Below are 142989 nucleotides of genomic sequence, written 5' to 3' on the forward strand. Positions count from 1 at the left end.
ATGTGTGATCACTATAAAATTCTCATAACATATGGTGTGTAGTTGCAGTGGACTTATGGTTCATCTGTTTGTTAAAATTCAATATCTATCCTCAAAGAGTTGCCCCAGCTGGTTAGCTTCATGCTATCACCACAAAATGTGGTGCCCATTACAAGTCGTCATAATGTTTGGAGACGAGTCCTTGTTCTGCAGCTTCCTGGGACTTCAGATGTTATTATTATCATTCTTATTATTTATTACAGGAAAATTGTTGCTGACCCCTCACACCCAGGACAGCACCTGTTTAACATTCCCTCTGGTAGGAGGTCCAGGTGCATAAAAAGCAAGACAAACAGACTAAAAAATAACTAATTGTGTTGTCTACTTTTATATATTTCTTTTTAAATAATCCCTTTATCCCTATTTATTCTTATTTGATTGTATTTATTCTTACTATTCTTACTTTAACACAGCAATTTCAATGTGTATACCTGATATGCAATGACAGTAAAGTGTTCTATACTATTCTATTTTTATTCTATTCTGTTCTATTATTATTATTATTAGTAGTAGTAGTAATAACATGTTTATGATCACAAAGTAATGATAGTGTAATGAATGATGACACAAGCAGCTTTGACAGCAGGATCATTTGTGATAATAAACACGTTATTACTACTATTTACTACTACTAATAATAGAATAGAATAGAAAAGAAAACCTTCATTGTCATTGTCAAATAGAAATGATAGTGCTGTTGAAATGCATCTGATCTTGGTCTCTCTCTTGTATCACCACCTCTTTTTCCCTCTCCTCCTCTCCTTTTCTCTCTCTTCTTTTACTTTTCCTCTCTCCCCCATTTTCATGTTTTTTACTTGTTCATTGTGTGGATGTTTTTCTTTTACTCTGTAAAATGTTAATGTCTTGGCTTTATTATGTAAAGTGTCTTGAGATAATGAATGCTGTGAATTGATTTGACTTGAAAATAGTGGGCAAAGGTGACAGATGTGTCAGATATGTGTTTTGATTTTAACTCCCTAGTTTGCATCAGGTTAAAAAAAATAAAATAAAAATACTGCATCCTGTAATCCTTTAAAAGCATAATTCCTTAGGCTGTAATTGTTGGGTTAAAATCCATGTCCTTTATTTGCCATGTAGTCACCATGTTAGCAGCTGTTTCACAGGCTGAGTAATACCTTCACACCATGGCAAAAGATGGATTTCCCCTTTAAGTAAAAGTGCAATACCACTCTTTAAAAACAAATGATCTAGAGTACTGTAAATTCCCATGCCCAGAGGTGTGTACACATCATACTAATTAGTAATACCCAGCTGTTTAGTTACTGACTTCACCCTTTTGTATTTTCTGAGCCAATTTAGTAACCAAAGCTCTTATACTCTGCTACTGTACTGAAAACGTTTGGCTTTGTGTTCACGCAGGGACAGATATACAGAATTCCCCTCACTCTTTTTACATACTCATTGTCTCTTTACTCTGGTCTTCCCTTACAGACAAATGAAGTGACCGACAGGAGACAATGTCATCCTTCCAGGTGGTGGACTCGTCGCCAGGCAGCAGCGTCAGCGTCATGGAAACGTCCAACTTTGCCCACGTCATCTTCCAGAATGTGGGGAAAAGTTTCCTGCCGCAGGCGCCCCTGGAGTGTCGCTACACCCTGACCCCGTACATCACACCCCACCCCAAAGACTGGGTGGGCATCTTCAAGGTACATCACGCACATGCAAACAAACACACACACACAGCTGCTGTTGCTCAGACCATCCTTCAAAGACAACTCCAAGTGTAATCACTTAAGTACAAGGTTGCTATTAATCTGAAGTCACTTATGTTACAAAGAGGTACTTAGAGATTGGAGCTTTTCTCAGGCCATTACATTGTGTTTGTGTCATAGATTGTGTGTTATGGTTTAATTAATTGGCCATAGGTTTGAACTTGGCTCGTTAACACGTACATCCGCCTCGACTCTAATGGCTTAGCTCTTCACTGCATGCCTTAAACCTCACTTCAAGCTTTGGTGTAGTTGCTCTGGAAGAAGAGGAAGAGTGAAACACGGTGGGCTGGTTACAGAAGCTCTCGCTGGGGGGCAAACATTTGGTGCTCTTTATGAACCACTCTGATTCTTATTAGGACCTCTTTCCACTCCACTTCACTTGTTCGTTCCCCTCTGTCTTTCCATCAGTCTCTTCCCTGCTTCCTGCTAACCAACCTCCCGCTCTGCTCCGCTCTTTTATCAAGGCCATCAAATCTCACACGTAATTAACAGGAAATGTGAAGTAGGAAGCCTAATGTCTCGTAAAGTCAAAAGACAAACATTTTATTGTTGACTTCAAATCCACCAGCTCAATTAAAAAAGAATAAAGATGCTGGGTTTATTTGGAAAAAGTCAATTGGAAAATTTAATTGTTGTAATCCACGCTAATGAAGCCTGTTTCATGGTTAGTACTTCATGTTGGGCAACAAGCAGACTACAAGTCATTTAATCCGTTTTGATTCACGTCTGTCTTTTTGTGTGCTCATTAAATTTGAATCTAATGCTGTCAAAATATTGGCACTGTGAATGTGTATATGATTAGGATTCAATTCATTTTGCTGTGATCATGACTTTTATGAGTGGAACATGTGTAAACAGGTCAGTATTTATGTGTGCATTTAGTAATAATAACTCATCCGAAGAGGAAGTGAGCTGACATCGCTATGCAAATGCGTTAATCAGTGTTATGCTTCGCCTTCGGTGTTTGGAAGCGAAAAATTGGAAAAAAATCAACAGGTTGCTGTGTTGTTATGAATGATTTATCTGATTCAACTTTCCCACAGAGCACAAATGATCTGAACTAATAAAAGAAAATAAATGGTCGTCTGTGATGTGAGTCTTTTTGCTTCCCAGAGGCAAAACCTTTGTGCTGAGATGAGTCAGGGAGAGAACATTTTTCCCATTTGCTCTCACATCTATAGGCGTTACCAGTTTCAGAGAGGGAGACAGAGACAATATAGCTGACTGCCTGTGAGGATGACTCAGACAGCTCAGGCAGACACTCATCATTTGAGTTGTACACAGACACCACCTAGTGGCTGGTAATGTTTACACAACAATATGTGGTAGATTCCCATTGTGTAACATCAGTGTACAACATTCTGATCAAGCATGTCATGTTTTCTATTGTCTTTCAGAATTGTGATAGTTTTTTTTTTTATACATCACTCAAATGTATTTTTATTTTTTGAGTTACAATTAAGTAGAGTTACACACACACACACACACACACACACAGGTATACGCATACACAACTGCTGAACAGCCCTGTGGAGGTCGTCTCAGTTGTGGCATGTTTGTTGGGTCGACAGGGAGAAACCCGTTGTGTGAGTGTATAATTAACATGTCATCAGGCCGTTCCCTCGCACCTTGGATGAATGATTGATAGCTGCTTTGCCTATGATTATTGTATAATATCACTCCTGCGTTGGAATGCCTCACCATACCAAACTGTACGTCAATCAACTTCACTCTACAATTAGCAAAATTATTTATGTCCTTTTTTTTTTTCTTCTCTAAAGCAAATACACGTGAGCAGGCAGCACACAAGCAAACTTGGTGGGAGTCTGCGGCCAAGCCTCTCACTGAGACTCCGGTGGAGGTGGAAAGAATGTTCTTGGCCCTGGTTGCCATGCTGGCTTCAAACATTTGTTTGAATAGCATTATTTTGAGTATAACTGGTCGATAAGGAGAACAGTGTAATTAAATTGTGCAACAGAATTTTCAAACCTTTGATTTTGATAAAGTTGTTGCCAACAAAGCTTTCTATATACTTTGTCGCAGCTTGGCATGTTCCTTTGTTTTTCCCTGGTATTTCTTTATTCGTCCAGTTAAATCGTTTGTGAATTAAGTCGTGTTAATGTACCTGTGTTTAACTGTAGCAATTGTTTATAGGAACCAGTTAACATTTATAGGTACTTTACTAGTCGATGTTTCAATGTCACAGTTAATTTAAAGAAGCAAATGACCCCTCCTAGTGCTTTGTACATCCTATAATTACTTGCATCAGTTACAGTGGTTAGACAACTGCCTGGACTGTATATTATATGATAACAATGTGGCAGCAAAATTGTTTGGACAACAACAAGGTGCAGTTCTGTAATGTTGCAAACATGTATCGCACATGTGAGCTGAAATGAGGTGTCCGTGTGTGTGTGTGTGTGTGTGTGTGTGTGTGTGTGTGAGAGAGCAGCCCAGACAGGGAGAGTGTGTGACAGATTTATGACACAGGACATGAGTTATGATGTTCACAACTCCCTGTCATCATCTGTCACCTACCAACACACACAAAACTTCATAGAATCACATTTCTATAAATTTGTCTTTCCCTGTTCTTATCCACCCCAAACTCCTTTCCTCATTTCCACATGGGACATTCTCCGACAACTCGGGGGTCTGCGCATGTGTGCACTCGCACACAAGGCTTTGTACATTTTGTACACCCCTGCCTTCCCACCCCATTCTCACACCTTCGCCGCAGCCTCTTTTTTGTGAGCCCAGAAGGGTAAGGAAGTGAGGGGCGGAGTAGGTGTGTGGAAGAATGAGGGCGCATGGTTTTAAATGTTTCCATTCTTGCCTTGAAGACCGAATGTAATCCTGCACATTCCTTTATCGCGTGTGGCGTTGGACAAAGTTAGACAAAGATTTGTGTATCATATGTGTTACCGCAAATATCATTTACCATGTATATTCCAAACTATTTAATGATGCGTAACCCTGTCAATCATGTTTGGTTTACATTTCCTCCGTAGGTGGGTTGGAGCACAGCCAGGGATTACTACACCTTCCTTTGGTCTCCTATGCCTGAAAACTACGAACCAGGAAGTACTGTTCACAGGACTGTGGTGTTTCAAGGTACACACACACACACACACAGGTTCGTGTAGCTATCCTTTTATGGATACTGCATTGAGTTCCATTCATTTGGACACCCTAAACAAAGAGTTACCACCAAACCCGAACCATAACCTGCTAATACCTAACTGGTATTAACTGGAAAGCGCCCCAAAATAGACATGGGTCATTAAAAGTGCTTGAATGTTGTGCAAGAAAGAAGTTAAGTTAATGTGTCCTGCATTGCTTGTTGTACGTAGACTAGGCCTAACATCAAGTCGTAATTACTAGTGGTGTTGTGGACACTGTCCACTGTGTCTCTCTCTCTCGCTCTCTCTCTCTCTCTGCCGTTGATGTGAGATTCCATGTAGAACAATAAACGAGTAACACTAAGCAAGGGAGAGAGCAAATGACGTGATGCCTGGGAAATGCAAATTCCAAGATCTTTGGCTCACCAAAGACAATTACAAAGACTGGCTTGCCCAAGATCCCAAGGACAATCACTTGGCCAGATGCAGAGCGTGCAGCAAATCAACAAAAGTGGACGTCGTGGGCGAAGTTGCCCTCCCGCCTTAAGCTGTGTCAGCACATTCTGTCCTTGAATGTGAAGGAATTGGTCCTGGAAAGTCCTTCAAAAGTCCACCAAGGTGTGGGAACCCTTTTAACCAATTCCCCAGGACCAGGTCTTGGTCTTCATGAAAACTACTGGTTCTAAATTGTCACTGATTATGCCGGAAAATTTCCTAAAGAGGACACACAGGCGTGGGCACACACACACACACACATACACACACATACACACACTATGTAAACCGCTATACGGACTCTGGGTTTTTCCAAAGTAACTCCTCCATTTTATGGCACATATAAAAACCAGCACTTTTATTTAATAAGGGAACACAGCCGCAAACGACGGCCTGAGACCCGAGCACCTCTCAACTCACACACACGTACACACACACGCGCGCACTCATTGAGAGCCTGCAAACTGGTTTTACTGGGCCTGGAACGGTCCGACGTTACACTTTGCAAATATGAGAGCGTGCTGCGGTGTGTCAGTAGTCAGTAAAACCCGTCGGAGGTTCAGCGATCCAGCACTCCAGGAACCGGTGAGAACTGGAACACCACTGAGTGTGTATAAATGATGTGTGTTTCCTACCTCAGTCACTCTCTCCTGATAAATGAACTTGCCACTGTGTTTGCGTTAAAAGGATGCATGTTCTCACTGCTCTTCATGGAGAAGAAACATTTTGATGTCTCCTTTGGCAGAAATGCAATGTAATTATCATAATTATGCTTTAATACATGTATCAACAGAAACAATGAGCGGCTGTGTTTTCATATCTACATAGAGAGAAAGTTCTCTTGGAAGGAGTCCACCGTGTCTTTGTAATAACATGACTCACACATGCGTGACTCACATCAGGCACCAACCCATATTCGGAGTTTCACTTCAGCAGCCTCCTCTCGTTAGATGCCATCAAATTAAATACACTTTTTAAATTAAATGTTTAAATGTACTTTTGTAAGTCGCTTTGGATAAAAGCGTCTGCTAAATGACATGTAATGTATTGTAATCAAATCCTTAAAATACTTCCCAATTCACTAAATTCCCGCTAAGAAGTAAATATGAAATAAATTGGAGAAAGGAAAAAAAAAAAAAACATAAAGTGAATTTAACATGCCCACTCTTATCTCGTCACTCTCTAGGTTATTATGTACCTAAATCTGATGGAGAGTTCTACCAGTTCTGTTATGTTACACATGCTGGTGACATCAGAGGAGCCAGTACACCCTTCCAGTTCAGGTCAGCCACACCCACCGAGGAGTTGTTGACTGTTACCGAGGACGACAGCAACTCTGACATACTGGTCGTCACCACAAAGACTGGCCTGATGGAGGTAGGACATGCAAGATGAACACGTTTCCTTTTGAGGTTTCCGTTCTTTCTTTAGTGCCTTGAACCCCAATGAAGGATCTCTTCCCGACCTCCCATGACCTCAAATGTCACAGATGTCGGCTGAAGTGAAAAGCACAAATTCCCTTACAACACAGCCTCAGTTCCCTACGCAGCGCCGATAGAGACGGCTCAGAAATCACAGAGTTACTCGACTGCCAAAATCTTTGAGAATGAGGGATTCTCACCCTCTCTGTCTGATCTGTTTCCTGCCTTGTAGCGAGTAGAGGAGGCGCAGCATGAGCGCAGGGAGCTGCTGAAGGCCATGCGGGTCCTACAGGAGGAGAAACAACAGCTGCAGGAGGAGCAGAAACGACTGGCCAGGGAGCGGGAGCAGGAGAGGGAGACATGCAGCCTACTGCGAACTCACAACCAGGTTAGATAGAGGGGCTGAGGGTGACACACATAGAGACAGACTTTATATTTCTTCTGTGCACGCAGCTTCAATAATGACTTTGTACATGCTGATTTACAAAAAATAAAACACTGCGTTTGAAATATTATATTAAGAACTGAAGGTGAGGAAGTTTTAAAGCAAAGTGTGTGGGACTGTGTACATGTGCAGAGGTGAGTGTATACATAGACATTTAGCCTCTGTTTGTACATGTGTGTGTGTGGAGCCGGTTCCTCATCAGTGATCACAGGTCTGAAAACTTCAAAAGGCTGAATCTATGAATAATCTGTGTCCCTGTTTTAGAGACACACAAAGTGCGTGTGTGTGTGTGTGTGTGCGCGCGCATGCACGTGTGTGTCTTTAACGACCCAACTCAGTGGGCCAGAACGGAATTGGGACGCCGTTTTCTTGGGCATCTGGCGTCAGGGAAGGTGCCATCTCAGCCACAGAGTGAACAAACATGACGTCAAACATACAAACACACACACACACACACACACATTACAAACTACCCCCCTTTCACACTCACACTCACATTTGGGTTCCACACCACAAGGCCTTTCTAATGTGCATTCACAAATGCACAGGCGAGCACACACACACACACAAACACACTCATTATGCCACCCGCTTGCAAACCCTTTTAGTCTGTGTGTGGAATGAGGAGGGTAGTCCGCAAAACCGCCTGCCTGAAAAAAGAGCCCTGCCCGGCCTCAGGGACAAACACCACTCAGTCACGCGATGTCAGTGGCCACTGCTTCCTCACTGTCTATTTTCTCCCCCGTCTGTCTCTTTGTCCCTCGTCGTTTTTTGTTTTTTTTCAGTGATTTCGCGACATTGTTAGCTCATTGGCGTAGCAAGATAATAAAACGAACAGAGGATAAGAATACATTTAGAAAAGCTTAATCAAAACTAAGTTAGACAAAAAAAAAACTGACTAAACGTGGACTCCATTTACTTTTACTGTCATACTTTCTCCATTCACTCATTCACCAGGATGAGTCATGGTTCACATTTTAGTATCTTATGAGTTGCTGACTTGATAAGAAGTAGTTTGGCGCACACACACACACACACCTTAAACCAGTCAACTCAAGAAAACACAGTCAAAGCAGAGAGGCCATTTGACAGAGGGAGTGAGACGTGAGGCAGTGAAACTTAGTTTGGGTTGAATCTAGTCTCATATCGCCCCCTGGTGCTGCTGTCAGGTCCAGACTGTAAAAGCAGGCTGCTTTGAGTTAGGCCGCAGCTCTTTTTTACAAAGGACAAAATCGCCATAAATTACATGGTAATACAGACGCACACTGTTATTACCGTTCTGCTTTTCACTCAACAGGCACGTCCATCTGCAGATATACGACCTGTGTGAGTAGGTGTGCGCGCGCGCGCCTTTTTTGTCGGGCTTTTACAGTAGGTGCGTAAGCCCACGCTCTTGCTTATGAACATATCCTTTTTGGCGTGTAGCATGAAAACATAAGTACATATTTTGTGGCTGCTAATTTTACGACTGCACTTTTTATAAGGTCTTTACACACTGCTAAAGTGCTTCCCAAATGCCAGCCGTAAAAATCATACAGTAATGTACGCAGAGCCAAGCCCAGAGGGAGACGGGCCTGAGTATGTGTTTGTATGAGCATGTGCAATCTATCTGCTCCGGACGGATAGCTGCTCGCTGTTCTATCTGCCTCGTCTCCATATGTCCTTGAGTGTGTAGCTGTGTTTGTCGTCCTGTGTGTGTGGGTGTGTGTGTGTGTGTGGGGGGCATGTTACAAATAGAGAGAAGCGTGCGTGCAGAGGTATGTGAGCCGCCCGATGAGTGATTTAATGTTCTTTGCTGCTGATAAGCACCACGTTCAAACAAAGCATTTCCTTAAGAGGCACAGATAACTTGGTCTGTGCGCTGATCTTACAGCAGTTATGGTTTCAGGATTTCACCGATGTTTGGCAGCTTCCTCCTTCTTCCTGCATTCACGCCGCTCTGCTTCCTCATGTTTGATTAAGTCTTTCCTCAACATTTTAGGAACTTCAAATACTTAAGCGTGCGCTTTTGCATTCATCAAAAACCATTGTCAACCAGAGCTATAATCTATTGTAATCTATTTATACAGTACACTGTGTATATGAATTTAATAAAATGTACACACACAGTTTCAACTAAAACTAAAACATTGCAACATTCAAGAAGGTATTTTTCCATATGAGTGGCAACTGAATGAAGGTATTAACATAAAATCTGTGACACATCGCTTACAGTAGTACACTGTGTGTGTAACATGACCATCTGTCATTAACCATGAGCACTTTTTTTTTTCCCCTCCTCTGCCAAGATCAGGCTGCCATGATTGGCTGCAGCACCTGTCGTCATGATGCACATCTGCCTCTTTGTCCTGTAGGAGCTGCTGCGCTCGTCGCAGGGCCTATCAGAGGAGAGGGAAGAGGTGAGGAGGAGGCTGACGGAGGCCACAGACCGGGTCCGCCAGCTGGAGGAGGACCTGTTGGGAGTCACACAGAGAGGCCTGCAAAAGGAGACGGAGCTGGATTGGTGAGTGGAGAATGCCGCCGACACGTGACCGCCAATCATCAAAGACGCCTATTTCTGGTGAAATAACCGCGTTTGACGAAGGTTTCTCGCCACCTGTCCTGTGCTTCCTCAACATTTTCACCATTCCACGCTTCTACACGCAGCAGACTAAGACCAAGGGCCTCAAACATAGCAGCTGTTGGGATCACTTAAACAGTAGTCTCAGCAGTAGTTGCATATCTTTCAACTCATAAACACATAATGTAATAGAAATTGAAACAAAGACTATTTCTCTTTACCTTCCTGTTATTGTGTTCATGCAGTTATATGCTCACACATCAAGTGTTTCAAAGAGACATGGGATCTCAACCTTTTTGCCAGATTTTACTGTCATCTGGTGGTCATTCAGTGCTATTTCCACTGTTGCTGTTTCCAATTGAGTCAGTGACCACTGAGTGTACGATCCCTCTCTTATAAGCCTTGTTATTTATTTTCATCATTTTTTTGGGTCCAGTCTGCGTGATCGTCTGAAGAAGCTGACAGCAGAGAGGGACAGTCTTGAGAGCCAGCTGAAGAATGAGAAGGATGAAAGGGACCTCTACAAGGTGGCTGAACACGTTCTTTATAGCTAAAAATGAAAGCTTCTTATGGATGAACAAAGCCTTTGTGGTTAATCGTGTCTTACCGGAATATATCTCTGTTTTCTGTGTGCTGCTGCTTGTTCAGAATCACCTGCGCAGCACCGAGCTGGAGAACACTAAGCTGAGTGCAGAGCTCCAGATGTTGAAAGCAGTGGAGCTGAACCGGGAGGTGACCATTGCCCAGTTCCAGGAGGAGCTGGAGAGGCTCAGAGCCTGTGTTGCTCAGCGGGACAGCTTAGAAAAAGAGCTGCTGGCGCATAAGACCGACAAGGTAGTCGCACTTGCTTTGATATTACTGCTATAAACTATAAATCCAAGTTATCTGGTAATTATCCTGTGCATCCACATTGATTAAAAAAAAATCTGCTACACATGAGTTTGTCTATGTTTCAATTCCTTTCACGTGTCTTCAGGCAGAGTTGGCTCGTGTACGCGAACAGCTCCGTCAGGCCGAGGAGCAGCTGCAGGCATCGCGGCAGCAGGCTTCCCTGCTGGCCTCAGAGCTCCGAGACTCCGCCAGTGCTCGCGACCACACCATGACTGAGCTGTACCGCGCCCGCTTGGAGGCCGACAAGCTCCGCGCCAGCCTGGTCGATGCACAGGCCGAGTGCCAGCGCATGGAGAGCCAGTTAGATCGCATGAGGAGCACCGCACAGAAAGAAGTGGTCAGCGTTCGGAAGCCTTCGTTTGCATAGCACACACCTGTGAATTTGAGCTATTTTTAGCCTTTAAAATGAATTCATTGTTACATGTTCTTACAAACACAGATGTTAGGGATGAGTCGACAAGATACACATTGGTATCAGTCTGATTCTGGATAAAATTGGATTGGAAATGGGAAAAAAGTCAAAAGTTTAATCCGATATGATTTGTAAATTCCCAAAAATGGCAAAAATGCTTCACTCGCTTTAAACAGCGATATCTGCCACAGCCATTGTTTGATAAGGATGTGAGTGAGGGCTGTTCAATAAGTGTCTTATTAACAGCTAAAATTGTTTAAATAAGGTCGACTTTATAATGGAATTGGTAGAAATTCAAGGTTGCGATGGTGGTAAAAAATCCTCAATTTCTCCTCTTTATTCTGTCTTAGGGTGTTGGCACCAACGGGGAGGTGACAGCCAGTATTATGGTGGTGTCAGAGGCAGAGGCCGAGCTGCAGAGGGAGGTGGAGGAGCTGAAGCTGCGTCTTCACATGGCCGCGGAACACTACAAAGAGAAATACCGGGAGTGTCAGCGCCTCCGCAGGCAGGTCGCGAAGCTGAACACAACCGAGGCACAGGGGGTGAGTAACTAAATATTACTCACACGTGGACTTACCTCTTAAACGACTAGGTGCAATTAGAACATGTCCATTTACTGTATGTGTATGGGTGTGTGTGTTTTTGCAGGAGCCAAAAAGAAATGCATCAACTGAGACGACGCAGGAGCCACTCACTCCGAGTCCAGAATCACCCACAGCAGGTAAACATGCATAACAGCAGCAGCACAACTCACCGTGACATGACTAAACAACACCCTCTCTTTCTTTCTCTTACTATACTATTACTCTTTTCTTTTTTTTTAGCTACACAGCAAGTTGAGGCAGATTCAGTGATTTTCAAAAATGATTCTTTGAAGAAGTAGGAATTAGATAAAAGCAGAGTTCATTACAAAGCTATGATACATTTAACTGTCACTTTGTTCTTATCAGTGTTTGAAGTGAATATCAAGAATTTGCCCTTAATAGTAAGTTGATATGATTATCGTTGAGTTTCCTTTTACTCTGGGGGAACATTACCTCGGGTTTGACCACAGTCCAGTTGAGAAGTCGCAGAAAAACATGGACACAGCAATACCAGCTGATAAATACACAGTATTTTTGCACAAACAAACAGTGCAGCCACATGTGCTTGCATAAAATTGTAAGATTATCTGTGTATTGTGCATTTTGTTGGCTGCATTTACTTGACGATGCTTTCCAGTTCAAACGCCCGACGAGGAACGCAGAAATTCCAACTTCCATCTCCAAATAAAACACTCTTCGTGTACGTCTTGTGTTTTCACAGGGAACATAGCTACGGCGGTTCTACAAGAAGCAGCTGAGATAACAATCACCTCCGAACTCTGCATCCGGGAATCTGCGTGCACTGACACACATACCTGCACAGCAACAGACGACAAGCAGATTGGGGGTCTGCAGAAGGAGAGGGCAGAGGCAGAGGTTGTGGCAGAAGGGAACCAGAATGAGGACAATGACAAAGAGAAGAAAGAGAAAGAGGAAAAGAAGGAGAGCCTGCCAGAGGAGAGCCTGAGGATGACGAGCTGGGTGGAGGTGGAGAACGAGAGGCTGAGCGCTGAGGTGGAAAGTGCAGTCAGGGTAGAGGAGGAGGAGGAGGAGGAGGGAGGAGGAGGAGGAGGCGGAGGAGGAGAGGGAGGTTATGAAGGAGCCGATCCTGCTGGAGGTGGAGGGCAGGAGTAAGGCGGAGGCAGAGAAGGAACAGACTCGCTCCGTGGAGGAAGAGCTGGCGCTGATGGAGGAGAAGTGGAGGGAGCAGTGTGCGATCAACGAGACGCTCAAACAGCGGCTGGCCAATGAGGAGGAGCGATTCAGAGTAAGAAGCACAAACAAACAAACAAACAAACAAACAAACACGTCCACCATGTACCTCAACGCTCCGAGATATGTGACTCTGATGATGGTGTTGACTGGCAAAGGTTACACAGTCGCAGAGATTATTCAGTATTATTATTTTCATTATTATATATTATTTAGATAATTCAAAAAGAGTTGAATAAATAATTTCCAGTCAAACGACATGGTATTATTGGTAAAAGGGAGCATCTTAAAGGGGAATTCTGGGATTCTTCAACCTGGACTGCATGTTTATAAATACATACATACGTACATAACCCTTAATATTTTTGTCCAGTAGTTTGTTTTTGGCCAGTAGCCGTGACATGTAAATTTATTTACTTAACTTCAAAAATAATTTATGGTCTGTCTCTCCAATATGGCATTTGTGTCTGCGCTGCATTCATCAAGTTTCAGAGAACAAAACATTTGCAAAATGACATAAGTGATGAACATCCTATTATTATTTTCACCAATAAATGACTCAAAATGTACTTACAACATTTTAATACCCTTAAAGCATCCTCTGCTCCTCTAAACTTTGCCATATGTATCTTTTGTGATATGCACATAATATATTGCACATGTCGATACAGGCATACATTTTCTTTTTCCTCTTTAGAAATTGCAACAATCACACTTGAGGTCACATAGTCTAAATCATTCCTAACGGTTTGTTTGAGCACGTGTTGCATGAACACGGAGCAGCTGCGTCCATTCCGTGCATGCGCTGGTGTGTGACATGTGTTAAAGTCAAGTATCGAGCTCTTTGCGTCGACGTGGGCCTGCTGCATTGTGCGTGTGAATGTCTGCCAGAATACCTACTGGCATTTAATCTCCATGAGTGAGTGTGTTTATTGGCGCTGTAAATAAGACTCCCCCCCTGTCTTCGATAGAGTCTCCTGTCTGAGGTGAGTGCCCCGGGCTCGCAGCCACTCTTAATGGCTCCAAAGACTGACAAGAGAGGCAGCCACAGAACGCCATGCTTTACGGCTGTTTACATCAGCCACCCAGAGAATAGAGCGAGGGGAAAGGAATAGACTGGGAGAGACAGGGAGAGAGGGAGGGAGACGCGCAGAAATTCACTGATGCTGACTCCCTTCACCTGAACTTAACCCTCTAATGCAGTGCTGTAAATTTATGAAAGACTGCGAGAGTGAGAGAGGACAAAAGGAGATGAAAGAGAATGGTGGGGGCGAAAAAGCGAACTGAATTTAAGAGTGAAAAAAGTCGAACAGACAGACGGACATGAAGCAGAAAGAGAAACAGCAGGAGTGGAGAGAGAGCGAACCTTTGTCATGGGATGAAATAAGAGAAGAGCAGGCAACGAGTCATATAAACTATCCCACGGGGTCATTCCTGTTAGAAAGTAAGATATTTACTACAACGCCCAGTCTAGTCTGCACGCAGACACGCCACGTTTCTGTGCGCGATCAGTCGGAGCTCCAAGTCAAATGCACGTGCGTGTGTGTGTTTAGTTCACACAAATGAAAAGGATGATAAGGTTTTAGTCATGAAAGAAATGCTGCATCCTTTCCGTGAACCTTGATGTGTTGTTCACTCAAAGTCTTGTGACTTTTCAATCATTTTCGCCTCGTTTAGCTGTTCAACTGTGAGGATTTGGTGGAAACAGGTGTTAGTTGTGACTCTAGTTATTTTATTATTCAACCTCAACCTCCCTCTTAACAATGGGGAACTGTTTTTTTACCTTAATGTGTGTGGCTCTCTGCAGCGAGCCAGACAACCTCTCCCATCACAGTGCTCTCTCAAGATCTTTCATCACTCTAACTACTGTTAATTTAACTTGATTGAATGCTTTATTTATTTATTCATTCATTCATTCATTCATTCATTCATTTATTTATTTATTTTGTGTGTAGGTGCAGATGGCCGAGCGAGCCAATGAGGTGACAGAGCTGAAACGCAACCTCGCCCGGGCCCTCAGAGATAAGGAGCATCTACAGGAGGTAAAGCATGACACACGGTGCGAGCACAACATTGTGACTTCTCGGCAGGTAATTACAGCGTATAAATAAGCCTTTACTGGATCAGTTTTTCATAGTTCAAAGCACTTTTTTTTCTTTTTTTTTTTGGTCCGGATAATAAATCTGAGTTAAGGTCAGTTGAAGTTTTAAGAAGCCATAAACTATCCGAATTCCCATCTGGACACGAGACGGCTGACTGTAGAAATCACATCGTTTTCTGTTTCGATGATGTAGTCTTTCAATTGAATCCCCGCAGAAAGATCACCACATTTAAGTGCTGTGTCTGAGCTCTCCTCTGTAGATTCTCCCTTCCCCTCACATTCTCCAACCACCCACTAATTAAAACATCTATACTTGCTTCCTTCGCCTTTGGTACAGTGCCATTAGACAGTGCAAATGCCACGCGACGTGTCTGTTTCACCTCCCCAACCCTGGTTTAAATGTTAAACCTGATAGCAGCGCGCTAATGAAGTCATCAAAAAAGGAGGTCAGGTGGAAAAGGGAAAGAAAGGGGGGGAGGGGGGGGAGTGGCTTTATCAGCAAAGGCAGAGCAGAGGGAGCCAGACTCTGACACCCATTACAGTAATGAGTAGGGTACTAATGCTCTTGCTTCTGATATAATTACAAAGGGCAGAAACGGTGTCGAGGTAAACTTAACTCTTTGGCTGTTTGTGGTCCTGACTGTGAAGACGTGCACTTATTTAAAATGCAAAGATAGAATATATATATATGTATATATATACACTAACCCGCCACTTTATTACTACACCCTTTTAACTGCTTGATATGTAATCAGTGAATCATTGTAGAGAAGATGACGTGGTGAAGTTCATCCAAGCATCAAGAGGGAGAAGAAAGGTTATCGGGACTTTGAATGGAGTAGTATGGGTATTTTAATGCTGATTTTTAGAAATCAGGGCAGCCACTGGCTTATTTTCCTCTTAAGTTTGGCCTATTTTCCTTTTTTTTTGATCAGATGTCACAGTTAAATCATAACAAAGGCTTTGCAAATGTACTTAACTTCACAAATAATTTATGGTCAGTCTCTCCCATATGGCATTTGTGTCTGTGCTGCATTCATCAAGTTTCAGAGAACATTTGCAAAAATTACATAAGTCATGAACAGCCTATTCATTAAATGATGATCAGTTAATTCTGATATAATATATAATATTAAAAAAAAAGGTCAAAAATCACCCTGGTCTGCCTCTATTCGAGATGGTTGAGAGACAACAGTAACTCAAAAAACCCACTCATTACAATCAAGGTATTTAGGATCAGATTTTCTAAACACACAACATGTCAAACCTTGAAGCAGATGGGCTGCAGTAGGTGCCCTGTGTACCTAATAAAGTGGTCACACAGTGCCATTTATCCGGCATTTACGATGTGATATACAGTATCTTGTGATTTTCTCTCCACTCCAGGAGCTGCAGCGGTTCAGACAAAGGGAGCAGGAGGCGGGCGTTCAGGGTGCTGAGGTCAGGCAGCCAATGGTGCTGCACTACCCTCTCCCCTACCCCCAGGACCCCTCCCCTCCACCACTGGTGCCCCAGCGGCCTGCTGAGCTGCAGTTCGGCAATCCCTACTCCACTGACAACTCAAACGGTGGGAGACACTCAAACTGTGTCTGTGTTTCTTTCGTTGCCTTCCCTCGTTGCCTTCCCTCCTTGGAAGTTGTATCATACAGGAATCGGTATCAAAGTTTAGATATTGTTACTGTACGGAAAGTTTGTGACTACTATCCTTTTGTCACTGCTCTTTTTTTCTTCTATAGACCATTCGGATGTTGGTCAGTCTCCTGAGGACAACTCCCGTCCACCGCCCGAAGCTCCGCCCTGCGCGGCGCCATGCGCGCCCCCAGTCACACTTCGAAATCCTGACCCCGCTGCACCGGGCTGGGAACGCGAGGTGGTCTGCATCCAGCCGTCTCGCAACACCAGCCCCCCCGAGAAGCTGGAGCATCCACCAGAGGAGCCAAGAAATGTAATCACACCTGAACACACGTTGACAGGTTGTGTGTTTGTGTCGTGTAGAAAACGAGCAGTTTCGTTTCTGGGCTGTGACAACCCCGCCCATTTTGAGGAGGTCCAGTACAATAGCGATGGAAAACAAGCGGGGCTGAGCCGAGCCGAGTCGTGTTCGGCTCACTATAGTGGAAAAGCTCCATTAATCACTATTGTGTGAACTCATTTGACCATGGGTTGAATGTAACTGACACGCGTTTATATTTAAAAGCCACACACTACAGCTTTAACTGGGAACATATGAACCAAATAACAATGCATACATGCATTCAGTCTCTGAGAGGCTCCTCCTCCTCCTCCTCACTGAGAGGAGGGGAATGTAGATTGCCCTTAAAAGATGAAGCTGTGAACTAATTTGCATAACGATCTAATTAAAGTCACTCCTTCAGAACTCAAGTGAGATTGAGATTAAAGTTCATTAGAGTTCATTAGAAAGGACGTTTTATCACAGGGACAGCAGCCGTGTCTGTTGGATTATATTTGGATTATGTGTGGGAGCAAACTAAAGGAAGGTTTGTGTGACTCAGCTTCGTACGTCTTTACTTGGTCAGATAATATTCTCCACACATCTCATATCTGGCTCTTGATGTGAAGACGTGAAATGACTCTCCGTCACATGCCCGTGCTTTGTTTTGCAGGGGGCAGATGGAGCTCAGCCGTCCTGTGATCATCAGTCCGAAAGACGCACTGAAGCCAGACGCAGCTTCTGCTTTGACTCCAGGTAGCTCATCTGTTTTCCCCCCAAATGGGGAGATTGTTTACAAAGTTGGCATCATGTTCTGTTCTATTGAAGAAGACCTGAAACTAGTGACTGAGGCCATTAACTCCTCAGGAAAAAAACACTTACTGATGTTGTAAATCAAGTGAGAAGACACTTAATGGACTACGTCCGTGTTTATACACAGTGTATGGTCGAAGTATCGCCTCACCCTTTTTGTCTCCCCGCAGTAACGACGTACACAAGCGCTGCCCTCTATGCGAGGTGATCTTCCCTCCCCACTTTGAACAGCGCAGCTTCGAGCAGCACGTCGAGAGCCACTGGAAGATCTGCCCCGTCTGCTCCGAGCAGTTCCCCCTCAACTGTCAGCAGCAGCTCTTCGAGCGGCACGTCCTCACGCACTTCGACGGCCACGTGCTCAACTTTTAGCAGATCGAGTGAGGAGGGGAGGGCGGGGACAGTGTGGGTATAAATGTGTCCGCTCATACGTAGTTTTAAATGAGGTTTGGTTCAGTTCTCTTGTTGATATACAATCATTTGCACTTTTTTGGTTGAAAAGAATGTAGTTCACTTTTTGAAAGGGAGGACGGCGACTGCACCAGTGGGGTTTTGTTTAGTAGCACAGTGGGTGAAGGGATCATTAGGAGCAGCAGTGCCACGGCCCCTTTTACTTTTGTATAATTTCATGCTCATTTCGACTAAAGCGCCACAGGATGTGCATGCGTTTATTCTGTGTGTGCGTGTGTGTAACAAATCAACACGACAAAACTGCAGACGTTCGAGCCATGAGAGTGAATTGTCGCAGGAGCTTTGAACCATGGATTTAAAAACCTCTTATGACCATCATGATATTCAGGCCGTCTGCATTTATTTGGGATTTCGTGGCTGTAGATAACTTCAACTTTCAGTATCTGGCAGTTATTCAACCGTTTAGGAATTACGGTACTGAGAGGCGGAAGTCCTGAGGGCTACCGTAATGACAGGTATATGGGTGCAAATGTCTCTATTTCTCTGCTTTCCGGTAGTTTTCGAATTTTCTAGATATCGCAAATGGTCTATGAGTTACGGTAATGACAAAAACACATGCCATGGTAACAGAGGGGTTAAAAGAAAGATGTGTTCTTGTCGTTATCGTACCCTCACTACCCGGGATATTTCTTTACAATAAGTAGGATTCTCTTGTATATAAAAAAAAAAGTGCTTCATCATTTCTTTCTTTCCTGAAAAGAGGCAAGAAATTTTTTGTAGTGTAAATGCAGACAGAGATATGAATATGTAATGTCCTAAAGAGTCACCAGAGTGAGTATATTTATCTGATGAAGAGCGTTTCTACTTGGGAAGTGATCTCCGAGTCCTCCCCGAGCTCCTGAACGAACGTATGATCGCGTCAAAGACATCGACAAAACAACAACAAACAACAAAAAAACAAAAACAGCACTATGTTTCCATGTATCTGCACTAAATAAGGCTTTATTCTGAATGTACTGTACATATATATGAAAGCAAGTGTGCAGCGACTCTCTCGCGAGTGCATCGCTGTCGTGACGACCCAGCCTCCCCTCACTGTTACCGCCCCCCTCATGCTTAAGTGATGAAACAGTGAATGACCAATGATGTTTAACTTCCTGGTGTGCACTTTCCAGTCTTTGGTCTGTCCCTATAAAGGTGGGCATATTGAGGGGATATTATTGTAGACTGCAGGACACTTGAGTTACACTTTTTTTTTTCCTGTTATGTACTTCCACTACCCCCCACCCCCCCAAGTTGCAACTGTGAAAAGTCATCTGTGTGCAGCGCCTCTGTGTCGGCCCTCATGAGTGAATGTCATTTGTGTGTGTGTGTGTGCGTGCGCGTCTCTCACGGAGCCTCATCATCTTCAGTGCTTGTCTATTTTTCTGTCATTACAAAGGAAAACTGTCACAGTGTTTGAATCAGGCTTTAAAAATTGCACATGCCCAGTAATCACAAGGCAAAAGAGTGTGTCTGCGTCTGTGTGTGCGTGTGTGTGTGTGACGTGTCCGCTGCAGCCCTTTCACGTAAGAATGTCCAGATGGTTTTGAGTGTGTACTTCAGAGATCTTTATCAATAAAGTAAGCTTGTCTAAATGCATTTCACTCCCTCGTGCTTCGTCTGGATTTCAAAAATGAAGACAGGAACTCCACCTTTTTTTTGAGTTTGAGCCGTGTAGCTTTTGACTTTATTTTTGCACTTTTTTTAATTGTTTTTTTTTTTTTCAATTTCAGTCGTTTCCTGTTTACATAAAAGCAGCTTCTCTTTTTTTTTGTAATATATATAGAAAGTACAGTTTGACATCATTTACAAGTCACTCTGCTCACAACCTCTTGTCCCCCCCGATACAAAAAAGGACACGTTGGTCTCCACATTACATACGAAAATATAATTTAAAAGCACTTGACAAAAGACGCACATTACAATACATTCAATGTACACAATATACTGAAAGCCCTCCCTCAGCCCCTCCTCCTGCACACAGCCTCCACTCCTCCAGTCCCATATGTGTAATACTGCTAATGGCCCTCCTGTTGAGATCAAACTATTGCCATGGCGACAGCCGTGTCCATGAAGCAGGGGGGGTTGGTTTAACAAGTGTTTGACAGAGCTTAAATGTGGAGACTCTCAGTCACCCTCCAGCTTGGCTGCATCTCCCCCCTTACGATGACTGCCAGGAATGAGGCTATCTCCTGGGTTTAGTGTGGATCTGGTCCAACTTGTTGACTCTTTTGTGCTTGTTTGTTAAAGCTGTCGTGCAAACCCTTAAAATATACACACACAAACACTCCCCCCCCGTCAGGTCTGATAGTATTGCTCGACGGAGCCAAAGGGACTTGGCGTACGAACAAATGTCACATCATTTCTGTTCACGAACACCAAACCAAAGGCAATAACATCAAGAAATGTTACCACACTGTCAGAAAATTACATTAAACATAAAATACGGGGGTAAAATGATCCATCAAATGTTTCTTAAAATGTCACATTCTCAGTGAAATTGCTTGGTCAAAAAGTTACCGAACCAAATGAAGTATTTTCCATGGTCATAGCTGCTCGGAGGGCAGGAGGGTGTGTGCACATCAGAGGTCACTGTACCTTTTGAAAATGAAAAACAAAGGCTCAAAAAACGTTGAGCCTTCGACCTTAAACGTCTTGTGGCGTGATGGAAGGGAAATCATGTCACGAATGAAGGTGTCTTGGCACGGCGGTGTAGGTGCAGCACCGCTCTTGGTTTTCTAGAGGCAATAAACGAAAAAAAAAGGATCCCGGTTCAGGACGATAAACACTACATGACACGACAGCGCCGGCCGGCCAACCCGGCCATCTACTCGACCGCCCTGCTCTACAGGAGTCGAACCAAGCCGGGCCTGGCGCTGAGAACACACACACACACACTGACAACAGTTAACACTTAAGAGGCTGATGATTCATCTGGAAAACAAGACACACAGATGCAGCACTCACTCATTCACTTCACATCGCGTTCGTACATACAGTGAACTGGAATGCCATTGATTACAACACACACAAAATGACAGGTTGCAGGTGGTAAGAACACACCAATCCACCCTCTCCTTTCATACAGTTTCTCACAGTACGACACAGAAAGCATGCATGTCGACATTCTGTCAAAAGTACATCCGTCCATCGGCACGTTGTGGAGGCGTGTGACGGACAAGGAAAAACCACTGCCACGCGCTTTAGCGACCTACGGCTCCAAACTACTCGAACCCACGCCCCGTCCCCCCGCCCCGCCCCAACCCCCCCACCCCCTCTTCAGGCACATGGTATGATCAATGTTTGGCAGTGAAGAGCTGTTGGCAATGATCATGGGAAATGAAAACGACAACAAAGATCTTGGCAAGTGGGAAGTTTTAGTTCGATGCTTAACCTGCTCTTTCACAGCTCTGGCACTCTGCGTGAATGAGGACACACCGGAGATGCGCGTGTAATACAGACGACGAGGCTTTTTCTGTGTGGATGAAATGGGATCTGTTGGCCCGGTCCTTGTTCAAATACGTCTCTCTTCCTGGTCAACAGCGAGTTTGGCGAGAGAGAGAAAGAGAGAGGGAGAGAACTGGTCCTCTGAAGTGACAAATCTCAGCAAATTCATCAAGTAATGCATGAAAGGAACGCTTTTTTTTTTTTTTACTCGCTCATAGGAAAAGAACACTATCTAAAACACTGACGTAAATATATATAAAATAAAGCTTGAAAATAAAGTGTAACTATGTATACGCTCATGAATACCTTTTATATATTTTATGTACACGTACATATCTGTCTATTGTTTTTTTTAATATATCAATATATCTGTTTTGTTTAAGTATAACTGCACTCTCGTACTCAAACCCCGCCCCCGAGAAGTTCCTGTGAAAGCTCCGATCTGAGCTCAGCGAAGTCGTTGACACTCCCCGAGACGGGCGTGTGAAAAAAGGCATGAGCTCAAATTGGCGCCAAAAAACAACTTCATCCCCACGCAAAGACGTGCAAGAGAAAAAAGGGGCCGGGCTTAGTTGCACTTCCTGTTTCTCTTTCCCTCTCTCTTCTTCCATTTGTTTTTTGTCTTTTCTCTCTGTTTTTTTTTTTTTTTTTACAGTTAGCACCTTATATGAGTCAAATAATAAGAACAACGAAAAGAATAATAATATTGTGATAGCATATACGAATGTGCAAATGTACAACAATAAAAATACTACAAAGATACTTTTTCTTTCAAAAAATACAAGTGATATAACATGGATAGAAAAAAAAACAACGTAACACAACAAATAAAAATATTAAGAACTTAAAGCATGCACTTGATCCTTTAGTGTGTGGAATGGGAATTTAAAAAAAGAAAAGAAAAGGAAAGTCAGGATTGAATAGGGCTATGTTTGGGGCAGATGTCTGGCACTACCGCACGCTCTAGCCTTGAATCTTGCGCAGGATTTCGGTGGAGACAGGCGGGTGGAAGTTGATGGTGTGGTGTCTCAGGCCCTGTGACGTCTTGTAGCTCTTGCCACAGCGACACTTGAAGGGCTTCCTCACGCGGATCTGCGTGCGGTGGCCGTTCTTGGCATGGTACTTGATGCCGTTCACATTCTGCAGTGACAGGAGCAAAGAGAAGACAGGGACAGAGAGTGAGGCCATGGATGCCAGCGCGTGGTTATTGTATCATTGCACAAACATGCGCTGCGAAGAAATGTCTTTTGATACGACTCCAGGACTTCATCGACTCCAGGGTGAAAGCACGTAAACCTGTTGTATTACACACAAAGATCAAACAACACTTGAAACATCTCTTTGACTGATCATCAGCCCAAACCTCTCATGCCATGTATCATTAACGTCGATGTAAACTCAAAGGTGCTCCAAGAAAGTGTTCTGCAACTGTTCCAAAAGGGAACATCTCGTATCGTAACATCTGTCGTGTTAAAAACCTGTGTCACTGTCAGAAAAGTCAGTTTTATGACAGGCACTTAACAAACGTCAGGTCGCAACCAACTCCTGTCCTGCTTTCACTGAGGACACACACACACACAAATAAATCAATGCTGTGATTTACTTGTCAACAAACAAAGAAATGGCAGATACATTATTGTGCGAGTCACACTTTTGCTCTTGTTGATTTATAATCAAAAAGTGGGTCCTCAAATAAAACAGTCTAGGAAACAGAATATAATCCTATAATCCTAAATATGATAGTTTGCTATTGTCATGACCAGTGAGCAATATTGTGTACATATGTATACATATATATATATATATATATATATATATATATACATACAATATTTTTTCAGGCATGTAACACATTATGTGAAATATCATCATGGATATCATTATTGTGTTGTCGTCATGTGATTTGAAGCCAATTTCCCAGAGAGTTTAGCCTTTTTCTTTTTTATCTCACATGACTGAGATAAAAAGAGACGGGGCAATGTCCCAAGATTTGGGTCTGGACATTCTCTGTAGTTTACCGCTCACATGTGACAAATGCACCGGGGACACTGACTGACTCGGACTCATTCATAACCGAAGGAGAATCTCCAGAGGATGTGGCGGAGGTTGTGGCGCCTGGCTTGATCCTGCAGGAAGCAGGACGCTCATTCACTCGCTTGCGGATCCTCCAGAGTTTCTCCTGCCCCGTTCTCACATTAACCCGCTCGGACATTAACTGGAGATTACAGTGAGAGGCTGGCAGAAGGGTCTCTGGAGAATCTCCAGAGCGATTTCTGTGGACATTAGCATTCAGAGAATCTCTGGAGCTTAACTGTAAACAATGTCGGAGCTTTGTGAAAACCCTGGTGGGAAAGCCCGGGAAGAAGAAAACATATGCGGACAGATTCAGAGTGAAAGCGAATGTGGCTTTCTCCCACGTCACCGTATTTGGTTTAAAAATAGCATGAAATGAGTTATTCCCACACTGTCAATTAGCTAAAGAGCGGGAGGAACAAGCTGAAAGAGGTTTATTGTGACCAGTCAGAATCTAATTCAACCGAAGCAAATGCCATGATGCACTTTCTTATTTATCAAAGCTTCCGATCACGACATTCGGGATTTGTAAAGTCCAGACATGTGACACTCAGACAGAAGGCCTAGTGTGTCCTGTGGCTGCTCGGCAGCGTCCCACGTCCCACTCCTCTTACCTTGTATCTCTTCTTGCAGCCAGGGACAGGGCAGGCAAACGGCTTCTCCTCTCCCCCGTTCATGCACATGGAGCTGAGGATGGACTCGGAGCTGATGGCACTTTCTGTGGTCCACGACTCATCGCTGTCTGACTCCTCGTAGTCTACCTCCTCCTCGTCATACTCGCTGCCTGGAGGCACAGCGGAGACATGCACCACGCAACAACAAAAAAAAAGACTCATTACACATGAAATATGGAGGGGTTTTACCCCGAAAGGAATGTACCAAAACAGACTTATTTTTCTAATTAATACTTTTCTCTGTATTCTTCAGTGATGCATCATTAGTAGCCACTGTGAGTGTGGGGCGTGGACAAAAAAACAGCTTCATATGTGTGTGTGTCTGCTTCTGTGTGTGAGTCAAAACACAAGGATTGGCACCAAGAAAGAGATCATTAAGTGGGAGTGATCCCTGGAAAAAGTGCTTTGCTAAGTGCCGAACATTTTCCACTCTTGCACACACGCACACACACACACACACACACAGGTTCCCATTGACTTCCATTCATTCAACTTAACCAGCTCCTCAGAAATAAGGTTCAGCCTCATTAGGACCAGGTTTTGGTCTCCATGGGGACTACTGGTCCAGTGTTTGAGTTGGAAAGGGTCATAAAGAGGCAACAAAATACAACAAGCGTCCACATGACAGCGTCCACATTACTGAAAGGTACACACACACACACATGTACACATAAAGTCCCAGTGACCCCCCACCATCTCACAGGAAATGCTGCACCTCAGCATGAGGAAATGGATGGCACCCTGGCACATGTTGAAAGACTCGGTGTGTGTGTGTGTGTGTGTGTGTGTCTCTGTGTGTGTGTAGCCGTGCTGCTGTATCAGCCCAGACCTAAGGCTGCGTTTGGAACCATTTGGGCTAGAATTGGACATCTGCTTCTGGGCTGCACAACACACGGCCCCCATGCAAACACACAGCAGGACAGCTGCTATGTAATTAGCAGAGTGTTGACTGGTCTGCTCACTGCAGGAGCCACCGAGCCTAGCACACAAACAACACACACACACACACACACACACACTTACAGACAGTTATTGGCGGTTTTGCCTCTTCCACTTTTTGTCTGATGAAAGACTGGGAAGCTGGTTTTAATTTTTTTTTTTTTCAAGAAAAGACTGGCTTTAAAGGTCCAAAACATTAACAACGTATCCCAAAAATAGCTTTTTATGGTTAAAAGTGAATCATTTGTGGTTGGTGTTTTACAGGTTGCATTATTATTTAATACGAGGTGAGCTTGGCAGATAGGGTGCAGTTATGTTTTTAATTTTCGTGATGAAATGAGCTTTGTTCCATTCAGGTTAAACAAACCTTTGTTTGCTCCATTTTTTTTAAAAACACATTTATTCACCGCGCACACACACGCAATCTATCTGTCTTCCTCTCACACACACACGCACATGTGGTCATACCTGTAGGTGTGCTGCTGCGGAAGGAGGAGGACGGGGTAATGGGGGGCGTGACCGGAGGTGTCAAGTTACCACTTGTGTGGCGGGGAGGCGTGGCCGTGCTGTTTCTGGACACGCCGCCCGTGATGGACAGGGACAGTTTGGGCGTGGCTTTCTTTTTCATGGTCTCCTGTTCCCGGCGCGCCGCGTCTGTCATGAACCTGAGGACAAGAATATGTTGCGACACGTTAAAGAGGTTAAAAAATGTGTAGTTTTATGTTAGCTTATTTATTTGTAATGAACTTTATCATGTAATCATGCTCAAAAGTCCTGTTGGTTTTACCATAAATGAATTATCACACCTTATATCTCCTTAAAAACACATTTGACATGTCAACCTTTGCTTTTATTATAATTTATAACTTGGCTACATTCATTATTTGGGCTTTTGTCTGCCCTCTCTATCAGTTATTGTTGATCAAATTATCAAAAGCAATTTATTTAAAAAGGTAACACGGTGATCCGACAAGACACGTTTTCAGTGATACTGTTTACGCTACCTGTGACTTTCTATTGTGCTGTAATGAAAGGTTTGATATCATCTAATTATGGCTGTTCTACTGTTTTCAGTCGGAAGTCTGATCTTTAACAAGACACGACTGAGCCGCTGAATGAGCTGCCCTTTTAAGTGTACAGTCGTCACAACACTGTACAGTGAAGAGTTGACATTTACAACCTCGCCACTTGAACAATTACCACAAAAAACAAACCTCTCGCTCTCCTCTTCGACGTTATCGTGTGATTTAATGGGACATTAGTGCGACGTGACACGTTGGTTCACCACAACAAAACAGACGCACTCATCACACACACACACATAAATATCATAATCCTGAAACGCCACATTTGGGCTGCGCCGGTCGTAGGTCAGGGAGTCAGGAGTGATTGTCTTGTGTGGTTTCCTGTGCTGGTGTGGGGGTGAGTCACTGCTGTGTCTATGGGAAGACATCGGGCTGTGGAACCACTTCCCACAAGCCACATGAACGAACACACACGTTCAACCGCACACACACGCACGGTCTTTCAGTGGTGGAGCAATGCTGCCCTCTATAGATGGAACGCCTTTGGAAAAAGCATGTGTGTGTGAGTGTACCTGTTTATGTAGCTTAGGGCCAGATAAGTGGGCTGCTGTTGCTCCTGCTTCTCCAGAACCCGCGGGTCTGTGTCTGAAAGAGAGAGAAAGAGAGAGAGAGAGAGAGAGAGAGAGAGAGAGAGATTAATCATGACTCTGTGGAGGGAAAATGTCGAGTGAATACTCTTAGTATGTCACTGACTCATGCTTCCATTCTTCCTGCCAGACTAGCTGATATATAAGTGTGTACTTCTCACACTGCATTCTCTGTGTTTGCTCATAATATATAGCAGGGCTGCAGATTCATTTCAAATGCTCTCATAAGCGCTGGATTATTACGCCAGCTCCAAAACCTCTTTAATTTAGTGCCGACGTCTTTCCCTAAGTGACCCAAGGCGGCTTAATCATCGCCAGAGTCTGGATGTTGCAAAGAGGAAGTTTGTTGTCGAGTGAAGCGGCGTCGAGGAGCCTGTGATGAATGTACGCAGTGTGTTGCTCAAAACACACACACGCGCTTTTTTCCAGTTGCCCTGCTAAGTCAGTAACACTACAGTAGGCAACTTCCACCGCCTGAGGGAAACAGTGTTAAATTTAAAGCGCCCCACCATCCCAGTGCCTGGAAAACAGCACCGACACAAGTGTGCATGAAAACATCTGTGAGAAACCAGTGCCACCAAGTGTTCAACGGGTGAACATTCGGAGGGATACAACCTCAAAAAAAAAAAAAAGAAGAAGAAGAAGCCTATAGTTAGGTTTATGTGCATGTAATATATCATAATTATCACCATGTATGTAATGACTAGTAGATGTATTAAATTTCAGAATTTAATCATATTTGCACTCCTGGACGCTCCTTCCAGCTAGTAAGTGTGTGTGTGCGTGCATGTGTGTGTGAGTTGGCCCTCTTAGCCCTTTGGTTTCCAGGCTTTCACACCTCATAATTAAAAAAGAATGCAGACTTCCCACTGTGCAGAAGAACACCAGGGAGACCAGCCAACACGAAAACACGCAGGAAGAGAAATGCACAACACTACTGTGAATGCTGCTGCTGCTGCTGCTGCTTCCTATACATCTATATACACATAGCACTGGAATGGCAAGGAAAAGAAATAAAGATGCAGCGGCATGGAACCATGATCTCTCACACACACAAACACACACACTACCACTCATCTGAGGTGGTCCACTGAGGTGGTCTTTGACCGTCTTTTATAGCGGAGCCTTAATAATCCTACCTGCTGCTCAGATGTAGAGACCAGAGCTCTCTGCATGCCGCATTAACACACATGCACGCACGCACACACGCACACACACACACACACACACACACAGACACACACACTTAGACCTACAGCACTGACAAAAGCTGTCTGACAAACACTTTTTACGGCAGTGCTGTTTGAGACATAATCTGACTATAAATGACTTAGCCCTGATATTGATGTCATGACGTTGTTTTTGTTAGCATGCATCAACTGGCAGATGTCAGAATATTTACAAACCAGAATTGTGGAAAGTGTGCGTAGCAGAGCTGAAACAATGCGTAAATACTAATACTAATCAACAAAACAGTCATTTTAGTTGCGACACAATCAAAATATTCAGCTTCCCCTCATTTGACAATAGTAAAAATGAATTATTGTTTAGTTTTGTTCTGACAAAGCGACAAATCAATCGAGTACAAACAAATAAAATAATCTAAATGGCAATGCAGAGGTAAAACCAATGACTTCCAGATTTTCAATTGACTCTTAAAAGCATACTAATCCAATCTGATCTGTCATTATAGCTGCACATATACAGCTAAACTGGAACGGCCCCAGTGAAGTGCTCTTAGATAATATAATATAATGTCTGTTGGCACAAAATGCAGCTTTCACAAGACAACATCCTGACAGATTCATCACCATTGAACCATCACAGAAGAATAATATGGCACATTGACAAAAAAATCATCAGCGCCACAAGACTTTTTTTTTCTCCCAGGCCCATGATGTCAAAAAAAACATATTTCAAATACCAGTAAAGTTGTGCATGGGATCTTGTCAGTGTCTGATATAGGAGTCACCACCTTTGTACAACACGCATGCCGTGGCAAGTGCAAATGTGTTTTTTTTACAATTCAAACGAGAACAGAAGTCAATGTGCCTGAGAGCATTTTCAAACTAAATAATCGAACTGCAAAGAAACAAAGCTGCGACACTGAACTCTGTCAGGTTTACATCTGTGACCTGGGAAACCCCACAGCTTTGAACGTGGCTTTCCAAAACTGACCGACTGCATGGCGCCTCATCGACACGACACTACTCAACAAAGACAAGCAGTCCCAGCCACCACATTAGCGAGGTCAGTGGAATAAATATCCCCTGATTGAATAAAGTCAGCAAAGTGTGAAATAAAAAGTGAATAGTGCTGACGGGGGAAAAATGTTCTGCAGATTTCATATGTGGTTAGGTTGAGGTTAGGGTTAGGCCATGACTAGGTATGGTTAAGGTAAAGCTTTATTTAGGGTGTCCAAGTAAATAGAAGTCAGTGTGACTTTAAATGAGTAGCTACACAAATCTGTGTGTGTGTGTGTGTGTGTGTGTGTGTGTGTGTGTGTGTGTGTGCTCAGAGACAGACAGAGAGAGAGAGAAGAAGTTGGGAGGCAGGGTGTTATAGTGAGCCAGGTGCACGTAAATGTTCACCGCTTTTATGACTTCCACTCACCTAGCAGGACAGGAAGCTACAACCTACAGGCACACACACACACACACACTTACAGACACCAACTCTGACATAACCACAACTCGTCTAACTCTTACCACTGACCAGAAAAATTTACTCTTTCCCCCCCAAGTTGGACAAACACTTGCCGATTATGTGACATTAAATGCAAATGTTGCCCCCCAAAAGTAGCCTATAACAGACACACGTGGAGGAAAAAAAAGCGAAATAATGTCTTTCACTGGTTAAATTCCAGTGTGTGTGCCTGCGTGTGTACATTTAGTACATGTGCGCTGCATGCCTGAGACGCTGCAGACTCACCAGGGTCCATAAATATCTCACTAATTAGCATTCCTGCCATTAAAGGCAGCGCCCAATCAACAGCCACTCCACACATTTCAACACAGGCATCCATCTACTCCCAGCAGCGCACTGCTGCCCCCTGCTGAAGACATGGAGATTGCATGTGTGCTGTATGTGAACATGTGTATGGATGTGTGTGTGTGTGTGTTCAAACCAGGCCAAGAATGCGAGGTTTGTTCTGCAGTCTGCTAATTAAGCCACAGACAGCATTTTACCATGTTTCTGAAGCAGCAGGCAACCGGATGGATGGAGGGAGAGGAGGAGGATAGGGCGGGGAGGGGCTCTGTAATTACACTTCCCAGGGCTTGGTCGAGCGCTCAGGCTCTGCAAATTCCAAAAGGTGATCTTTGTGACTCACTGTGTGTGTGTGTGTGTGTGTGTGTGTACAGATGTATGTGTTGCGTGAAAAGACAGGGCCTGCAGTTTCCAGTTTGGGATGCCAGCCCACTAATTGCTGCACTACACCCTGACAGGTCGTTTAGGAAGTACGCCGAACACATTCCCTCACATGCACAAACACACACTCCTGTTACACCTCTGAAAGAAGGATGCGAAACCAGCTGGCACCTCAGGCCGGAATCTAAACTTTAAATCTTCTTATCATAACCGTGTACATGGGTTTTGAATGATCTTGTGTTTTCTTTGCCAGACGAAAAGAGACATTACTGTTTTGTATATTTTCTGGTATTTTATAGGCCACAGACTAAATACATTAATCAAAAAATAAATAAACAAATAACTTGCCAAATACCGAGCCAAAGCCATAAAACGAAAAATGGTGGAACTTAAAAACAAAACAATGGATTATTACTCATGAAATCTAAATGATCTAATGAATGACAAGAAATAATTATTGAATTTAAAAAAAAAGAAAAGAAGAAGTTAAAACTGCCTTTAAAAAACACATGTATCTACAAACCCACATGTATTTAATGCATAATGTATCAATTATCCAACAAAATGGCCACTTATTTAAAAAAACAATCAATTATATCATGCTCTTCTTGCATACTACAAGAAACAAATGCTGTACAAAAACAAATTCTGATCATTCACTTACTCTGTACACAGGCGTGTACATCACGTATTAACTCCAAAAACAAACTGTCAGCTGCAGGTCACAAGTTTGAATATCAGTTGGAATCTTAACGGCTTCTTCAACATGATGTGTTTGTATCAGTATTTTTCTTTCAGGCAGTGAGAAACAGGGCCTCATGTCCGCCGGGCTGACGGATTACGTCTTTAAAAATGATGTTATCAGCATTTTTTCGGTAGCGCTTACATTATCATACGATATTACAACATCATGTTGGCCAGGCTCCGAGTCACAGCTTGTCCCTTTGTTTCCAGCTGTAAGATTGACTCAAAAAAGTTGTGATGTTTGGGATTTCCCTGTTCTCAAACCCATATTTTTCCTTTCTTAATCTTCACTTTGAACTTTCTTAACCACTGCAAACCTCTATCTGCCTCCTCCCTCTCCCCCTCTCCCCCTCCCTCTCCCCCCTGCACAGCTTTGTTGATGTAAGAGGCAGGTATGTGCTTGTGCAGGTGAGAACACAACAAAGTGCGGCCGTGCGCACACGCAGGCAAACCTGACATCATTACATTCCTCAGACCTTACCGAGTCACCGCATAATGCCTCAACAACAGCACTGTGAACACACACAGATCACCGAACACATTTCCTCCTGTATTCAGATGTGATCTAAACAGTGCGGGCATCTTTGGACGCCTGCTCTGTCCTTTCTTGTGCGATGAGGTCAGCTCTCAGGAGCCACACATCGTCCTAGTTTTCTCACGGGAAGAATCACGATGGGATTTTCTGTCGTGTGCCGTATCAGAGAAAAGCGGGAGTCCGAAATAAGTCACAAAAAGGTGAGAAAACTGAGATCCCACAGGAGGGACCAAAAAAATCTGCCTTTTTAGGATGAGTGACACATAGGATGTCCTACCACAAGAGGGCAGCACAATCTATGGTAATGACCAAGTGTTTCGGGGCCCTCAGACATACTGCCTCACTTCTTTCTAACCACTATTTATGTCCGCTATCAGTGCCTGTTATCGCCCCCCAGATTATCTGATTTATGGATAGTGCCATCCTTTTTTTCATAACCAGTTTGCACAATGCAGGACAGACCACAAATCAAAGCAACCTGTTATCTACAAATCCTCAAGCAGCTTATCCGGCATCTCATGTTGAGGAGCTAAGGGGATCAAATTACCTTGACTTTTGACTGGTTATCGATTACACACCTTTGCACCACATCAAAAGCAAAGAAGAGACTGAGCTTAATGCCTCCACCATCCCCCTCCATCCATCCCTCCACCTCACTCCAATCCCCTCCATCTGTCACACTCATCCCTGTTGAAACTGATCCACGTGTAGTATTGATCAGATTAGTAGTGTATGTATAAGTGTGTGTTTGTGTAATTGTATTGGTTAGCGCTTTCTGACCTTTCTGGAAGTGACCAGTAGTCCTCTTGGAGACCAAAACCTGGTCATTATGAGGCAGCACCTGATTTCTACGTTTAGGGCTGAGAAATGAATTGTGGTTAGGTTAAGGTTAGGTATTAACTGGTATTGGTTGAGGGTTTGGAATAACTTTTGGTTGGGCTGCCTAAAAGAATGGAAGTCAATATTGTATCCTCAGAAGAATAGCTGCTTAAACCTGTGTGTGTGTGTGAGATCCTGACACAGCTGGTGACCTGCCACAGTATGAAGCGAGCACAGGGGATCGTCATTAAGTCAAGTAATTTAACTGGTGAACTGCTCTGTGCAAATGAAGGTTGTGGTCAAAGGTCATACCAAGAGCCAGATGGGGCAGATATCTGTTAGTGATTTTGTTCTTGAGACAGAGGAAACCTTGAAAATGAGTCGACTGATTCATGGGAAACATTGCGGTCCACAGCCACAGGTGATCTCCGGGTAAAACATATGAATGGACCCACAGACTCAACTCCACTTTCCCCCCCACGTACACAATTACACAAAACCCAAAAACAAACACATCAGTCCTGTCTCACATGTGACGTGACACCGCTCGATGTCCTCGTCATCACAGCTGGCTGCTCTGGAGCTCTCTTTGTTGGCGAGACAGCAGGTGTGCAATAACTCAGCCAATATACTGCCCCCTACCCCTTTAGAGACTGCCAGTTGCCATGGAAACAGGCTCAATGAAGCATCACCCCACAGCTTCATCTCCCTTTAAACTGACTACTCAGGATGGATACACGCCACAAATGACGATTAGTCCTGACTCTGTAAATATGATCTATAACAATAATAACATAATATATAATCTGATTTCAGCACAGGATAGATTTTGGTTTGTGACATAACATTTGGGAAAAGCTTCAGCTCAGTAGTCAAAATTGTACAGATTTACCATATGAGATACCATCAAAAATATGAACAACTCTATATTCTCATCCAAGAATGAGAACTTAAAAATATAGGAATTGCCTCCAACAAAGTTTTCGACCTTTTACTCACAATAACCTTGAAACCCTGGGTCAGATGTGTTTCTCTGCCATATCATTACTTAATTTAGATGTACACACTATTTTCATCTATTTTAATGGCTGTTAAAACTGTTGCCTGCAGTTCTTAACACAGTGGAATTAATCTCAATTGGTTGATAACAAATGTGAGTCATGCAAAAATGTATTTAATGCACAAACTTAATCAAACACTGCATAGTTCTATTTGCAGTAAGTTGTACTGATTTTTTTCAGCCTGTAACTGTATTTGACTACAATTAAATGACAGGTAACTGGGGTTTTACTGTCTGACGGAAAACTAATCAACAGCATCACGCTGGTGTAATTAAATTTTATTAAGTCCCTACATGTCTGCCACAATTTGGTTTAAATTAACACAGTGTCAGACGATGAATGCAGTAACACCAGGTTTAAATGGACAGCAAAAAAAGGTGACGACTTAAACTAAAAGGTGTTAAAAGCCACAGACTGAATACACACACGGAGACAGGCAGCCGCAGCAGCAGTGTGAAAGGAGCGGGAGCTGCGCTGCATCAGGTCTGGGAACGTAAACACACTCTCCCGCAGTGTTAGCTGAGAAACCGCTGCCTGCTCCAAATGCTAGTTACACCTATGAGACCTACGCGGCCCTCGTAGTCGAGTTACCGCTGCAAAAGGTAACAATAACAGTTACGGCACAACAGAAGCAAAAGGTTGACACTTGTTTTATATATAATTAGTGTTTGTCACGATAACTTAAGCCCCATAACGAGGAATAACTCCGGCGCCGATGAGCCTCGACAGGCAGCGGGCAGCAGGAATAGCGGAACGCCGAGCCGAGCCTATCTGCGTTTAGCTAACTAGCTTGCTAACCCCAGCTAGCCTCCTAGCTCCGTCCTCCCGTGTGGGCCGACTCACCGATGTGATTGTCCTCGATGTGGACGATGAGCTCGGCGAGAGTCTCGAACTGGAGACCGCAGCCGCCGAACCTGCAGGAATTGGAGAAAAACGAAGCGGCGGCGATGCCCGTCATGATTTCGGCGCTGGTGCATGCACTGGGTGGAGGGAAGGGAGGGTTCGAGGAGCCGGGGTGGTGAACGCGGAGGCAGAGGCTTTGGGTCCGGGGTGGGAGAGGGGCAGAGCAGCGCCGAGCAGCGGGGCAGATACCGGGCAGACAGACGGGACAGCGGCGGACGCAGCTGGGAGGAGGCGGGACGGTGGGGGTGGGGATGGATGGATGGATGGAGGGAGGAAGGAGGAAGGAGGAGGATGAGGAGGGCTGGTTGGTGGCACATACGTCATGACCTGTCTACCTGTAGGGATCGTTGATATACAGTTTACATTGTGCTTACTCCTGTTGTTATTTACCCAATTATTTTTCATAACGATCTATTGTAGTTATATATTTAACTATTTATTTATCTTTATATTAATTTCTTAAATAGATGTGGTCAATTATGCTATGTATATGTGTGTATACATACATACATTTGTACATTCATATGTTCATTAACCTGTTCATAGGTGCTGCAATTTAGTTATTGTGTTATCTGGTGAACACATCTTTTGTTAAATGAAATGAAATGTAAAGGTACAGTGCGTTACATTTAGGATGGTTTATTGGCATAAGTGTATTCTGCTTTGAAATGGTTTGCTTTTCATAGCCTAAAAACAGTGGTTCTCAAACTGTGGTATGTGTACCACCAGTGGTACCCAAGCTTTCTCTAGTGGTACTTGGAGGAAAATCAGAAATACTGTTCTACTGAATATACCATCACACAGGAATTTTGACTGGAGTGCGTGGAAAATGGATCAAAAAACAACATCATGTATCATTATTATTAAAGTTACCATATCTGGTACATTCGCTATATCAGTGTCTGACGTATGTGAGGAAGAGGATGACGATGAGGGAGCAAATTAACATCCGTAGCTGACTTTGTTTGTCCTATTTACACCACTGTATTTTAACATTGGCAATAGTGATATTACTTTTTCTCAGGTGGTACGAAAATTTGAGAACCACTGCTGAATATAATTAACCTTTTATATATACTTTAGACAAGGGCCTTGCTCACAGAGATGTGTCATCTTGCACCGACATGTTTCTACAGCAGCCCAAACAGATAAAATAAAGATTTTGAAGTGGAAGCTTACAACACAAACAGTAAAGAATTGGCAGAGAGAGTGGGAGAGTGTTGCGAAAGACTGCTTACATCCTATCTGGTATGAGAAAGCCACAGTAGTTCATTTACAAACTTAGTAGAGAGAGGGGTGAGAGGAGGTGACCTCCATTTGTTGCAATCACCATTAGATGTCACTACACACTTACAGACTGGGCCTTAAAATAAAATAATTGTATTTGATATATTTTGAGTTTAATAAGTTAAGTACATTAGATAACTAGGACATTTTCTTTAGCATCACATTTCCCTTAGATAAACATCAAAGAAAGCACAACATTGTCAACCCATGTCGCGCACCTACTTCCACAAAGGGCCTATATTTTTGTGGGTAATACTGGGTAATTTAATGTTTGTGTCATGATAAATAATTATCTGCCATCATTCAGAGTCATAGCCCAAAGGAGGAGTTTGTCATAGTTTAACTGTACATGTATTTATAAGCACAAACTCATTTTGAAAATGGCATAACGAATTGACAGCACAATATATTACATCCATAAGGTTTACTGATTACCCTATTATGGCTGAGTAGTGAGGAGGGAACTTTGTGGTGTGTGTGTGTGTGTATCCCAGAGAGAGGAGAATGTCCTTAAATCACTGGGGTTGGCTGACCAGGGACGGCTGGCCTGTGTTGGACCTGTTAATCAAGCGTAAAAATGGCTCCGTCATAAACCAGTGGACACAGACTTCAGCAAACAACCTTAAGTCCTGGGAACACGGTCACTCTTCTTCTGACTGCCGCCTATCACACTACAGCACACACAGGCAACATTAAACACACACACATTCACTCAGACAAACAACATGTCGTCACCAGCATCGGCAGTCTCTCACACATGTAGGCTACAGTAAAGACATTTAGTGACTTCACTGACCTAGCACAGATGTTCTCTCTTACACACACACAGAAACACACTCATTACACGCACACACACACACACGTGCAGTGTATCAGACCGGTGAGAGTGACGCAGTTCCAACACTGTTGCGTAAATGAGAAGTGCTTGCATGTGTTGTGAAATACAAGAGAGAAAGGGATGGATACAGAGAGAGTTTATGGTGCATGACATCATCTGATCTGAGGTCTGTGGGTGGCGCACAATGTTGCAGTTTGGGGTAGGTTTCAAACTAGCATGGGTCTCCTGAATATGAGCCTCTATTTTTCTAAAAAACAAACTGCCCAGTCAGTGATGACCAGCACATAAACTCCAGTTTACACATGTCGAAACGGTGCGGACCAAACAAAGTCATAACAAACATGTGAACACGGCACTGGAGGTCTGCTCCAGAGTGGATGTGTATGTGAAAGCAGAGTTGGATGTAAATTTAACTCCAAGTGTTACGTAAGAGTATGACTCTAACTTGTATACTTGGATGCCGTTTGAAGTATCTGTTTCCATTTACTTTAGTCCGACATTAGTCCCACATTACTATGCAATTCACGGATAGAAATAGTCAGAAACCACAATGTGTGCAGCTGAGCCAGAGAAGTGACGTAGGTGCAGTGAGCGTAATCCTACATGAGCTTTGAGGTCAGTCAGTTTGTTTGACCTTTAGCCTGAAACACCATATTTTTTTTTTACAAACAAGGTGACATCAAGCTCTGTAAAAGCTCCCACTCTGGCTGTTAAGATGCCAGATGGTAATGGCTGGTATTGCCACTGAGTTATAGTGGTAGTTGTAATCTCAGTGGCATTGTCTGCTTCAGGGCACCAGCCAGAGACTTCCTGGCTGCCGTCATACACTTTTTAGTGTGAGTGCACTCTTTGCAGACACACACACACATACTGTAAAACCTCCCATATCCTCACTGAAAACAAAACTCAGTGATTCACAACCATGCAGGGGGAGAGCTCAAAACACAGAGTGACATCATCACAACTTCCTGTTTCTCCTTGTTGCCACGGCGACCAGGATTTGCATGCCTCAGGCGATTGGTGGATGATGAGTCAGTTTGGTTCAGTCCCATGTTGTAGCTTAGCCTACCTCGAAGCAGCACAACAAAACCATATCCCCTCTGTTTCGGCTCCAGCCTCGGCCGGAGCACCGGAAAGCCTGACCAAACATGGCAGAGATACAGTATTAGCTCAGTGGAGATGTGAATGACCAGAGACCCTCCTGGTGTTTTGCCTGACCAATGGGGCTTCATGGCATAACATGACCAAACTCCTCACAGTGGGCATGTATTTGTTTTGGGGAACAGTAAAACTTTAATAAAACTTAGATAGATAAATAGATAGATAGATAGATAGATAGATAGATAGATAGATAGATAGATAGATAGATAGAACGGACAGATGGATGGATATATGTATAAATGGATGGAAGATAGACATATGTATAGATGGAAGGACTGACGGACGGACAGACAGACAAACAAACAGATAGGTAGATAGATAGATAGATAGATAGATAGATAGATAGATAGATAGATAGATAGATAGATAGATAGATAGATAGATATGATGGTTGTTCAGAGAGCAAAAATGAGTGGAAAGGCAGTACAGTGCATTATTTATGAAAATATATGTTACACTTTAATATTTTAAGTGGTTTATGAGTGTTCTATATATGATTGCCCCTGGGTACAAATAACGTTTCTTTTTAATTGAACTGGATTACATATGTCCTTTTGTCGTCAGCAAAAGTCTTGCATTTTATAACAAGAATGTATATTTTGATCAAATACAGTAGATATAATGACATCATAACCACCAGGAAAGTTGTGAGGAAAAAAAAACCTGGCAGCTGTTGATCATTTTGACGCATAAACTCGATACAGACGCCGGGACGTCCCGTTCGGTCGGGGAGGGGGGGGACTCATCCGCCCACCCGGTCTGACTGCCCCGTGTCCCGTCACGTTGCCGCTGCATGGTGCGTGTGTGAGGGAGTGTGTGAGAGAGAGAGTTGGCTTCACTTGTCGGTTCGTGTCTGCCGTCCAGTCCCGTCCCCCTACCGGCCGGTGTCCTAACCCCGCCCCCCTCAATCCCTCTCTCCGTACGGGACCGCAATGATTTAGAAGTTCAGGAATCCCACGTGACGTCACCGGGAGGATGATGTAATGCTTCTGTAAATAGAACGTATTGTAATCTCGCTCCAGTCCAACGTGGTTCCTCTGTGGAGCGCCGCTTGTCCCGCTCTGCTGGTAGGTAAACCTTTAAAAAATCTTCTACACTTCATTCACAAAACTTTACACTCAAGCAACAGACACCAAACCACATTTCACACCTAATATCTCATTTTTATTTTTCTAACGGAAGTTAACGGGACAAGTTGTGTGTTTGTTTGTTTTTGTCCGGTATATTTTTGGTTGTCTCGCTGTCCCGGTGAAGTGTCCTCCTCAGGCGGACGTCGTGTTGTGTGTTTGGGGGGTGTGACAGCAGCGAGTCCGCTCACAGCTGTGGCTTCCGCGGCTCGTTTGTCAGCGGGACACCGGCTCGTGTTGTGGAGGGTAATGTGGAGAATAATGTGAGCCGAACCAACTTGTTGACCCGAGGACTTTTTGACACATAGTAAGTGACGTTGTCTGATTTATTTATTTACAATTTAAATTAAATGCTTTTGATATTAAACGTGATTCACAGGAAGATTTTAAGTGTGTGTCATTCTTTAGGTCGTTGCTGTGGTGGTTATATGAGTTTATATAGGGAGAAAGAGGCGGGAAACACACAGAGAAAAGTTTTCATTGTGAGTTAATCCGTCTTAATTTGGCATATTGTCCGGTCTGATGTTGGATTTATGCATTGTAGATGACGTCATTGTGCTTTGAGGTGACAGGAGGGTTTTGCTGGAAATGTGCTGAGTCTGCTCTTCTTCTTCAAAAGCTGCCAAAATGACAACTTACTATGAGGATACTGTCAACTTCCTCCAACTGTCTTTGTTTATTTGTGAAATATTGGTATTGTTGCATATTAACAAGTACTTAATTTGTTAATTACTTGTTTTTTACATAGTGTTTTGTTCTTTCTTTGCTGTTTTCTTAGCTGCTGAGCCATTGAATTTCCCCCAATTGGCAAATGAAGTTTTTCAATTCAATTGTATTATTGCAGGAAACTATACACACTCTGTATTGTAGTTTTATTTAAAAGAAAAACATACGCAAAAGCATTTAAATGTATTTTTACTTGTTTGTTTGTGTGTTTGTTGAACTGATATTGTGACTTACCTAAACAACCACTTTTATCTATAAATGTGGTATGAACACATTCTGCTGTGTAACACACACACACACACAATCATGATCACACACACGCACACACATACTCACGCACTTATGAAGTCACCTTGCCTGGGGTTGGAAAATGGGGGCTGAGGCAGGTTCAAACCTGTCAGGAGTAGGCCTTGAGTGCTGCCCTCCCTCTGACACCTCCCACCCTCATTCCTTCTCTCTCTCCCATTCATTGTGTCATCCTCCCTTCTTTCTCCTTCCCTGTCTCCCTCCATCTCCTCCCTCTCTCCCTCTCCCTCTCTCTCTCTCTCTGTTACTCTCTCTTCTCTCTTACACACACACACACAGGTTTGTGCAGCTATTCTTCCATTGATTTGGACAGCCAGAGCAAAACCTTATCCTTAACTTTAACTGTAACCACTTAATTCATATCCCTAACCTTAAGCCAATCTTAGCTTTAAAACAGTTTCTCAGAAATTTGGTTCTGCCACATTAGGGACCATGGTTTGATCTCGATGACAAGGTCAGTGTTTATGCCAGAGAAGGTCCTAAGTAGGTTACAAATACACACAAACATACACTTTCCATTTCTTATGGAAACATGTGATTTTGGCCTGTCTTTCCACACTTTTTTCTTTAGCTCTCACTCTTTCCCATAACATCAGGACCCACTCTCCACTCACCCAAACCAAAAAGTTTCAAAGCATGCGTTTTGTACCTGTCACTATGTCTCCAGCACATATCTCAAAACCATCATCTTCAACCAAAAAGACAAAAACACACTTCCTCCTCCTCCTCCTTGTCCTCCTTGCTGGAGCAGAGAGGATGAAAAGTTGCAGAGTGTTAACCCAATGACCTCGGGAGTCATTTCTACAAGAGTGTGGATTTTGTCTCCAGGTTAGAGTAATGCCTGAGGTCCTTTACTTTCCGTGGAAAATAAAGGGTCAGCAGCAAAAACAAATCAGTCATAATTACCCCCATCGCTGATTTACTGCCTATGCTGAGGCGCTGTTTGGGTCAAACCTGAGTTAGTGAGCTTGTATCTTTTTCTACCTTTTTGTGTTGATATGTTTATCCTGTTGTGACTGGATTTTTATGTTATGCGTGACAAATATTAACTCATTATATGGTCATGATGGAAGCCTAATGGTCGACTTAAACAATTTTATACACTTTGCCAGGTAACGTGCATATATGTCTGCACACAGGAAGTGATTTGTTTTATGTCAAGACAGAAGAAGCCAACAGCAACATTGTGCTAGTAAAGTGAGACAGTTTGGCCATGGAAAGTTAAGGTTAATGCTGTACCTTGATGCTCTGTGTTGCTCACATGTTGAATAATTAAGAGATAAAGAAAGCAAGCACATGGACTTAGTGTATACTATTGTATTTGTCGTAATAAAAGTGAGTTTACTGCTACTGTTACACTCCCACTACTCCCAAAGGATGAAACATTCATCATCTGTAACATCCTTTAGTGAATCCACTACAGGATGCAATAATAGGAGGATAAATAATAAACTAGAGTTGAGAACTACAGGCCTACACTCACCACCATCTGAGACAGTGTGACACTCTTGCTGCTGCTGCTGCTGCACTTTAACTGGTTATTGGTCTTTTGTTTTGTAGGTTTGTGGATGACATGAATGACAAACAGGACAGGCCTTATGTGTGCAGCGCTCCGGGCTGCTCTCAGGTAAGTTCTATTCAATATAAGTTAGATGTGTACCATAAGTGTGTGTAAGTGTGTTACTGTAAAGGCCCCAAAATCTTCTCTCTCTCTCTCTCTCTGAGCCTTACCCAAATTTCTGATACTACTAGAACCATATATGACATAATGATAAGAGCAAAAGACAAAGATCTCTATACTGTACGTGCATAGTTACATTTAGGAACTGGAGACGTGCAGATTCTCATAAATGAAGAATGGGGTTCATTTTGTGTTGTATTTGATTATTTATGAGGACATAAGGAATGTGCTTTGCAGTAAAAAAGAAAAAAAGCTCTTCATTTTTGCAGATTTCCTTTGGGTGGATGAAATTTTTATTGCCTGGCATGGAAAATAAGTCAGATATTTTTACCAACCAAACTAAAATCACCAACCCGTTCAAAATCACACGATTTTCTTTGAGTGGTGCATGTTGTTAAAACCTCAGCTGCAAATTCAATTTTTGCAAACCCAATGCTTGATTATTGTCAACAATAATGAAAACATGCATTTCAATGTTGTGAAGATTATTTGAAATGCTTATTTTCAGATGTTTCTATTTGTCTATAAAAACAAAAGGGAACAAATGCCTTTCCAGTCTCATAGTAATGCACATTTTTATTAATGTATACATTTTGTACAACCTTTACCTTTTGTCAAATACATTTTCGAATATGTGCATAAATTGCGTATATACATATGTGTAGAGTAGAAATAAAAACAAGATGGATTAATACAATGGATTAAAAAAAAAAAGATGAGTCAGCAAAGAGCTGATTTAACTGATCATCCACTCCCATGTGTCATGTTGTACAGCTGCACGCATCTCTTCATGTCCTTCTCTCTCTGTCGGTGTGCTGCAGCGCTTCCAGTTAGAGGAGCATCTGCTCATCCACAGACACAAGCATGAGATGACACTCAAGTTCTCCTCCATCAAAGCAGACACGGCTTTTACAGGTGAGACAAACATGCAACGTCAAACTTTTGTTTGTGCCCGGGTCCCCAACCCACTGGGGACAATGTGGCTCTTAATTAGCAGCTTGTCCCCATAACCACAAATAATCCTCGTCTTTTGTTTTCCCTCTGCTCGGACGTGCAATGTGTCACTCATTTGGGCTGTTGTCTGGATGTGTGTGTGAGTGTGGTGACCTATTTTCAGGATCAGTGCCTGCTGGGAAAAATTATGGGGTTATATTGTACAGTATGAAATCAGATAAACTCAATTCAAGCTTCCTTCCCTCAGAGAGTCTGTGCTGTGAAACAGAGCCGCCCATGTTGCAACATGTACAGTACTCAGTCAGATTAGACCATACGTTATGATAGCGGCATCAGTGGAGACCCACTTTGATTCTAAAAAAAGGGGGGGGGCACACTCAAGAACTAACCAATTTAAATAAATCATTATTGACATCACGCAGGAGAAAATCTTTTTTGTGTCATGATTATAATAACATTTGACTAATTACTGTCAGATTCATCCATTTTAGATGGACAATCAGTGCCCCAGTACTGATTGTATAAAGTATGCTAAAAGTCTACAGCTGAATGTATTATTTTTATACTAAATTATTATCAACATTACTGATCAGTACTGCCCTGGTATTTCACATCTATTAACCAAAAGTCAAAGTAGTCTGAAATCAATGTATTTTACATTTTACTGTCATTAATAAAAACATGTTTGACATGCTTGCTCAAAAAATTACTGAAACAATTTTTGATGATTAATAAACTCACGTTTTTCTTTCTTTACTGTACATTTAAATACTGTAGATTGCTCACCTTTCTTGCTTGATTTGTCAAGTAAATAAAATCCTTTTTTGAAAAACAAAAGGAAAAAGGAGAGTAGTTCAATATAAATTGTCCCATTATCATCTAAAAGCAATTGGTGTATTTTCTGATGGAGACACATAAAGTAAGGATTTGTTGTGATTCAAATCATGAAGAATAAGTCACTTGAGAGATTTTAAGATTCAATGTATGTCAGTTTTAAGGTTGTAAAGGCATCTACAATAATAATAAATGATGCACGGTAAGTGGTTGATATGTATCTTTACTACTTTTCTATTTGTCCTGCGCTTCTGCACCACTATGATGCATTTTCTAACAGAACACTGTCCGTAACCATAGAAACAGCTGTCTGTCTGTCTGTCTGGACATAAACATTAGCATGACATCTAACCCTTGCAGACTCGTCCTCTGCGTCTTCCTCTGCTGGTCCTGCAGCCGGTCACACCTCCTGCAGGAAATTTCATGTCAAAACAAAGAGCCCAACTGATCTTTGACCCCCTGCATGTTGAGACTGCTCACAGAAACAGACTGATGTTATCACAGGCAGGGAGACAGAGAGGAGACTTGTTTTTTCTGTTTCAAAATGCAACCCGAGTGACAGTTTAGGAAGCAAATGAAACTAAAAGGAGAAAATTACAGCAGTGACATGTGCATGTCTTCTGACTGTTACTTAAACCCCATCTATCCTTTCTGTCTGTGTGTGTGTTTGTTTCCAGACCAGACGCCGACACCGACGCGATTTCTGCAGAACTGTGAAGAGGTCGGTCTGTTCAAGGAGATAGAGGAGGAGTTTCTACAAGCCCAAGAAGAGGAGAAGAGCAAACAGGTAAATATTTTGTCAGTCTTGAACTGTGTTTTATATTAAACGGACTGAAAAGTAAGAATCAAGATGGACATCTCCCTCACCACCGCTAGGTGTTTGCTTCTGAGATACCAATAAAGTTTGAGCTCCCATTTTAAAGCTTCAAGATTTGGTTTGGTTTGAAACCACAAATATATTGGACTATACCAGCTGTCAGTCCCACTGGTGTCAACACCTATGTGCAATGCTTTAGTCTGTTTTCACTTGTCAGGCTTCTATCAAGCTTGGGAGCAGGTTTGGTCCCAAATGCAGTAGATTTTGTAGATTTATTAAACGAAAATTAGAGAGAGAGAACAGGTAGGGCAATAGAAGTCAAAAACTGAACACAGAACAAACTGAAGACTGAACTTAAATACAAGCAAAGAGACTAACAAGGGATAAGGCACAGGTGGAGAACAAGAGGTTTTACACCATGTGAGGAGAATGAGTAATTAAAAAGAGGGGAAACAACAGGAAGCTGATTGGCTGAGGAGAGGACATAGGAGCAGGGAGGAGACTAATGTGGGTCAGATGAGCAGGAAGAAGAGCGTGAAGAGACTGAGGCAGACCTCACACACAGACAGGACATCAGGATACGATAAAAATGAAAGGGAAAAAAACTACCCTAAAACAACATATTCTTACTTTCTGGTTGGCCTCATCCAGCAAATCAGAGGATCACCTTTTATATGAGGTCTATGGTTTAACCAAGTGTTTCTCAATCCTCAATGCCCTGCATGTTTTAGATATTTCTCTGCTCCAACACACCTGATTGAAATGGTCAACTCATCAACAAGCTCTGCAAAAGTCTGTCAACGACCCATTCATTTGAATCAGGTGTGTTGGAGAAGGGAAACGTCTAAAACATACAGGGCACTTGGTCCCCAGGACCAGGACTGAGAAATACTGCTTTAACCTAAATGGACTGGAGAGCTAAAATCAAGGTGGACCTGTCCACTACAACTCGTTTGCTTCTGAGGCCTGTCAAGTTTAAACGCTTGAATGTGAGGGACCCCCTGCAAAGAAATTCATGCCAAGCCATCACGTTCGGCTCTGTAAATGCAACACACACACCTAAGAAATTGTAAGCTTGCATGTGTGTGTGCTCAAAAATAAGCAAAACACACACGCACACACACACACAGGCTGAATGTAGACATTACCCTCTGAGTTCCAAAATGGTTCCAGCTGTGTGTCGCTCCGGCTTCTCCCCACAGACGCTTACCCATAATGGGCCGTCCTGTATGAACCAGCACCAGCTCAAACCCCAGCTTCACCTCCAGCACCCACATCCCCAGCCACCGCTGCACCATCCCCAAACCCATGTCCTGCAGCGCCCCCAGTGTCACGGCCCCACGCTGGGCCCCAGCTGCAGTCTGGCTGGCCAGCAAACGCTGCCCTGCTCCTCCCAGTCTGGATCAGTCATCACCCAGGCTCCTTCCACGCTCACACACTCAGGGTGAGTAACAAACATGGGTGTTTGCATGCATACCTTTGCAGACATCCAGACACACAAATCTCTGATCGTCTTCTCATTCATACATCACATATTTTCTTTAAATGTTTCCTTCTCTCGCTCCTGTCGTCCTCTCCTTCACCCCGTCTGGCCCATCCCGGTGTCGACGTATTATAACTCATTCTGTCTGGCACAGACTGGCATTTATCCCCCATAATTTATCACTGCCCTAATGAACTGAGGGAAAGAGCAGGACCAAAAAAAAACAAAACAAGAAGCATCACTTTATTGAGAGAACAAAGTAATAGCACAAGAGATGGTGGACTGCTGATGGTGAAACACCTACTTAAATGATACCAGCTACTACGACACCAAACAACCACCACTATTATGTATATTTGAGACTCCGAGTCTCTGAGTGTCTGGCCAGTTTCCATGGCTCCCTGGTTATCACCTAGTTCAAGAGACAGATTAGAGGAGTTCCTGTCTTTCATCTGACGAGCTCCCAGCAGCTGCTTCCACTCTCCCTGACAGTTAAGGTTTGTTAGAGGGAGTAGACACTCAGCCATTTTGATACAGGATTATAAACACTGTGGGTTTAGTGTTAATGGTCAAACCAGCACTTTTTATCAACAGTTAACTTAATGCAGGCATAAATGATTGCAATACCATTTGTATACAATTTAATGTCTTAAATTTAAAGCAATAACTTTAATAACTACTATAAGGACATAGTTATAGGAAAATAGGAATGTTGTTTTTTTAACCACAGACTCATATCATATAGACTAAATTTGCAATTATTTATTATAGATTCTTTTTTATAGATTTGTGATCATTTGCAGAAAGACTGTCAATTTCTGTGACAGGATTTGACATTATTTTATATTATGTTTCCTCAAAGCCCAAGACTTCAATTATTAATTGTTTTAATATGAAATATCAGTGTGTCTGTTCTCACTGCCATTTTAAGTTCAACTTATTTCAGCAATTAAACTTTAAATTTGAATTGTCACATTTAAATGCCTCAGTGTGCATTTTGTAGTATTTGTGTTGGTGCGTTGGGTGAACAAGTGAATAAATGCAATTCTGTCAGGAAAAGGAGGGAACTACATGTATCAAAGGTCTGCAGGCAGATGATTCCATTGTCAGAAATTTAAATAACACCAGAAAGCCTCACATTTAAATGATTATTCCTGTTATTTGTTGATAAAGAAGGAATTTTGAACTATTCTTCTCAAACACCAATACTGCATAAAACACAAGCCTCTGTCACACCTCTGCTGTTGATTAAATGAGTCAAGTTACCGGAAGTAAGTTAGTGACATAATAAGGTCTAAACATCTGTCCAGGAACAGCTATAAAAGAGAGGGCTTCACTAAATCAGTACCATCTGAATCCAGACAGAATGTCAATCAGTGAAACCAGCAAAATCTTGACTAAGTGAACTATGACTCGAGTGTCTGACAGTTTCCCCCCTCGTGTTTATCGGCGGTTGCCATGGCAAATTACTCTCTGAGAATCTGGCTGTTGTCCCGGTAGAGCTGTTGTGGTTACATTAGGAAATGTTGTTTTGGTTTGTCTGTATTTTGTTGTACGTTAAAACGGGCCGCATACCCCAGATTCGGTGATGACATCAGTGCCGATGACCTCAGCGTGGCCACGGAGGCCCACGCTGTCTCACTGGCTGAGAGCCAGAGCAGTTAGATCAGCACATGGCACCCCGGGTCTCAACATTCCCGGTTGTGATCCTTTAGATTCTTTCCTCCCTCTCAAGCTGCCACTTCTTTTTTTCCTTTTTTTTTCAATCTTTTCATCTTGTCATATTTTCCATTGTCACAGTTTCACCTCAGACCTCGGTTTTATGCCTTTTTGTACTCGCGCTCAAGAGTTTCCTCTCTATTTTTAGCCCGATTGACCAGATGTGGGTCATCCAGATTATTGCACTTTTTTCTTTGTAGTTTCCGCTTTAATTATGTTCACATTTTTGAATATTTGCCTGTGATAATGTACCAAAAAGTTTCAAATTTACCTGGGTATGATTATGTTTTTACAATAAAACACAACATGAAAACCAATAGCTTGCTAATTCACCAAATTTTGTTGTTAAAACGAAATGTGAAGCACCATAATCAAAATGACTAAGTGTAAATCAGCCTATATGGAAGTTAATGCTGTATTTGCAGTGATGATTCAATATCCATAGAGCATCACCCTTTTGACTGCCTCCGATTTATTTTCAACATGTCTGTTAAATATAATATCTCTACAGTTTTTTAGAAGAGGTTTGACTCACTGAACCCGTAAAATAAGAGATTGGCTCTAGTAGATATTGGAACCTAATCCCTAAGCCTAATTCACTGTCTCTCATCCATTCCTCATTACTATATTACATATTAGTCTATCTCATTCTCATCTGCTGTCAAGATCTGTCTGTAAATGTTTTAATTTGCATCTGTTTCTAAACCTGTGAAACGTCTGGTCCCTCTGTCTGTCCGTGTGTGTGTCTGACCACAGTCCAGTTCCTGGGCCTCTGTCCTCCCTCCTCCACATGCGGAACAGACACAGACAGCCGCTGCCAGCCTCCTTACCCGGCACCCTGCCAGATCCCGCCATGCAAGGAGCATCTGCTCAGCACATGACTGTAAGTACTAAGAGGACAACTACAGGTCCCTCACACAAACACATGCAGTCACACGGAGTCTCACGCATGCATGATGATTTATAGATGCAGGTTTAGCAGCCAAAGTGAAGAAAAGAAAAATTCATGGCTGACAGAAAAAGTCACTTTGCTCTTGAGGATGAATTAATCAAAGGTGTCAGAGGATGTGGCCTTGAGAAGGAACTGTATCCTTGTGGTTCTGTTGGTACTGATTCTCTTTCTTGTCACGGTTGAAAGGTTATTTTTGTCCTAATATCCTTCTTCTTTTTTTTATTCAGATAGAGAAGCAGATGTCTTGTCTAATGGGTTTACCAGGTCCTGGACACAACCCCTCCTGTTCCTCACCTCAGGTAACTGACCGCCACTGATATTTTCTCCCTCTTTCATTCCCCCTGGTTAGTTTATTACAGTGGTTCTCAAACGTTTATACCAAGTACCATCTGAGAAAATATTGAGCTCTCAAAGTAACTCCATTACCACCAATGTTAAAATGCAGTGGTGTCAATAGGTCGAGCAAAAGCGATAAGCTACGGACTTTTCAAAGGAGGCAGATTTATTCCTAATAAGATCATTTGCTCCCTCATCATCCTCCCATAGTGAAATTAGATTAAGATGGAGCAAGAGATGAGGTGACTCTAATTATTATTATTTATTCTATTATATTTTTTTGTTATTTGTGTATTTTCTCCAGTCAACATTCCTCAGAATTGGTGTTACACGTAGCACTGTTTGAGAACCATGGGTAGTTGATGAGCTTTGATAGTAGCTGGTTGAGGCACTATTAAAGGAACGTTATTTTTTATGTGGCACAACATATGTGGCCGTCATAGATGGATAAGTATGTAAACAGGAAACAATGTAGCTCTGTCACTCACAACAAAACATACATACATGCACTTCTAAATGTCACTGTTTTTATTAATTACCCAGGCCAGGCAAAGGCTGGTACATAAGCCTTCTTAAAATAGCTAGTTATTGTTATTAGCAGTTTGGTTTTTGTACAGATAAACACAGATTCCAGTCAAACACAACCGGTGAACAGATCCATACTAGCTGGAGCTACTCGGCTTGCAAACCATTCCATGAAATATAGATTTGTTCCATATTTGAAAGATAAAAGATGTGTTCCGTATTGAGAAACACAGCACACTTTTTTTCCTTTATTTGCAAAACCATCACAGAAACATTTCAGATTAGTCAGCTAATGAAGATCGCGTGATCTGTCTGTCATCTTTCATTACTGTCCCACAGAAAATGGTAAAATGGCGAAAAAAAATATAATTCTATGACTCTATCGATCTTAAACTCATATGTGATTGATAGAAAGTTACATCCATAGAAATACTATTGTAAGACAGTTAAACTGCATCTTTTACTCAACTGTGAAAGTGAAAATGTGTAGTTTGTGGGTTGTAGCCTATGTAAAGGGCAGTATATCCGGTATATGGTTTCAGTTTTCAGTATGAAAAAAAAACTGTTTTTACAATATGAAAACAGTATAAGGAACCCCTCCTGTTCCTTATTTTCGCTTCAGGAAGTTGGCAACTGTATTTTCATCGATCTCTCTGCCTGAAAGCAAATGAACATATTCTCTCAAATGTACAAACATTATGAAGAAAACAAACACACAGAGAAATAGCTGCTGAATTGTAGCTCTAGATGTAAGCGTTTCTACATTATGTGGATACACTGGAATATATTTGTAGGACAGATGAACGTTTTAGAGAGAAGTGGATTAGATAAGATCGGCGTCAGAATGAATCGTGTGGAACAGTAAGCCCTTTAGTTTAGGTGCAGATATGTGGTGTTGTGCTAATTTAACTTAGTACACAGTCCACCTTGTTCTTAACTGCCTCTTCCTTTTTATATGAAATCCTTTGGGAAATGACTGCACAGTGGGGAAAAAAAAAAACCTGTCACTCGCACAAAAAGCAGCGTACAACCCGAGAGAGAAAAAAAATAGTGCGCAGCTTTTACAAGATCTTCTGAAACTTGTGTTGAGAAACTGTAGTTGGGAAGTAGAAGTAGAAGTTAAGAAAATCAGTGGTTGCTATAGAACTTATGAACTGCTGGAACAAAATCTGAATGATATATGACATGTTACTATATAAAAGTACTGTATAATACTGACAGACTTGGTCTAGTTCTTGTATAACATTAAACACGCTCACATTGTGCCTTCAACTTGGTCCTTTCTTATCAGGAAAGACAGAAAGCATAGTTCTATACTTTAACACAAACACATACACACAAAACAGTAAGTCACAATGTCAAATCTTTAGCTTTCTGTGTTTTTATTTTCCTATGTCAACATGCTCCAAATGTCTTACATTTCCTCTTTCTAGGTGCAGGTAGTATGGCTTGTTTAATATAAATGATGTGAGAACATTGTGAAATTGTCCTGCATCCATACACCCACTCTTATGTCCCTCATTCCACACACACACTCACACAGAATTGTCTCCTGGACATCAGAGGACATTATGGTGACTAACATTCCTTGTCTATAAAAAAATATTCCATCCATTCCCTATGTCTCCACCTTAGAGTGTAATGATTTACATGATGTGCACTATAGCTTTTTTGTCTCCATAGTGTGATTGTGTAAACAGATTAGGTCCTCACAAAATAAGTAACACCTTTGTGCACACATAGGTTATGACTTCATGTGCAGGGCTTGTGTATATAGAGTGGTAAATGAAAATTGGTTTCGGGTTTCACAGCCTCTCAGGTTGCAGGTTCAAATCTTAACCTCTCTTCATCTCACACCCACACACACATACTCTCACACACACATTTTTGTCCTGTTAAAGAAAAAGAAAAATACAGTAACGACAGTAACCGCGAACACACGCTGCCTGCCACAAAGTCACAAAGTAAACACTTTACAAGTGGATGAGCGCATCACGTACACTTTCATGTCTTCATTCACTCGTCCCTCCAGACAGAAATATCAGCGTGATGTGTCATCCAGGCCAAGGCGATCCATGATGTAATCACAACCACAGTGTTAGGGTGTTTCTATGTAGTAAACAGAGAAGAAATACTTGTGCCCCGTCCTGTTCAGCATGTGTGTGTGTGAGGCTGGCTGGCTGCTGGTAAAGCTGGCACAGACAGCTCAATGACCTCATCCTTGGCAGTCGCTAAATGTGCCCTTTTTTTCTTTTTTCTTTTTTTCTTTTTTAAATCACTGAATGGTTTAATCACTGAATGGCTGTGGGAGAGAGAGAAAGTCAGCTCCTTCTCTTAAAGAAATATTGCGTAACAGGGGGCAGATAGCAGTTTTGCCGGAGAAGGACGGGCGGACGGGGGGGGGGTGATGTCATGCTCCAAACATGACCTCTCCCTCTCCTCTGCTGAGCGTAGGAGAAAGGTGAGATGAGGTTTAATTTAGATCTTACAGTCTGTTTAGTCAGATGATACGAGGGAATGATAAAGTGTGAAGGTATCAGGCTGCAGATGACTGCATTTATTGGAACTTACGCTTGTCCTCCGCAGACTGCGTCGTAGATAAGAGGACGATGATGATGATGATGATGATGGAAAAGATGTCAGCTGATATTAAAGTTATTCAGTGAGGATCTACACTTGAGGATCGTGTTTTGAAGTGTGTAGATTGGGATCTTTTAATCTGCTGCTGCTAATTTGGCTGGTTTCAGGTGTCAAACACAGCCCACTCCACACCAGAGAAAGGGAAAGTGTTTCTGTGGAATCACAAGCTATTCATATATCATGCTTAGTTTACAGCGTTTCTCAGATGTAATGATGTTTTTTAATGGAATGTACAATTTATTTGGCAAATAACCAACTGAATTCACCCTTTTTGTACCATATTTGAACCAGAAGTCAGAAATGAATCAAACATTCGACCACTAAAACTATGTTTTCTGTTCAGGAATGCAAGTAAATAACTGTAATTTGACATTTTAATCAAGAAATAATAATATGCCTTTCTGGGTTTTTTTTGTAAAAGATAATCCATGGATAACAATAATAATCATATTTTAAGAGCTTCTAAATCCTGGTGAACCATTACAGAAACACAAAAACATTCTTTTAATATAATTACCATTAATTTAGCGCAGCTGTGGCTTTGGGTGGTGGTCTTATAAATGTGTGAAGCACTGTACATACAGTGACAGAAACAGTCAGTATTAACATTGCATATTTAATGATGAGTGAGTTATTTGATTATGTATTGATTGATTAAGATTATCTAATGTTTTTAAAATATTCTGTGGCAATCAACAAATCTTCTTAAAACCATTTTCTTATGTGACAAATATTATTTGATGTTATATATTTAATAAGCCCCAAATGATTTGCCTCTCCTCTCAATCAGCAAGAAAACAAATGCTCATCCACACCTAAACTATATCACCTTCCCCAAATAAGAACATATCCTCCCTCCAAGCTGTGGGGGATTTCAGAATCAGAATAAAAATATTAGGTAACTACAGTGGAAGCAGTGTGTGTGTGTGGGACATTTCCTATTAAGTGGAAATCATTTAATTTTAGCATTCCAGGAGGCCACAGTAACTTCAAAAGAGTTTGTGAGTAAAATGAAAATGTGAGTCATGAAAATGTCGGTCAGTAGTTTCATTATGAACAACTCTCTGTCTCGTATGACCTAAATAAAAGGATAGTGGTTTATCCTGGTGGCTGCAGGTGTTCAGTGTATGCATTCTGTATAAACGTAGAAGTAAACATATAATCTCCCCTCAGAGATCCAAACAGACGCTGGGCCATCATTTCCCACAGCACCACCCCGGAATGGTTGCCGGCAACAACCCTGGTACATCCATGGGTCACATGATGGACATGATGTCACAGTGCCACCAGGCGCCTCCACTACAACACCATCATCATCATCCTCATCATCCACAGCTTCCAGCGCCGCCCCTTCCCTACCAACAGCGATGCCACGCGCCGCCTCCTCCTCCTCCTCCTCCTCCTCAGCACCTGGGAAGCTCGCACAGCCACCAGCTTCACCAGTCAGGGAATGTACCGCACGCTCAGGCTCACCAATCACCGCCTTCACACATGCACCAGGCATCACCTCCTGCACGCCCACTTTCTGTTCCAGCACAGGTATAGTGCTTTACATTTTGTCATACACTCACTGGCCACTGCTTTAGGACGAAAAGGATCTTTATTGTCATTCAATTGCACAATGAAATCACGAGGTCAGATGGAGGGTTGATCAGAACCACTGTGACTGAGCATCCCGCCAACAATGGAACAACTTGACTGAATGTGTCTAACATACATGTTTTGATAGTGGGAGGAAAACCATGCAGACACAGGGACAACATGCACACTCCACCACAGAAAGATCGCAGAGCAGAGACTGTGTAACGTGTGTTGTTGTAACCTCTGTTTGGTCTTTGTGACTAGAACAGATGGGACGTTATTTGTATGGTGTCTCGTTCATCTGGAAATTAGCTGTCGAACAATACTATTTAGACCTGACTGTGGGAGGGTTTTCTGCATGTACAGCGGCTTAACGTCCGGGTTTTTTGTGGACATCTTTGTGTTTGCAACCATCTTGTTTCACTAAAATATGGAGTTTGCATGTTCTCCCCATGTTTGTGTGGGTTTTCTTCGTGTTCTCGAGTTTCCTCCCACAGTCCAAAAACATGCAGATTTGGTATTATGCAAATTTGAGTGTGAGAGTGCATGATTGTTTGTCTCCATGTAGCCCTGTGATGGACTGGCGACTTGTCCAGGGTGTGCTCCGCCTTAGAACCTATGTCAGCTGGGGTTGTCCTGCGACCCTCATGTGGAGGATGAAGTGGTAGAAGATGGATGGAATATTACTGTTGCCACTGTCTGTCTTGCATCACTTTGTGTGTGCAGCACTGGAATGTCGCCAGGTTGTGTGAACTAATTTGACAATGGTTTTAATGTAGCAGACATTTGTTTGTATTAAAACGTGAACTACTACAGTTAAATAATCACCTTTTCTCACCCATTCTGAGTCTTAGTTTGAACTTCAGCAGGTCATCTTGACCATGTATCTATGCTTAAATGAACTCCAATGCTTCCATGTGATGGGCTGATTACATATTTACATAAATGTTTAGTGAAACAAGTGTAGCTAAAGATATGACGTTGAACGTAGCACCTGACCCCATATTTCTGCATTCAAGCACAATGAGAGTTAAAATGTTTTCGTTTTGTTTGTCTACAGTTATCACCAGTCGCACAGCAGATGCAGCCCTCACAGCCTTCCCATTCCCAGCATGCAATGCAAGGTGGTAGCTGCAGTGGTGGTGGGCCACGGGAAGGAGGATGCAGCGGCCGTCGCAGGAGGACAGCAGAGCAGGACCCCGACGAGCGCAGGCAGAAGTTTTTGGAGCGCAATCGGGCCGCGGCCACTCGCTGTCGACAGAAGAGAAAACTGTGGGTGTCGTCGCTGGAGAAGAAAGCCGAGGAGCTGACCCACACAAACTTGCAGCTACAGGTGGGACATGCTCCGTGCACAGACCAGTGTACACACGCAAACACACTTGAATGTTGCTTAATAGTACTCTGTGTTCCCAGAATGAGGTGACGTCACTGAGGTCGGAGGTGGGTCAGCTGAAGCAGATTCTGCTCACCCACAAGGACTGTCCCGTCACCGCCCGCCAGAGAGAGGCACAGGGGTACCCCAGTGAGTAAAACTCCACACCCTGTCGCCCCTCGCTAGAAATATCACCTGACGTCTGAAACCAATCATCTCCATGCAAACCTGATGGTATAATTCACATACAATATACCGTATTTGTGCACAAAAGGAAATCCCCCCATGGTTACTTGTGGCCTTGATATAACAAACAAACCAACTTTCTACAAACAGAGACACAGACAACAGATACCAAACAGCACTTAAGAGCCAAAACTCAGCTTTTGTCACCATCAGTGCATTAATCCATGCCCTTTAATTCCTGCTGAGAACTAGGAGAACCAGGAAGGAGCCATGCACTAACTCTAAACCATTGTTCAAATGCACTCACCTTTCAGTCTCATGCTGATTTAGAGTCATTACATTACATGTCATTTAGCAGACGTTTTTATCCAAAGCGACTTACAAGAGAATTGAGTACAACCTGCCAGGATAGTGTTTGAAAAACTCTGTTCTTGCACTGGCAGCTTCACCAGTCAGTATGGAAAATGCAGACAGGGCCCATCTTGCACTCCAGTCAGGTAGAGACGATGCTCAACGTTAACTGAGCCTGCGACTGACGTAAAAAAAGAATATATTTTGAAAAGAAATTTGCACTTTGTAGCTTAAGCGGAAAGCAGCCTTAAATTCGAGCTCTGACGAACAAAGATTATTGCAATATTGGCATGTGTTATATTCATATATTTTTATTTTTGTCTTTTTTTATGTGAATGTTCAGTATTCCCTTGTAAAATAAAAGAGATATTTTCCTTAAATTGCAACTGTTTTCATTCATTTGTTGCTCACGCGAAAAAGCAAATACAAACTCAGAGCGCACAGAGCGGACAGTCCACACAGGATCAGTGACTTTGATTTGACAGCTGTCTCTGTGTCCAGCTGCAGGAGGAAGTCCCACTCCTGTCGGCCCCGGCTCTCATCTGCAGGCCATCCAACACAACAGCATCTCCACCTCCTCGACAGCCACAGGTGACACAAGCCATGACCCCCAGCCCGCTGGACATTAGCCCTCATCATATAGAGGGCGGGGTGGGATTGGCCGGCTGAATCCAACCAGACTGAAATAATCTCACCGAAACACCGAACCACGCCTCTTTACATTTTACATCGAACTGGATGAGGTGAATTTATGAATCCACGTGAACACTGAGGTATTATTCTTGTCTTTTTTTTTTCTGGTTGGAGAAGATACCAGAGCCACACATGGGAGGTACTCCCACTTTCATTTCCGTAACTGGTACAAAAATGTGCTTTGACTTAAAGCTTTGTGAAAAACTGTGATGGTTCATGGCGGTTGCGTCCTGTGTCTTTTCAGAAAATGTTGTTTTCAGCAATCTCACCTTAGCCTGCCACCCACTGACTATGCACACTATCAAACTAAGCAGTGTTTCAGTTTTCTTTTTCTTTTACTATGTTGTCTTGCACTAATTAAAAAAAAGCCTATATATTAAGTAATATGAATTATCTATATGAATTAATATCTTTCAATGAGCAGCTCAAAAGCGCACATCTTATGCCTTCTCTCTAAACCCAGAGTCAGTTTGTCTAAACTGTATTTTTCTACATGTGACTAACACACAAAGACAATGGAGATTTAAAATAACACCTTTGTTTTCTTGGGAAGCCTTTTTTTTTTTTTTTAATTTAACAACATGCCCTTAAAATGCAAAATAACTCCAAGCTGCACTTGTCATGTCTCAAGCCCTGACCGTTTAATTTAATTTACACTTATTTCAGACTTTTTGTATGTTAAAGATGTCGACAATCGCTGTAAATGTACTGCTAAAATAAAAAAAGCACTTATTCTGGTATTTTCTTGTGAATCTTTTGTTGCGTAATATGAAATCCAGCAGAAACTGATGCTTTGTCTGCGTGAAATAATCAGTGTAATTCTATTGTGGTCTACTCTGCCATCTAGTGACTGGTTTTATGAGCTGGTGGGTGACCAGGATAACTGTAGTGGCCAACAAAGTAGATCCTTTCCTGACTGGCGTTTGGCCTATATTATTATGCGTCAGCCTTTAACACACGTAGAAGCATCTGAAAGTGGATATTTTGCCATTTATATATGGATCACGAGTAAATGAAAGTGTCTCAAAACTGTATTTTTTGTGTACAAGTCATAAATAAGCGAGGATATTATGAGACGTTTGGCTTCAACCCGCCCCTGATTATGTGAACATTCTCTGTGTGCACACGTTTGTATAAGCATGCATGTGTGATTGTGTGTAGTGTGATTTGAGAGTGGGAGGCACTCCACCCTGTCTTTCTCAAACAAAAGGGACTGCATAATTATTGCCAGATCTCATCTTGACACGTATACAAAAGCAGGGATGCACACACACACACACACACACACTGACTAACATGCTACAGCTATTATTTATATCCCTCACACATGTTTTTAGGTTTTCTCCCCCAAGCTATTTGATACCATATGCAGGATTTCTCATAAAATATTCCATCTTTTTAAATAAAAGACAGGAAGAATGGTTCACCAGCCTGGCTGAACTGCAAATGAACAACAACTATGAAGAAAGGATCACTTGAAAGCCACAGTAACTCATCCACAAACACTCAAATGACAGATCCATCACATTGTTGGGGATTTTACTTCTTCATGTAATGCAAAAATAATACAAAGTTCCATATAATAGTATAAAACACGATAGATGGGACACACAAAAAAAGGTGATTTTTTTCCCCCTGCCAACCAGCAGCCATCATTACATACTGTACAATTTCAAGACAATATAATGTCTGTTAACTCAGTATTAGCACCATAGTTGAAATCAGTGGTCCATGACTCATGCACACACACTTGCGCTCAAAACCAATCACACGTACAGAGACGCTCACAGGTGCAAGGAAATGAAAGAAGCAAAAGCAGGAAGAGGAAGTAAGAGGGATTGGACTTCCTCTGATGTCTGAAGAGGCCCTGATGACCTGAGCTGCTCTGTGGTCACCATGGACAAGTTATGGTTCGCATAAAAAAACAACCACAAGTGCCAAGGTAAGATTGTTGAATTGGTTTGTTCAAATCCACAGAGTATGTAGCGTAAGCACAGAGCAGGTCACTGTTTAGTTTTACACTTTTTCAGTTTTTAGTCAGCGAATCTTTGCATGTCACTGTCTCTGCGAGCAGTGCTGTTGTCCAGAAAGCGGTCACAGGGGAACTCGATGAGATCCCCCTCCTCCAGTGGTGCGAGTCGTGCTGGGCGACTGCTCTGGTAGCTGGTGAAGTCAGTGGACACGGACGCAGTGGCCATGGTGGGCCGGAATGGCCGCCTGGTGGAGTACATGTGGCGCACATGCACGGCCGACTTCCTCCTCTGCAGCTTCTTCTTCACGAGCCGCGCCAGCCAGACTCCGCCGATGACGAGCAGCAGCACGGCGTTCCCGGCCAGTGTTGCTACTGTGACGAGCTGGAGGTCAGAGGTCAGTGTGCCTCCGCGAGTGACTGCCTCGGGCAGAGTGACCAGTCCTGCACAGTGGTCACGCGGGGCCACTTGGCAGACGGACCCCGCGACGACTCCTTCCACGCAGACGATGTAGGTCAAACCTGAGCTGAGTTCTCGGAGGATCACAGAGCGAGCCGCGCCGTGAGCATAAACGTAACGGGGGAAACGATCCGGAGCACCAAACCGGTCAAAGAGAATCCGATAGTGGACTTCAACCAGACCCAGGCCAGGTCCTGATGTGTAGGGGTGATGATCCCTTGTGGTCCAGTAGACGGTGACAGTACTGGACGTCACGAGATCCACTGAGACGTTAGTGATAAAATGGCGGTTAAACACACACGGGTCCGTGATTAGAGGCAGAGTCTCCTTCTGGTCTGACCTGAGAAGATCAAACTTCTCTCCTGACTCCTGAGAAGTTGTGGTGACCACTGTGCTTTCATCTGTGGTGTTTCTGTCACCTGGTGTGGAAATGGCTGGTGCGTCCGTTCTGGAAATGACGTTTGACCTCCGTCTCCCTTTGCCACGCTTCCCAGCAGCCTCTGCAGCAGGTCGTGTCCTTGGACTGAGTGACTCCTTTGCTTTCTTTCTTTCCAGTGAGGAAGATGGTTCTGTCACCTCTGGACCCCCCTGATCTCCCTGGATTCCCACATCTTCCTGTCCCTCTCTTTTCCACGTCTCTGCCTCTTTCTTCACCATCACCCCATCCTTGTTTTCCTCTCTTAAACCAACACCTTTTTCCTCTTCTACCTGGCCCTCTCCACCTCTTTCCTCCTGCTCTGCTGCGTCTGTCATTCCCTGCACCTTTTCCAGGACATCCCCTCCACGACTCTCCTCAGGCCCGGTTTGGCTCCTGCACAAGTGGGTCCAGTTTCCGAGCGGCTGCAGCTGGGAGCTGTTCACATAGTCCAGATACTTCCCTCTGAGAGTAGCAGGGTGATGACATTGCACAAAAACAGTCAACAATTTGCCTTGAGAATGTGCTGCAGTCATCCATCTCTTCAGCTCCTCCAGGCGACAGTCGCATGTCCAGTTGTTGCCATGGAGATCCAGGTCATAAAGCATGTTATTGAGGGCAAAAATGTCACCAGACAGACTGGTGAGGAAGTTATTCTTAAGCTTCAACACTCTGAGACATTTGAGTCGTGAAAAGGCCATCGAGTCCAGAGTGGAAATCTGGTTGCGGCTGAAGTCAAGCTCCTCGATGCTCTCCAGAGGGTCAAGAAGACCGGCGGGGATTTCCTGCAGCGTGTTGCCATCAATCAGAAGCTCTTTTAGACTCGACAGCCCCTTCAGAGCGCCGCTGTCCAGACGAGAGATCCTGTTGTTGCTCAGCGACAGTTTGGACAGCTTCTTCAGGTTCTGGAAGACGTGGTTTCCAATGTATTGAATTTCATTTTCAGACAGAAGTAATGTTGTCAGAGCTTTGAGTTGGGAAAAAGTGAGGACACTGCGTATGGCTGACTGCTTGTTGTGGGCCAGGTTGAGAAAACGCAGGTTGGAGAGTTTGGAGAAAGCATTTCTGTGAATATGATGGAGTTGGTTGGATTCCAGATGGAGATAATGCAGACTGGTCAAACTTGTAAAAACCGAGTCCTGCAAAACTTCTATTGAGTTGCCATCAAGGCGCAATTTAACAAGATTTTCCAAGTTGACGAAAAGCTCTGGAGTGATTTTCCTAATGTCATTATTATTTCCATAGAGGATAGTCAACTTCTTCAGTGGCTGTAGAGTCCCTTCGGGGACACTTGATAAAAGATTGTGTCCCAAATACAACTCCTCTAGTTTGGAGAGTTTCTCAAAAACCTTGGGGTGAACAGTTTGTATTTGATTGTACTGTAAATTTAACCTCACGAGGTCACTGTACCGTGTGAAGTCGAGGGCGGTGAGGTTGGTGATGAAGTTCCCCGCGAGGCTGAAGATCAGCACCTCCTCGGGCGCTCGCGCGGCGGGTTTGGGCACCGCGCGCAGCCCGCGGTTGGCGCACATGAGGTGCTGCGGCTGCTGACAGTCGCATGGGTCCGGACAAACGCTCGCCGGCGCGGGGGAACAGAGGAATCCATCGAGCGAGAGCAGGAGAAAGCAAACGCCTGCCAGTGAAGTATCCATCCCCACAGCGCGGCTGTGTTCCAAAGTGTTGCCGCTCTGGGTTGTTCAGGTGCAGTCGCCCCTGTCCTCTCTCACGCTCCTGCAGACCATAATCCACTTGTTGGTCTGAAGAGTGAAGAGAGAAGTGGTGATTAGGTCAGGGCTCCATCACTGGACAGCACGATGAAGGCAAATTAAAGTCGCGGTGCTCTGGTGCTGCGTCAGGAGGGAGGCTCACCTCCCAGAGTCCCCAGGAAAGAGTACATCCCCCCAAAGTGGTCATCTGCTGCGAATTACAGCTCCGCAGAAAAGAGTTCAGGCGCAGAGCATGCTCTCTCTCCCTCTCTCCCTCGCTCCCTCTCCCTCTCTCTCTCTCTCTCTCCCAAAGAGAGAGCAGATGTGCCCAAGTCTTGACGCACAAGATTTTGCAGTTTTACACGAGCGCGCAGGCAATCAAATCACACACTTGGGTTTACATTGGCTTCCATTCAGTTGTTCAGCCCAAACAGAGCCCTTTCCCAACATTAACCATCGCCAGTTAATGTCTAAATCCCAACCTTTAATCTAACCACATCTAATTCTTAATCTTAACTCAAACCTTAACCGGTTCCTTTAGAAAAATGAGTCTGGTCCTCATTAAGACCAGGCTTTTGTTTCCCATGAAGAGTACTGGTCCTGACAAGGTCAGTAGAAAAAAAGAGATAACAAAAACAAGCAATCACACTCGTCTGCAGTGAGAGAGGGAGGAAGAGAGAGATTTAGAAACCCTTTGACCGAGTTTTCTGCGCGCCCCCGCAGCCACCAGGGTCTGAGATCTGGATCAGATCCCTGGTATGGACAAAGCAGACAGGAAGATTGCCTTCCCACGGAATCCCAAGAGAACCCCAGTGTGTTGGTTTCCCTCACAGGAGGGTGCGCACATGAGCCAACCAGTCACTTGTAAAAACAAGCTTTCACAAGCACTTAAATTCATATTGACACTGGTTTTGTTTTGATTTGATATTCCATGAAAAATGAGTGAATCTAAAATGAATGCACACATCAATATCCCAGCATGCACTGTGCAGTGGGGATGCCATCATTATGCAGCTTAACTGTAATTACCCATTCTTTCATTACTGTAACCCGCCCTGTGTTGCATGGAGCCATAAGGAGCACAGATGGTTCACAATAGCAAATGAGGAATTCATCATGTGTGTTGAGACTGGGGAGGAGAGAGAGAGGTGCCACATTTGAGAGAAAGATGCCTAACATGAACGTAAATGAAATAGTGAGGGTGAAGCATGTATGGAAATGTGTATGTCAGTGCTCCTGTTGTCACTTTAATTCTAACTTTTAAATCTTCATACTGTGACAGCAGTGATTAGCAGTCTTGTATAAAGTACCTCAAAGGAATATTTAAGGAGTAAAAGTGCAAGTATCTTACCAGAAAATGACTTTGGTAGAAGTTGAAGTCACTTTTTTTTATAATATTACTTAAGTCTTAAAGTATATAACATTTACTGTACATAAGTATCAAAAGTCATTTTCTGGTATAAAATGTACTTAAGTTTTAGAAGTAAAAGTGAGGAGAGGATTGAGCCATGGTAGCTCAGTAGGGCAAGTTGTCTTTCAACTGCTAGGCTTTGGGTTCAATTCCTGGCTCTGCTAGTCTATATGTGTCCTTGAGCAAAACACTTAACCCCAGGTTGAAATGTGTCATTGACAAAACTATAGTGTAACGCAGCTCAAGGCTAGAAAAGCTCTATATAAATACAGACCATTACCAACTCTTCTTCTTAGAGGAAATGTAGAGCAGTAAAAATAAAAGTTGCTAAAAAATATAGATAACAAAGTAAAATACAGATATGTGAATTTTGCATTTAAGTAAAGTATTTGTACTTTGTTGCATTACGACACTGAGAATTAGTGGCATCTAATGTGAGACTGCAGATTGCAACAAACTGAGGACGACTCCACTCATCCCACCCTTTTTGCAAGCAGCATGTCAGGGAACTGCTGCCAGGATGTTGTTCTTCTCCGTTTGTGTCATAAACTGCTTCAGAAGTGAAGCTCTAGCTCTGGCTGGTTTGTCCATGCGGGCTCCTGTAGAAACATGGCAGCTATAAATAAAGGTGATATATTTCATTTCTGCCAATACACACTCCCAAGTGTTGATTGTGACACACTCAATATTCAACATGTGATGTCAGTGCTCATTGTTACAATGTGCCACACACACACACACTTGATCTGATGATTACCAGATCTGTGCTAGTGCATGACTGCTGAAGCTCAGACCAAAAACGCTCCATGATTTGGTCTCATTCCCATGCATATCTGCTGCTCGGCCTCATTGTCAGGCATTATAGCTGTGTGTGTGTGTGAGTGAGTGTCTGCATATGAGAAAAAGTAAAGTCAAAGGGAAATGCAATCCTTGGGGAAGCCCCCTCTCTCTGGGAGGTCATTTCCCGTCTGGCCATGTTTCTATAGCGTTTCTGAAACTCTGTAACCCCCACTTCCCAACACCACTATCCTCTTCCACCCAGTGTTGTACTGTAAAGTAACAAAGTACAAATAGTTTGTACTATAGTGCACTTAAGTACAAAATGCACATATCTGTAGTTTACTTTGTGTTATTTCAATTTCTAGCAACTTTTACTTTAACACCACTACATTTCCTCTAACTGTCTTTGTTACAAATCAGAAGAAGAAGAGTTGGTAATGATGAGCTGCTTTACACGATAGTTTTGCAATTCTGCCACGCTCAAGGACACAAATGGATTAGCAAATCCAGGAATTGAACCCACAGCCTTCCAGTTGAAAGACAACTCGCCCTCAACTCCTCACTTTTTTAATATTTTTACTTTTAAAACTTAAGTACATTGTATATCAGTATATCATGATACTTAAGTACAGTAAATGTCATATACATTAAGACCTTTACTTAAGTGATATATAAAAAGGTGACTTCAACTTCTACTAAAGTCATTTTCTTGGTAAGATACTTGTACTTTTACTCAGATATCCCTTTAAGGTAGTTTATACAAGACTGTTTCCACCCCACTCTCTCTGGTCGCTACTTGCCTCTCCCCGAGGAACAAACACAGTGACAGTTTGGCCTCAGACATCCAGTTAATTTAATGACACTCGCCTGGTTTGTATAAGAGCTGAAAGGATGACACAGAACATTTCATCAGACTTGTTTTCAAAGAACTAAGAGGTTAGAGGTAAATGTAGTAACTTTCTGGAGCACGATGAGGCCGAAGGAGTCGTTCCCAAAGTCCAGTGATCGGATGAAACATGGAGTCAGACCAGAGGAGCCAGGTGCAGGTTTACACTGACGCAGAAGGAGACTCTTGTGAAAGGAAACGGTGATTTGACCCAGAGTTAAACAAAGCTGCTGACACAATGGCAGCACAGAGGACCCTGCAAAGAGCTGCCTGCCACTGTGCCCACACACAAAGAGAGCTGTAGACAGGTTTCACCGCTCCATCTTTTCACAATTGCTCTGTGCTCTCACTGGGCCTCTCACTGTCTAATCAACTGGCCATATGACATTTCAGTCTCTCAGCAGAGAGCGAGGGTGTGTGGGAAACCTGATGCCATCAGTGGAGAGAGAGAGAGAAGAGGGCTTGTATATCTGCTTGCACCCAAGTGTGTCTGTTTCTGGAGATTGACATTTGCGTGTGTGTGTGTGTGTGTGTGTGTGTGTGTGTGTGTGTGTGTATCCAGATCAGTACAGCTGAGTTTGAGTGTGTGTGAGACGATGCAACATTTATAGGTCGTCTTGGTGTGTTATTTCTTTTCTTTTCTTTGTTTCCTACATAGTACATCCAATAATAACTAATACATATACATTCTCAATATAGTCAAATGGGAAATAAATAGATTTTTACACTTGAGTTTATCACAGAAGAGATTTTCACATGTATACGATGTGGTACATTTTTAGCGCATTATAGTCAGTGTTGAAATGTAACAGAGTACGAATACTTTGTTACTGTACTATGCACTTGGTCCGAAGCTTGAAACTGCAACTCTATATCCACTCGTAGGGGGGCGGGACCTCTTTCCCAGAATGTAAACAGTGTCCACCATCTTTGCTAACAGTTATGCTAACCAAGTGGGAGATATTTCCCAACTAATAAAACAAAACTAAATGCAAATCGGTGAAGTATTCCTTTAAGTAGAGTAAATGTCATATACTTTAAGATTTTTACTTAAGTAATATTATAAAAAAGTGACTTCAACTTCTACCAAAGTAATTTTCTGGTACTTTTACTCACGTATCTCTTTTAAGTACTTTATACAAGACTGATTATAGTAGATGCATTCACACAGAAAGAAATTGGATGCTGTTGGGAGACGTTTGCCTTTGGGGCTTTCTGCTCGAAGGCCTAACAGCTTTAAAGGCTCTCTGACTTCGGGGTTTTGTTACAACTAAGCAACAAAAGGAAAATATTGTGGATCAAGATCATCAAAACAGATCCTTTCAAAAACAAAACTAAGTGTTTTTACAGGCAAAACCCCATTAAAGCACATTTTCCATGTGCATTTCAGACAAATAAAAACATAATGTGATATGACATTTTAATGTGTGACCTTTAAAGATACACATGAACTGTGCAGCCTTTTTCTTGCAGGATTTAAAGTAGGATAAGCTGACTGATTACTCATGCTTGCAGCACGAGAATGATAATAATCTAAACTGCTTAAAGTGAATTTCACAAAAAATGACTCATGTCAGTACATTTCCACAGCTGCTCTTACAGTAAATACTGTATAAAATTTGTTTTTTAAGTGTACGACAAGGGTAAAATGCTGCGACTTATCATGCATTGACAGATAAAGCGCACGCACTAGCGCACAATCACACGTAGGACCACAAAAACTCATGATGAAACTCTTCAAGTGATCATGAATCATGTACAGCACACAGCTACAAACACAACAGGCTTGATGCTATACGGATTAATGACACTCACACAAAGTCACAAAACCAGCAGGACGTTGTGCATGTGGAAACATGTGCATGCCATTGAACCACAGAACGCAGGGGGAATCTCTGCAGATCACAATTCCCTGCAGGCCCCGCACAGACAAGCCGTATGGTGACACATCCTGGTAATGTTACACCACATGAAACTGGCGTGAATCTGGGGCTTATCATCGGTGCAAAGGATGGGCTCTAATGAATGGAGATTAACCACAGATTTGTTCGGATAATGCTCTTATCAACAGTGTATGGTTCCAACACAGAGCAGGGTTAAAAATGATGTCCATTTGAAGAGAAAAAGATTTGACCGGTCAGTCGTTTTGTCTGTTTTCCATGTGTGCAAGTACAATAAGAACTAGTGATGTGATTCTGCTGGTATTCATTAGGTCCTTTATGTCTTTGAACGAATCAGTATGTATCGGGGATAAAGGCAGGAGGGCAAAGCAAAAGGGAATGAGGAAGTGGGATTGTGTGAGTATGGGTGTGTGTGGGGGGGGGGTTACATGAACAACAGCTGCTGGGATCATTAAGTGCTTTAGCTGGAGCTGAGAGTCATCCATCTAGTCCACGCTCAAAGACTACAGCCGTGTGTGCATGTCTGTGTGTTTGCGAGTGGATGACTGACTGTGTTTATACACTCAGCAGGAGACGCTGAAAGAGCCTCTGTGCCCTCTGTGCAACACGTGTGTGTGTGAGCAGAGGCTGATGACGACGCCCACTGTTGCACTAAAGATGCAGCCGCATATACAGTTAGGTGTAAACCATGAAAAAGACAATAGCGAGTAGCAGAGAACACCTGGGCCCCCGTGCCTGCAACAGTCCACGTTCCAGTTGCTCCCCTGCTTCACTCATCCAGCTGGTTCCCATCTAAGGCAGAGGGAAAGCAGGGCAAGATGGAGGGGAAAGAGAGGAGAGTCCAGTTGCAGTAACTGCAAAGCTGTTCTCTTGACTCTTCTCAGTAGTAAGAATTACATCAAAATCCAAGATGAACAGCCCACTGAAAGCACACCGTGGATCAAATGGCTGATTAGAACAACACAAGTCCATCATGCAATGTGGAAAATGCATTTGCAAAACATTCCATTCTGCTATGGGAATGCTGCAGTTCCCCCTCTTGCCTGACCTCTGAGGGGTCACGCTTGGTCTCTGAGACCAATATGTTGAACAAGTCGATGGGGGGAGGACAAATTGGAGGAGAAGAGAGAGCGAGAGAGCGGGTAAAGAAGAAAGAAAGGAGAGGGGGGTAGGGGAACATTTAGGGTTTCACTCGACCCTGTTAGAGTAAAGAATGGAGGGAACAGAGCAAGGAGAGGAGGAAAGGAAGGGAGGTACTTGACATCTGGAAAAAATCAGAGTGCTATTGCCCTGTTGAAAGGGTGGAGAGACTGAAGGGGGAGATAGAGGAATAAGGACAGTAATGTAAAAGCTTGTGTGTATGTGTGTGTGTATACTGAGAGGGCAACTCTTTGATCCATGCACTCTGATATTAACTGTCTGCATGCACATAATCAGCCCCAATCACATAATGACACATAGGGAATGTGACGTCTTTAGATCTCGAGGTCACTGGGTTGAACAGAAGATAGCACTTTAGACTGCAGGAACAGAAACACCCTGAAATCTGCGCTCGGCCGCGCAGGGCTACGTGAGCTCACTCACAAACACGATGCACATGTGCACATGATCTGTGGCTGAGCATCGTCCATTCAGTCTAACACCAACAAGGCTGAAAAAATGTGGGCTTTATGAGTCATTAGAACAAAGTCGTCAGTCAGTAAAAGTGGAGAGCGGAGACATCTGATCTGCAGCTGTCAACTGCAGTCCCTGCCCAGTTTTGCCTCTGTGCAATGTCGCCCTCTGCAGACAAGGACAGTTACAGGAGTGTGGTGATGTTGGAATTGAGTGCTTGGGCCTTGCAAGCTTAATTGTTTGGTTGCTTACATCTTCACAGTTGGTCTAAACAACGTCCTGACCCACAGGAACAGTGTAGCAGATAGTTTGTGGTAATTTAATCTATGTCAATGGCTCCATGTACGTGAGTGTTAGAGTGGATGGTTGTTTGTGTCTTTATATGTGGCAAACTATCCAGGGTTTACCCCGCCTATCGCCCTATGTCAGCTGAGATTGGCACAGCACCCACCTCAACCCTCATGAGGAGGTTAAAGCGAGAAGATTAAATACCTGAAAAACTATTGCCAATAATGTCAACACTTTTGTTTAGTTACTATGTTTACAAACATCATACAGTCCTCTGATGGCAGTATAGCTATAATGTATGTGAAATGATACAGAATAAATGATTTATGAGACTTAAAGAAACATCTTGGAAACCAAAATAACGGATTAACTGATTACTGAGTCCTACTGATTTCACTACATGGTGTTCAAAAGATGATTTTTTTGTTCTGGCCAACTCTATACTGTATATTCGTACTTGAATAATCCCACTTTAAAGTCTCATAGGTGGAGTAAATTACTGCCTTTGATTTGAACAAAAACTCGTCATTGTGCAGTAACAATATCTAACCTGTAGATGACACTGTCATATCCTGTTGTGTATTCTCTTCTGTGAGTTGAGTGCAGATTCTTACAGTGTGTACTGTATGTATCGTCTTTTATTGCATTGTCTTTTTCACGACACATTGTTTCCATTATTCCTTTTATAAAAGAAGACTTAAATGGTGCTATTAATAGAAAATACTTGTGGTACGGTATCATCAGCTGGTTCATTTATCAGTATAACCACCTCATTGAAAATGTGTGTGAGAAGACTGGGGTAGACAGGCGTGTTTCAGAGTGTTCATGTTGTCAGGTATGCAAGGGTGTGTTCCCTCAGAAACAATGATGCACATGCATGCGTAGGTAACAAGTCATTTGAAAGGATATCTGCCTGAGTATGACAAGAAAAGATCTATGACACAAATGCCGATAACAATCTACACTTCCTGTCTGCTCTGCTACCAAAATAAAAACACAACATGTCAACAATGAACATTTAGTTTCTCTAAGTCATGCATTCCTTCAAAGTCCAAACGCTGTCATTAGTTTTGTTGGGTCTAGGCTTCTGGACACACCCGGCTCTAACTCTCCCTTTTCACTGACATTCTTTTCTCCCCTCTCTCTCTCTTTTTATGTTTTCTTGTCCCTCTGTTGCCATAGAAATAAGCCCAGGCAGGAAGTGACAGCCTCATGCCCATGCAAAGGAGGAAATTTGTTTTGTTGGGTAAACAAATCCGAAGGTGGTTGGGAACGCTACAAGGACAATAGAGGAGGAAAGACTGAATACAGCTCTCTCCTAGGAATGCACGAGGTGCATAACTTCATCATAGAGGACAGAGAGACAGATATTATGTACAAACACATGCTCGTTCAGTCTGCACACACACACGCACACACACACACACTTACTCACCATGTCACAAAGAAACTTCAGCACTTGTGGGAAAAACTGTCTTTTGCAACCAGGAATTCTGAGAAGCACCAAACAACCTGTCATCACACTGTGCGTGAAGCAACAAGATGGGACAGATTATTAGCACATACTGTATTTCCACACTACTGATTTATTAATATTGTACTTTTTTACAAAACAACACTATATTTATTGGTTATTTATATGTATTTATTGACAGCAGCCAATTTGGGGCTTAAACATAAAGTGCTATACTTAAGTTGGCTGCTCTCCTTATAATAATCACTTTTTGGCCCTTTTTTGCATTATTTTACAATAAATGGATAAAATAAGTGGCAGATATACATGGAATATGGAATAAAGCAAATGAATGAATCAATCATGTTCATAAAAAATAGCCAAATTAGAAAAAGGGTGGTCGTGTGGCCGTAATTCCATCATATAAACCTAGTAGCCTAATGATAACACCACCTTGTCTTCTGTCCTCTTTGATATTTTTGTTTATGTCATTTTATGGTCTGTTTAAAAAGGGGGTCAGCCATAAAGTACCGCCTTACCTGCTATCCCCGCCTAACTTTGCTATGTCCACGATTGTGATGATTGGCTGCAGGGAGCACTCGTCACTCCTGCCCACTGAGCAGGCCACGCCCCCCGAAACACACACTCGCTCATTGAAGCGAGGAGCGGAAAAATATCCAGGAACTGTACGTCTCTACTGTCATGACAGGACGCCGCAGCTCTATCCACGGAACCGTAAGCATTAATTTTCACGAACTCGTGTGTCTCCTGTGACTCTGTGTCTGTGTGCTGTCGCTGTGACCGCCTCGCTTCCGTTTGAATTCAGCGGCAGAGTTGACGGTGCCCCCGCCGTGGTGTCTCGCGCCGACCGTTGCCACGCTGAAAGTGGCCTTCGATAGAATTATTCATTGGCTTCTCTCCTGCCTGGCATGTACTGTGTAGTTCTGCTCATGTGTGTGTGGGTATCCGTGGACAGGGTCACGGTGGTGCGTGGGCTCATGTCGCGGCTGTGTGAGCAGAGTTTATCAGACCACACGGTTTTTAAATGGACATATGTCTGCGCTGCTGATACGTAGAAACAGGAACTGAGCGAGGCTGTTACCTGTGCTACGTGGACTGGGGAGTTAGCCCAGCTTAGTGAATGTTTAATGAAGTTTGTAATACTTTTTATTTATTTATTTATTTACTATGTCTCTTATATGTAATTGTTTACATGCCGATATCCGATATGATGATAAATCGGCAGTGCTTGGGCAGATAACAATTTAACCTGCGCCTGACTGTGGAGGACATTGTTCACAGTCTTTTCTGTGTTGAAATTCACCTAATATTTTGCCTGCTCATGTCGCAACAAATGCAGATATACATTTACTTAATTGAGCAAAATATATAAACAAGTTATAAATAATACGTTTGTTTGCCGATATCACATTTTAAAGCCAATATCTGCCGATACCATGCAGATAATATCGTTTTTTCCTATTTTATCCATCCATTCATCCTTTTTCTGCCATTTTATCCCCCACACACGGATCACAGGGTAAACTAGAGCCAGTATTTTGAGTTTTAATGTTATTTTTGAACTTATATGTTATATATTTACTTGCAATTATTGTGATTATTGCGAGTTCCAATTGCATACCAAGATCATATAAAGGTGTGATGTAATCTTGTTTTTCCTGTTTGATCTGACGTCTTTCTCTTTCACTTTAATGGCGTTAGCACCTTTTTAGACCGCACAGGATCGGTTTATGCTGGAGTGGTGATGGAAACCCTGTCACCGTGCCACGCACAGCCGCATGACACTCTCATCTCAAACCAGGCCAGTGTAAATGAAACTGGAAGCTAGTTTATAAAGTTGTAATGAAGGTCAATGAAGTGTTTAGTTTTTTAGTAGTGGTATGATTGGAGTATGTAAGACATTTAAATTATTCTACAAAACACGTTTTGTATAATCTTACGATGGTGTCATAATTAGTGCAGAGACAGGACAGGAGATTGATCTGCAACTGTTCTTATATGCAAATTAATAACTTGTTTAAGAACAATTGTTTGATTGTTTTGTTTGTTGTTGATCGTTGCTTCTCCAGTGTATTTCTCCTCTGATATTATATCTGCTATATATATTTTAAAATTAGTAACTTTGGGTTACTGGTGACTGTTATTTGGACAAAATAGGACTTATTTATGATCTTACCCTAGACTCTACAGTTCTAGCACCTTCTGACACTTTTTGACTTCCCGTTATTTAAACTAGTATGCTGTATATTCTTCTGGATGTGGTTTTCATATGAGTTTCTAGGTTTAATTGTAGAAGTAGGTAAAGCACTACTAATAACAGACTACCCAACAGCCCGTACTGAGTTCAAACCTGTGTTCTTGCATTAATCTGCCTTGTCATAATAACAACAAGATATCAAACAAACTCTTATTACTTATATCTTTAAGCAAAACATTGAGATCCGGTTAATATATCTAGGGGGATTTGTTCAAAATCTGCCCCCTGTGCACCATCGTGAGCCAAATCTTAGGAGGATTTGGCCTCAAGCATCAGTTCAAATCCCTCATCCACCAGCTGACCGCTGTCCAGCCACAATGTTTATTCCTGCTGCAGCATTTCTGAGCATAAACATCCTGCGTAGCTAGCGTGAGTCACTAAGTTATCTTTAAGTCACTCTCTTCTTTACGCAGCAACACCCACTTAAAAGCCGGTAAATACAGAGCACTCCTGCCTCAACTAATATTTCAAGTGGCCACGCTGAGTACAGCATGTCTGTGATCTCTCTGATGGTTTCATAAGGTTATAGGATGCCCTACTTCCAGTCAAGCTGGCTGGTCGTCACTGAGACTCGAGTGAAATCACATTTCTGCTGGTAACAGTAGCACCTCTATAAATAGCCCCATTTTTTTAGCCACAGTTTTTTCAAAAAAGAAAATAAACTGTATGTATTCTTGCCTTTGTTTTTTTTGTATCCATAGCGACTCGTGATTGAGCCGTAGCATAAAGTGCCCCTTGTATCAGCAGGGAAGAGACAGAAATACATCTTTGATGAAGATTTTTGAGAAACAAAATGCGAAGACACACTGAGGCAGATTTTTTATCTCTTTGTTCACTTGCTGATACCCACATTTGATTTTCTCTGCCCGCATGCAGCAAATACAGGCAAGGTGAAAGAAAAAAATGTTGTTATTAATATCTTCAAACAAGCCAGCAGCACTATCAGCCAGTACACTCAGTCAGATATGGGGTCAGATGTCAGATAAGCTAAGTGCTACCGCCACCAACCAATCTAAAAACATAAGTGCTACTACAACACAGGCATTATGCTTTTTTGTTGCAAATTTTAAATTATTTGCATTTTGATATATGAAGTGGCTTGATAATTCTGCCAAATGCGTGATTCATTTCAGTCAGATAATCAGTGGATCATGCCCAGCTTTAACTCCATAAATCTGTGAAGAAGCTTTTCCGGTAGTCTGTCGCTTCACTGAAGGTAGAGTCACAGATGGGGGCAGATTTGTGAAGACCCTTTTTGCAGTCACAGTCTGGCAGTACTGAGGAGGATATATAACTATGTGGACTGTCACTTTGATGGCACTCCTGCTGTTGAGAGTGTGTATCAGGCTGAAAGCAGATGGACTGGCTGCTAAGTCCACACTTGTGGTTTTGTCATGCCAGGACTGGAAACTCCAGCCTAATAATTCCTCAGGCTCCAGTCTTGTTGCCCTGAGAGTTTGTCATGGAAACTGCTGAACAACAAGCTTTGCTTTTATGAACAGCACATGACTTTGTGTAAATATGAACAAAGCGTGTTGCCTGTAGTCATGCGGAATTCCGTATGATAATAATATGGTGACTAAGCATTGTTCAAGTTTTAATTAAGTGTTGCCTTTTGAAGTAGCCCTCCTCTGCACTTCAGTTTGTCTATACGCAAAGTGTTGGGCTGGGCGATATGACAAAGAAAGTGATCACAATAAGAATTTTTATGAATGTATAAGTATGTAATATATCTATTACTTTTATGAGCAAAATGTTGAGGAAGCCAATTAACTGTGGTTTAAAAAAAAAAGGACAGAAAACACTTTTTTGGACCAAAATATTGTATTCTTGAAAACAATCAACAGAGTAATCAATAACTGATTTGAGTGTGTTTTTTTCAAATTCTCAGATTATTCAGCTTCTTAAATATGCATATTTTCTTGTTTCTTTGCTCCATATGAAAAAGAATTATTGAAACTGAATCATGTTGGTTTGTGGACAAAACAAGACATTTTAGAATCATAATTTACATGTATGGTAAACACAGATCAACATTTTTCAACGTTTTCTAATATTATACAGACCAAACAAGTACTTTATTAATTGATTATGAAAAGAGTAATTAGTTGCAGCCTTATATGTTTATGCTTCGTGCAAACACAACGGTATAGACATTTACCTTATGTAGCCTTCATTTAGCATCAGAATTCAAATTATGTTTAGTTTGTCCATTCTAGGCTATTATAAAAAACATGGTGGTTCAAAATGGTGGCCAGAACTTATTGTGATGAAAATGTTACGCAGCCCTAACAAGGATATTTTTGCCACAAAGCTTTAAGTGTAGTGGGCTTTTCCATGAGGTGTGGCACTCTGGTGGTTGCTATGAGTGGAACGAGTCGGAGAAAAAAAAGGCCCTCTCTTCATCTCTTTGGTGCAGTGAGAGAGAAAACATGCTGGCCTGGTGCTGTACTATTAATGATTGACTCCCATTACGTAACACTGAAGGTGAAACCCCAGCACTTCTAGTCTTACAGTTCCAGGAGTCTCAGAACTGGTGAACAATACTACAGTGATCACTCAGTCGAGGTAAGTGGGGCACTCCGTGGGACATTTTGAGACTCCCATGTCCCAGCTTTATCTACAGAAGTTACAGTACAGGAAAGTGTTGTCAATAAATGCGTATGAATCTATGCTCACGAGCTATGAGGAAGTGTCATGAGGCACTGATGCTTCAGACAAGAATGTATGCATCAATACTCAGATCATTTTTTGAGGCTGTGCTGTAAGGAAGTGTGTGGTGTTGCAAACCTAACTAAATGTATAAAGCTATTGTATGCTGCTGCCCTCATTCAGTGTTTTTTCAAAGACAGAGCTGGACATTTTCCCATGGAGGCCCTGGATGGCCTGCTTTTTTTTTTTGGAAGTCTACACACGGATGTATTCACACAGATGGAACTCTCTTGGAGTTATGTGCAATAAATTCCTTATTACGTTTATATCCATGAAGCTTCAGATAAAGACATGTCAGAGCAAGAAACACAGCCGCACCATGAACTAGTTCCAGCTCCTGTTTTGAAAGCTGTTTCAAAACCCTGTCTGTTCGTCCAGTCTGTGCTTCAGAGCTGTGGAGTAAGTGAGCCACCCATGTTTTACCCATGTGTCTGCTTCGAGCAGAGTGTTGGCTGTAGCTAGCTGTGTGTTATGGCGTGTCGGGGTATCAAAGCATGGAGCACATTCTTTCCTGTTGATGACTCATGCCCTGGGTTTGGTTGTGATTGTAAGCAGGGCCTCAGGGAAATGAAGAACACACAGACACGCACTCAAACTAGCCAAAGTCTAAACTGCTGGCACCAGATTTTACCGATCACCAACATGTTTAAAAATTTTGTAATGTGAGCACATTAGGACCAGGGGCAATCCACTCATTGTGTTACTGCACCTGACCGGGATGTGCTCTGCTCAAATGACTATGCAGCCACATGTTTTTACTCTTTAACATGATCAGCATTTACAGTGTATGGCCATAAATTGCACGTAGAGGTATGAAATAGTGTATGCACATGCATACAAATAAGTAGGGCAGGTCTTTGGTGTAGCATTACACTGAGGATGTGGTTTTCCCTGCACAACTCATATAACAGTACAATATCTCTGCAAACATAAGACAAAGCTCCAACACCCACTTACCTGAATTATTGAAAGGCTTCATTCATCACCTAACGTTATAATTATGCACTCCTGTTTTATCTTATTTTTTCATATAAAGTGCTGTTTTAAATAATTTTTAAATAATCATTTTGCATTAATGTTGTGGCATCTGGCATTTGCAAATGGAAGCCACCAATAGAGTCTTAACTTTTTATTCATTTTTTTATCTGAACGCCTGATAGCCTGCATGTTAGAGCATTAACTTCTGCTGTAGTACTCCCAATTCTCTCATGTTTGTTTACTAGTCAACTGTTGATCATAAAACCCGGTACCACATTGCTCATAAACACTGCCTGAAACTTTTTTTTGAGTTCATGTATATGTATGTGTTCTTAATTCAAAGTTATCTCAAGGTCTTTGTGAGCTCCTGGCCAAGTTGTTTGGGATATTTGTGTCGAACTTCATTTAAGCAAAGCTTCTTTGGGTTTAAGGGGATTTCATATCCACAGTTAGGCTGTTGACATAATAATGTCATAGACACTGTGAGTAAGTGATTCCTTTCTGCTTTTATCTGTCTGGTCCTACTGCTCATCTTTAAATGTACTGCTTTTACATCAGTTTCTGTTTAACCTTTTCTTCACAGTGCGGACTGTTGTGGCGTGGCCTTCAAAGGTCAGAGTGATGCTCCTAGCTGCTCTGCTGTGATTTGTGTTACTGTGGTTTCTACGGAAACGAGACAACGGTTGGCAAAAAGCCGTCGAGCTGCATAAAGATGTCGTCGCCCACTCACAGTGACAGCAGTGGCTCCTCGAAACATGACAGCCACCAGGTTTGTTATGAGTCTACATGTGTCTGTGTGTCTGGGTGTGTGTGCGTACATTTCCCATGTGAGTGAAAAAACGTGCTTGTAGCTACTCTTAATATTTCAGTGTTTGTTTTTTCTCTATCATTACCTCACATTAAAGTTGCAGAATTTGAAAGCACTGTGGTGGTGTCCCTAATAATAATGAGAGTTTCTTGCAAAGATCAAATATCAGAAATATATTTAATTATTGAAGGGCTATATCAGGTTTTTTTTGAAGTGAGGTTGTAGGAGGTACAGACATAATATTATCAACAGTTTCTGTGGACATGCCTGGCAGCCTGGCCCCCAAAATACACTGGTTGCAGAACAGTTTTCTCGTCGTACTTCTCGCACGGAAATACACTGTATATGTTTAAAACACAACAAAGGGAGCAGTATTTCTACTAACCGAAGAAATAGGAGCATGCTAGGCTTGTAAGGATTCTTTCTATGATGTAGTTAAGGGAAATACGATGTGGTGTCAACATTTATTATTTTCCTACCTCCTCTCCCGCTCGTGCTGAATTCTGCTGAATTTATGCAGCGCTGTTGTGGCATCCGCCAGAAATAGATGTGCTGCGTATTCACTATGACCTTCCGCAACCGAGCGGACCTGACACACAGCCGTATCGGTGTGACGCCGGATCGGAGATGCAACGCAACCGTTACGAAACCAGTGTATTTTTTGCATGACACACACTGAACTGAAAACATGGCCATTATTAACATAACATAACAGTTATAACAGTCACCTTGATAAGATATATGTCTGCTGAAGCCTACAATATCTTCAGAATTGGCATAGATTTTGTTTGGTGAGCCTCTGGTTAAAAGCAATTGATCCTCCTTTCCCCGATGGCAACCACCTTCCCCTTAAGTGTGTGACTTCATAGTTAAGTGTTCTTTGAAAGGCAAACCACACCCTTTAATACTGCAAAAGTGGTTTAAGCAAATAAATGTTTTTACAATAACTGATATACACTCACATGGTGATGATGATATGTGTCTTCACAGGTTAAATGTGTGTTATAACTTGTTATTGTGTGCTTCTGTTTGCCTATTCAGGACAGCTGGGAGATTGTGGAGGGGCTCAGAGGGGTTTCTGTCAGCATTCCGGAGCCTGACAGGCAGCATGGTTTCCTACTCAAGAGGAGGAAATGGCCCATGAAGGGATGGCATAAGGTTGGTACCTGACCTGCCCATTTAAACCCAGCAGACAGCAACAGCAGCATGGCACTAATTTGTAGTTGCATAACAAAGCTTCTACCCTTCTGTTGTCCCGTCATGAACTTAAGACTTATTGTCACAGTCAGCTTCTGTGCTTTGGATAAAAGGTTTATGGTGTACTTTATTTCCTGTTGGTATCCAGACTGAACCAGTTATACTCATTCTCCCGAAGTGTCCAACTAGAAATCTGACCTGCTGTATTTTAATACCTCAAGCTATTTCTACATTTCCTCCTCTTCACTATTATTACCCTCAGTGTTTCCTTCTTTCCATTCTTTTATGCTCCCTTTCTGTTAATGCTGTATCCCTGACTCATTTTCCTCCCCCTCTCCTCTCTCTGAGTGTACTCATACTTAGCTGGAAACTTCTGCTATACAACATGACAGAGGAAAAAAACTTTAACCCACAATGAAGCATCAACTAATGTCAGTGAAGTGCTTTTTTTTTCATTGCGAAAGTGAGCAATCTGTGCTTGTAAGCTGTGATCTATAAAAGTCTATAAATGTTCATTATCCACAATTCTTATCAATGCTTGTTTCATTGCTGCTGTTATTGACTTTGAATGTCAAGGTCATTGGGAAGTAGTTTTTATTGGTGTAAAGGTGCACAATGTTTACATATTACTGGTGTTTCTAACTATTGGTTAACCAAAGAGTGCTATAAATCCAAACATTCAAGCATGGCAGCAACTGGAAAAAAGAGGAAGCCCCAATGACTCATTATAAATTTCTTCTCACATAGAGGTACTTTCTGTTGGAGAAAGGCATCTTGAAATATGCAAAGCGTGAAAATGATGTAAGTATCGCCTCAAGAGCATTATCTGTCATTTCTACGTAATGGCACATACTAACAAAGTGATTTTGCACAGCTGAAGAAGGGAAAGCTTCACGGCTGCATAGATGTTGGCCTGTCGGTCATGTCAATAAAGAAAAAAGCCATGTGCATTGACCTGGACACGGAGGATAATATCTATCACCTGAAGGTAACGTATATGAGCCTAGTTTATTTGAATTTAGCTTCAGAATTCCATATTGCTCTTGCACACACATGCAAATGCTGCAACACCTACAACTTTTTTCCCCCATTGATTTCCATGGTCTGTTTTATATGAGCACTTTTTTTCCAAGTTGATGCTCCTAACATGACTATGTCTTAGGTGAAGTCTCCAGAGCTGTTTGATGAGTGGGTGTCAAAGCTGCGTCATCACCGCGTGTTTCGGCAGAATGAGATCGCCACATATCCCCATGAGAAGAATCCTTTCTACCCCCATGCCTCGTCCTCCCCCTCCCTCAATGACTCTCTGAGAAAGGTATGTTTTTTTTGTCCAATGCAGCAGTGCTCTGTAGGAAATATTTGGCAAAGACATTTTTGGTGAGATGTAGTTGTATATCTCTCCTTTTTCTCTCTCAAACAGCGGTCTACTCTTACCAAACAGGCATCGCTTCACCAGGCTAAGGTCAGTTCTTGGCTACATTGCTCAGAGGACATGGACAAGTGCTGCAAAGGTTAGTTGCTCATTGTTCTTTTTCGTCTGCTAATTACGTCTTCCCCTCTGTTGTTTCTTGAAGTGTCAAACTGAATCTTCAATGTTCTGTTTCTCATCACTGTGTCTGTGTGCACCAAAACTTAAAAATCTGATAATCATATCTGTTTTTCACTCAGACTTGGAGGAGGCTGAGTCATATCTGCTTGAACTCAACATGCTGCTGAAGAGCATGGAGGTCCTCCACCGGACATACTCGGCTCCTGCCATCACTGCACTACAAGTAAACAAAGGCACACAGATGAACTTTGCGTGGCATAAAGTTTGGATGAGATCCTTGTCTTAATTCGCTCTGAAAGTGCTTTGGATATATGAATACTGTAGCTGATGTTGGCCACAGTAGAGTGATATCTTGCTCGTGGAATTAATGTAATGTTTTAGGGTCTGCATTGTCATTTTGTTGTTTACCCTGCTGCAGGCATCTAATTATGACATCCCCAAAAAGGAGAAGAGACCAAAGAGGTGGCGATCCAAAAACAGTGGCAAAGAAACCAAAACCACACTTCAGGTACAGTTACTTAACTTATTTTATGTTTATGCTTGTCCACAATTATCCACCAGTAAAAGTTATAGGTGGGGAATGATTTACCATTCTTTATCTGTGTTTGTCCCTCAGGTCCCAAGCTGTATCTCCTCCAAGTCTCCTCGTCTTCACGCCTCCAACCCCAACCTGTCCACCATGGAACCCAACACACAGGAGGCCTGTCCTGATTCCCCAGACTCTCCTATAGATGTGTCCCGTCTACAGGAGGACTTCTGCAGGCTGTCCAACAACCGTGAGTCCCTGTCCATATCAGCACAAGATCACTCGGAACATTTATTTTCTTTAATAGAAGAAGAAGAAAAAAAATGCTTGTTTTGCTTCTACATGTTAGTTTCCATGACAACCCCAGAGTTGTTGCTGTCTCTGTTTTTTGACTCTGGCATTTGCTTTGCTCTAGTCCACACCACACTGAAATCAGCCTATAGTTCCCTGGTTGCAGAAAGAGAGAGGCTGAAACACACCATTGACATGCAGCCTCCTCAGCCAGTGCAGGTCATGGGCTTAAAGTCTGCTTATGCCTCAGTGAGTGACTCTGTGATTCAGAACCTTTAATTCCACACATTTATACCATATTTGTTTTATACCACATACATGGCTTCTTATCGTTTTAACAGGAATGTTCAGGTGGCTCCCAGTCCTTGGTCCACCAGGTTTCCAATGAGAGCAGAGCAGACTCTGTATCAGAGTTCTATGATGCTCAGGAGTATCTGCTGACCTCTTCCTCCTCTGAGAATGAGGTCAGATACTATCTTGTACCTTGTCCTACTTCTTTTTTGTCATGTTTACTAAATGCAGACACAGTTCTACTTTCTAGACAGAGTTTGAGAATAGAGTCTATTGAAGGAGAATGAGAAAAAATTATAAAATTATCCTTGTATAATAATTGCATTGTAATGGTAATGGTATTCATAAATGACTCTAACAACATCATTATTTATTGATTTATAATACACATTTTTATTCATTTATTGGTAGTACAAACTAAACTCAGGAACTGGAACTTGGGATTAGACCCAAAACAACCAGTTTAACTAAACTAGTTCCTGCAAACCTTGCACGTGAAGTACAGTTTGTTATTTTTCTATTCTGGTGATGAAAGAGTCGTCGCTTTGTGTGTGTTCGTCTTTTGATGCTATGTTTTGGACGCTTGCTGACCTTTCACCATTGATTTTTTTTGGGGTGTGTCTCCAGGTGTCAGACGATGACTCATACATCAGTGATGTGAGTGACACCATCTCCATGGATACCTACAGCAATGAGGGAGGCAGTGTGAGACACAACTCTGGTACATGATTGTTCAGCTTGTTCTCCCTGGTTGAAAAGGGTGCTACTTGTGAATCTGCAATATATCCTCATCTCCATCAAGTTAGTTTTGAACAACAAAAATATCTTTTTTGTTCCCTCCTCCCCTCTTCTTCCCTCTAGACAGCAGTGTGATAACTCTGACACGACGGCGCTCCATGCTGCCTGCTCCCTGTCCTGCCAGCAGCGTGAGCCTGTGGAACATCCTGAGGAACAATATTGGAAAGGACCTGTCAAAGGTGTCTATGCCAGTGCATCTCAACGAGCCTCTCAACACCCTGCAGAGGCTGTGTGAAGAGCTGGAGTACAGCGAGCTACTGGACACTGCCAACCAGACCCAAGACCCTTTCCAACGCATGGTGAGAGGAAAACATGCATGTTAATACTGCATGTGTAAATCTGCTGTGACGAGACTGAGCCTCGTTCACTCTTCAGTAAAAGTTTGTATTTACACATGTAAATTATGTATCGACACACATGCCTCTCACATGACCAACCATGGTTGTGTTCACATAAACAGTGCTTCAATACTGACCTGACCAAACACCGAACATACACTTATTTCTTCCCTCTGCTTTTTCATACAGGTCTATGTTGCTACGTTTGCGATAACTGCCTATGCATCCACCTACTTTAGAGCAGGAAGCAAACCCTTTAACCCTGTCCTGGGAGAGACGTACGAGTGTGACAGAGCTGATAAGGGCTTCAGATTTATAGCTGAACAGGTAAAGGTCACCGTCAACAACACATGCATGGGAATACATAAGCATACATACAGCTTTTAACACAAAAGCATGCATTTTGAACTGAACTTGTAAAGTGATTGAGATCAGAGTGTTCTGTCTAGTTAAAGACACAGTAATGAGTACAGTGGTTGAATATCTGCACTGTCTCATGTCAGAACAATCCTCTTCCCGTTAAACTTTTTAAAGCACCATAGAATTCTTGATGATGGTTCACCTCTCAGCCATGTTCAGAACTAAAGAAGTCTTTTTTCAGTCAGTGAATCCTGCCCTGACCTGCAGGTCTTCTTTGTGATGGTCTTGTTTGTTTACAGTAATCACACTGCAAAGATATGTGTATCAATGGTTAAACCATTCCCCAATAATGTTTCACTGATATGAGCTTCAGTGTCTAATGTTTTGGCTGAAGTGCCTTTATCTCATCTTGTATTGCTTTTCCCATTTTCCCAGGTGAGTCACCACCCGCCTGTGTCAACATGTCACGCCGATTCAAGGAACTTCAGCTTTTGGCAAGGTGAGCAGGAGACAGCATGTTGGGAATAAACATCCCGTTTTTCCCTCTGCTCTGCTTGGCTTAGTTAGAAATTTTCCTTAGTGTTGCCACACCTGTGTTGTGTTTCATGTTTAAGTTCATATTTCAGGTGGAATTTGCTGTTGTGCAAGATTATGTTGCCTTATTTTCTATGTTGCCTTGGTGATTTCTCTAAAAAGAAATTCCATTGAGTGATAACAAGCAACTTGTTATTTAGAAATGATTTAAAAATGCCACGCTGATTATATAAATGTCATTTGAGTTGTTACATTAGAGACTTGCGATATGTTGTTGTTCATAAAGACCTAAACAGCCATTAATAGTCAGAGACACTGCAGCATTGCTTGCATTTCTCTGCACACATGAATGAAGCAGTCGACTTATAAAAAGACACTTTTGTTTCCCCTAAAAGACGTAAGATCTAAATTAAGATGTTAGGGTCATTTTTCTTTTTGTTACAGTCACTCATCTGATATTTTCTCTCCCATTCTCTTTAAGATGTGCGATGGAAAAATAAATTCTGGGGCAAATCCATGGAAATTGTTCCCATGGGAACCACACATGTCACACTCCCTGCGTAAGTGTCTGCTTTACTCTTTTACTCATTGTGTGTGTGAGTGTGTGTGTGTATGCAGGTTCATACATGTTTACACACATCCACATCCCTATTTACAGTATTAGTATGTGGAATGAAATGTGGTATTCTTGACGTATTAAGTTCAGCATATGTGTATATATATAAATATATATATGTGTGTGTGTTTTTCCAGCTTCAGGGACCATTATGAATGGAACAAAGTGACGTCCTGTATCCATAACATCCTGAGTGGCCAACGCTGGATAGAACACTATGGGGAGATGGTCATCAAAAATATCAACAGTGACACCTGCCAGTGTAAAGTCACATTTGTCAAGGTTAGTAAACACAAATATTCTAATCATGCTCTTTTTTTATCCTTTTTGTTACATTCACTTTGAATGTGAATCTTGTAATCTTGTCCGGTAAGTCAGGCCGTGCAGTGAAGACACGTTTACCCACTCTGCAGCACCATCTACTGGACAGAAATAGAAGAAAATGTGACTGTAGCAGCAGTGGCACTGGCCTCAATCCTGTAGTATTGTCTTGAATGGGACATTTGGATCTTACATTTAACTTCTTCTATCTTTTCAGGCAAAGTCATGGAGCTCTACAGTGAACGAGATAGAGGCCGTCATTACAGATTCAAAGGGAAAAGTCGTACAAACCATGTTTGGAAAATGGCACGAGTCTGTGTTTCAGGGAGACCCACCTGCTGCCACATGTATTTGGAGAGCAAGTGAGTGATTGGTCCCATAATAAATAAAAAAACAGTCAAACAGCTTTTACTTGAAAACCCCTCAATCAGGAAATAAAAACTAACTGACTAACATTCTTACACATTCGACATTCTTATGTGTTTAGATTCCATGCCAGAGGATCAAGAGCAGTACTATGGCTTCACACTGTTTGCAGTGGAGCTTAATGAGCTGGACTCCACTCTGAGACCTCTACTGCCCCCTACAGACACACGCTTTAGGCCTGACCAGAGGTTGGCATTATTTATCTGTCTCTAATGGTGGTTTCTGTCTGTCTGCACACATCATACCCAACCTGCATTTGAATTCTTGAATAATTTTGCTATTTTGCAACATATTTATTCTCATTTTAATTAGCTGTACAAATGACTCGGGAGTTTTAAAGTGATTTAATGCAACCTAAAATAACCAATCAGGCCCTATGAAATGTCTGTGTGCTAAGTCCGGCTTTTTTTTTGCATTTGCATTTGCACTGTTGCACAGCTTTGACAATATTACACATCATTTGGAGGGATTAGTTGAAACCACTGTTGCATCTATCTTTTTCTATATCTATATCTATTTTTCTGTCTGAACCTGAGATAATACTGACTGTCCTATATTCTGTAGATTCTTTTGTAAATAGTAAAACCCAGAAACACTAGGTGAATCACTCATCAGTATACTTATTATCGCTTATTTTTTACTCATTTTACAGGTCATTAATAAATATTTACCTTTTTTCCAATAAAACAAATTTCAAGAAAACACCTAAATCCATACACCACGTCTATTTTGTGTTGGAGGGGAAAGGTTGGATGGATGGTGGTGATAATAGGACTACGTTTCTAAGCCTGACTCACTCTCTCTGTCGTGTTCATTCAGGTTGCTGGAGGAGGGGAACCCAGATGGAGCTGAGGAACAGAAGCAGAGGATAGAGCAGCTCCAGCGGGAGAGGAGGAAAGTGCTGCAGGATAACAACATGACACATAAGCCTCGCTTTTTCATGTACGCAACCCTTTACTTCTTTTTGCATATTTGTGTCTACGCAGGCGGTGTTTTCGTCATATTCTGTCAGTCTTAAATGGTCAGATCAAGACAATAAATATGTGGGTGGTATGTTTCATAGTTCAGGAACCATTGGGGTGGAGCTTGCAGTGCTACATTGTGTGTGTGTGTATGTGTGTGTGTGTGTGAATTAGTGACTGATTTAAAATGTCTCAATCAGATGTCATTCTTGTTGTCTCGACAGGAAATCGAAGGATGACACGTGGGTGAGCAACAACACATACTGGGAGCAGCGTACAGACCCTGGCTTCAGTAAAATAGATTTCCCCGTGTTGTGGTGACATCTGGATTTAACCAAAACACCTCCATGACAACTTATTACAGAGAGGGAAGTGTAGAACTGAACTGAGACCAGCCTCCAAGTGTCCTGAACAGGTTTGACCTCATGTCATGGTAACCCAAACCAATATGGACTTCCTGCCTCCACTTTCAGGACAGAAAGCCTGTAGAAGTCCGGTTGTTCTTATTTATGTTTCTCCGCCTCTGACAACAACTGTTAGTAACACATATGTTAATTTAGACTACATATTCATATCATTTTGGTTCTGTTGCTTACCAAAGTGCCTTTCATTGTGGGGCTGCACACAGTCAGTTGCTTTAGCAGTTATGCAATAACACTTAGACAAACTCCTGGTTTCTATTATGTCCGTGTACAGTGTGTGTGTGAAGTTCAGTAGATTGGATTTTCTGATGGCAGAACTGTGGATACAATTTTTTACTGAGGGGGACAAAGCAATAATACTTAATGTCAAATGATGACAATAAACTGTACAATGGACAGTCACATTCTGGATTTTTTTTTCCCATTTAGATATGCTCACGCTACACTTTAATTCTCTCATTCACTTTGTTTTTGGCCTAAATACATAAATACAGCATGAAATAACATGACAATATCTGTTTGATGCTGATTAGGTGGTTTACGCTGCTGATTTATTTAGTCTGCTGGTTTGTAATGCATTCTAAAATTATCCTAAACCCAAAAGAAAGAAGCAAACGGTGCCGTTTATGCCCAAAATTACAGTGTAACATACTGAAAGTAGTACAATATTCATACATTTGGTGTAATTGATTGATTTGTTGTGTAGGTGCTCACCTTGTCTTGCTGAAAGAAGGGAGGATCGGTCAGTTTTAAGTGAGATGATTAGAAGGGAGACTAATCATCTCCCTTCTCCCTTTACACAAAAGGGAGTTTTGTGTAAAGGGACACCAACTGCTCCTACAGTAACTCCATTAACTAGGATAACATCTCTCCTGCTACTGCTACAACAAAAATAAGAATTACGAAACTACATTTTGTAATTTGGTGCATTGGCAAGAGGTAACTAGGTCACATTTATGGGGCATCTGTGGCTCAGCGTGTAGACCAGGGTGTCCTCTAAAAGCAGGGTTGGTGGTGTCACACCTGGCTACACACTATACTTAAATACAGTTATGACGTTGGTTACTTGTGCTGTACTTACAGTAAAACAGGGTAGGCAAAGCAGTCCATTTCCTGTTGCCCTGAGCAGAGAGGGACCCTCAAGAATTACTGATTACATTAGACCACAGCGACAACTGTTTTGTGAGAACTTCAAGCTACTTCATGGTCAGCTATGTTCGGACCCTTTGTCAGGGGCCCCTATTAGGTACACATGAGACCCAGTTTAGTCATCTGCTGCTGTAGCCCACTGCGTCAAGGTTCGATGTGTTGTGTATTCGGAGAAGATCTTCATTCTATGTATATCCTTTCAAACCAGTCCAGTCATTCTCATCTGACCTGTGGCACCAACAACATAACTGCCACTCAGGGGATATTATCTCCCTTTTCAGACCATTCACTGTAAAATCACAACAGATCAGCAGTTTCTGAAAAACTCAAAAGCAGTCCATCTGACAGCAACAGCCATGCCACATTCAAAGGTCACTCAAACACTTCTTCCCCATTCTGATGCTTGTTTTGAACTTCAGCAGGTCATCTTGACCATGTCTACATGCCCTAATGCTTGAGTTGCTGCATACTGTCTACTGTATGTGATTTATTTTACCTTTTATTTAAGCAGGTCAGTCAGTTGAGAACCAATTTACAATGACCAGGGCTGATTCGATATTTGCATTTACAGCAATTGGACAGATGTACCTAATAAAGTGACTGTATATTCCTGAGCCCAAATGTATTCTTTCTACATTATGTTTTGTTGTTAAAATTACAATAATTTATTTATGTTAATGCAAACAAACAACTCATATACCTGTGACTGGACTTTCTGCTCTTAAAGTATCTCTGACAGTCAGCCTCTGCTGTGCAGATGCAGATGCAGCTGATGTGTTTGAACAGCAATGTCTATATCTGAGTGACAACTCCCTGACAGCCCTAAAAAAACATCCTTATCACCACTGGCAATGACAGGCATGACACAAAACACAATGTACCCACCCACTCCAATGTTAACTCCTGGCTGTGCCCCAGTGTTGGTGAATGGACTCACTGATTTAAGTGATATTTTGAGGCATCTAAAGATAAAACTACATTACTGAACTGCACATGAACATGGTGTCACAACGTTGAAGTTAGGGAGGAAAGTTAAGGGAAACTTAACTTACTCTGCTGAGTGGCGGATCCCATGTTTATTTGTCACCTCTTACTTCTTTGACTGTGCATTTTAGGCCTTTAAAATAAACTTTATTGTGTCCAAACCCCTGCCCCGCCCCCACCACTTTTATTTTATTCGTGATATTGGAAACAAAAAATGGACATTTCACTACTTTTTGATTGATTTTGCTTTCTAGTTAGTGAAACATTTGGCCTCTTTGTCACCTACATTAGCTGATGTGTGTGATGTGGAAACAGGTGGCACGAAACACTTTTGTTTGGCCCATTTATTACCAACCACACGTTATGCAAATGAGCAGGAAAACCACCGTGACATCAAATGGTTTGAATTTACTGATTGAAAACAAGAAAATCAGAGAGACAAGTCTGTTCATGTCCTGGAGAAAGCGCGCGCGCACGCACATACACCAGAGTTCTTGTGATTATAATTAACTGCAGTGAGAGTGGGAGGAGGGACACGTGACGAACGGGCCATCCCGCCTCTATGACCACTTACGATCACTGAATACCTTCAACAGTCCTTCGTGGCTCTGCTTACAACCACAGTCACACTCACAGTCAGACCCACGGCAACGCTTCCGTCCGCGTTGGAAACGACTTGGCGAAGTGGCGGTGACTTTTTACGCATAGAAACCAGGGTGACGTTCCACGGCTGAAGACTGGACACACTGGAGCCGAGAGCGCACGACGCACAGCCACATCTCTACACAGCTGTTTCCTCAGTGTTTTCAGGTAAACGACATGTTGTTTTTATGTTGTAACAGAGCAAAAAAAGTATCCATTTTTCTAACTTTTCTTTTATTTATTTTATTCGACAGTGACTGTGAACATACTAGAATACGGTCCGTTTTATGAAAACGTTATTTTTCTTCACTTTATTAGTAATTATTTTCACTTAATTTTGATTTTAAAGTCATAATAAGAGTGATGACCAACTGATGTCACTGTACAAGCACGCGCGCAACGTCCCTACTATTTGGGGTAAGTGGGCTGCCGGGAAATGCGCGCTTTGGCAACACGTGTGTGTGTGTGTGTGGGTTGGGGTTGCTTTTCCCCCCTCTAATATTTTCCACTGATCCAAAGTTCTGAAAAAGTTCAGTTAAAGGTCTATGGTGAACAGACACTAGATGTATTTAATAGAGCTGCAACTAACGATTATTTTCTTGATCGATTCATCTGTCAATTTTTTTCTCGATTTATCGATTAATCTGTCGATTTTTTCTCGATTAATCATTTGGTTCATAAAATATCAGACAATCTTAAAAAATGTTGATCGGTGTTCGTCAAACCTGGAAATGATGATGTCCTCAAATGTCTAAATAAATATGACGGTGTGGGCTGTCATGTAGGTCATTATTTTTTGATATTTATCGCTGTTAATCATGTATATGCATTTATTTTGTTATACACAGAGACAAAAGTTACATTTCCTGGTCTGACTGCACAATAAGATTCTATTCTATTCTAATACTAAACATTTCCTCACACATACCCAATAAATAGTGAAATGTTAATGTAATCTGTTTGTAACTTGATGTATACTTACCTCACCACGGCATATTCAAGCTTTTAGAGTTCATGTTTGAGGTGAAGAGCAGTGATGTCCCTGCTGCCGTTACAACAGCTCTTCAATTATTTAGACCCACATGACTCCCACACGCTGACTGAAACCATGTCAAGTCGAGAGGAGTTTGTGTGATGTCGTCCAGGTTGAGGAAGAGATGGCGTCGTTGAGTTCATTCGTTCACCACGTGCCTGGATTTTATTATGTTTGTTTGTGCTTTTTTGGCCTCTTTTGTTTTGAAAATGTTGAATTCCTTTTCTTTTTTTCTTTTTTAAATCTAACATCCCTCAACCGTGAAGGGATCGAGTTTCTCCCCCCCCTTTTCACCTTCTCTTCCCTCATGGCACAAATCCTCTTTTATGCCTGATTACTTGAAATATTTATGCAAATGAAACTGAGCCACCAGAGTTAGAGTGTGTGTGTGTGTGTAATCACATTAATTGCTGGCACATGTAACATGTAAGGGAACTTCCTTAGAGCATCATGACTCATGGCTTGCAGTGGGTTGCAGGACACTGAGGTTTGGAGTTACATGGTGTTTTCTCTGTCTCTCTCTCGCTCTCTCTTTCTCTCACACACACAGTAAAATAGGGGTTAAAATAAATCACTAATCATCCAGAGTGTTTTATAGTTCCAGTAAAAGCATGTCTCTACTTTCCAGTGGATAAAAATAAGCTCAAACGGAAGCCTCACAAGTCTCCCCCCTCTCTCTCTCTTTCTTTCTCTGTCGTACTTTCCAGCTGTCTGCCGTTCTCACTGACTGAAGCCATGTTTTGCAAGGCCACCGCCCACTTTGTCCAACACATCGAACCAGACGGAAGCCTCATCCATGTGTCTGGACCAAATGACTCGCGCAAACTGATCCTCATGGCGCTCGTCGTGAAGCGCAACCGATTTTGGTTCTGGCAAAGGCCCAAGTACCAGCCGACAGACTTCACCCTCAGCGACTTGTTGCTGGGCGACAAGGAGCTCACTCCTGGTATGTAGGTGCACAAACATGTGACTGTAATCCCAAATGTCTGATTGAATGAAAGTCCATTGGAAAATGAGTCTGCTTCTCACTTTTTAAGTGTCAGTAAAGTTTTCCAGAGGAGGTACTGGTCTCAAACGTTTTTCTTCAGTAGCACATGATGTCAATTTAGTCAATTATGTGAGAGGATGATATACGGCACATATGTGTGGGCACCACTGTGATTGACAGCTGGTCTCATCCAATATGTCCTTTTTGTATTTAAAATTGTTAAATATCTTTTCTCAAACATCTCCGACGGGCGTCAGAAGTTTGTGAGACAGACTTCTTGACCTACGAGGGAACATTTGGAGGCACTCTCTCTGGGAGTCTCAACACCCACAGGGGCCCTTTCAATGTAGAACTCGAGGGTCGGGGCACCTCCGAGCTCCAGTCGTGTTTCGGCAAGCTGAAGAAAGAAGAGCTGGACGTGAGCATGCTCTCGGAGTTGTGTGACTCCGGCAACAGGTCAGATTGTTAAAAAATAAATAAACACTGCAGCTTCTCCTGAAGAAGGTGCCGACGAGGTGTCAGAACAACAGATTAGGATTGTACTGTACTGTATTGACTTTTTTTTTACCCAGACTGGTGAACATGCAGCACAAGCTGATGCAGCAGTTGGAAAAGAAAACTGCGGTGCTGACACTAGTGAAGGAGCGGATCCTCACCACCAGCTCCTGCTCTGTCACTCAGACGAAAGCGGAGCAGTGCACATTTCAGGGGGTCTTTGGTCTGTTGGCCATTTTGGGGAGCGCTATCAAAGTGAGTGTGGTTTTAAGAGGTCCTGAATTACTGACAGTGATGATGAGATTGCAGCGTGTAACATATTGATGACCCCTAACCCCCTTTTTTATACCAAGAATGTCAGGCAAATCCGTTGGCCTTTACATACAAGAAACTCATGACTCTTCACAACTCTCTTCAGTCTTACACTCTTCCACTCTTCCACTCTTCCAAAGCTTTCCAAAGCCCAAAGCCCTTTTGGCTATTAATGGAGCTTCTCCACTATACAGTCCTAGCACGACTTGGCTCAGCTCAACTCAGGTCATTACTCCATAGTACTGTACCTCCTCGACGTGTGCAGGGTCGTCATAGCACTGCTGCACTAAAAACTGCCGTGACGTTGTTTTATATGCAACGTAAACACACACACCATACTCCTCTGTTAAATATTGAGATTAAAGAAATTTCTCTGCTAAATGTTAGAGACAAAAGCATTTTTTCAGGATTTTTTACCTCTTTTTTACGGACCTACAGTTCGGCATTGTTCGGTTTGATTCCTGCGTCTGATGCCGCGCTCATGACTCTTCGCTTGCTTGGAACCTCGCAAGAGCAGGTACTAAAAAAAAACACCAGGTACCAGATGCTATCACTAATGGAAAAGCATAAAAGAAAACGTGTAGAATCGAGCCGTGCCGAGTAGTGCTAGAACTGTGTCGTCTGCTTCAAAGTGTGAAATGCAAGTGAGTTTGGGCTGCAGAAGAAATATAGCCTCTGTAAAGCAAGATCCTTGTCTAAAATGTCACTCAATGAACCGTAAAAAGATCATAATAAAATGTTGTTTGGTGGAATGTCTGTGAGTGCAGTCCTTAAAACTTAAGTCATTTCTTATTGTTTCCCCTATTTGTTTGTGAAGGACAGAAACAAGATCAAGACGGAGGTTAATGTTTGTTTGAAGATTCCTTCTGACACGGTCATTGCGTACAGTGTCCTGGAACTGAGGATCAAAAATGACGGACATTTTGGTAAGTGTGTGTGTGTGTGTGTGACACCCTCTAGATAAACCGTGCATGGAGAAATCTTTACTTAACATATGTGCTCCAATTATGTATTTTGATTGTGTCATTTCTAATGTGCGTCCACTTTACCACGGCTCTCTGTGTTGATCTGAGGTGTTTTGTGTGTTTCCAGATTTATGCCTACAACCTGGCACAATTGGGGGCTTTGAGGCAGTCCACGAGTCCAGCGCCGATGTGGTGGATGCTAAGTATAATTGGGCGAGTTCTTCAGAGGAAGTCTCGGCTGAACAGCTAAATGGTTCTTCTCCTTTCATATACTGTACACATGCAAATAGTAATGAAACCCTTTACTTTCTATGTTTCCTGAGGAAGTAAATCGATAGTGGAGAAGTGACGTTCCCTTTCTCCCTCACACAGATCGTTTGTTCTACAGTATTACCATTGATTTTATCTGCCTCGGTGTTGATAACTATCCAATGAAAATGAATGTGGAATTATTGCCTAAAGTACAAAAGCTAACCCTAAGTAAAAGAAAAAGCGAGTATACAATTATACAAACATACTAATGGGTAGTGCACTATGTTGCAAACTGGACATTTAATATACTGGAAAAATGCTAATTTTTAAATGTTGAGACTAAATTTGGAGACAGAAGAAGTCTGGTGCCCTACTTTAAAATGCCATTTTAAGTCGTTTTCAGGCCGGATGTCCTCTTATGCATCCATCGTGTCATAGGAGGATGGCAGACACTCATACCAGCTCACACCGTGGTAGCTTCAGTTCAAGATTTGATGCAGCGTCTCTTTGTCTCGTAAAGGATCACAGGACATGGATCTGTCTCTACTGGCAGATCTCCCCCACTCAACTCAACAAGTCTTGTTCCAGATGCTCAGAGAGATGATGCAGGACAGAGCTGCTCTGTCATATCTGCAGTGTGAGGTGAGTGACAGAGGCAATATCCTGACATTAGTGCTCCACTTCTTATCGTCAGTGTTTGGCCTGAATGAGCTCATCCCTACAGGACAATTGTGTTGTAAGTAAACTGGGGTCATTTCCTTAAAGACGTACAGTTTGGTACTTTATGCAATATTTGTTTCGATTGTCAGAAGTTGTGAAGGGTACTAAAATAAACAGTTTATATCATCCCACTAGTTCCTAACACTGTGGTCCGGTAGGGTGGAGCAACTATAGATTGTAGTCCACTGGTTGGTCAATGGAGAATCATCAGAATTGTCGAAAGAACACAAATTGCTGGATGGCGTCCACTGTTGCCCTGTATTTAATATTGTAATATGTCGTGTTCTTCTTTGTTGAATCAATTGGTAGGGTACACTGTGTCAGAGGTCCCCTTTACACCCGGCATTAATATACGTTTTCATTGATCGGCTTGCAGTCGGGTAGCGCCTTACTTGTAAGTACAAGTGTAAAATAACAGCGAGGACCGATTGTTATCCGATCTGCGAAACCACTTCTGGAGGTGGTCAGAGACACACTGTGATCAGATCGAACAGAAGTGTCTCCAATACGCTACGCCACAACTACGTGAGTGGACATTTGTTGCTGTCTCCGAGCACAGCCATGAGCCACAGAGTCATGCCACTGAAGTTGTTGTTGATATGGCAGCACACAGAGTGGGAGGTACCAAGAGGATGACTGTGATCTTGATGTGGACACCGGAGACCCATGTTAATACAACGTCTAAATGCATGTGGTGATCCGATTGCTGGAAAATGCGTTCTAATGCCAGGTGTGAAGGGGTCTAAACTGGTATGATATTACATATACGCATCTATACAACCCACAATGGAAATTCAATCCAGATCAGGGTATACTGTTCCAAACTGAACTGTGGCAACCTGAAGTGCTTAGTTCTATAGTGTCTCAAACCCAAAGACAAATACTCTGTGTTGTTTTGAACTTCCTCCTCTGATTATACATTGTCAGCTGGAGGAATTGTGTAGTGCTGAAACACCCATGAAAGAGGAGCTGGTGAAAGGTCCGAGGTCAGTGTCAGCTCACCTGAACCAACCCAGCTTGGACTCACTCAGTCTTACTGAGTGCAACCATTCCCCCAGTGCTGCTCACCTGAACGCAATTCACCTGTTGGTCAGTGCTATGGAAGGTGGGAGGAAACATTTTGCTCATAGTATAAAAAGCCGTGCTCTGTAAAATCAGTGTTCCAATCACTTCAATCTTGTTTTTTTTTTTTTTTCCAGAATTGCCCAATGAAACACTGAACCTCCTCAGCAAGAGTTCAGTTGATTTTCTTGGGGCCTTCAACACACTGGTTTGTTAACTTCTTTGTTTATTGTATTGTTCAATTATTACCTCACTTATTTGTCACAGGGAAACAAATCTATTGTTAAGAAATGTTACAAATTCAATTCAAATTCATGACCAGCTACCACCTTTAAATGCACGACTTTCTGACAAAGAGCCTCATATCTATATGCTCATCGATGTGTTTCTGCAGATGTGCAAGTTAAAGGAGAGCAGCGGGCCTCTCCCTGTCCAGTGTCTTCCCGTCCTGCTGCAGGACGTCCAAGGTTTCCAGCTGGCAGAGCAGTTGCTCGGCTCCATCGACGTGACCCTGAAGAGAAACACGGACAGTCTGTGGATAGAGAAACGAGATGAAGTTCTCCCTCTGCTTCTCAGCCTCAGCACAAAAGGCCTGTTCCTGCTGTGCCATGGGCTGAACTAGAAGCCTTTTCTATCGTTTCTTTAACTATATTCTTTCAATTTCTTTCTTTATTAACTGAATCGAAGCTGAACCAAAGTCTGTTAGACATATTATAACTGTTTTTAATATTGCTTTATATTTGTATTCATATTTATACAGAGAATATTGTCATGTCCCCTACATATATTCATTTATTTTTATAGCTTAAAGCAAGAATTTAAATGCTTAATTAATTATATACATGCTATATATGCTTTATTCATGTTTTATACGTGATAAGGCCTTTGAGAGAAATCTATCCTGCCTGTTATAATTGTATCATGATCAGTTGTTCTCAGTGCAGTCTAAAGCACTTTTGTTTACCTTGGTCAAGTATTTGAATGTCAGATATTTCAAATTTTTTAAATAAAACATGAAATTGTAATGCATGCCAGGAGTACGCACACATCTGTTGACATTTTATGGTACTATGAAGTGCAACTCACCGACTTGCCACGAGTTTAACGCTGCCCTTATTTTTTTCTTGAAATTCACTGTTACGTAACAGAGATAGATATTTAACATTCCCTTTAATACTGCCACCGAATATTACAAATGCTGCTTTATATGAAGATGAAGAACTCTATTTTTTAATGCATGTTACAAGACACGTGTATGTAAGCTGTAGTGTAATGTTTAAAATGCCACCGGCCCTTGGAACGGTCATTATTTGTAAGGTATCATCATAATGTATTGTTTGAAAACAAAAAGCTTTATTAATCGTGTAATATTTGCATGTTTACAGTCCACATGTTATACATATATATTTTTATTGCTTTTTTTACACATCAATTTCTCAATTGAATGTTTGCTCCTCTATTTTGCACACTGTTCTTTCTTGACTGTTTGTGATGACTGCTCAACAATGAGTTTAAATAAAGCTTTTTATTATTATTGAATTGAACAGAATTATTTGTGTTTATACTAATTAAAAAGAGAACTATTTTAAAAACCTATTTATCTTGTCAATAATACTACAGTGTAAATGTAATATAAATGCTATATTTAATTGAAAATACTGCTCAAGACAGTCCTTTATTAGTCCCACGGTGGGGACATTTACAATTGTCACAGCAACAAAGACAGTAAAGATAAAGGTAATAAATAATCCACATGCATTTCCACATCATGTGAAAGTACACTATAGAAAAATATACACTATAAAAGGTCAAATAGAATGTACATTGTATACATTAAGTTATCAGAATATATACAGTATGGGCTTAATATTTACAGTATAAATAGAATTGAACATGAGATATTGTATAAACATGATACCTAATAACGTGTGGACTAAATTAATGAATGAATGAGTTAGACTTTTAAAATGTAAGTATACTTCACTGCCGCTTGGGGTCGCTGTTGTCGCTCACTGATGACGTCACTCTTCTGCGACCCGAGTGTGTGAGCCTCGTCGAACGATAACAACAACAGCACGACGAGAGCGAATTGGAAACAAAAACTCAGAAACTCTCGCTTCCACAGGGACGACGCTGAGAGAAAAATGACCATATGTAACTTTTTTCTTCAAGGTCGTTGTCGATACGGCGATAAGTGTTGGAATGAACACCCGAGAGGAGGAGGAGGAGGAGGAGGAAACAGAGGTGGTGGTGGTGGTGGAGGATATAACAACCGATCCACAAATCAACAGCAGTCCAGAGGAGGTGGAGGTAACATTTAGTTTCATATATGTACAATTACCTTCTCCGAGCGTCGTCTTTTAGGACCAGAACTCGTTTCTCTTTCCCCATACAATGAATAACTAGGTTTTTAGCTAACACACGTGGTACTTAACTTAATAAAAGATAGATGAACATAATAACCGCAAAATATTGAATTGATAATATGAGAACAGCAAGCATTGTCTGTAAACAAAGATACCAAAAGAACCACTACCAGTGAAAATAGAGCCAAAAATAATACACTTTGACATACCACAGTTTGCTGTTATTTTACTCACACATACTGTATAATTTGTTTATTTTTGCCCATAATCAGATTTGGCTGTATTGGTCACAGATGTGTGAGATTTGAAATAAAAAAAACAAAACTACAGTTTACCATTACTCGCAGTTTAGAGTTTGAAACAAGGACAACGAAAACTGAACAGCTTATGTCTTGGGACATAAAAGAGAACACAAGCTAAAACTCTTCATTTTGGATGGTCAGGCATGTTGTTTATTGTCCTATACAAAGAAGGTACAGAAGTGCAATTGGTGTTTTTTGTTTAGCATTGGTGGGAACTGGTTTTCATGTGTTTCAGGGTTTGCTAACAGAGTTTGGGTGAATCCTGACCACCAAAAAGGAAGCTACATCAAGGCTTCATCCTTCTCATCTCACGGTGGTGATGACTGGGGCCAAGGAGGACAAGGAGGGGCTGACTGGGGCAGAGGAGGCGGAGGGAATGACTGGGGCAGAGGAGGAGGAGGAGGAGGAGGAAGAGGAAGAGATAATGTAAAAAGCTACGAATTTGGCTATTCCTCTCAGAACAGATTTTCAGCACTTGATACTCCCACCACATTCGATAGAGGAGGAGGAAGAAGAGAAGGAGGAAAACCTGGCAATGAAGAGGATGACAAACAAGTGTGAGTTGCTCTTTGTTTTAGACATTTAAAATGAATAATCTGCCATTGTGAAAAGTTACTTTATGAAATGTCTGTTTTGTAATCACCCAGGGACATCATTCAGAAGGACATGGAGGCTTGGGAGAGTTCGAGACAGTGGTGCCTCTCTTGTTACTCGAACTCCTTGGCACCTTTATCTGGTCTGTATCATGTTTTTGCACATTCATGGTTTCTTTTGTTATTTGTAGCGATGTTACTTGCAGTAGTCTTACTGATTAATCGATTACATCAATCACCAAGATATTTGATTTTTGTTTTCCTCAGGTTTCACTGATGTCTCTCCAGAAGAGCTCAGGCTGGAGTTTTACTCCACAAGAGCCTCAGGAGATGTGCAGGGCTATGTAAGTGAACTTTTACTCTTTTGCTCATGAATGTCTGTCTTCAGTTGGAAAGTCAATATTGTTATTATCTTTGTCACATGATCTTTAAATAATATAGTCTCATCTTTTTAGATTAATGGTGTCAATCAGTTGCTCAACCAGTGGAGAAGCAGAATCCAGGAACTGAAGGTTATGAATCCAGCCACACGCACAGCATTGGTGAGAAACACATATACATCAATAAGGAGAGTGTAGAAGGTGGAGAAAGCACGTTTTCATCCTTTGTGTTATGTGAAGGCCACCATAGTTGCTTAATGCACCAGGGAAAGGGAGCGGTGAGAGAAGGTGTTGTCTGTTACAAGATGCAGTCTCAGATGACACTAATTCATACACACTGGTCCTTTAAATGATGTGAACCTGTTTTGATATTAAGTGTGTTTACTTTCTTTACAGCTTGCAGAGTTAAAAAACCCAGTTCCTCAGGCGTCTTCAAGTGGCTTTGGTACAATGCCAGCAACCGGTTTTGGATCCACGACATCAGACTTTGGAAGCAAAGGTAACTTGGACTAAGTTGACTAGAACAGATAAATAAAAATCTACATTTTAGGAAATACTCTTAATTTCTATAGTTGCAAAGTAAAACATATAGATATGGTTTATGCTTCAAAGGAAGCCACATTTTTTTTGCAGATTAAAAGGTCAAAGCCATGATGTACAAAGCTGTACATCATGGCCATGATGTACAAAGCTGTAAATGCACTTTACTAGCCCATTATTGTCCTGTCTGAATTTACTGATCAGATAATCAAACTCACATTGACCACTCTGTTTTTATATCTCTGATATAGGCTTTGGTTCTGCAGCACCAGTGCAGGCCAGCAGTTTTAGCTTTGCTGCTACAAGCGGTGGATTTGGTGCACCATCATCTTCGGCAGGATTTGGTAGTGCCACAGCAGCTCCTGCACAACCTCCTTCGGGATTTGGTTCCACCTCCGCGTCGTCAGCTTCAACGTTCTCCTTCGCTGCGGACACCAACAAACCAGCAGCCACCTCAGGATTCGGCTCGGCCTCTGGGTTCAGCTTCTCCTCTTCAGCGAATACCGGTGGAGGGTTTGGGAGTGGTTTTGGGTCTGGTGCGCCTGCAGCAGCAGCAGCAGCAGCAGCAGCAGGAGGTAGCAGCATTTTTGCACAGAAGAGCGGGGGATTTGGAACACCAGCTGCAGCAGCAGCAGCTGGATCTGCTGGTGAGGCATTGGACAGTCTGTTTTCACCCGAAAGCAATCTGACTCCAGAGGAGCTGAGTCAGTTCAAGGCTAAAAGGTTCACACTCGGTCAGATTCCTTTAAAACCACCTCCAGCTAACATGCTGATAATATGATACAACTCAAATAAAGAGATGTAGTTTATGCAGACGTGATGTGTTATTGAATATAGTTTTTGTTATCCTAATTATTTTTTTAAATACAGCAGAGAGAGAACAGCTATACACTATATACGTTTTTGTATTTTGTGAAGTATTTCTTTTGTTACAAAATTCTATTTCTGGGTTTTATAATGGCCTGGATACTTTGAACCTAATTCAGCAAAAGTTGTGTATGTTCATGAGTGTTTTAGGATAAAGGTCATGACATAAACCATCATGACAACAATTAATTAAAAGCTTTTTTGTATTTTGTTGGAAACCTTGACTTGTTCAAAATCCATACTCTAATCTACAAATGTATTTCATAACTGACTATGTTTGACTATCAAGGTTTGCTGGAGTAATTAATTGTTTGTTCATCAATTGCTATCTTAACTGACACACATGGTTTAAAAGTTGGTTAAAAAGTTATGTCAAGGGTTTTCTAAAACTTGTAACTGCACATCACAGCCACATGAGGGTGCCAAATACAAGCCCCAAATGATAAGATGTCTTACACACATGTGAATTAATGTACTAAAGCTCTCACATGAAACAAAATGCTATGTTTCTCAATGACGTTTATTATTCTGCCTCTAGTGAAATTGCAGGGTTAGTGTTAGCGTTCACACCAGCTAGTTGGTCCTCATGCAGTAAAAGAGACCAAAGTGTGTAGATTATAATGACAAAGTGAGCCATTCAACATGTATTCATTAGGAAAACAGCAGCAGGGAGACACCAATAAGCCATTCTGCTGCTATAGGGGCAACAGCTCTGCTGACTGGAGCATATTTTTCAGCTGACAGTGAGGTTGTGATATCAGCAAGAGGTGTGACAGTGCTGTGTGTGAGACAAACCCTCCAAAATCCATTTTCATGTCCAGGTTAGATGCAGTGTTCACATTATCCATACATTTTTCTTGACATACCTATACACTTAAATTGATTGCAGAGCATTTAATGCCAGTGATGGTGGGAAACACTGCAACATTTCCTCCTAGAATTTAGAAAGCTCCCACCGCTTCCTTCTGCTCTCAGATAATCTATTAATAATTCAACATATTAATGAAGGATTAAAATAGAAAATGAAAAATCATCACATTCATTTCAGTAAAAATAAAATATCCGGCTTAAATACATGTGACTGATTAATAGTGATGTTTGTTTGGTTGGTTTTTTTTTGTCCAGCAGTCTGCCTGTGTGTGTTATGTGTTACAGATCAGAGCAATATTAAATATGAGAGATCAGTCTTTGGATGCCAGCGCATAACACAACCAAAGAGAATGTGTTACTGAGAATATTTAATCACACTGCAGCACATTAAGACCTGAGAGAAAGTATGGAATTTCACCAATTTTGGTGTTGAGCTGAGAAAATTAAAAGTTTTCTCTCCTACCTCCTCAGGGTTGCTCAGAATTCTGAATTATTATTTACTGTGGTTTGTTTGAACCCTAGGGATTGATTTAATGAACAACGGGAACAACAACGAGTGGATATAGTGGAGTTTATTAAGGCAAAAAAAGACGCAGATTTTAGTGGTTGAATTAGGACAGAGTGTCACAAATGAACATGAATGTCTGTGTAAGGCTGGTTGTATACATAATGTATCTCACAGACTGTACTTAAATGCAAAATGTAATGTGACCAGCAACATCAACAGATGCTTCTTTCACCGCTTCAATCTCCCTCTCTGTACAGAATGCCAATGAGCTGATTTGGATTCAGTGCTGGTATTAATGTTTGATGGAAGCTGATTCCACTCGACCCTCCATATACTGTTGCAACAGAGAACCAGGCTTAGTAATTGGAACAATGAATCCTGGGGTAGAATTGATTGTGTTGTGCCACGGTGCTTTGCCCATGGGAAACAGGGCATTGATCCAAGACGTCTGATTTATGCCTATTTGAGTGGTTTGCCCCATGGGTGACTGAGTGGCACATATTTCACTTGTAATGTTAAGGACCTGGGTTTGTTTGCTGTGCCTTAATAGGTTCACATTAAGATCAAGGCACCACGCCCTCCCAACACTCTGACAGTGATAACACTAACTGTAGTGAGTTTACACTGTCAGGAGAGAGAATATATAGCAATATGTCCTTGTACATTTATTACATTAATTGTATTACTGTGTATGCAGACCCTGCTGCATACTCAAGTAAATAATGGAAATCACCAGGCCTTGTTCTCAGTGGACATTTTAGACAGGTGTTACTCATATCATTAATGATGGTTTGTTCAGTTCATGTAAGTCTGGACAGTGAGTCAGCAATTGACCCTGAAACTGAGAATATCCATGGAGTGCCTTCATCATTCAGCTGATTACTTACACCTGTGTGTTTCCAGCCATGATGTGTCTTAACTGACATTACTCAAATGTACAGATACATACATGGAAAAACGCATACAGAAATTTGTAAAGGCTATAAAACACACATTTTTCTAGCCACCACAGACCCTGACCAAAGTCTTCATTTCCACAGTTAATTATAAAAAATAATTATATAAAATAAACACATTTTGGCTCAAACATTTAATATATTATGATGTTAAGTGATGCAGTGGGTGGTTAGCTTAGCTAGCGTGAAAATGGCTCCATACAGAGGTAAGTAAAGAAATATATTTATCTTCAATTAAACGTTACTATAAGCATTTATATTTATACTTAATATATTTCTTTGTTTTGTTTTGTACACTAGTTGTGTCACTGTGTGCGGTTTGCCTGACCATTTCTCGACTTATAAATGTGAAGCTAACCTAATTAACGATTGGCCGTTGACAGGAAAGGAGTGGATTTGAGTCCCTTGAAAGATTTTTTCTGCCAGCCGTGTGCTTAAGGTTTGTGTGTTTTTGTGTAAAATAACTTTCATAAAATGATTTGTATTAGGAATAATGGTAATACCATCTTATATCCAATTGTGATGAAGAGGGATAATACAATAATACCACTTATAATACACCTTCAAAATCAGGATCAAAACGGATCCATAATATGAAGTTAAAATGCATCACAAACACATTTTCTATTGTCATTACTTGGTGTTTACAATTGAAATAAAAAAAAAATTAAATTAGAAAAATAAATGAACACAATGAGGAGCCTCTTCTGACCACAGGGTAAAAGACAGATGCATGAGCACTTCTAGCGTTTATGTGTGTAACGTTCATGTTTGACAGTAACACAGGATGTCATGTATGTGCAACTACTGACACTCGCCACGCATTGTCGCTGTTTGCCACACCGCTGCAAATACAGCCCTCTCCTCTCCTCCCTCCCTTCCTTCTCCTCTCCACAGTAGCAGCAGACGCAGCAGTAGCAGCAGCACAGTGTTCCTCTGATGCAGTGAGAGCAGAAGCAGCAGCAGCAGCAGAAGTAGCAGCAGAAACACGGAGCAGCGTTCGCACAGCAACACAGCAACAATAAGACCCAAACGATGACATTGTCACAGAGACGACAGCAGCAAACTGTTATTTGACAACTTGACTTGACCAGTCTCACACCTCGCCTCCGCCGCTCCTCGCTGTAAGTGGTGAGTTTCTATGATTTCTCCTTAATTGCAATTCTCTCTCTGTCTTTCTCTAGATCAGCGACAGTGCACATTGATATTCAGATTAATGCAATTAATCGCAGGGCAGATTATCAGTGAGATTCGAGCAGCAGGGCTTTGAAAGTGGGTGCAGTCTGCAGAATTGGAGCTGTATTCTTTCAATGCACGGGGTCGATCTGGTGGTGGTGAGCACATCAGATCATGTCTGTCAGCTGGGAGACTTCTTCCAAATCAGAGGTTCTTCATTTTCATTTATATATATGTGTGTATATATATATATACTGTATATATATATATATATATATATATATATATGTGTGTGTGTATGTATGTATATTTGTAAAACGCTAAACTTGACTTGAAGGATTTAAAGATTAAAGGTTTATGTGTCCTGTTCTAATCCAATTACATGCTATATAGAGACTGCCGTGGGATGAAGATACATTCTGTGTCAAATCAGTCAGTGTTGATAATTATCATGATTGACTTTTGTTTCTCTTGAATTTGAAGTTGAAGAAAGTAATGGACAGATTGGAAAACAGCAAACTACTGCTATATACTGTATATATTAAACCTTTAAACATTAAACTTTTAAGACATTGTTAATTTAATTATTGCCCAGCCCTTTTTTTACATTACATTACATGTCATTTAGCAGACGCTTCCATGTTTTCCTCACTCAACATGGTTCAAGTTCTCAGTTTTTGACCAATGTTGTGTAAAAAATGAATATGAAACTGTATTGTTGTTAGAGGCCATGTAAGACGTCAGCTGTGCTAGTGATGTGTTAGAGGCTGGTGCAGGGACAGGGGTGTGAAAAGGGGCATCAGTATAAAGTGGCAGTGCCTGGCTGCCACCATGCTTCTGCTGTGTTTTTGTTTGTGTGAGTGTAGGTGGGCGACAGTGAAGGGAGGAAGGGACTGTGGGCAAGAGAAGGAGCATATTTTGAAATATCTGTGCCCTCTGCAAGCACTCAGGTCAGGCCAAGTGCACGCTGAGGTGCGAGAATCTATCATATGGCTGCTCACACTTGTTTGCAAACAGACACAAGCACAACAATGCAGGGGTCTGTAGCTCAAACGGTGACCCTCACATATGTGTTGGAAACAGAGAACGGTGACCGTGCTCCAGAGGCTCTTTGGAAGGAAAAAATTACAAAGAGATTTTACAGTGAATTTTGCATTTGTCAGAATGACAGATGATGTGTGAAAAAGAAAAAAGACATCCAGCAAAGGGCCATGAGTGATAATCAAGATGACTTGTGTGTAATTTTCAATCTACAGAGTGTAATTTAGAGTGTCTAGCCCACTACAACCAGCACTTAAAGAGTAGGGGTGCACTTTTTTGCCTCTTTTTAGAAAGAAAGAGAACAGTTATCCATGTGCTTAACTTGCCTGTCACACTTGCAAATAATCCATTGCGACATCCTTGAGATGGTTAAAACTGGAAAGTGGCTTAAGTGAAAGCCATCTCATTTTAAATCCTCCAACAGCTGCCACACATGTGTTTATGTGAAGTATTCATGTACTAGTTTAGGTCCTCATTTACGTGGGCATGGCTGATGAACAGCTTTGAGAGGGGGTGGTGGTCAATGTTCAGAGGTCAGGTGGATTCAGTCGTTTCTGAAATATTCACCAGGACTACGTTTGTGTGCGTGTGTCTGTACTGAATGTGTTTGAGTCTGAGTAGTCGAGAGACATGAGTCAGGTAGTATCAGATAAGCTGGCTACTCAAAGGCCAACCAGACCTTTATGCAGTGTATCATCTTCTATCAAAGAGCATCTACACACACAGACACACACATACACACACACTACAAACAACTGCTAACTGAAAAGGGCAACGGCAAAGTCCAGTGAAACACAGACGCACAAACAGGTTCGCACAGGTGTCCTCTGAAGGACTCGCATTGACTTCCATTCATTTGGACAAAGCACTATCCCCAACCTTAACCTTAACCAGTTAATGTCTAACCCTGAACTTAACCTAACCACAATCTACACTTCAACCCTAAACTGGACCAGTTCCACAGAAATGAGGTTCTGCCTCATTCGGACCAGATTTTGGTCTCCGTGAGGACGACTGGTCCTGACAAAGTCAGTGTTTATGCCAGAAAAGGTCCTAAAGCGTTAACAAATACAAGAACACACACACACACACACTCTCTCCCAGAGATACATTTAACCACACTTCAGATCTGTAGCTGGTCGTGGTTGTCTTTGAAATGAAAATGAAATGAAAACAACTAAGGGGCAGAGCAGACACTTATCATAGTAATGAACAGGCTTCAGTGTGTGTGTGTGTGTGTGTGTGTGTGGCTGCATCTTTTTATATATGTGCATTTGTATAGTTTACTGGCCAGCTGGATCGTGATTGTGAATGAACATATGAAAATGAATGTGGTTTTCTATGAATGGCTGACTGGAGTCCCCTTTCCAACTGTTCTTGCTAATGTGAGACACAACGGTCTTTTATTTTTAACGTTTGCATTTTTCACTACACAGTGTTGGGGAATGCCAGCATACTTTAACTGAGCAATACTGATCTCCGCAATAACACACATAAAAATAATAAATCTATTCTACTCCATACCTGATACATGTTTCCAGGCTGCTGCTGCAGCAGCACAGGTGACCTCTATTATACAGTATACATGAGGGACTCTTACACACTAAAACACCAATAGTCTGCAAAGCGTCCTGCTAAATGAAGCTTCTCAGCACAATACGTTTGTAGTTTTTTTAATATATTGTTTTGAGTCTCTGAAAATCATGCCTCGATTGACTTACAAGTATGTTATATTTATAAAATGTAATGTGCCAGGATTCTGACGCATCATTGATTCTAATGGTGAGCTCAATGGGGTCAATTTTAATGTTTCAAATTCAATTCACTGGAAATGGTGTCTTGCCAGACAGAGCATTACTTTAAATTGGAAAAAAAATGTTAAATGTTAATTTGCCAATTAACATTTCTTGCTAAACTACCAGAATATCTCACCTGTCTTTTTAACAGTTTTACACTGCAATAGTTGACACAAGATTATCTGGTTGTTGAAAACCAGCATATAAAAACAGACACGGAATAATTCTCAGTTCAAAACCCTTTAAATTGTCCTGGAGCAGTGTGAATGTAAATGCTGTCTTTGACACTCTACTTGGTGGATTTATGTTTTGTTTAATCTGTGTGAACTGTGTTTTTTCCCCCCCTGTTTTTATGTGTAAATTGAAATTCTGTAAGAGAGCGAGAGAGAGAGAGATATTTCAAAACATATGTAGCTATGTTGAGGTAATTGTCTGTCAGTCTGGTTTATGTTCCTCTAAATTAACTGTGTGGCAGTAATTATATCAAGTATTTCCAGATGAAAAATGAATTAGTCATTACTTAAATTCAGACAAGGTAATTGCAGATTGCGTTTCACAGTAATATCGTTTGCACATACACACGCTGGCAAATAATTCAGACTGTCTGCTTTATGCAAAGACCACTTAGGAGTCTCACAGATCAGCCAAACACTCAAGCACGCAAGCAAACCAAAAAAAATAAAAAATGAGGTCACATATAAAAGCCTATGATAGAAGTTCTTAAAAACACAAGCTGGCAGAGAGATAAATACACAGCTCACATCTTTTCCTCCCGCAGGATCTGACAATGTTCCAATGCACACATTCCTTCCAGAGGTTTAGATGTAAATAAGAGAGAAGGGCATGTGTGGTGGAGCCCCGCCTGTGTCCCGACAAGCTTTTCCCCCTGTAGCTGAATACTATGATCAAGAGGTGAGATCCCTTGTGCTAATCAGTCCTGTGCTGGTTACCAGCGTCACAGGTGGGATGGAGAAATGGAGGAGCGGTGAGGGAGATGTCACTGACCACATTAGACACCAGGAAAAAGCAGGCCGTGAGACGCAAAAGCTTCAAGTCTCATCTATCATGCCCCTCTTAACCTACTTTCCTCTCAGCCCAGCCACTGTCGTATTCATTTCTCTGTCTCCTGCTTGCTCTCCACCTCCCTGCTGCTGACAGAGTAACTTTAATGTCCCTCTTTTGATGGTGATGAAAAGGAGTAACGGGTGAAAAGGGACCGGTTCAGTGGCGGACTGAGCGTTGAAAGACGACGGCGGCGCCAAGAGATTTAAGTTCATTCTTTATCGTGCACCAAGGGAAACAGTTCGGGACGGAACTTTCCTTTCCTAAAAATTTTTATATTTGAAGAAATTAAATCAAATTGAGTCAAAGGGCGTTTGTTTAGCGAAACAGAGGAATTACAGTGACATGACATGTGTCATTTTCGCACCACATTTTCCATGCTGTGGTCCAGAGACTCTCTCTGAGTTGTTACGACTGGTGAGGGGTGATAAGTGACGATGTGAAAGAGCTCTCACTTCTCCTTAAGTCCTGGATCAGGTATTTGATTTACTGCTGAGATGAAAACACTGTGTTGCTAGCTCAGCTGTGGATGGATTAGTGTGGCGCACAGGGGAAGCTGAGAATGAGTGAATGAACATCTGAAATGATACTCAACAGTATAGTTACTGGAAGGATCTTGGTATGTGTGGCCTCATGCCAGCATATATTTCTTTCATAGACTTGTTATGGCTACAAATGCACAACTACTGACCTGCCAAAAGTGTTTGTATTACCTACATGACTGATTCTTTAACTAGTATCCCATGATCAAAAAAAGGGAGAAGGTAAAACTGAATTTTTATTTAGGCGCTCTAAAGTTTCACTTGCCGGGTGTCGCTACTTCACGTCTCTTTGCAACGGCGCTGCTCAAATAAACGAGGGAAAATTGGGGTGAAGGTTACAGCGGGATAATGGTGGAAAGCTACGTTAAGAGATGCCCCATCCACGTTCAATACAAAGACTTTGCAATTTGTTCTGTATGATTGTCTTGCAATATATTGATTATCACAGAATCGTTGTATCGTGGTATTATCGCGTATCGTGGACCATGTATCGCGTATCATATCGTTCCCACCCCTACTGTAATCTTTTCAAAGTCCATCAGGTTGTTGCTGCTTTAGCATCATCACTGAAATGCCTGGTGTTGAGTGTGCAGAGCAGTCTTTGTCATGGCTGCCAACATCATAATAAGATTTCTATGATGTCTATGCTTTGTTAAAGCAATGGTGACAACTTGTGTCCACCGTTGATGGGTGCACTCAATCAGTGACTCACCGTTCCTTAGTCAGACCCCCCCTCTGTTTGGTGCACTGTTGTGATCATAAACACAATTTGAAAAGCAAGAGACACACAATGCAGCAAAGTGTGATGCTGCCGCAGTCAGAGTGAGCAGGTAAAACATGAGTTATTAATACTCATGTTTCACTCATGTGTTAATATCTTTTCTTTTTTCCCACTGAATGTGGTGTTTTGGGTTTTCAGCTTTGTAGGATTGCGGGAATTCAGCGACCCAAACATCGGTCTCTTAAGATGCAGAAATGATCTGTTGTACAAATTCTTGTGTCACAATTGCAAAATCTGTCAAAATGAGATGGGACTGACTGTTTTCCTTATGATGAAGAAAATGTCAGTTGGTTTACTGCTACATCACTGATCACTCATGTTTATTGCACAATTCAGATGGGTATTTTATATAATGTGACCCTGTAAATCAACGCTTCACTGCCAAGGCTCATTCCGCGCGAATCTGTTGCAGTTTGTGTTAAAACATGGCGTAACGAATTGGATTTATGTCCGCTGTCACAAGGTGATGTAGAAAGAGCGACTCAGTGACTCACCTCATTAAAGATTTTATTGGATAGATATGTGATTGGGCCAGTGGGAGACACAAAGCGAAAGCTCCTGATGAACTGTTTTCTGTTCATTTCACAGCTGCTAGCGTTTGATTCAGATTTGTGTTTGTGTTTGTCAGGCATAATATTTCCCCCGAAAAGTATGTGACATTGGAAATGAGTGAATATTTAACGGCGCTGTGACTGTATCTGGTCATTTTACCTCTGATGCGCTGAACTCTCTCGTCGGCGTGATACAGACATCTAATCTGTGTCAGAGCTGAGTGTTTTACACAAGATTTGGATGTTGACTCAAGTCCTCTAGCCAAGACACGATGTGTCAACGCCCTCTGTCATTCAATATTTTGGCTCTTCCTCCTGCCACACTGGCACGTAAGTCCAGTGCAGCATGTGTTTGCACTACGGTGGGTTTCTCTCTGTGTGGGATTTTGTGAGTGCGATCCATTTGGCTCTCACTCATCCCATAACCTGGCACTCTCACTGTCCTTGGTGTGTGTGTGTGTGTGTGTGTCTGGCAAAACCAGCCTTCTGTTTTCTTGCCTTCAGAGATCTCTTACAATCAGAGAGCTGCATCAGCCACACACACACACACACACACACACACACACAGAGTGCACATAACGCAGGAAGTTCCCATGGTAGCCTCAGCAGGAAGTACCATACAGCTCCTGTCTGTCCTTGCATACTGCCCGTAGGAGTGGATTTCATGAATGTCTACAGTGAGCTGAGTTGTGGCATGTGTGTGTTGATGGGTTGAACTAAAGGGGCGAGATCATGTTTTCACCCGTGTACTCCAGTATGTTATACTCACTGAAGACATTTACGTGGCATATTAAAAACATCACACACATACAAGTGAAAAGCATTTACATGCACAGTTACTCAGTATTCAAGTGGCAACTCGAATATTTTACTGACCCTTCTTTTTACTACATGAATCTGTGGATGTGAAACTCGGGACGAAGCAATAACTTTAGCATTGCAGAACATTTCACATCCATGTCACTTAGTGAAGAGAACAGGAGTCCTTCTCAGCCACATACACAACGATAAGGGATCTTATCATTACGAGGAGAAGCGGAATGGATGCATTTCCCAGTTGTCACTGTCAGTGTCCTGTTCTTCTCTTGCTTTCACTCCATTATTTTTCTTCACAGATCAGGCAGCAGCTATCTGCAGTATTTTTCTGTCCATTCATTATGAAGCATCCTCTCCTCCCCCGGTTTTCTCCATGCCCTCCACTGGCTTTTTTGCCTCAATTGTTTTTCCCTCTGTCCCCATGCTTCTGTCAACGCAGACATCTTATTCTGTTTGTCACTCTTCTTTCTCAGCCTTCTCTGCTTCTCCATCCTCATTTTTCTCCCGCTCTTCTCGCTGTGTTCAAAGTCAAGAGGCCCCCAAGAGAGGAGTGCACATGGGCTTGAATAGAAATGAGCAAAAGAGGCGGATTGAAAGAGGGAAAGAACTAGGGCTGCAACCATTATTCCATGAACTGAATATTTATCGATTATTGAATTAATTACTAAAACTATTTTAATTATCACTAAATCGGTTCAAGTGTTTTTTTTTTTTTAAATAATTAAAACAAGCTTTCTGCTGTTTCAGCTTTTTAAATTAAATGTTGCTCCATATCACAAAGAAATCATTAAAACTGAATCATTTTGTATTGTGGACGGATTCCAGATTAATTTCCAGGTTAGGGAAACATATTTCAACACTTTCTGACATTTTATGGACAAGTACTTGATTGACCGAGAAAGAAAATTAACAGATTAATCTATTGCAACCCTAGAAGGAACATAAAGACATGCAAAAGTTCACCTGAATTTCCCCCTAACATCCCCCGTTTCTACTCCTTTCTTTGCACTCACTCTCCTCTTTCACGCCTCTTTCACTCACAACAAATGTCACTGCAGCAGTTCTTTACAAAGGCTCTACAGCAATTACTAAGGTTTCATTACAAAAAGCCAAAATATGGCATTTTGTAACGAAAGTGACTTCAGCTTATAGTTCCTCAGTAGCTTTCAATCTGGTGATTATAGTAATATTAAATGCATTGCTTTAAAAATTCCTTGTTGGGAAATGTTTTGATGCAGGAAGCATAAAAAAAGGATGTGGTGGTGTAGTAGTGACCAAGCAGGGCAATGATTGTAATTCACAGAGACATCTTACAGTGCATTTACATCTGAATCTTTGATTCCGAAGACATATTGGGGGCAAATGTATTGTACTTGTATTATTCATGATTTACATCTAAGGGAGGAGAATGTATGAGGCATTTGTGCACCATTATGTGATCTCTGGCGAAATGCAAGATGTCAAACCAATATCTTTTAAACGTCAGCCTATGAACACAGGCCTGGTTTACATTAAAATGTATTGCACATTTTAAGGCCAGTATGTTTTCAAACAAGGGTATTGTTAAGCAAATACTGGGACATCAGCAGTAGGTAGCACAAAGCAGGTCACCACAGAAGAAGAAGAAGAACTTGAAAGCAAAAAGTGTTTGTTGCTGCATCTATTATTCACTAAATCTGTCTCTATGCCATTGCAGACTTCAGATTCATCTTTTCCACCCTAATTATTTTGTGACGTTTTTTTGGAATTCTCTGCATTTCCATTTGTGCTATTTTATGCACAAATCGAAAAAATGCACCCCCAAACAGGAATGATGGAAACACTTAAAAACAGCAGCTGAAACAAAGTGTTGTACATCAAAGATAAATAAATCAAATAAAATATAGAAACCTAAGACCTAATAGACCTAAGAACAAATGATACAACAATAAAATACAAAAGTATAAAAACAACACAAACAAGTCAATAAAAATAATAAAAGATGGGTTAAAAGCCAAAGAGTAAAAATGGGTTTTATGATACGTTTAAAAAGTGGACATCATATCACTGTTAGCATTAATCTTTAGCTCAAACCACTGCTATAGTTATTGCATGGATGTAGTCAAATAATTATCCTAATGAGGTTGCATTTAGAGGATGAATATTGTCATCAATGCATTTCTAAGTTGAATCCACACCTGTAATAGTGAAGAGTGAAAAATGTCAATAATGAGCGTGGAAGCATGATGTTAGTCACAGTGCATCTACATATTGTGAGAAATGAGGGGAGAGGGAGACAAGAAAAGGAGTTTTATTTAAGTTTTACTTAAGACATTATGATGTGTAGGACAGTAGAAACAGTCACTTTAGATAATAAAATTCGCAAAGGTTTAAGTCAATTTAACAGCTTTGGTTTTTGCATGCTGGTTTGCCGATACATCGTCATATCTTAAAGGACATCCAAACAGTTATGATACGATATATACCTTTTTTGTCCCACAACGGTGAAATTCCCAGAATTACAGCAGCAAAAGAAAGTCACACAAATTATAAATGATATATGTTTGCACAGCAAACAAGGAACAGCAACAACCGGTGCATGGTGGAGCATAGAATTGTGACATGGGATGAGACCCTAACCTTAAAATGTAGTCATTTACATTATGGGGACTTGCTTTTTATACCCATAAGGAAGATAAGTCCCCATAATGTGAGTGTGTAAGCAGGTCCCCACAACATTAGTAATACCTGGATCACACACACACACACCCCAGTGATTTGTATTATTATATCTGTCAATGTTTAAGGCCAGAAACTGAACATTTTTCCAGAAAAACACACAACACGAAGAGCGGCTGACAAGGTCGGCCTTCAGCAGCAAGCCAACACTAACATTTGTGTTTATATGTGTGGAGGTATTTCTTAACTCACTTCAGCATTCACCTGCCATCTGCACTGTCCTCGCCTGCTGACCTTTATGTTCTTTGTTTACCCTGTTTTGGAATCTATTGGGATTAAAGAGACATTTTTTCATGTCATGCCTTTCCCATTATTTGTCTTGTATTACCATTTCTGCTGCATTTGCAAGTGTTAAAATTATATATCCGGGAAGCTGATGCAGCTGTAAGACAAAAGACCTTTATTAAATTTTCTTTTGGATCCTCATTTACAATGGTGCTGAGCGTGAACACAGACATCGCGAACAACATCAAGGCAAAACAGATGGAAACACACATGGTTGCAGGCCAATAATGGGCTGTTGTTTTGATAAAAACCCTTAACATTATCAATTGGTATAAGAAATGTATGTTTTAGATCTATTTGTCGAAGATTCCAGATACTGCTGCACTAATACTGAAAGAAGTCTTTCCAGTCCCACACGAAACTTGTTCTTCAACCTCCAGTCTGCACTCCCATCCCTACATTATTGTCTTGACATCTCATCTTCTTTCCTCAGCCCCGGTCCAACTGCCTGGCCCTCCCAGCCCATTGGCCCTCCAGTCCAGCAGGACCATGATGCTCAGCAGCTCCGTGGAGGTGCCCAGCCCGGGCGGGATCAGCGGCCTCAGCGGGCTGAGTGCGGCGGCCCGGAACGTGGTGCGCTCCTCCAGCATCTCAGGGGCCATGTACAACCTGGAGAAGAGTCCCGGCAGTGGAGGCCCGGACTCTGCATCTTTGGCTGGCAACAAGAAGCGGCGCTCCAGCCTGGGTGCTAAGATGGTGGCCATTGTGGGGTTGTCACAGTGGAGCAAGAGCACACAGCAACTCAACCAGCAAGGTCAGTTAACAGTTCAATTCTTTTGTTTCACAAAAATTCTGAAATCGATTTAAGAAAAAACAACAGAAAAAAAAAGATCTGCCACTGCATATGTATTTTTTAGGATTTGCTGATTTCTTAGATCTCAGTTCACAAGATCCATTTTCCTTTCTTCATCCCTGTTCAGGTCACTCTTCTTATTCTCTGTCTTCTCTGTCCTCAGCCCCACTCTGTTTTTTATTACTTAATAATTCCACAATATTCATTGATCTGAGGGTGTGTTTCCAGCCTCAGATCAGATCAACTTCCAGGGAAGTTCAGAGAGAGTGAGAGCGAGCTCTCGCTCAGTACCATAACATTTTAACAACCTGCAGATGAAACTCAATCATCTATTTTTACTAGCAACTCTCCCTCCTGCTGCCTTTATCCTAGTTTCTAAAGTCTAAGAATATCAATCACTCATTTCATAGTTTCAACTTGCAAATCACATTTCATTTCCAAATAACAGGTAAGGCATTTTATCATCATCAAACTTCAGGCTTGGTTTTAATGTTACAAAATATTTCATATGCCTTTTAATACTATTCTATAATTTCCTGCTGTATTTAAACTCTTGAACTGTTTTTTAATACCACTCTAATAGAAGAATGATTGCTTTAGTGCATGAACTGTAACGGTAGTATATTATGTTTTGTTTCGGCTATAACACTTATTATGTCAACTCACAGAAGCTTTACCTTTTGTGGGGGATTATCCTTTTTTAAAAGGTTGCGGCAACTGTAGTGAGCATCAGAATGTGGTGCAGTGGGATTATACAGCTATACAGTAGCAGCTCGTATACTTGGTGGCTCTATGGCAATGATAGTGGTGCTACGTTCTAATATGTCCCCTGTGGGGTATAATTACAGATACTGTGCAGCTGCAACAAAAATGATTCTCACTTTGCACCACAAGCACAAACCACTTCGTTCCTAGTGGTAAAAAGATGCCACACACTGAGGCTTGGTACGAGCTGAGAGGCAGTGAAATCATTTCTGTCTCTCAGTAACAAACATGTCATTCATCTTTCCACATCCTTGTAGTGCGCTCTGTTTTTCCTTCCAGTACAATGAACTGTACACTTTTCATAACAGTGCAGGTCAGAGCAGAGCGCACATCCTTCTGTTTGCCTACGCACTTTGTGGTTTGACTGTGTGTGCACTCGTTTTTCTTAATTGCGCAAAAACTTCTTACAAGATCTGTGGCATTCAGATTTGCATAGTGAGCTGGGTACTATTTGAAAGACAGTTTTTATGAAGTTAAATTGTTAAAATGTAATGTGTTTAGTACTGATGAAAAGGATGTGTTCATTCTCATTATAAGGATAGCTCTCTCTATCTATACTAGAACAATTCTTTTTGAAAAAATCCTTACATTTAGGTAAAGTATGAACAGAATTTGAAATTTTACACTTTTTGTATCTTGTATGATATTAAACTGGATTTCTTCAATTATTTGTTTATTGCAACATTGGATCACTTTTGAGGACCAAAAAGTCAGAAAGTGACACAATGAGTTCCAAGACCTATTTCTATCGTGCTCCTTAATGTAAAAATAGAAACATCTGAGCAACATTGTACTATCACTAAACATGAAATAGATCCCAAATAAAATCACTTGAACATTCAATAAGAAGAAAATATATAAAAAAAGACATTCAGACCTAAACCTTTAAGAAATTGTTAACAGAAATCGAACACATCAGAAATGATTTGACATTCAACTCTAGTTCTGGGAGTCTCAGGGTGTTCATCATCCGACTACAGCCCTCCCCGAGCCTCTGTGTTTATAAACACTTACTGTGGGTGAGATTTGATGAACAGATGAATGGTGAAAGACGAGTAAATAGAAAAAAAATCCATACATGTTCTCATGTGAGCTCTGACATGATCACAATATAACTAATAGCCTGTGGACACATGAACACACACACAGTCCTTCACGTGTATACACCCTTCTATATCCTGAATCATCATTATTCTGCATCATTACCTGTTTTTGTCATCCATCAATTTGAGGTAGCTGTTGCTCCCGTGTATATATATGTACACACACACGCACACACTCCAGCACAGCTGACACTTGTCTGACGCAGGCTGAGCTGTCGATATTTTCACCACAGGTGCTCTCATGTCTGTGTTTGTGGTGATGAGCAGAGCACAATGGAGGAGAGAGAGTGTGGATGAGGAGGCTAGGAGGCACTGAGGATGTAGTGAAGGGGAAGGGGAGAAGAGGGATGTGTCTAAATTTAGATGTTCTCAGCTGTCAGTTGCCGCCTAGAACAAAAAACGCAGCATCTTACCCCGCTGCTCCTCCTTCTTCTTCTTCGAGCATTTATATATCTTCAGCTATTTCCTGCAAGATAGTTTGCAGCAACAGGTTTTGTTACATAAACCTTCCTCTGAGCTGAGGTTTAAAATTAAATATAACTGTCTAGGCAATTAGACCTTATCAATCAGATGTTTTAAGAGCTCCTAAAGGGTAACTTAACCCCCTCTTCTTATCCTGCCCAATGCCGGATTTTGAAAAATGAGGAGGAGGGCGTGGTCTGGTAATAAAATCGTACACAAAGTTGTATCTGTCTAACAAAGTGCTCCGTGAGACGAACCTCTCAATAGAGCTCCGGTAGATGTCACACAACCAAGGTAATACCACTTGGCAGGATGCGCTGTTCACCTCTATGGACGTGTATATACTAGACAAAACATAAATCAAACAATATGTCACACAACTTGTCTCTTCGCTGGCTGTTTTCATCATGAAAGTGGAGATTGTACATAGCTATTGTGCTCCGGGGGGCCAAAACAGTCAGAGACAGGCTTAACGGGATAACATTTCACAGGATCCCCACAGATCCAGAGAGACTGTGGAGTTGAATCACTGCTCCATTGCGGTAGACTCCTGCCAAATTGTGCCCATTTGTTTCCCTCCAGGCTCTTGTAAACCTTCAGTGACTCTCTGGAGTAAAATGAATGGAAGTGAATCAAGAAGTTGAAGATGTTGGGATACTGCAGGTCCAGGTTAATGCCCTCTCCAGCTGTTTCCCAACTTGTATAAAAAAAATCCACGCCAGGGGCATTCTAAGGATCAGATCTGTTCACTCAAGTCAAATTGATCTCCATGGATTTAAAGTGCGCAGTGAACTTCATAGGGACTAAGATGTGTAACGTCCGGAGCTTTATACACTATGCTGCAAGCGGTTTAGAGAGAAAGTCAACCAAGTGACCGCTCCAGAAAATTAGAAAATTAGAAAGCCAATGGCATGAATGCAGTAGCTGGTGTTTGACCAGAGAGGCAGTAGGTACATGTATAATGTAATACTTTACACAAAACTGCAAAGATTTGCCTGTGGATCAGCAAATATCATTATTAGATACCCAGATACACTCGTTTTCACCTGGGAAAAAGTGCTTTATGGCTTTAGATACAATATCAATATTGATAAGAGTATATAAGGGGAAGATGGATCAGTGCATCAACTACATAGTATTAGGAAGGGCCAGACAGTCAATATTAAGTGAATCATAATCCAGGTGTTTAGGTTCATTTGTTTTGCCTAAAAATAATGCCAAATTCAATATTTAATGAGGAATTGGCCTTTACAGTTTTGTCTCAGAACTTGGTTGCTGGAGACAAACAAGGTTGTTTACCCAGTGAGGCCAAAATTGGCTTCTCTAATCTGTTGTTGTACCGTATCTCAAAATCAACACAAGCTTGGGGCAGAAAAGGGGGCGCACATATTCAGAGTGGTGACCCTCACATGCAGAGACAGAAGGTCACACAGAAGCGTGAACATTGTGGCAGAAAAAAATCTCTGCTTTTTCAAGTTCGATTAGGGTCGTCTCTGTGTTCCTTTCTGCAGGTCATTAAAGACCCAATGTGTCCAGCTATCAGTGCTCCATGTTCCAGGTGACACGTGCATTGATTGGGCGATGAGGTGGGTCAGCTCAGGTGGCTTCACTCTGTTGGCCACCTAATAGTCTCTGGTCCCCAGAGAAGAGGGAGCGTGCAAGGGAAGTGATTTGGATGCAGCCATGGGAAAAAAAGGAGTGGACATAATCTTGCAAAACAGCAAATAATCGATCAATGTTGATCCATTATTTGTCTGTGAATGACATTAGAAGCTGTTAATTGGCATTTTGCAACATTTAAGATCTCAAACATTGCAAAAACGTACAACAGTCTTCCAGGTAGTGAGTAAAACATGTTCCAAAAGATTGATGGTGAAGGACAAAACTGAAAGATTTGAGGATAGTAGAGAAACTGATAAAGTTGCAAAGATGTACAAAAGACAAAGTGGCCTGAGACAGCGAGTGAATATATCAGCATCTCACCATTAAAGCGCTATTAGGAGGTAATGTGGTTATGGTGTTGTTATTGTGACAAGAGTTTCTGCAGGGTATGTTCTTGCTGTGCTCCATTTTGTGAATTGGATCTAGTCAATTTGCAACTATCCACAGAATAGAGCTCTTATGCGAGCAAGGATTCTGTTTTTGTTGACTGGTCCGAGTGAGGATTGCTTGTTATTTTCAAAATGACACAATTTCCGAGCTGTAAAAGCCAATTCAATGTTGCATCTTCTGAAAGAGAGGTGTTATAAGTTTTTATAGTTCAGAATGCTGCTGTTTACAACTGCTTTAAAATAAAAATAATTTGCTTTTAGAAGCCTTAGAAGATGCCTTTCATATATAGGAAAGGGCCTTGTGTCATGGATACTGCCATCTCGCTCAACCGTGTCTCATCTCTACAGCAATCAGAACAGACAAACCAGCCAGAGTGTGTGTTTCACATTGTGAAGCGTGAGCTCACTAATCTAACAAAGACAAACAACATCCTTTCTGGTATGCGGAGGCCACTGTAGTTCCCTGATGTTCTTGGTAAAGGGAGTCCATTGTTTGCTTTACTTTGCAGTCTCACTATTAGATGTCACACATTTTTCACACATATTTTTAGACAGCAGCTGAGACCTCAGTTTGTTGGTGTTAATGGATGCCAGTTAATGATGTCCTCTGGTCTTAAACAAAATTGTAACTTTAGGAAATTATATTTCTCATCTGCTAAAGATAATGACAAGGTTTTTTGTTAATTAAAACTGAATGTTTTTTTGTTAAACGCACTCAACAAGCGTTTGTTCCTGTTTTCCATGAATAGATATAAGATTTTTTCTTGTGCTCACAAAAGGCTTATTCCTGTCAACATTGGTTTTCACTGATATAAAATGGTTAGATAATTTCATTTGTTCTATACACTTTCACAAAACTGGTCTTGTTATATAAGGCTTTCTTCCAGGTTTAGAGCCTTCTCCTTGATGAAGGCTGCACTCATGCATTCTTACACACATAACATTTTTTTCTTTCATAATTCATCTCACTTTTCCCTTATGTTATCCCATTCACTCTCATTGTCAATGTCTCATTATTGTAGGTTTTTGTAACAGGCGAGTTTTGAGGATGGCATTTTGGCTCTGCCTTTGTTGTATTTATAACCGGCTATTATTAGTACTAGAGGCTAAAACATGCACATACACACACACATGCAAACAGTTTCCCAGGTTTAATGGATGAGTCACTCCTCCGCTAAACAGTCTTATCTCCTGAGCAGGTTTATGCATGAATGTGATAACGGCAAGCAGAGCAGCTCCCAGTACACTGTCAGTCTGCACAGAGGGATGTTTCTTACACAGAAACAAGCAGCATTGATGAGACGCAGTGCACAGGAGAGCTGGATGAAAGCAAACCAGGCGTAGATGTGTCTGTTTTTTGTTAGTGTCCCAGTGAAAGGCTGCAGCACTAAGCCCCCCCCATATAAACTGTATACACTCCACACACAATATATCCAGTGTATGTTTGGCTGCTGCTCCTTCACACTCAATCACCTCACTCTTTTCAGCTCCATTTAGCTCTCTCAACCCACTCAACACCCATCCTCATCTTTTTCTCAGCCTCACTCTTTTAGTTCCTTGAAACATTCTTTATTTAAATGTTCCCTCTGTGTGTTTATTCCTGTGACTACCGGAGTCACACCAGACACACAAAGGAGACACCGGGAAAAAGAGAAGGATAAATTGCATGCCGTTCATATCAACCTTCTTTTTAAAACATTCCAACTGTGCTCTGTGTGCGACAGTAACCACCTTTTCTGTATTGTGCTGCTGTTGGAGAAATTGCCCTGAGTTGGCAGACACTTACTCCGTCTCCTGCCAGCGAGTATGTGAAGAGGCTTTCATTATTGTGTTATGTTAAGAAACCAATTTTCCATTTCCCAATAACATCACACCAGATGTAACTATGTCATTTGTCAAGTGTGAATATGTGACACACACTACCTTACTGGCCTGTGTCTCTGTGAAGGTAAAATTGATTGTTGTAAGCAAGTCGAGTGAGAGTTGCATGGCATGTACAGTGTTTACAGTGTACATGTTCAAAATGGTCATATTTAGATCAAAGGTACCATGTATACATAGTAACTGCTATATTGGTCGCAGTGAGTCACAACACTCTTGTGATGTGTTACATAAGATGCAACATAGGAGTAGTATGACGCAGTAAGGCTGATTTTCTTATACAATACTGTATCTCGAGCCATGTGTCTAGGAAAAAGGTAAACTGACAAAACTACACAAGGATTAATCAAACGTGAAGCTGAAGGAGTCATTTGAAGTCGATATATGGATTTTACTGTCGTTTGTGTGTCCATGCCTCTGTCTCGTCTGATAAATACCTCCAGCGTCAACTATAGTTTATGTTTTTGCTGCTATGTTAAGGTCTTTGCACATCAACAATGACATGAATAAACAACACCGAATTGCTATTTAAACACACCCTCACTATTTACATCAAGCACGGCATGATTGAGTGAATAAATTATAAGGAGTAGAAGAAAAATTGCTGAAAGAGGTGACATCAGCATCTAGTGATGATCAGCTGATGCGCAGAAGAAAGAGACAAAAAAAATATATATACTATAGCAATTTAACGATATCTGTGGGATAGTTTGAAGATTTGATAACGGCCTAGTTTGTTTGTAAAAAAAAAAAGTCCCAGCTGTCCACATTTGCTTATTTTAAGTATGTTATGATTGTAGTGTTTCTTAGCTTCTGAAATAAACAGTTAATGCAGTTCTGATGCTGCCTATGTTTTACAGTTGATAAGACAATGTTTAGCTAAAGGTTTACTTTGATCAGTTCCATTAGTTTCCTAAATCTTGTCTCTGCATGACAGGCTGATGGGATGCAGAGTGAGGATAGCTATGGATAACATTTTCGGTGGATGTCTGTTTTGTCACTTTTGTCAGTATAAGAACACATTGCCTGGTTATCTGCTGTAGACACAGTCTACCAGCAACTCGAAACATAATTTGTCTCCATAGTGCCACCATTTCATGTTGTGTACAGATTACTCCCTTATTCATTTAACACAAATGTCCTTTTCCATTTTTTTTTATTCCTCTGTAGTGCAATTTAAGTCCCACTGTAACAGGATCTTTTGCAGCTCTTACGGTGTGAGGTGGATTTTATGATTTTTCGATGGAAAGCAGAGTCATCAGGGATGTTTGGCAGGATATGAAAACCCAACAATAACACAACAAAAAGCCACAGACTAACTACTACTACTGCTGCTACAGTATGTCCTCTATGTGCAGCAGTCAGCCTCTGCATGTGTTTTTGACCGTGTGTGAAAGTGGACCGGTGAGTAGACCTGGCATTTTAGTAGTGAGGGTGTTTTCTAGGTGACTCACTCATGCCCTACTTCTCGCTCTGTGTCTGAGTCACAGCTCAGGAAACGCACTCAAGGAATTTTGGCGGAGATGTTTTGGAAAGCGTACGGTGATCAGATCTTTCAAAAAGTCAACCCTGAAAAGAAAGACTTGCATATGGAAAACTGAGCAGCAGCAGCAGATATAAACAATTGTAACACAGTGAGAGATGTTGAACTAAAAAGAGCCCCATTTAATTATAGCTATTTATAACGACGAATATTATAGAAAGCTACTGTATTCATATGACCAATGTGTTTTATGCTGCTGCAGACGAGACTGCTGTGTGTCTGTCTCCCTCGCCTCACCCCCTGCTCTTTTTTCTTAAGTCGCGAGCTCATCTGACACATACTGTACAAACTGAAACCTTACTCATGTCCCTAAAAGCTCTCTCTTCTCCACCAGTGCTTTTAGAGGCCACCAAACACCAGCTAAGCTGAATGGCAATCACTTTCCTCTCCTCTCTGTTTCTTATCTCACCACTTGTTATACTCCCTCATCGGCCTCTTTTGTGTTTCTCCTCGGCTCACTGACATCTTAATTTTCCCTCTCTATCTCTCCTCCCTTCATCTCCTTCTCTTTCACTTTTTTCACTCAGATCATGTTTTCTCAATCTCACCCACCGACTGCTCTATTCTGAGCCGGACCAATTGGTGAACTGTTCAGCTGTGAATATTTGTTCTTTGTGCCTGTATACGCCCATTATGTAGGTACGGTATGTGTGAATGTCGCGTCTGTCTCTCAGCCAGATGCGACTGCTAGACATTTATTTGCATTATCGGTGAAAGATTGATGAAATGAAGCTAAAGCCACTCAGTGACTTGTTGGTTTAGCTTAGCACAAAGACTGGAGGCAGGCGGAAATGATAGCACAACACTGTTCAATGATTTTTTTTAACCACAACTGATGTAAGTGAATGTCGACAGTGCTGACCTTTGTGGGATCACTAAAATCTAAATTAAAATGACAGATAAAAAAAGTGTGTTTTCACTGTTGCGTTGAGGAGCAATGCGACCACAATATGTGAGCTTATTGTTTACTTAGCAATTGAGCTAATAAGCTTGTGTTACAGTTCAATAAACTCTTATTTTATTATGTAACATGATTACTCAGTGTAAGAGTGGTGTAAATCACCTCAACTTAATATCATGCAGAAAGCAAATAAAATCATTCCCCATAGACTGTATATAAAAGGTGAGTCCACATGTTGCAAAAAGAAGTCTGAAAAAATGCCATCATCATTTCCCATCATCCAACATCGTCACACATTTTCCTGAAAGAGTGAATTGGTTCACTTGGTAGTTTTTAGGTCCTCTTAAATATCACCTCATGTCAAATTTGTTCTCATGTTCCCATTTAGAAGAAAATAGATAAAGTACAGCACATGTGAACACCAGGGTGATTGATAGCTAGCACAGTCCAATGGTCCAATTTTTGGTTTCATTATTGGTTGGACATGTTTTGCAGCCCATTTTAACATAGATATGAAATTAATTTATTCTCCATCAGTCCACATCCTATAACGCCAAATATTTCAAGGTCTCAGATTCCATATTCCAGGTCGAAATGAGCAAGGGCACCCCAGCAAGGCTTAAACAGACAGTAAATTGCAGTGTGTCACTGAGCTCAGTGTGTGAGGTGAGTCACTTTGTTGTGTGTGTATAACTGTCTGTCTGTAAAAGACCCGTAATTATGGTATCATTTCCCCTCCTTTTTGACACAAAGTGCTGTAAACACACTCATACAGTATGTACACAGGCCTGCTGCCGTCTGCCGCATGGTGCAGCAGCAGAAGAAGAAGAAAAAGGAGTGAACCTGAGTGCAGATATTGGTGCATTACAGTGAAACACACACAAATACACTTACACCTCATTCTCAGCCAGTCCGAGTTCAAGTCTGATTCATGCACACATAACACACCGCTTTAATACAGAATGAGTTTTTTTAATACAGTTGAACGTAATGTTCACGTAGCACAAACGTGCCAAAATAATAGATAATGAGGTCATTTCCTTTCTGCTCAAAATACAAATAAGTCAACAAATTTGTTGAAAGTTTTTGTTTTTTGACACGGTCATAATTTTCTTCACACAAGCGATCAATAGCAGTGTTTTGGTGTTCAGACTTTGTTCATATCATAACAAGCGTCTTCTTCTCATCGATATGCGAGTTGATAATGAGCTTTACCACGTGAACTGTTCCACTCGGCTGCTTTTTCTCCCGTATAAATAGTTTGGCCATTTTGCATCAATTTGACCAACGGCTACAGAGTTAAGTAATCAGGAGGAAATTTCATTTGAATTAGATTACTCTTTTCCTCATTGTAATGAATTGTCATTATGCAGGAAGCCGTGTGGCACATTAACTCACTGTCAGACATCCTGCCATACGTGAAGCTCGGTGATTTAAAGAAATAATTTCCTATGGGCCACGGTGCTGTGAAAGGCTAATTGCTTCCAATTGACCACTCCCTGCCTTGTGCCTGAGCTGTTAATGTGATTCTCTCACACACGGATAGCACAGTCACAGATACAGACTCACACATACACATTTGTCTTCATGTTTCTGAGGACATTAATTGACATATTGCATTCTCAAGCCTCCTAACCTAACCCTGCATTGAATTCCACTCATTTGGACGACCTGAACAAAGCATCGTCTCTCACCTTAACCATAATCAGTTAATGCGTAAACCCGACCTCAACCTTAACTACAAATTCTCAGCCCTAAACTTTGCCAGTTCCTCAGAAATGAGGTTCTGCTTTATTAGAACGTTGGTTTTGGTCTTCATGAGGACTACTGGTCCTGACAAGATCACCAGTCCTCACAAACACACGCGCAGATAGATTTACGACACAGAGATTAGTTTTAACTTTAATGCGACAGTGACAGTGACCCACTTATTTACTACACTTGGCTCTCTGCACATGCACTTGTATTTGCGTGCTTGGTTAGAGTTAGAGCTGGCAGTCTCGTAAATTGTTGAATTATAGTGTAAATGGTGTTAGGAATTACACAAAAACACACACCCACTAGAGGCAGGAAGGAAAGACAAAACGCAGGCAAATGATTTCAGATGCACACATAAATATAACTAAAGAGGAAAAACACACACAATAAGCCAAACTGAAGGTTTTAAGCGACAAACTGCATGAACTGTTTAGGCGTATGGATGATTCTCCTGGGACTGTTAACGTGTCTTTGTAGGGCAATGAATGTCATTTTTACACCATGCGTATTCACTGTCTTAGTGAGAGATCTACATTATGCTTTTCCCATACCTGAACAGGAAATGTAGGGGTTTACTTAGCTGAACATTAAGACAGGACACAGTCTAGCCCTGCCTTAAGTCATTAAAGTATGCATAATTAGCACCTCTATGGTTTGATAATGAACACTTCACACACACACCACTGTGGTTTTGCTTTGTAAGAAAAATAAATTATTGACAAAATGTTGTAAAAAAGTATAGCCTTTAACACTTAAAAGTTTCAACCAACTATATAAGATCCTGATTAGCAGATTTAGCTCAATCCCAGCTGGAGCATGGGGATATATGACATCATTTTCTACTAATTAAGTACTAATAAGTCTTCCTATTCTAACCTTGGTACAAAAAAATTGTGAGTTAGTGTAAGACCCATCACATATAATAAAAAACCAATTAACAAACACTTTTCCACTCTTTGGCTTTTTTATTCTTTAGGCCAAATTGTTTCCATAACTTTGTAATTTAATTGCCTGCCCTTGAAAGCAATAGTCTGTTAAAGTTAAAGGCTTTTGCATTGTACTATTATTACCATTATAGTCTGCCTTTATGTGTATGCATGTACAATTGCACTTACACTATATAGACAATATTAACCACAGAAGCATTGGCTGCAATCTTACATCACTTACAACACACAAAAAAATATATAATCTCTTGTCGTACTTAAGCTTCTACCTGGAGTCTTCAGTTTGCCAAAATTTAGCAGGGGCCTGACTGTGAAGATACCACAACAGATCTTTGATCTCCAACACCCATGCCTGGTTACTGTTGCTATGCATGGTGGACCGTTGCCGTCACCGGTGCATCCAATAGGCATGTCAGTGGAGCTGGGGAGTCTAAAAATGGCATTGTGTATTACAGCATATAATGAGAAAGGCTTCATCAGTGTTCTCTCCAAATGTCAGAGCAGCTTTAATGATCTACTGAGCACGCACACACACACACACACACACACACACAGAACACACACACAGAGACACTATAGTTTATGTGTGCGTGAAGTCACAGTGTGTGGCTCTTTTCTGCATTGCTGGCGTTTTCACTAATCCCACCTTTCTTTATTTCCCTCTATGCTGTTAATTCTCTCCACTGAAGCTATTAATTCTTTCCATCCCGAACCATTTCACCCCCCTTCCTATCCTCATCTTCCAACCTGTGACTCAATCTTGCCTTATCATCATGATGATCAAACATGTGGCTTTCATTCTGCGAATACCTTCATTTCTACACACACAGAAAATCTTGAGTGTGCCAGTGTGTCTGTGGGCTGAGTGTGTCTTCAGGGACAGAAGTATTACTCATCATACTGAAGCACAACAGGAGACGCTATAACTTGAACCCCTCTTCTCTAGAACAGTGAAGAATAACAACTTATGTAATGATGTTATCTCAGCCGCTCAAACTGCATATATGTCAGGCTAACTCTAATTACCTCTTCCAGGATGTGTGTGTGTGTGTAGATGAGGCTAGCTGTATATAACAAAGTTAGTTCTGCAGAATAAGGAGAGGTTGGAAAAAAAACGCTGAATAATTTAGTCCGGGATGGACCAGGAGGATATATTGGAGTTGTGTTATGAAGATGGACAGAAGCCAAGGAAACTGTGAGATGATACAATGAATGTGTGGGTGCAAGGCAGACCAAGCAAACCAAAAGAGGAATCGGTGTACGAGGAGTATATGTACAGAACGGAAGCTGGAAAATAGTGCGCAGATAAAGAGATGGAGATAAAGAATAGCAATAGAAGGAAGACGAGTTGGGTGATTAAGAAATGCGACTTGGGCAAAGGACAGTGTGACTGAAAAAAGACACGGAGATGGAGAGACAGAGAGGGAAAGGGTTCTGTGCTGGGCTCTTGGTGCAATGCAGACAGCATTGCCATGGAAACGAATGAAGGAAAGCGCAGGCGAGGAGGAGGGGATTAAATAGGAAGGAAGAGATCACTGCTTCGCACTGTGGGAGGGGTGGGTGGGGACTGTTTTGATGAGAGAGGAGGGGCAGCAAATGAGCAACAAGTTAAATTAATAGCTAGTTGATAGTTGAAAGATGGTTTTAAACCTGGAGATGTCCCACTTGGCTGTTTCCAAACTCGCTCTTAAAGCTGTTTGCACAGATTCAACATCATAATACAATCATTTGACCTGCTGGTGTGCACATTATGCACACTTGTTGCCTAATTGTGGTTAAAGTGCATTGAAATATATATTTTAAGCAGCACAGCTTTACAGTTAAGTTTCAAGCAACGACGGAGATCAGGCTTCTGTTGCTGTGGTGTCATTAGTTCTGGTTTTTACCTTGAAGTGCACAAGTTTTTTGGTGAAATGCAGCCACGGTAAATTAATTCCAAAGAAAGTGATGGAGCATGAGCCAGTCGCCATGGCGCCAGTTGTCTCAGGTGGCATTGTCTGGGTCCAGATCCTGGGGCAGGGGTTGCCATGGCAGCAGAAGTGCTTGGAGTTTGTCTGGGTGTGATGCTGCAGACATAAACACACACGCGCGCGAACACATACACACTGTCGGAAATATTCTTGACTGCAGGATTATAAATAGAAAGCAGCAGAAGGCAGCATCCCGCTCCTCGTCTTCCGTGCTCATGGGACCCCATCATTCTCCTCCTCCTCCTCTTCACTCATCTCTCCCTACATATAACATCTTCTTTTGTGGCAGCCTTTCAAAGGTCTCTGTCCTCCTGTTAAATCTCCCTTTTTTCAGCCCCCCCAAGTCTCATCAAGTGGTTTTGTTTGCGATCCGTTCATCTCCATAGAGATAGCCATGATGCAGGGTGTCTGCGGTTGTCATGGCGATGATATGGGAACAGTGTGGACATTAATGAGCTTAGAGTTGCTCAGGCTAATAAAGTGGGATGGCTATACCTCTGTGTGTGCTCATCTAACAACAAGGAGCAACTGCTTGTTAAAAGTCTCCTCCGGTGACTTCGGTGCACAATTCAACTATCCAGACTCCTATCAGGAAGAGATATGAGTTTCTACAGTAAACACAACTGCACCCATAATAAAAGCAAACATAAAGCATAGGAGCTTAATCAGATTGTTCCTCTTGTTATTGCTTTGTTAACCAGTTATTTACTTTCAAATTAACACGTTAACTGAAGGGGGACATTTCTGTAAATGTCTGTAAAAGGTTTAAATTGCCAGTTCAATAAGTTTTTTTTTGAGGTTGTATAAGGCACTGATACAAACTGTACTGCAAAAAACAGACAGGCATGATCACTCTCTTTGAAAGCAAACAAGACAGAAGGAACAGATTTTAGCCTCTGAATAAAAGGCTCACCTCATACGACATATGCCGGCTTCAGTCTCTTAAGAATCTTAAGAATATATTTGCCACTTTATCTTGCCCTTAAACAGCCTTTCCTGACTGTATAATATAAGCTGCTCACTTTCCTGCGCCAAAGTCTATAAAGAAAATCTGTGTTTTTAGCTCGCAGGAAACATAAAGTGCTGCCTTATTTGGTAAGTTTGTATCACTTTGGTATACATAATAACACATTTGCAATTAATGATGGAGGCAATAATTGACCAACAACCCCTGTGTACTGTGATATAAAATTGTTGATATTCTTTATGGACAAAATTATGTTTAGAGTCTTGAATCTCTAGAGCCTTGTTTTAGGCACAGCTCAAAAAACCTGAAGTATAACTAAGACATTTTTAAGATTTTCAATCCCTATTTTAGGATTTGAATCTAGGGTTTTATCTGCTTAATTAAAATGCCCCCAGTCAAGAGAATGACCCATAAATTAGTCTTGGTTTGTCTTTTTAAATCTATCTTTGCTAACACAACAGCACACAGCAGCGTTTTCATCCACTGCATGTGACTGAACTGTCAACCTGTGTGTGAAGGCACAAACACTTGCACTACCTTGGGTCACTGCGATAGTCATGATGACGAAGATAACTAAATAAATGTCACTTTGTCAGCGTGTGTGCTCACACCTGTGTAAAGTGACTGGAAACGCTTTGGTGATGGTGGTGACCTGCGCTGACGTGACGGCTCTTTGCACCCTGGGAACTGTTGCAAAAATGAGAGCAAGGAAAAAGTGAGCGCACAACCTGGCGTGTAACATCACAAAGTCAAATCACCTGTGACTCTGAACGCCACTGTGCAGTGTGTCACTCCGGCGTGTTGCTGCCCTGAAAGCATCATGTGGTGTTAGCAGCTTTACTGCTCGCTCTGTTCACCTAGTGTCAGCAGAGATGTAAAGCCTTAATACCTCGTCCGCCTCCTCCCGCTCCGGGCTCTACTCAATCATCAAGCTGCCAGTTCAGGATATTTCTATCTCTCAAGTCATACTCAAAGGTCCCCCCCTAATAGCATGTTGTAAAATGGGTTGCCTGTGACTAAAATGCAGTGTAGTAATAGCTGCTAAATAAGGAGGCTTTCTAAAAGTGCAGGGACGTCCCTGTGGATATTAGGTGTGATTGCCTTCTTGCCTCAGTGAGCTTGCTTCAAAACAAATAGTGGAAAGAGAGTTGCTTTCAAGGCCACCCTGAATTTCTCCTCATTTATAGTTTAATACATTTATTTTTCCTTGGTATTTCTTTTTATTTTTTTACAAACCCATTACCCGTAACGCAATTCTAGGACTCGGAACTGACTCCATTTTCAATGTTAAGAAAAAAATGGGTTAAATTTAAAGGTTCACTGTGTAAGAAGTAGTGACATCTAATGATGAGACTGCAAATCGTTATAAACACACGACTCCTGCACTCACTCCCAATTGCAGTAGGCAACTACGGTGGTCTTTGAATACCAGAAAGGATGGTAGCACGCTTTCAAAACCCTCTCCGGTCTCACAATCTCTTACTCTTCCTCCCCTCTTATTATATACTTACTTTTATGAAACGTACTTATGGTTAGTACAAAGTATATTCCATTTACGCCAATAAGCTGTAAATGTTACTCACTGTACCTAACCCCAAGTGAATAAAATATACAGTACGCTTTTTGAAAAATGAAGCAGTTTCCTGCACAGTTCTTGTAAAGCTCATCTTAGGACATAAAGAAATGCTTGTTGGAAATCATCCACCATCTGAGAACCTCAGTACATTTTATCTGTGGAATTATATTTATACATGTCTTGATATGAAGAGGGTAATATCTTTTCTGATTACTAATCTTTACCTTAATATCCAGACAGCAGGTGTGTATAAATATTACCTGACCTCCTCTGACATGTGTGTGTTTTTTTTCAGACGGTGGGACGAAGAAGCTTCGCAGCACCATCCGACGGAGCACCGAGACTGGAATCGCCGTGGAGATGAGGAACAGGGTGACACGGCAGGGGAGCAAAGACTCCACCGACGGTAGCACCAACTCAAACAGCTCCGATGGAACGTGAGTATTTCATTTCTACTCACACAGCTTTATACAAACATGCGGCGTGTCCACTCATCTGATGGTAACGCCACTCTGCTCTTTCTCTCTCTCAGGTTCGTCTTCCCGACCACGCGCCTGGGGCCCGAGAGCCAGTTCAGTGACTTTCTGGACGGACTAGGGCCGGCTCAGATTGTAGGCCGGCAGACATTAGCTACACCCCCCATGGGTAAGCCAAGAGTGGTGTAGATCATTTCACTTGGGTCGTCTTGACAAGTGATTTATGTGCTTTCTTTGTTCTGATGCATTTAATTGCGTTTATCGTCGTGCAGGAACAGCATCGGGCTGTAAAACATCAATTAAACATTGACAAACAGCGCACCAATCCACACTCATTTCATTACATCCAGCAGCAGTTGCAACTCAATAAATCTCTTGTACCAGAGTATGTGAATATTTTTCCCCCCCTGAATGATTAGAATCAAATTCACATTGATACAGTTACCACGTTAGAGGGACTGCATGGAAGTGTATCGGCTCAGCATGGATGAAGTTATTCTTGCATGAGACATAAATGTTTGATGCAAAGGTCACTGCATGTGAGAAACAGGAAGAAACAACAGGAGGGAGCAGTGAGAGCCACTGCTCCTGTAAGGGAATATTGGATTTACAGCTCTGTGTCGCCCTCTGCTGTCAGATACTCAGTACTGCGATCTTAAAGAGGTTAAGCTCGTAGTGCATTAGGGTACACTGAACAGCAACTGCAAACACAGTCTCAGATTATGATGGGATGGTGGGTTTTTGTCCTCTATAGGGGACGTCCATGTCGGCATGGTCGACAGAGGAGGGCAGCTGGAGGTGGAGGTCAACCAGGCCAGAGGGTTGACCCCTAAACCCGGCTCCAAGAACATACCAGGTACTCTGACCCGGGTTCATCTGTTGGAAAATATCCCACTGACCTTTGACGCCCATGCAGGAGTGTCACGCCACTGTTGTTGTCGTTTGTTTCTGTATCTGCAGCGACTTACGTGAAGGTGTACGTCCTGGAGAATGGAGTGTGCTTGGCTAAGAAGAAAACCAAAGTAGTGAAGAGGAATTTGGACCCCACCTACCAGCAGGCTCTGTTGTTTGATGAGAGTCCTCAGGGCAAAGTCCTACAGGTAAGTGATTCCCTGTCTCTCCCTTTTTTTTTCTCTATGTGTTTTACAATTTTCTGTCTTTTATTCTATTGTCGTTCATGATCAATACAATGAGTTTAACGATGTAATAGCAAGTGGACATTGATGGTATCTTCAAGAACATAATTTATGACTTCCCCTATACACTAATACACTCACAAATGTGTAGGTGGTTAAACTTTGAGAAGAAAGTTAATCTGCCGCTTTAAAAATGCAAATACAATGTTTCAACACAAAAGGTGACGCTTGCTGTTTAAAGCTGCTATATCTACATAAAATATGCATAAAATTCCATATACTTAATCTCGTCAAGTCATTTTAAGTGGAGTTTTAAGTGGATTTATATAGTATCTGTAATATTAATTGCACCTTTCTTAAAGATCACACCGAATAATATAGAGAACATAATGTTAGTCGACTTCACTGAAGCTTTAATGTCTTATTTAACAGTGTGCTTTATCTTGTCTATAGGTAATAGTGTGGGGGGATTACGGGCGTATGGACCACAAGTGCTTCATGGGAATGGCCCAGATCCTTCTGGATGACTTGGACCTGTCTGCCACAGTCAGCGGCTGGTTCAAGCTGTTCCCTACCTCCTCTCTGGCAGACCCCAGCATCGGACCCCTCACCAGACGCCTCTCTCAGTCCTCCCTGGAGAGTGCCACTAGCCCCTCATGCACCTAGGACTCACCTCACTCTCCTCCCCCCTCCACCCCTCCCGTAGACACACACATGCACAGGCGCAGGTAGAGTCATGCAGACACGGACCCACGTACTGTACATACACGACTACTGTATCTGAAGTAGGTAGGCATACACACACACAATCACACGCATACGTACACCTGTGCAGGAAAACAAGTGACATAATCATCAGACATGAACACTCACTTTACTGACGCGCCGCCATATCTCCTAATGGATGTTATGCTCTTATTTTCTCCCTCACTCGATTAGTGTTTTTGTTTGACATCATCTGAGCAAATCCCCAACGTATTTTACCAGAACATGTAGCATTTTTTCCACCATCAACTGCCCACCGTGACACGACACTCGCAGCACTGCGTGCCATGCTCTGCGTGCCAGGCTCTGCGTGCCATGCTCTGCATTCCAAGACACCAGATCTCTGTGCCATGACTCACAACCAGGGCCATCGACATGCCAGTTTCTATACTCTCTATGCCAAACTAACACAAAAAAACTTTATTTTTTAAAAACCAAAGCAATTGTTATTGTTGTTATAATTACTATAAGTAGTAGGTGAACTAGTATATGATATTTAAAAGTATGGATATGTAGCAGAGTCGATGACTTAGATGTATAATGCAAAAAAAATACAACAAAAAATGGAAAAACATTCTACACACACACACACACACGCACACACACACACGAGCTGAGAACAGTAGGCCAAACATATACATACTTGGATGTGCACATAATGGCTATTATGTGAGGTAGCAACACGGCTATTCTTTAATTTTCACAGGGCAGAGTTTATATATATATATTCATATACATATATATAAATAGATAGTTATATACTTATTTGTGTTTATGTACGTATCGGCTGCATTCTGCATGTTTGCTTGCGATCCTCGTAGAGACGATTTTAAAAAGCGCTTTGCTCCTTTTTTTCTTCTTAATTTAGCTCGACCTTGACCAATGCAACGAGAGTTTTAGTGCCAGATTTAAGATTTACTTTGCCGTCCGTCCTGAAAAAGTGCACTGCACTGAGTTAGGGAGAAGGACGGGGGGCTTCAGTGACAGGGAGAGCGCGACCGTCACCATCCGCAAAAAGAAGAGAACAAATCACACAGCTGCACATTTGCAGAGGAACACGTTTCTGATCTTGCCTTCATTTCGAGGAGGAGGGACTGTTGTACCGCAAGGCACTCGGCACAGAAGCTCTTTTCCAGGGTTTTCTTGTGTTCTACATCCTGGGGGTGCCACAGTGTCCTTCTCTCTCTCTCTCTCTCTGTATACCAGCACCTAGACTTGTTTGAACTTCCTTGTGGTATCCCCTGTTTTATGTTGTGGTTGTTCCTGGACTCTTCCTGGTTGGTGAAAGTAAGCGGGGAGGTTGCGAGTGTGCCTCTGGTCTCTTTTTGAAGTCTTGTCACATCACCGCAGGTAAACGTGCACACAGATTTTTACCAGCTTCGACCTTTAAGTCTCCTACTGTCTCTCTGGTCACTCTTCTTCCTCTCTGTCACACTGACTGTAACAAAGATTTTTCTCTTTTTTATTTGTTGCAAAACGTGTCAACGTGTGTTTTTTCTTTTTGATATCCGACTATTTACGCTAGACTAATTTGCTAGCAGGGTGATTGTTCACCTGCAATATTTATATGGTACTTCAACTTGTTTCAGGTGCAGTACGTCAAGTCGAATCAATCTTATTTCCTATTTGCTTTCAGGCAAGCGTGTTTGTGTTCAAGATGGCACTTTATTGATCAATAAGTCTGATGTTTTTTTCTAAACCTGTGGTGGTTGACCACAATTTAGTTTATTATTATTATTATTATTATTTTGAATTTGGTCTCAAAACAGTGATGGAATGGTAACCAGAGTCTATTATGAACTGAAATGTAAGGGCCAAATGAAACCGCTGAAACAGGTCAGTCTTGCCTTTTTGCATCTGAATTTACGATGTTAAAATCTAATTTTATTTACAAACAAATTCACATGTTTCTATTCCTTTTGGGAAACATTTTGAGACATGCAGATGCTTTGAACTGAATCACGATATTTATGTTTAATGGATTTAAAGAAAGGTAATACTGATCCATCAGCTGTTTTTACTTAAACGTGCAATGAGTGGTTGAGACTTCACTGACAGCTGCTGGCATTTCCGGGTTTCTTTTTAGATTAAGAAAAGTGTATTCATGTCAAGTGTTCTCTGTCTCTGTCTCGGGGGACAACGCCGAACTTTGTATATAGAGAAAGACAGAAAAGACTGTTGTATTTCCGTGGTGTTGCAAGCGCTGACAGGCCCAAGCTACAGCCTATTATAAGCCTGTCTGTGTTTATGAGCTTGCATTTGGTTTAAGCACCACCATATATATGTGTATGTATACACACACATATATATGTGTATGTATACATATATATGTGTGTGTGTGTGTGTATTCCTTTGTCTCCCAAGAACTGTCTTTCCTTTTTCTTCCTTGTTCTACAAAAAGGGAACATCTGAGGCATTTTGACCTCTCAGCACCTCAGGCCAACAAATCACACTATCATTCTTGAATTTTTGGGAAGGGTGCTATGTTGTTTTTTTTTGAACCCACCTCCCATCATGAATACAAAGGTTGTATTGTTGCACACCTGCTCAGCTCACTTGAAGAGAGTCACAGTGGCAATGGGTGCAGCAGTATCGGAGTAGTTTTACAAATACGAGTACTTAATATGACCCCTTTCAAATGAATTTTCAAGGTTCTGGTTCCAGTATTCTTATATCCTTGCTGGGCCTGTACTCATATGGTCTTGTATATGATGTGATTTTATGTACCTTGTTTGATTTGTATGTTTTATTCGCGGACAGCCGGCATGATGTAAAAAAAACAAAAACGAAGACTTATACGCTCGGTATTTGCACACGTTCTCTTCAGTGCACACAGAAAAAAAAAGCCTGATTGACGATAGAGAAATGTCATGGAAAGAACTCTATAGGGAATTTCTAAACCTGTTAAAACATCCCCGCTAAATGTTCCGTCCTTGGTAAACTATAAAAGTGTCATGTGATTTCCAGTGTTCTGAAGCTTGTATGAGACTTTGTCCCTTTGCTGTATTTAAGTATAAACCCAAAACACTCACAGTATAGGAGGGGGAAAAAAAGACAACTCAAAGTGATGTATAATTATTCTGTCAATGGTGTATTTATAGAGAGCTGATAGCGTTTGCCAAAATTTGTCCAAATTCCGTTTTTGCACCGGCAGCCAAAAGGAAAAGCTGTAATGTAATGCCTTCCTTCAGTGTGTAGTGTGGGTTTAAGTCTTTTTAAACGACAATGAGGTGCATTTTATTGTACTGTGTGATGCATCATTGGTGATGAGCCAAAAACATATACGCCAGAGAAGTGAGAATTTATGAGGAAAAAGCCACATTGAGAGTGGACCTCAAGATTTCAGATCATCATCAGAATTTATCGTCGTATTTCACGTTTCTATTCCTACAGCATTCTTTTGTTTGGACATGCTCTATTGTTTTAAATGGCTGAGATAGAAAAATTAGCTTTTCTTTTTTTTTTTTTAAATATAAAGGTGAATGCACACGTTTGCTGGGTAAATAGCGGATCATAGATGTTTTGGAGGAATAAAACGAGAAGATAGTCTCAGTTTGTGTGTCTCTGTGTTCCGACACAAGGCCGAGTGGAGATGTGAATGTAAAGCTCGAACGATGCTTGGAATGTAAACCCCGCACACACTCTTGCTTGTTTTGCTGTAAAAAAAAAACAAAAAAAAAACACATTTATTTAGCATTTTCCTTCCTGTCCTTAATGCTAAACTCTTTTCTATCGCTTCCGCCAATCAACCCGAACTGTCTCTTGTGCGCTTCGTTGAAAATGCATTTTATTTTTCTAAGAGAGGAATTATTCAGAGAAGAAAACGAGAGTGAGGGCACTAAGGGCAAAACAAAGTTGCCTTTAGACTTAAGTGAAAATGAGGGCTTGTTCTGTTTACGATGGCCTTATTTTGTGTAGGAGACATGGCTTCACGATGGCCGACAACATATTTTGCTTGAAATATTGTACTGACGTTATATATGTGTATATGTATAGTTTTATGAATGTATTTCTTAATCCTTACTGGGTGTAAATTATTATTTTTTGTCATCTTGTCTCATTTAAAGACTTTCCAGGGACTTCACCTGCACTAGTTGAGGCCCCCCCTCCCCCCTCCCTGCTGTTCCTCCCCTGTACTGTTCACTTCTCTGTGTAGTCTTTAAAAGAACAGCTCTGGGGGTCAAAACGAGCTTGGATTCCGTGGAGCGAGAATTTCATCTTTATTTATTTAAAAATGCCATGATGGGTTTCACTCACGAGTATTGCTGCCTCCCCGACCCACCACCGCACACGTTAACTTACTGATTAAGCTGTCGAGAGGATGGAGTTTTTTTGTACTTTTGAACTAGGAAAAATGTTTTGCCGCATGGTTACGTAGATGATTTCCTTGTATTTAATCCGTCTGATGGTATGATAATAATGATGATGAAGCCAGTTTGACCCAGTTACGTGTTCTTGAGAATTTAAGTGAGTTGCAAAAGAATATACTGTATTTTAAAGTAGCATGGACTTGACCTTTTTTTGAATACTAATTCTTTTGGCAATAAGAATTGGCCGGGCCTTCGACATGGCGTCACTATGACAGTAGCTGAAAGACCACAATGACACACATGAGTTGAATCACATTTGCAAGCAGTAGAAGCAACTAAAAAGCATGCAATGCATTGTGAATAACTGTTATTCCTACGATTATCCCTCCCCCTTTTCTATTGTTTCCAATGAAGCATGTTCTATTTGCCAGTGTAGCGGGTGTCGGCGAGAACTAAACACACGTCACTGTGGACGTAAAAAGACAGATTTGTCTTCATACACGTGTGTGACAATGTTAGTAATAACAGCACAAGTTTCCTCAGTAGCCATTTTGTTCTTTTTTTTAAGTGTCTGTCAGTCGATATGAAGACCACGCTAGTTTCCCCTCCCCCCACTGACAAGACAACCTGTTTCTTATCAAGGCCAGCAAAGCACAAACCTTTACAAAACTAGTGGCTCCATGGGATGGTTTTGGTATTGAATCGACCACAATTGCAGTGTATTTCCGAGCACACGTGAATGTTTGATGCCTCGGAATCAAATGTCAAGATGGATTTGCTGGTGTTGGTAGATGACTTGTTGTCTTTTCTTAGCCGTCCCACTGATGAGTGCATTTCACAGGGCAAAGCATAGCAGGACCGTCTGAAGAGAGGATGCAGTTTATGGCAAAAGACGTTAGAAAAGGGAGCTGTAATTTTATACCTGTGCTTTGTAAATGTTTTCTATGTGCAGTATTTGATAATGTAAAACTGGTATTTTTGTGGTTTGTACGCTGCAGAATTGACTACTTAAAGGTGCACGTAGTTTTCTAAGAAAATACAACCAAACTGAGGAAAAAAAAAGAAAAAAAAAAGTTTTCCGATTCAGAAGCCTGTATCTGCATGCCCTTTGACATCTGGACGCAAAGTCAATAAAGTTTATTTGAATCACTGAAGCCTCTCTAATGTCTGTTATAACATTTAATGGGGCTTTATGTAAATACTGTATGTCAATCTGTGGCCATTAGTGTCCAAAAAGGGTACTGCAGTCCTAATAAACAAACGGTTGCCGCCTCCTCCCCAAGGTTCATGGGTTGCCAGATTGGTGTCCTCGGTGAAGTCAATCAGGAATTGAGAGCATATTGAATAGCTACCAAAAACAACTCCTTGTGAATGTTAGTCTTTGGTAGAAATGAGCTTACTTCTCTCTTTATCTGAGGAGTTAATGCTCTCAGTCTCTAGTTCAGGGCCATTTTTTTAAATAGAACATGAGGGAAAATAGATAATAAAGTACGGCACATGCTGTATGAGCAGACAACAATGTGATCGACAGTTGGTTGCCTCTCAACTTCTAGCTGCAAAACATCATCCAAAACAGTCAAGTTGTCAATTTGCATGCTGTAAAATGTAAGAAAAGGAAGAAGAAAGGAAGTTTCTCCAAAGAGCTGCTAAGTCAGGCGATGACTCTCAGGATCAGAGACACTTTAGACAATATCATCCACTGTTATAAAAATACACCTTTTTTTTTCCAGGAAACACACAATAAATCAGCACACGTCAGTAATGCAATTAGTTATAATGTAATGTTTAGAGTTGTTTTAGTCAGTTTGGCTCAAAACAGACGTTCACCCCGTCACCCATGATTCCATAATAGTCAAAACATTGGAGTGAACACTTCTTTACCTCTGGTGAGTGAGGGTTATATCTCTCGAGTAGGTGCATAACAACTTTAAGTCAACACAACATAATCAAAACGATATTTATTCAGCATGTTTTCACCAGGACAAACATGTTACATATCCGCCGTTGTATTTTTCTGATTTTATGAGACATAAAATCAAAAGAAAAAAAAAGATGTAGATGAGGTAATAATGTAGAACATGTTATTAATTAAATCTTCTTTAGGAAACATAATATACAGATAGGGTGTGATAAGGAAGATTGTACACAATATCTTTATTGACAACATAAGAAGATACATTCCTTTATTTGTGTTAAGTGTCACAAAAAAATGCAACAGACAACAAGTTGTTGAAAAGTTAAAAGAAGCCTTGTTGCCCTCGGCGATGGGAGTTTTACTCCCTTTTTCCAGTCATTTCTAAACCACATGTGTGCTGTTACAAAGCAGAGTTATCCTTATTCTCATAATAATATTGAGAGTTTGACGCTGCTGTTGTTGAAGTGTTGCCCCAAGTTTAAAGGAATAATGTATAATTGTGCTTCCCAACCTCAGTTTTCCCTGAGTAGAGAAATATCTTCATTATTTTTTTAATACATGCCCACCAGTGACACTTAGTCCAAGGCTTGAAACTGCAACGCTAATTACGCACTTTTTAGACCCACTCGTAAGGGGGCGGGACCTCATTCCCAGAATGTAAACAGTGTCCGCCATCTTTGCTAACAGTTACGCTAACAGGACAGTCACTGGTGGACACGTGACAAAGAAAAGAAGGAAGATATTTCTCAACTCAGGGGAAACTGAGGTTGGGAAGCACAACTATACAGAAGTGCTACCCCTATTCTAGTAATACAAAGCTAAATGCAAATCGGTAAAGTACTCCTTTAAAGGACAAACTTGTACGTGGTAGAAAAAGAGTTTCTGATTTACAGGCAGCTGGAAAAATGGATTTCATTCATTTCTTTCTCTCCTTTGAAGTCCTCACCCTTCACTTCAGGTTTTTACAGCAAAGTGCTTCTTTGGGAAACACAAAAAAAGATGAAACAACTGATATTTATAGTCATAGCTTCATGCAGACAAAAGAGAGAAACCAGTGGGTCTGTGGTGGTTGAACTGAAACACTGAGGTTCACAATGTGGTTTGGCCAAAGTGTAAACACCCTTAAAATGACCTGAACGCGCTGTTCGTTAGCCTCGGTCACAGTTTGCTCAGACATTCATAATAAAAACATGAACGCCGCTGACCACAGAACATTCAAAAGACACACAAGTGCACACGCGGCTCGACAAAAACTGACAACACCTCCGACATGAACTCAGGTGTTCAAAACGAGTCAAAAAAAAAAGAAGACTGTTTTGTGTGTCCGACCCTGATGGACGTGTAAAGTACAGAGAGACACATTCATATATCGTCATAAACAAATGGCGTACGTACAATCAGAGCTGGGTAAACATTCTTCTCATGCAGTTCAGTGGAAGCTTCTGACACATGAAGCTTTTCTCTCTAGTCTCTGTCCCGATTTTTTTTTTCAAATTTATTTTCTTATTTACAGACATTCAGACATTATTGAGGCCTCTATTGTACAAGGTAGATTCTGGACTTGAGGTGTGTGAGTGTTTATAGGATAACGTTGCATGCAGAGTGACTGTGTCCCGCCGCGGCGGAGGAGATAGCACAGTGAGTTATAGAAAGAAAGAAAGAAAGAAAGAAAGAATAACGTGTAATGATATTAAAGGAACTGCTAAACTGATCACTACTTAAAGGTAAAGCAATATTTAGAACGCTGTGCAACGATAACAAAGCTGGCGTTAATCTTTGGTCTACCAAAATCCAGAGAAGGATTTCTGACATAAAGTTATTGATTTTTCAAATGTAAGAATCTCAGCCACAAATGAGTGGATTTCTTACATTTTAATATCGTTGCACGGGTGGGACGACTTCATTTAAGTGTTTAGAAAGGGCAAATTCATGTGTTGTTTCTTATAGTGCAGTTTGAATGTGAGGTTAAAAGCACAGCCTGTGAATCTCGCTCACTTAAAGCCTTTGTTTTCCTAAATGTATAGTGTTTTAAAAGAAATAAACACGTAGGCTATGCAAGTTACTGTAGATGATATACTGTACACATTTATGCTCCCTTTTCATTCAAAAAGGGGTGATTAAAATATTTGGATACATCTTTTATCTACTATGTCTAACTCTTAGTAAAATCAGGGGCCCAATGATTTGAAAAGGAAATATTGAAATTCTCTTAATAAAAAAAAAAAAAACTCTTTCCAACAATAACTTTCTTGCTCACAGGAAGATGTGGCCTCTGAACCCTGTTCTCTGGCTCGTCAAACCAAAAATGTTCTGAAGGCAAGTATGGAAATCTGCAAAAAACATGGCCGTAGGAGAGTAGAAGAAGAAGACGAAGAAGAGGAAGCGTGAGTGGAGAGCAGAGAGAAAGAGAGGTAGCAGTGGTCCCCCCCACCCCCCCACCCCCAACTATCCTTCTTCACACGGTCTCCCTCTCATCCTGTGCTTCCCTGTACATGAGACAACGTCTCGCGGAGAGTCGAATCCACAGATTCCTACAACTCCACTTGTCCTTGGTGGAAACTTGTCACTTATCGGACAGATAAGTTCACTTCCAGATGTGCGCTGACATGTGCACTGAACTGGGAGCAGCTGGACCTCCCATGTGTTGACCACTGAAGCCCACTGTGCCGTTGGTGTTTTGGAGATTCATGCCGGCCATGTGCTGAGTCATCTGAGAGACAGAAAACGCAGATTACTCAAGGTAAAATCTTGTATTTTTTAACTTTTTTTATTGTTGTTGATGTGCTCATGCTCCAGTGAACAGCATTTTTACGTCATTATTCTCAATTTAATTCTAAAAAACACATTTAAAAGGATTACTGTGTGATATTTGTGCATATCTGTGAAAAACAAAGATTTAGATGTGTATAGGTCAGGACAAGAATTCATCTAAAATGATATTTTGACACACATTTTGGCTTCAACAAATATTGCACAGGCTGTATTGCGATTTCCATAACATTTCAATTCATTGTTGAGCCCTAATACTCTCAGACCTGACGGAGGGAGAATCATTTATCAAAAGACTGGGAAAATCTTTCCCGCAGCAGTAGTCACTTCTGAAACCTTTCATGAGTTCTCCTCCTGTGTTTTCAGTCGCACTTTGAACCTGTCTTGACCTATTAACGTTTCACTTCCTGTGTGCAGTGTGGGGAATGCCGGCCGGGCAACACGAGAGGACTAAACACCGCTACACTGAAGGAGTCCTGTCTCTGTGTCTCTTAATGGGCGTTCATCGGCGTTGTGTGAACAAGTTACGCACTACAGCTTTAAATCTGTCACTAACTCTCGGTAGTGTAGGTTTGCTTGCGACTCACATGAGGAAGGCTCCACTGTGGCTGCTGAGCCTGCTGCGCTCCATAAACCTGCGCATGTGGTAATGTGGGTAAGCCTCCGACCTGCTGCTGTCCCATCATGCCCTGGGTCATCCCCGTCATGTACGCTGGCGCCACAACACCGCCGGGCTGAGCCATGACACCCTGTGCGCCCTGCTGTCCCATAACACCAGTCTGTTGAACTCCCATCATGCCACTCTGTTGCTGTCCCATCATGGCCATCTGTGATGTCGCCATGGCACCTCCCATTCCACCCATCTGGGCTAAGGAATGGTATGACCCGTACGGGTGTGTCGGGTATCCCATTTGGTTCATGTACAACCCTGAGGAAAAAAACGAAAGACAAGAAAGCATAATAGCAGTTAATATTTAGATGGTATCTCATGTAGTGATGCTCCACCTTGTATTAAGCCCATTATTACAATAGCAAGATGCATAAAAAACATGATTGCAATCATGTATTTTATCCAGATTGTTCAGCCCTAAGTGTCGTGGAACAGCCGATAAGAGCTCCTGCTCACTCTCTGCACTGCCCTGTGATCTGATTGGTCAAAGAAACCGCATCATGCCACAGATCTATTTGTGAGGCTGTAAACTGAGCCCAGAGGAGGTGCAGAAGTGTTTCTCTGTCTCAGACAGAACACTTGATTCACATTATGCTGAAAGGTTATTATAAAAAAATGGGAAAAAAAAACAAAAACTCCAGCAATAATCACAACAACCCTTCATTAATGCAGCTTTAAGGGAAAATGACTGTAAATCTTATGTAAATGAATGTAATTCTGACCATGAGTCGCCATACTGCTCGCGTGCACCGAGGGAGCGGACGCATACAGGGACAGAATCGAGTCCTTGGACAGTTTCTTGACAGTGCCCTCCTCTGCTTTGGGTGCAGGATCCAAGAACAGACTGAGGTTTTCAGGCACAGAGGCAGTCACTCTGCTCTGAGGCAGAGAGTTAGAAACAGGCTGTGAGAGAGAAGAGATGATGTCAGGATACAGTGAAAATGGTCAATCATAAAACAAAAAAACCAAACAAAAAAACCCCCCCACTAGTTTAGGTGTCGCTTTTCCAGAAAATATAGCACAGTGAGTTCTGTCTCTTACTGTGGTTTTAGAGGAGGACAAAGAGGCGGGTGCTGGCAGAGAGCTGAAGAGATCCAGGGCGGAGTGTGCCAGAGGTGGCACCGCTGAGCTCTCATTACTGTCTGGAACACTTCCTCCACCATTAGACACTGCAGGACTTGGAGCAGGAGCGTCTAATATGGAGGGGAGATCAGATCAGCGCGTGGCTATTATTATTCTAATAGTTGTTTCAGGAATAAACCAACCCTACAGCGATCGTCGTTGGCCCTGTGTGGCAATGTTTACGTGTTAACCCCTCGGTTACCTTCTCATCACTGTAACTCCTAGAACGTTTGTGATATGTAGAAAATTCAAAAACTATGTCCGGGGGTGTGACCCCGTCTTTCGCCCCTTCTATGTCAGCTGAGATTGGCGCAGGATGAAGCGGTAGAAGATGGATGGGTGGATGGCAGCAGAGAAATAGCGCTTTGCGCCCCTATGGAACGAGCGTCCAATCACAGACGAGATTTACCAGGCGTCACACGTTTGAACGGTTGAATAACAGTTGAAAAAAGGGGCAGAAACACTGCACTCATTGAACATTTTTTGACAATTCCACATCTGTAAAATCTAAATAAATCCAGACGGTCTTATTATCATGAGGTTTAAAACTTGGTTTTAGTGTAAGAAGTGGGTTTAGGTTTGGATTAGGTATTTAGTTGTGATGGTTAAGGTATGCTGTGTGTGTGTGTGTGTGTGTGTGTGTGTGTGCGTTTGAAGCAGAATACCTAGTTGGAGCAGGTCTGTAACAGTCTGAGAGTCTGTCTTGGGGCTGATCTCTTTTTTCTGTCACAACAGACAAAATGGACAGGATTTATAAAACACATCTGCAGACAAACGAGCCACAATCCAGAAACTAACAGGGTGAGGTCAGATACTTTTTACAGGTCGCAGTTTCAGGGCGCATGCTTGGCACGCCGTTGCGCTGACCTGACCCGTTAATGTTATCACAAACACCCGTGCTTAACGGACAGGGTGAGGACCACGCAAAGGACGCACTCACCAATTTCATCTTCTCAAACACAACGGGCTCCTTGGGTATGTTGTCACAGCTCTTTTCTTTCTGAAACAGAGGGAACACTTTGCTTTTCACTCTCTCCCACTGGGTTTTGACACAATTCATGTGTGTTTGTGTGTTTGTGTGCGCCGCAGACTCACTCTGAGCATCTGGATGTCGATGACTTTATCCATGTACTTCTTCTTATCATACTTGTCCCTGATGAAGGTCTCTGCAGACTGGTCCGTCTCGGGACGCTGGAAGCACTCGGGTAAGAAAGCCTCGTAGAGACGTTTGGCTTTGGCGTTTCCCATCTCCTGAACACACTGCAGACGCACGCGGCGAGTCAAATCACATTGCGGAGCAGAGAAAGAGAGGAAACATTCAACGCACGATTCCCATTGAATATTTAGTGGTTTAAAAAAAGATTAAAAAATGTGAATGTGCATGAAAAGAAAAGAGTACATGAAAGAAGCTGACTGTGGGATATTATCACCCAGGGAATTTGTATAGAGCTTTTCTAGACTTGAGCTGCTTAACATTACAGTTTTGTATATTCACACGCTGCAACATGGGGTTAAGTGTCTTGCTCAAGGGCAACGGAATTTAACCCACAACCTTCCAGTTGAAAGACAACTCGCCCTACCACTGAGCTACCATGCCTCAATCCTATCTCCTCACTTTTTTTTTTAAATACTTTTACTTCTAAAACTTAAGTACATTTCATATCAGAAAATGACTTTTGATACTTAAGTTAAATAAAAGTCACATACTTTAAGACTTTTACTTCAGTAATATTATAAAAAAGTGACTTCAACTTCTACCAAAGTCATATTCTGGTAAGATACTTGTACTTTTACCCAAGTATCCCTTTGAGGTACTTTATACAAGACTGCCATCTGTACTGAGACCACTGACCTGGACCTGCTCCTGTGTCCACTCATCCAGGTTGACGGATTTGACCTTGGAGATGTGAACGCCCAGGTTTCGATGGATACCAGCACATCGGATACAGATGAAAATGCCTAGATTCCAGGACGCCCATCTTGGACCTGGTGAAAGGCAAGAGTCAAATTGAAGGTGAGTTAGTATTTAGGGG

General features: G+C 41.8%; 9 protein-coding genes across 12 annotated transcripts in view; 6 read left to right on the forward strand and 3 right to left on the reverse strand.

Moving 5' to 3' along the window:
• Positions 1–851: 851 nt before the first annotated feature.
• tax1bp1a (Tax1 (human T-cell leukemia virus type I) binding protein 1a) lies at positions 852–18160 on the forward strand. The gene is given in 17 exon segments (XM_044053311.1): positions 852–1706; positions 4784–4886; positions 6576–6766; positions 7043–7198; positions 9610–9758; positions 10252–10342; positions 10464–10649; positions 10792–11043; positions 11469–11660; positions 11767–11839; positions 12424–12728; positions 12763–12969; positions 14870–14956; positions 16402–16582; positions 16752–16960; positions 17640–17722; positions 17950–18160. Coding segments are annotated over 17 exon segments (2865 nt in total). The 5' UTR covers positions 852–1517.
• A 1172-nt stretch (positions 18161–19332) lies between these two features.
• On the reverse strand, positions 19333–34702 carry jazf1a (JAZF zinc finger 1a). Its single transcript, XM_044052269.1, has 5 exons — positions 34406–34702; positions 26960–27032; positions 25831–26027; positions 24364–24533; positions 19333–22816 (listed from the first exon to the last, which is right to left on the reverse strand). Exons 1-5 carry the CDS (start codon positions 34518–34520, stop codon positions 22640–22642), a joined length of 732 nt encoding a protein of 243 aa, XP_043908204.1. The 5' UTR covers positions 34521–34702; the 3' UTR covers positions 19333–22639.
• Positions 34703–38755: 4053 nt separating this feature from the next.
• Positions 38756–56774, forward strand: LOC122786585 (cyclic AMP-responsive element-binding protein 5-like). 3 transcript variants are annotated; one of them, XM_044052987.1, is made up of 12 exons: positions 38764–38818; positions 39006–39185; positions 41471–41537; positions 42413–42506; positions 44057–44166; positions 45399–45640; positions 48155–48281; positions 48578–48649; positions 53025–53390; positions 54493–54765; positions 54846–54954; positions 55843–56774. In XM_044052987.1, exons 3-12 carry the CDS (start codon positions 41484–41486, stop codon positions 55968–55970), a joined length of 1575 nt encoding a protein of 524 aa, XP_043908922.1. In that variant the 5' UTR covers positions 38764–38818; positions 39006–39185; positions 41471–41483; the 3' UTR covers positions 55971–56774. The 3 variants fall into 3 exon arrangements, with proteins under 3 accessions (XP_043908924.1, XP_043908922.1, XP_043908923.1); XM_044052989.1 differs by lacking the exon at positions 39006–39185 and having other exon boundaries at positions 38756–38818; XM_044052988.1 differs by lacking the exon at positions 38764–38818 and having other exon boundaries at positions 38933–39185.
• A 552-nt stretch (positions 56775–57326) lies between these two features.
• Positions 57327–61154, reverse strand: tril (TLR4 interactor with leucine-rich repeats). The gene has a single exon (XM_044052986.1). The coding sequence runs from the start codon at positions 60528–60530 to the stop codon at positions 58068–58070; it is 2463 nt and encodes an 820-aa protein (XP_043908921.1). The 5' UTR covers positions 60531–61154; the 3' UTR covers positions 57327–58067.
• An 8408-nt stretch (positions 61155–69562) lies between these two features.
• LOC122786601 (oxysterol-binding protein-related protein 3-like) lies at positions 69563–84726 on the forward strand. Its single transcript, XM_044053014.1, has 22 exons — positions 69563–69652; positions 75469–75654; positions 76735–76851; positions 77638–77691; positions 77765–77878; positions 78053–78205; positions 78311–78401; positions 78559–78662; positions 78858–78947; positions 79056–79215; positions 79381–79505; positions 79598–79720; positions 80175–80268; positions 80409–80644; positions 80873–81010; positions 81479–81542; positions 82059–82137; positions 82331–82475; positions 82732–82876; positions 83002–83128; positions 83760–83882; positions 84127–84726. The coding sequence occupies exons 2-22, from the start codon at positions 75598–75600 to the stop codon at positions 84221–84223; spliced, it is 2436 nt and encodes an 811-aa protein (XP_043908949.1). The 5' UTR covers positions 69563–69652; positions 75469–75597; the 3' UTR covers positions 84224–84726.
• A 2267-nt stretch (positions 84727–86993) lies between these two features.
• On the forward strand, positions 86994–94465 carry LOC122785981 (gasdermin-E-like). Its single transcript, XM_044051951.1, has 10 exons — positions 86994–87267; positions 88840–89078; positions 89378–89576; positions 89693–89870; positions 90745–90853; positions 91020–91145; positions 91665–91786; positions 92792–92969; positions 93064–93134; positions 93321–94465. Exons 2-10 carry the CDS (start codon positions 88868–88870, stop codon positions 93546–93548), a joined length of 1422 nt encoding a protein of 473 aa, XP_043907886.1. The 5' UTR covers positions 86994–87267; positions 88840–88867; the 3' UTR covers positions 93549–94465.
• Positions 94466–94933: 468 nt separating this feature from the next.
• On the forward strand, positions 94934–98192 carry nup42 (nucleoporin 42). Its single transcript, XM_044051982.1, has 7 exons — positions 94934–95236; positions 95830–96151; positions 96242–96330; positions 96455–96531; positions 96643–96729; positions 96964–97066; positions 97359–98192. Exons 1-7 carry the CDS (start codon positions 95071–95073, stop codon positions 97886–97888), a joined length of 1374 nt encoding a protein of 457 aa, XP_043907917.1. The 5' UTR covers positions 94934–95070; the 3' UTR covers positions 97889–98192.
• Positions 98193–101279: 3087 nt separating this feature from the next.
• Positions 101280–132493, forward strand: rims3 (regulating synaptic membrane exocytosis 3). Of its 2 annotated transcripts, none has more exons than XM_044053033.1 (7): positions 101280–101439; positions 111510–111830; positions 128089–128230; positions 128326–128438; positions 129024–129125; positions 129230–129369; positions 129859–132493. In XM_044053033.1, exons 2-7 carry the CDS (start codon positions 111566–111568, stop codon positions 130069–130071), a joined length of 975 nt encoding a protein of 324 aa, XP_043908968.1. In that variant the 5' UTR covers positions 101280–101439; positions 111510–111565; the 3' UTR covers positions 130072–132493. The 2 variants fall into 2 exon arrangements, with proteins under 2 accessions (XP_043908968.1, XP_043908969.1); XM_044053034.1 differs by having other exon boundaries at positions 101280–101432.
• Positions 132494–138806: 6313 nt separating this feature from the next.
• The window catches only part of smap2 (small ArfGAP2), a 12100-nt gene continuing 7917 nt past the window's right edge, over positions 138807–142989 (reverse strand). Inside the window, exons 2-9 of the mRNA XM_044053385.1 lie at positions 142809–142942; positions 142052–142216; positions 141897–141956; positions 141622–141679; positions 140876–141027; positions 140557–140737; positions 139752–140092; positions 138807–139105 (exon numbers count right to left, since the gene is read on the reverse strand). Of these exons, the coding sequence (XP_043909320.1) occupies positions 138980–139105; positions 139752–140092; positions 140557–140737; positions 140876–141027; positions 141622–141679; positions 141897–141956; positions 142052–142216; positions 142809–142942 (1217 nt within the window). The 3' untranslated portion in view covers positions 138807–138979. The remainder of the gene's footprint in view (positions 139106–139751; positions 140093–140556; positions 140738–140875; positions 141028–141621; positions 141680–141896; positions 141957–142051; positions 142217–142808; positions 142943–142989) is intronic.

This window comes from Solea senegalensis, linkage group LG20 (genome assembly GCF_019176455.1).
Source record: "Solea senegalensis isolate Sse05_10M linkage group LG20, IFAPA_SoseM_1, whole genome shotgun sequence".
Taxonomy (NCBI): domain Eukaryota; kingdom Metazoa; phylum Chordata; class Actinopteri; order Pleuronectiformes; family Soleidae; genus Solea; species Solea senegalensis.

What these genes read in the sequence shown, in the direction of transcription:
- tril (XM_044052986.1), bottom strand. Translation starts at nt 60,530, where the DNA reads ATGGATACTTCACTGGCAGGCGTTTGCTTTCTCCTGCTCTCGCTCGAT.
- LOC122785981 (XM_044051951.1), top strand. Translation starts at nt 88,868, where the DNA reads ATGTTTTGCAAGGCCACCGCCCACTTTGTCCAACACATCGAACCAGAC. An exon ending in CTCGGCTGAACAGCTAAATG is followed by an intron (nt 91,146 to 91,664) that starts GTTCTTCTCCTT and finishes TGTCTCGTAAAG; the next exon opens with GATCACAGGACATGGATCTG. An exon ending in TGTCATATCTGCAGTGTGAG is followed by an intron (nt 91,787 to 92,791) that starts GTGAGTGACAGA and finishes ATACATTGTCAG; the next exon opens with CTGGAGGAATTGTGTAGTGC.
- rims3 (XM_044053033.1), top strand. Translation starts at nt 111,566, where the DNA reads ATGATGCTCAGCAGCTCCGTGGAGGTGCCCAGCCCGGGCGGGATCAGC. An exon ending in TCAAACAGCTCCGATGGAAC is followed by an intron (nt 128,231 to 128,325) that starts GTGAGTATTTCA and finishes TCTCTCTCTCAG; the next exon opens with GTTCGTCTTCCCGACCACGC. An exon ending in CGGCTCCAAGAACATACCAG is followed by an intron (nt 129,126 to 129,229) that starts GTACTCTGACCC and finishes CTGTATCTGCAG; the next exon opens with CGACTTACGTGAAGGTGTAC.
- jazf1a (XM_044052269.1), bottom strand. Translation starts at nt 34,520, where the DNA reads ATGACGGGCATCGCCGCCGCTTCGTTTTTCTCCAATTCCTGCAGGTTC. An exon ending in GCCCTAAGCTACATAAACAG is followed by an intron (nt 26,028 to 26,959) that starts GTACACTCACAC and finishes TCTTGTCCTCAG; the next exon opens with GTTCATGACAGACGCGGCGC. An exon ending in GCTGCAAGAAGAGATACAAG is followed by an intron (nt 22,817 to 24,363) that starts GTAAGAGGAGTG and finishes CTGTCACTGCAG; the next exon opens with AATGTGAACGGCATCAAGTA.
- LOC122786585 (XM_044052989.1), top strand. Translation starts at nt 41,484, where the DNA reads ATGAATGACAAACAGGACAGGCCTTATGTGTGCAGCGCTCCGGGCTGC. An exon ending in GCGCTCCGGGCTGCTCTCAG is followed by an intron (nt 41,538 to 42,412) that starts GTAAGTTCTATT and finishes GGTGTGCTGCAG; the next exon opens with CGCTTCCAGTTAGAGGAGCA. An exon ending in TCCACGCTCACACACTCAGG is followed by an intron (nt 45,641 to 48,154) that starts GTGAGTAACAAA and finishes GTCTGACCACAG; the next exon opens with TCCAGTTCCTGGGCCTCTGT.
- LOC122786601 (XM_044053014.1), top strand. Translation starts at nt 75,598, where the DNA reads ATGTCGTCGCCCACTCACAGTGACAGCAGTGGCTCCTCGAAACATGAC. An exon ending in TCAGATTTATAGCTGAACAG is followed by an intron (nt 81,011 to 81,478) that starts GTAAAGGTCACC and finishes CCATTTTCCCAG; the next exon opens with GTGAGTCACCACCCGCCTGT. An exon ending in GAACTTCAGCTTTTGGCAAG is followed by an intron (nt 81,543 to 82,058) that starts GTGAGCAGGAGA and finishes ATTCTCTTTAAG; the next exon opens with ATGTGCGATGGAAAAATAAA.
- nup42 (XM_044051982.1), top strand. Translation starts at nt 95,071, where the DNA reads ATGACCATATGTAACTTTTTTCTTCAAGGTCGTTGTCGATACGGCGAT. An exon ending in GAAGAGGATGACAAACAAGT is followed by an intron (nt 96,152 to 96,241) that starts GTGAGTTGCTCT and finishes GTAATCACCCAG; the next exon opens with GGACATCATTCAGAAGGACA. An exon ending in CTCCTTGGCACCTTTATCTG is followed by an intron (nt 96,331 to 96,454) that starts GTCTGTATCATG and finishes TGTTTTCCTCAG; the next exon opens with GTTTCACTGATGTCTCTCCA.